The 110,851-nt window shown below is 45.3% G+C and overlaps 1 protein-coding gene and 1 non-coding gene across 2 annotated transcripts; one reads left to right on the top strand and one right to left on the bottom strand.

The window, feature by feature from the left end:
* Positions 1 to 4,840: 4,840 nt before the first annotated feature.
* Positions 4,841 to 4,933, bottom strand: trnai-uau (transfer RNA isoleucine (anticodon UAU)). The gene is given in 2 exon segments: positions 4,841 to 4,876; positions 4,896 to 4,933. It is a non-coding gene; the product is annotated as a tRNA-Ile (tRNA).
* Positions 4,934 to 29,763: 24,830 nt separating this feature from the next.
* LOC134346534 (carnitine O-acetyltransferase-like) lies at positions 29,764 to 100,091 on the top strand. Its single transcript, XM_063047945.1, has 14 exons — positions 29,764 to 30,347; positions 38,384 to 38,659; positions 41,211 to 41,329; positions 43,539 to 43,592; positions 48,017 to 48,182; positions 56,390 to 56,564; positions 60,902 to 61,080; positions 61,986 to 62,086; positions 67,416 to 67,535; positions 70,522 to 70,644; positions 73,467 to 73,602; positions 84,518 to 84,580; positions 98,711 to 98,848; positions 99,428 to 100,091. Exons 1-14 carry the CDS (start codon positions 30,318 to 30,320, stop codon positions 99,641 to 99,643), a joined length of 1,896 nt encoding a protein of 631 aa, XP_062904015.1. The 5' UTR covers positions 29,764 to 30,317; the 3' UTR covers positions 99,644 to 100,091.
* Positions 100,092 to 110,851: the final 10,760 nt, after the last annotated feature.

The following is a 110,851-nucleotide window of genomic DNA, read 5'->3' on the forward strand; positions in this document are numbered from 1 at the left end:
CTCACATGAAGTTTACTCACAGAGACTGTAATCTCCTGTCTATGCTAGCACCTTTCCTGTAATTCCATGGGCTCTTACCTTGTTTAGCAGCCTCATATGTGGCACCTTGTCACACGCACATGAAAACATGTGTCATGTTTTGTGTCAATAACTATTGCAGTCCGAGGGTATGATGGAGGCAACCCACATGCTTTCAGCACCAACAGAGCATGCCCAGAATTTACTAATCCTAACTTTTCTATCTTTGGAATGTGGGATAAAACCAGAGCATCTGGGGGAAAACCACACAGTCACAGGTTGAACGTAAAACTCCTCACAGACGTGGTGGGAATTGAACTTAGATCAACTGGCACTGTAGTAGCATTACGCTAACCAATCTGCTAGCCATGCCACTTGATTTGATTGAGTGTAGGGAACAACTCCCATAGCCACAGAAGAAATATTGTGGCTCATTTGAATTGGTCCAATATTGACAATGCTATCTGCCGTCTGGACCTAGCCTGGTGTTTCAGCCTGGTTTACAGTCTACCCCCTGCCCCACACCGCCTCGTTTCCAGCCATGGTGATAAACCTTCGCCCACTTGAAGGTGCCGTACCTGCTCGGTCCGCTGAGTCCTTTAGAAGATTGTGAAATCTATAGGTCATTAAATTGATTTAAAAGTACACTGCTTGAAGGGAACTTACATGCTGCAGACTGCTGTGATAGCAACCCAGAAGATGCATGCTTAGGTATTGTACGTAGCCCGCAGAACATCTCCGTGGTTCATCGGCGCAATCAGGCAAGTCACTTCGGATTGGCAACGACATCTCCACAGTCCCCGTCAGCACAGGAGCAGCAGCACGCTGTGCGCTCAGACCCCTGTTCCAGTCGCTTTACACTTATCACTGTGTGGCTAAGCACAGCTCCAATGCCTGTTCAGTGTCATGGGTCATTATCAAAGGTGGTGATGAATCAGCATATTAGATTAGATTAGATTATGAGGACACGCAGTCCTCTTTCATTGTCATTTAGTAATGCATGCATTAAGAAGTGATACAATTTGTTCCTCCAGAATGATATTACAGAAACACAAGACAAACCAAGACTAAAAAAAACTGACAAAAACCACATAATTATAACATATAGTTACAACAGTGCAAGCAATACCGTAATTTGATAGAAGAACAGACCATGGGCACAGTAAAAAAAAGTCTCAAAGTCTCTCGAAAGTCCCATCATCTCACGCAGATGGTTGAAGGAAGAAGACTCTCCCTGCCATGAGCTTCCAGCGCCGCAAACTTGCCGATGCAGCATCCTGGAAGCACCCGACCACAGCCGACTGTTGAGTCCGTCCGAAAACTTCGAGCCTCCGACCAGCTCTCCGACACCGAGCACAGAACACCATCTCCGCTGAGCGCTTCGACCCCAGCCCCGACAACAGGCGATACGCAAAGTCGAGGATTTGGGGCCTTCCCCTCTGGAGATTCTCGATCGCACAGTAGCAGCGGCAGCGAAGCGGGCATTTCAGAAGTTTCTCCAGATGTTCCTTCGTGCTTCTCACAGCTGTCTCCATCAAATCAGAATTGTGCACGTTATCCTACTTCACAAACACGATATCAATTTGGAGCGGCCGCGCGCGCTGCTTCGAGCCGCCATCTTCTCCTTTCCTCCAATATGGGAAGGAGATTGAAAATCTGGCTGAGTGGTGCCAATAACAACAACTTCTTAGTCAATGTCAGCAAGACCATGGAGCTGATTATCAACTTCAGGACAAGGAAACCTGAGGTCCACGAGTCAGTTCTCGTCAGAGGATCAAAGGTGGAGAGGTCAGCAACTTTAAATTCCTTGTAGTTATTATTTTAGAAGACCTTTCCTAGGCCCAGCATGTACCTACAATTACGAAGAAAGCATGGCAGTGCCTCTACATCCTTAGGAGATTGCGAAGATTCAGCATGACGTTTAAAACTTTGACAAACTTCTACAGAAGTGTGGTAGAAAGTATATTGACTGGCTGCATCACAGCCTGGTATAGAAACACCAATGCCCATGAACATAAAATCTGACAAAAAGTAGTGAATACGGCCCAGTCCATCATGGGTAAAGCCCTCCCCACCATTGAGCACATCTACATGAAATGCTATTGCAGGAAAGCAGCATCCAACGTTGGGGATTCTCACCACCCAGGATGTGTTCTCTTTTCGTTGCTGCCACCAGTAGGAAGGCACAGAAGCTTCAGGACTCAACCACCAGGTTCGAGGACAGTTATTACCTCTCAACCACCGGGCTCTTGAAGCAGAGTGAATAACTTCACTCAACTTCACTTGCCCCATCGCCAAACCGTTTCCAAAATCTGAAATGAAATGAAATATCTTTATTGTCATTGCATAGTACAATTTGTCATGCACCAATACAGCGAAAATGAGTTTGCAACTCCCATACTCAATACTATAAAACAACAAAGAAAATAAATAAACAATAAATAAAATCAAGTAACCAGTCAGTACAGCCAGCAACCATAAAATGAGTGGATTCCAGTGGAACCTATGGACTCACTTTCAAGGACTCTTCATCTCATGTTCTTGATGTTTATTTATTTATAGATTATTATTTCTTTCTTTTTGTATTGGCACTGCTTGTTGTGTTTTGCACGCTGTTTGATTGCCCAGTTGGTGCGGTATGTCATTGATTCCTCAATGGTTATTATTGTATTAAGGATTTATTGAGAAACATAGAAACATAGCAAACCCTACAGCACAATACAGGCCCTTTGGCCCACGATGCTGTGCCAAACATGTACTTACTTTTGAAATTACCGAGGGTTACCCATAGCCCTCTATTTTCCTAAGCTCCATGTACCTATCCAGGAGCCTCTTAAAAGACCCTATCGTATCCACCTCCACCACCGTCGCCGGCAGCCCATTCCATTTACTCACCACTCTGCGTAAAAAACTTACCCCTAATATCTCCTCTGCACTTACTCCCAAGCACCTTAAGACTATGCCCGCAAGAAAATGAATCTCAGGGTTGAATGTGGTGACATATCTGTACTTTGATAATAGATTTACTTTGTACTTCTTATTGTGATTTACAGTTTTAATATTATGTATTGCAATGTACTTCAGCAGCAAAACAACAAATTTTACGACATATGCCGGTGATATTAAACATGATTCTGATTCTCATCTTAAAGTCATTTTAGTGTAAAGTGATCAAAGTGGTAGGAGTGTTGATAAACAGCAGCAATTAGGAATTAGCCTGAAGTCAAGTCCTAAAAGTGCTGGAAATCTGAGACAAACCAGGTAAATTCTGGAATTTAGTCAGCAGGTCAGGGACTATCTGGAGACAGAAACTGAACAAACATTTCCGATTACACACACAAGATGCTGGTGGAACGCAGCAGGCCAGACAGCATCCATAGGAAGAAGCACAGTCGACGTTTCAGGCCGAGACCTTGTGTTTTTAAACATTTCAGATTGATGAGTTTTTATCAAATCTTTAGCCTTGTAGCATTTATAACCTGGTGCTCCCGACAGTGCAAGGTTCACACACTGTGAGGGAAAATGAACACCATAAATCTAGCTATTCCAAACTAACTTCATCTAACCCTGCTGACCTGAGAAAATACAGGTTCCTTTTGTGGTGTCGGAGTTTCACGGTACTGGTGGTGCATGTGTGCTTCAAAGTCCAAGTCAATTTATTATCAAATGATAAAAATATTATCAAGAAATAATAACAACAGCAATAATAATGAGACGATTTATTAACAGCTTCTTCCCCTTTGATATCAGATTTCTGAATGGACATTGAACCCATGAATACTACCTCCCTACCTTTTCATAGTCAACAAATTTTACGACATATGCCAGTGAGATTAAGCAACACTCACAACACGCTGGAGGAACTCAGCAGGTCAGGCAGCATCCGTGGAAACGATCAGTCGACGTTTCGGGCCGGAACACTGAGTCACACTGAGGCTGTCTACAAGAAGGATCAGAGCCGTCTCTATTTCCTGAGGAGACTGAGGTCCGTTAACATCCGCCGGATGATGCTGAGGATGTTCTACGAGTCTGTGGTGGCCAGTGCTATCATGTTTGCTGTTGTGTGCTGGGGCAGCAGGCTGAGGGTAGTAGACACCAACAGAATCAACAAAGTCACTCGTAAGGCCAGTGATGTTGTGGGGATGGAACTGGACTCTCTGACAGTGGTGTCTGAAAAGAGGATGCTGTCTAAGTTGCATGCCATCTTGGACAATGTCTCCCATCCACTACATAATGTACTGGGTGGGCACAGGAGTACATTCAGCCAGAGACTCATTCCACCGAGATGCAACACAGAGCATCATAGGAAGTCATTCCTGCCTGTGGCCATCAAACTTTACAACTCCTCCCTTGGAGGGTCAGACACCCTGAGCCAATAGGCTGGTCCTGGACTTATTTCCTGGCATAATTTACATATTACTATTTAATTATTTATGGTTTTATTACTATTTATTTATTTATGGTGCAACTGTAATGAAAACCAATTTCCCCCAGGATCAGTAAAGTATGACTATGACCATGACTAACCCTTCATCAGGACTGAAGAGGGAAGGGGCAGAGGCCTTACAAAGAAGGTGGGAGGAGGGTGGGAAGGAGAAGGCTGGTAGGTTCCAGGTGAAAAACCGGTAAGGGGAAAGATTAAGGGGAAAGATAAAGGGGTGGGGGAGGGGAGGCAGGAAGGTGATAGACCAGAGAGATTGAACCTGATTCTGAAGTGAGTCCATAGGTTGTGGGTTGTGCAAATGATATGTAAGGATATGTGGGTTTGCATTTCACATGAGGATTTATAAATGATGCCCCTCTGCAGTGTTCATAAAACATATGCTCCAGGTGAGGCTTGAACTCACAACCTCAGCATTGCCCACATTGTACTGCTGTATAAGTACCGCGTGCTAACCGATTGCGCCACTGGAGCCCTGACTAGCAGAGCCATCATTAAGGACCCAGTTGCCCAGAAAATGCCCTCTTCTCATTGCTGCCATCAGGGAGGGGATACAGGAGCCTGAAAACACGCACTCAGCTTTTCAGAAACAGCTTCTTCCCCTCCGCCATCAGATTTCTGAATGGACAGTGACCCTTGAAAACTATCTCAGTATTTTTTTCACTTTTTTTGCACTATTTATTTAACATATTTTAATATATTATATAATATCTATATGTTATAGTTAATATATACATTAAAATATTATATATATGAAACATGTGGACATATGGATGCTGCTTTCCTGTAACAGCGTATTATATATGAAACACATATATATAATACACTGTTTCAGGAAAGCAGCATCCATCGTCAGTAACCCCAACCACACAGGACACGTGCTCTCTTCTTGCTGCTGCCATCAGGAAGAAGGTACAGGAGCCTCAGGACCCACATCACCAGGTTCAAGAACAGTTATTACCCTCAACCATCAGGCTCTTGAACAAGAGGGGAGAACTTCACTCAAATTCACTTTCACAGTCACAGTCATAGTCATAGTCATACTTTACTGATCCCGGGGGAAATTACAGTTGCACCATAAATAATAAATAGTAATAGAAAATAGTAATAAATAGTTAAATAGTAATATGTAAATTATGCCAGTAAATTATGAAATAAGTCCAGGACCAGCCTATCGGCTCAGGGTGTCTGACCCTCCAAGGGAGGAGTTCTAAAGTTTGATGGCCACAGGCAGGAATGACTTCCTATGACGCTCTGTGTTGCATCTCGGTGGAATGAGTCTCTGGCTGAATGTACTCCTGTGCCCACCCAGTACATTATGTAGTGGATGGGAGACATTGTCCAAGATGGCATGCAACTTAGACAGCATCCTCTTTTCAGACACCACCGTCAGAGAGTCCAGATCCATCCCCACAACATCACTGGCCTTACAAATGAGTTTGTTGAGTCTGCTACCCTCAGCCTGCTGCCCCAGCACACAACAGCAAACATGATAGCACTGGTCACCACAGACTCGTAGAACTTCCTCAGCATCGTCCGGCAGATGTTAAAGGACCTCCGTCTCCTCAGGAAATAGAGACGGCTCTGACCCTTCTTATAGACAGCCTCAGTGTTCTTTGACCAGTCCAGTTTATTGTCAATTCGTATCCCCAGGTATTTGTAATTCTCCACCATGTCCACACTGACACCCTGGATGGAAACAGGGGTCACCGGTGCCTTAGCTCTCCTCAGGTCTACCACCAGCTCCTTAGTCTTTTTCACATTAAGCTGCAGATAATTCTGCTCACACCATGTGACAAAGTTTCCTACCGTAGCCCTGTACTCAGTCTCATCTCCCTTGCTGATGCATCCAACTATGGCAGAGTCATCTGAAAACTTTTGAAGATGACAAGACTCTGTGCAGTAGTTGAAGTCCGAGGTGTAAACGGTGAAGAGAAAGGGAGACAAGACAGTCACTGAACTGTTCCCATAACCAATGTGCTCACTTTCAAGGACCCTTCATCCCATGTTCTCAATATTTATTGTTTATTTATTATTTTTATTATTATTATTATTATTTCTTTTTGTATTTGCACACTGAACACACTGGTTGAGTGTTCAATTTGGTGTGGTCTTTCATTGATTCTATTATGGTTATTGGATTTACTGAGTATTCCCACAAGAAAATGAAACTCAGGCTTGTACATGGTGACATATATGGTCTTTGCTGACAAATTTACTTTAATCATAAACTTACTTTGAACTTTGCCTTTTTTGAGGTATCACGTTTTGAAGGTGCTCTGGATGCTGGGGAGGCTACTGCCCATGATGAAGTTAGCTGATTTTACAACTTTCTGCGGTTTATTCCGATCCTGTGCAGTGGCCCCTCCATACCAGACACTGATACAGCCAGTTAGAATGCTCTCCATCTGTCGAAATTTGTGAGAGTCTTTGGTGACATACCAATTCTCCTCAAACCTCCCAATGAAATATAGCCACTGCTGTGTCTTCTTTGTATTTCTTTGTGTCTTCTATGATAGATCCCAATGACGCTGACACCCGGGAACTTGAGACAGCTCACCTTTTCCACTCCTGACCCCTCAATGAGGACTGGTGTGTGTTCCCTCGACTTCCCCTTCTTGAAGTCCACAATCAATCTGACGTTGAGCGCAAGGTCGTTACTGCTCAACAAGCTGATCTATCTCGCTCCTGTATGCCTCCTCATCACCGGTATTCGAATTCAGATTTATTGATTTATCACGTATACATCAAAACCTACAGTGAAATGCATCGTTTGCAAGGACTCGCTGATGATAGGGCCTTCAACTCCAGACACACACATCCATGTCACTGGACCCATCTCCAGGAAAGCCGTGCTGGATGGGCAGAGAGTCCAGAAGTGGAATGAGAATGATTCTGGGGATGAAAGGGTTAATGTGTGGGCAGTATTTAATGGCTCTGGACCTGATTAGAAGAATGAGGGTGAATCTCATTGAAACCACACGTTCTGACATCAGCACAGCAGGCCCACGACGCTCAGCCGAGCCACACAAGCAACAGAAACAATAACAAGACCAGACAAGACAACGGCAAAACAAGCCACACACTCACACACACACACCCTCAATCCCCGGGACAGGCTGCCTGTGGGTCCCGATTCTCAGACGCTCAGATATCAAGTTTCCGGCTTCTCCCCTGAATGCCAGTCACAGGTTTGACCTTCGGGCCTTGACTTCTGAATCATCGTGGACTTTGTTCTTTGCACGTTCCCTGTAAATGTTTGCTCTCTGTTCGTAACACCACAATGTACTTTCGTATGGAATGGTTTGTCTGGATGACTGTACCTTGGTAAATGTGACAATAATCAATAACGTCCTGATGAAGGGTCTCAGTCCGAAACATTCATTTCCTTAGATGCTGCCTGACTCGCTGAGTTCCTCCAGCATTTTGTGTGGGTTGCTTTGGATTTCTAGCACCTGCAGATTTCCTGGTGTAATTAATAAATTGTTTATAATTAATACCTACAAAATCCTCGATAAACTCAAGCCAGGCAGCATCTACGGAGAGAAACAAGCAGCTGACATTCTGTCCCGAGGCCCTTCATTAGGACACAGTCTGAAAGGTGGACTGTTTATTCCCCTCCATAGATGCTGCTGAGTTCCTCCAACATTTTCTATGTGTGTTGCTCAGGGTATGTTTTTTTCAATTTCCAGCATCTGCAAAATCGCTTGTGTTTACAATCACTATCTGCTCTGATTGCAGCAGGAATCTGCGTCCCCTTCATTGGCTCCATCAGGCTCCTCAGATCACACAGAGCCAGAGTAGGAGCAAGGCCCTTAACCTCAGGCTTCTGCTGATAAATGCATTTCTCGTCTTGGTTTCCAGTGACATTGCTCAGGTGCTGGTTAAAAATGAGGCCACCATTAATTGTCACTCCAAGATAACACAGCAGTTACCACATGGATTTTTCTATCACAAGGGCACCTTGTAATGCAGGATATGGAGTCACAGACCGACCACAGCCCTTCAGTCCCACACTGAATCAAGATACCCTCGTCCCATTTGCCGGCATTCGACACATAACTTGGTAAACCTTTCCCATTCATAACTTCCCAAACCTTTCCCATACCTGTCCGAGTGGCTTTTGGAACTTGTTACTGTACCTGCCTCAACCAATTCTGCTGGCAGCTCAGTCCACAGGGGGCATCACAAGGGCCTAGCGGGTAGTTCAGAGTTCAATTCCGACACTGTCTGTGAGAGTCTGTACGTCCTCCCTGTCAACATATAGGTTTCTGCCAGCTGCTCCACATTCGAGAGATGTACCAGTTGGCAGCATAATTGGTCATTGTGAACTGTCCTGTGGTTGGTCATTGTGAACTACCCTGTGACTAGGTGAGGTTAAATAGGTGGGCTGCTGGGTGCAAGGGCCTCTCCCATGCTGTATTCCTAAAATAAATAAATAAACAAATAAACAAAATACTGACCAGTCTCTGTGTAAAAGGTAAAGATTAGCTTTGATGGTCACATGTACATTTATACACCAAAACATACAGTGAAGTGTGTCATTTGCATCATTGCTTCTCTGATTGGAGGCCACAAGTGTCGACACACATGTGGTGCCAATGTGGCATGCCCACAGCTCAGTAACCCTAACGCGTATGCCTTTGGAACCGTTGTTGTGGTGAAAACACATGTCACAACATATGCCACTGATATATAAGGCTGGTTCTGATTCTGAAACCGACAAGATCGCAGGGAGAATGTATAAACTCCATACAGACAGTGTCCTGAAACCTGCGGGCCTCTGTGGCTTGTCATGGAGTTTTGAACTTCTTGGTTTCTTGAGCACAGTAATTACTAATTGTTATCTTAATGAGAGCCGTTAAGCCCGGGTGCTTTCAGTTTAGTCTTATCAAGTTAATTGTGACTGGCAGGGGCTTCCCCGATTCTACCACAAACAAGGGAAAATCTGCAGTTGCTGGAATTCGAAGCAACGCACATAAAATGCTGGAGGAACTCAGCAGGCCAGGCAGCATCGATGGAAAAATTGGCCGAGGGGTTTCTGCTCAAAACGTCGACTGTAATTTCGAGTGTATTTCCTGGGTTCGACGATTATTGTCAGAGACTCTTGTTTTGTGCTGCAGCAGAGTCCATATGTTTATGAAGAATGATTCAGTCGTGCCTCTAATGCTCAATTGGTCCTCCTATCTCTAACCTCCAAATTCAATCTCTTCATGGGGAGTTTGCTGTTCCTCCGCTCCAGGGCCGAGTCGTCAGTGCTCACCGAGACATAATCTACCATTCCTCCACTCCTGGGCCGAGTCATTGTCAGCGCTCACCGTGACAGAATCTGCCGTTTCTCCACTCCTGGGTTGAGTTGTTGTCAGTGCTCACCATGACAGAATCTACCATTCCTCCACTCCTGGACTGAGTCATTGTCAGCGCTCATCGTGACAGAATCTGCCGTTTCTCCACTCCTGGGTTGAGTTGTTGCCAGTGCTCACAGTGACAGAATCTGCCGTTTCTGCACTCCTGGGCTGAGTCATTGCCAGTGCTCACAGTGACAGAATCTGCCGTTTCTCTGCTCCAGGGCTGAGTCATTGCCAGCGCTCATCGTGACAGAATCTGCCGTTCCTCCACTCCTGGGTCGAGTCATTGTCTACTTTCTAAGAAAGTAGCAGTGCTGTTGTGCCTTCTTTACGGGTTTGTGTCAGGACAGATCACCTGAGATGATAACACCAAGGAATTGAAAGCAACTGACACTCTTCACCTTCGTTACCCTAATGAGGACTGGCTCAGGGATCTCCAGTTTCCTCCTCCTGTGGCAGATAATTAACTCGTAAAACTGAGTGACACCACTCAACCATATTTTGCATTTTGCTCCAATATGCAAATTCATCACCACCTTTGATTTGGCCAGCAGCAGTCAGCAAACTTTAATTCAGCATCGGAATTGTGCTGAGCCACACAATCATAGGTATAAAGCGACCAGACCAGGTTCAGGAACAGTTATTACCTGAGCACCACCAGGTTCTGCAACCAAGGTGCAAGATTCAAGACTGTTCAATGTCATTTCCAGTACACAAGTGTAAAGGAGAAAAAATCTGTTACTCCGATCCAATGCAGCACAAAAATCACAACGACATAAAGAACATTTTCATAAAAAACAATATAAATATAAATACATAAGATAGTTTCTACAACATAAAGATTAATTGTATGTCCATAAAGTGACGCTAGGCACAGGAGTGTCTCTATATAAGGCGATTCTGACAGGAACTGACAAAGTACTGAAGGTTGGGGGTGCGGAGGGGCGGGTCAGTGGGTGGAGGTGCTGATCAGCCTTACTGCTTGGGGAAATGTCTGTTCTGAGTCAGGTGGTCCTGGTGTGGATTGTATGTAACCCCTTCTTTGATGGGAGTGGGACAAAAAGTCCATGGGCAGCGTAGGTCTGATGTTATTGGTGTTCATGGTGTTATTGGCCCTTTTCCAGCACTTTTCTGTAAATATGTCCTTGATGGCAGGTAGGCTGGTGCTGATCCTGCGTTTGGGCAGCTTTGAAACTCCTGCCCTGAATCTCCTGCCCTGAAACTCCTGCCCTGAATCTCCTGCCCTGAATCTCCTGCCCTGAATCTCCAGCCCTGAAACTCCAGCCCTGAAACTCCAGCCCTGAAACTCCAGCCCTGAAATTCCAGCCCTGAAACTCCTGCCCTGAATCTCCTGCCCTGAAACTCCTGCCCTTCCTTCCTTTCACCCCAGTGTTGTTTCCGTACCACGCAGCGATGAGGCTTGCTCGGATGCTCTCCACTGTGCATCTGTAGAATGATGTGAGTGCCAATGTCAGAGTATAGTCCGGCTCGCTGCAGCCTCCCCAGAAAGGGAACCTTTCCTGACTGTGTGTAGGATGTGTTCTGGGACCATGAGAGGTTGCGCAAGATGCGCACCCCAGGAGTTTGAAACTGCTCACTGTTTCTACCACTGTTCGTCCGTGTAAAGAAGGTTGTGAGTGGTGTAAGTTCTCCTGCAGTCGATAATCATCTCCTTTACCTTGGTGACGTTGAGGAAGAGGTTACTTGCCTGGCACCAGGACTCGAGCGCTCCCATCTCCTCTCTGTAGGCCATCTCATCATTGTCACCAGTGTAGATAAGCTGACACCTTTATACTGAACAGATTCCACAACCTATGGACTCACTTTCAAGGATTCTACAACTCTTGTTGTAAAAATTATCTATTTATTTATTAATTACCTGTTTTGTATTTAAACAATTTATCATCCTTTATGCACAGGATGCTTGTCCACCTTTGTGTGCGGTTTTTATTGATTTCTTTGCATCCACTGTGAATGCCCACAAGGAAATGTCTAGAGCCGGGGTCTAAGCACTTAGATTTGTCGTGCAGCTGTGCTGATGCAGATTGCAGAGGAGATGGTGTTGCCAACCCAGTCTGGCTGGGGTCTGACAGTGAGGAAATTGAGGACGCAGTTGCACAGGGAGGTATCCAGGTCTTTGAGCTCAGTAATGAATTTCGATGGGATGAAAGTGTTGAATGTTGAGCTGTCTTCCACAGCTCTATGATGAGCTCAGAAGGAGTTAATTTTTAAATTTTTGGATAATTGTTATGGTTTTATTTCCCACTTCTGCTTGCTACAGCTCACTTCCACCGAACAGTTCTAGCCCTGTGGTCATGTCTGAAAATGAAGCCTACTTTCGACACTTGAGGTGGAGGAGCTCTCTTGGTGCATCAGCTCGGCAGTAGGGAAGGCACAACAGCAACTGTACTACATAAGGTGCTTCAGGAGGGCTGATCTGCCTCAAAAGTTGCTGGCCAGTTTCTATCAATGTGCGATAGAGAACATATGGAATGACAGTGTGGAACTCTAGTCTGATCACAAAGCACTCCAATGGGTGTGTAGGACAGTTCCGCATATCATTGGGACTGGAAACAATCTATAGCTCTCGATGTCAACAGCATGCTTGTTGCATCATTAAAGACCCATCCCAATGTCTGCTCAAATTCCTGCCGTCTGGTAGGAGATACAGAAACATCTCAGCCAAGGAATAATGCTATACTCAGACCTGCCAATGGCCTTTGAGTGTTAAGCTCTTTCAAAGTCAATTGTTTAAAGTTCAAAGTACATTTATTATTAAAATATGTATACATTATACAACTTCGAGATTCATCTCCTTACTGGGGGCTACAAAAGAAGAAACCCACATGAACCCATTAAAAAAAAATCCAACAAACGCCCAATGTGCAGATAGAAAGAGAAAACAAATTGTGCAAACAATAAAAGCAAGCAAACAGCATTCAGAGAGTCCATAGATATGAAGCCCAGAGCAGCCTGAGCAGGCCACAGCTTCAGTCTCAGTTCAGTACATAGCAGGGTAGACTAGGAGTTGAGGATGCCATCGTCTACCTGCTGAACCGTGTCTACGCCCACCTGGACAAGCCAGCGAGCACTGTGAGGGTCATGTTTTTTGACTTCTCTAGTGCGTTCATCACCATCTGCCCTGCTCTGCTGGGGGAGAAGCTGACAGCGATGCAGGTGGATGCTTCCCTGGTATCATGGATACTTGATTACCTGACTGGCAGGCCACAGTACGTGTGCTTGCAACACTGTGTGTCTGACAGAGTGATCAGCAGCACTGGGGCTCCACAGGGGACTGTCTTGTCTCCCTTTCTCTTCACCATTTGCACCTCGGACTTCAACTATTGCACAGAGTCTTATCATCTTCAGAAGTTTTCTGATGACTCTGCCATAGTTGGATACATCAGCAAGAGAGATGAGGCTGAGTACAGGGCCACAGTAGGAAACTTTGTCACATGGTGTGAGCAGAATTATCTGCAGCTTAATGTGAAAAAGACTAAGGAGCTGGTGGTAGACCTGAGGAGAGCTAAGGTACCGGTGACCCCTGTTTCCATCCAGGGTGTCGGTGTGGACATGGTGGAGGATTACAAATACCTGGGGATACGAATTGACAATAAACTGGACTGGTCAAAGAACACTGAGGCTGTCTACAAGAAGGGTCAGTGCCGTCTCTATTTCCTGAGGAGACGGTGGTCCTTTAACATCTGCCGGACGATGCTGAGGATGGTCTACGAGTCTGAGGTGGCCAGTGCTATCATGTTTGCTGTTGTGTGCTGGGGCAGCAGGCTGAGGGTAGCAGACACCAACAGAATCAACAAACTCATTCGTAAGGCCAGTGATGTTGTGGGGATGGAACTGGACTCTCTGACAGTGGTGTCTGAAAAGAGGATGCTGTCCAAGTTGCATGCCATCTTGGACAATGTCTCCCATCCACTACATAATGTACTGGGTGGGCACAGGAGTACATTCAGCCAGAGACTCCTTCCACCAAGATGCAACACAGAGCGTCATAGGAAGTCATTCCTGCCTGTGGCCATCAAACTTTACAACTCCTCCCTTGGAGGGTCAGACACCCTGAGCTAATAGGCTGGTCCTGGACTTATTTCCTGGCATAATTTACATATTACTATTTAACTATTTATGGTTTTATTACTATTTATTATTTATGGTGCGACTGTAACGAAACCCAATTTCCCCCGGGATCAGTTAAGTATGACTATGACTATGACTATGACTAAACATCACAAAACTCACAGCCACAAGGCCCAGAGCAGCCCGAGCAGGCCACAGCTTCAGCCCCAGTGCCAGGGAGCAGCAAGCAGAACCGGCCCAACCTACGCCTCCAGTTCCGACACCCAGCCCTTTCAATCCATCTGGCCCTGAGTTTAAATTGTCCAAACATTGGGTCGTTCTGCTTTAGGACCTGGGCTCCATCGCATCGATACACTCTGGGCCTGAACCACGGTGCCACATTCCGGCCTGCGCTCGCCTTTTCCAAATCGGCCTGGCACTTAGACAGATCCAACCTCACTCCCGGATAAGCCCCGAATCTTGTCCGTTCTGACTTTTCTCCGCTCTGTATCCCCCGACTCCATCTCGAACGTCCCTTGACCTCGCTCCAACCGCTTCCCCTGAAACGTGCCTCGACCTCACTTGCACGCCCCAACCCTCGAGTCAGCCTTGACTTTGCTGGCCTTTTCATTGTTTATGGCGATTGTTTACCATTAATGTTTTACAGAAAAAGTGTTGTTGATAAAGTGTTTAGTTGTACTTCTAGTTTTGGGAACCATTAGTATACAATCGCTAATCCTCAGTAGCGCCATCTTAAACGGGAGTTTTATGTAAATATGGGAATTTTTAAAAAATTAAGCCATACGGCATGCATATAAGTATTTTGCATGGACTGGAGTAGCACCGCGATCTGGTTGTCTGAGCAATGACTATAAAGTTCTATCCTATTTCAACTCTCGGTTGTGGTAACCATTTCATGGTAGAGTCTTCCTCCCATACAGCCACCAGGTGGTGGGTTCAGTTGATGATAATTCAGTGAAATGGATTTAGAGTCCTACCACAAACCTCAGTAGGAAGTGCCATCTGTCACAAGGAGAATGAAGAAGTAAAACAGGGAAAGCAGGACATCCAAAAACATTCTGGTTGGATGGACCACCGCAGCAGACAGTTGACGACTGCATCGTCAATAATCAATTGAAAAAGTCATCAATCTGGAGCAATAGACATAGACAATAACTGCATTCCAGCTATGTCCCCAAAACCATACTGGTGCAACTCTACATTCCCACCCCCACCTCAGCCAGTACTGTCTGGTTTGTTGCAGTACCCTCTCACAATACAGCATACGAAAACTACAGAGAACTGTAAGGTTCCTGAAGGTCGTCATGGCCGGGGGACGGAGTGGGGACAAGCTCCCACTACCTATTAAATACTCCCAATGGCGTGCACCTCAGATAGCCTCCAGCTCCTGGCCTTCACATGAGGGTTAGCTCCTAAACCTGGCAGGACGATTTCTACTGACAGGAGAAGGGGCAATGGTGGGTTACTGGTGCCTTAAAACCAGTTGTTTTGGGCAGATGGGGCTCATCAGCTGTGGTTGGCAGCTCATCGAGAAGAAGGAAAACTCTGTTGTCAAACCTCCTCCGCCCTGGGAAAGGCTTCGGGAGTGAACTCTGAGGAAGAACCTGGAGGTGGAGCCCCTAATACACTGAGCTCAAAGCTGAGTGCCAAACAGTATCAGTCTCTGTCATTCCTTTGGCTTTGCAGTTCACAATTCCGAATACATGTAAATATACACGGCCAATAAAGATGATCCGAGATCCTTGAATGCCTGGCACGTAGGAGATTGATGTGGGCATGGGAGCTGGTGTGGATGGGGGTAATGGTGACCTGACAGAGGTGTGTGATGTGGGCATGGGAGGTGGGGTGGGTGGGGGTAATGGTGACCTGACAAAGGTGTGTGACGTGGGCATGGGAGGTGGGGTGGGTGGGGGTAATGGTGACCTGACAGAGGTGTGTGACGTGGGCATGGGAGGTGGGGTGGGTGGGGGTAATGGTGACCTGACAGGTGTGTGACGTGGGAAGGGGCACAGACAGGCTGAAAGCTCACTCTTTCTTTCCAAGGACCGGTGGGGTGATAAAAACAAGAGAGTATATGTTTAAGATCAGAGGCAAGAGAATTATTTTATTTATTTTTACTTTGGAAACTATGCTGAGTAGGGCCCTTCCAGTCCTCTCTGCCCAGCAAGCCCCAATGACTCCGATTTAACCCCAACCTAATCACGGGATAACGTACAACGACCAACTAACCTACTCGGTGCGTCTTTAGACTGCGGGAGGGAACCTGGGGAAACCGACGCATTCCACAGGGATGACATACACAGAGAATCCTAACAAGGGTGCCGGAGTCCGCGCCCCAAGCTATAATAGTGCCGCAATAACGCTGCGCTTCCGTGGCAAGAAACTACGGGGATGGCTTCTTCGCACAAATGGTGGTGCGTATTTGGAGCAGGCTGCCAGAAATAGTTGAGGTGGGCCCATTAGTTGTCCAGGTACACATGTGGGTAGGCTAGGTGCAGAAGGCAATGGCAGCAGATGGGTTTAACTCAGGGGTTCCCAACCTTTTTTGCACCGCAGACCGGTTTAATATTGACAATATTCTTGCGGACCGGCCGACCGGGGGCAGTGGGGGGGAGGGAGGGGAGGGTTGCCAATGGAGAAGAGTAGCAGTCAAATACGTTGTGTTTACCCCAAGAAAGACTACCATGACCATGAAGCCTTGCGCGGGCACCTATGTGCGCATGTGTGTACATGCCGATTTTTTCTACAAATCTCTGTTCAGTGAAACTACACTGTACATACATTATTTCTACTTTATATAGGCTGTGTATTTATCATATCATTCCTGATTTTACTATATGTTAGTGTTATTTTAGGTTTTATGTAACACAGCGCATGAATATAATGATAAGTCAATTAGAAGTCACTTACCAGTCAATAGCATCATAATATTTTAAGTAACGTTTGGATATTGAACACACAGCACATATTTTCCTCGTATGAACATATAAAATCATTGCAATAATGCTGAAACAGTGGGAGCCCTGGGCTTGTTTTCCTGCAACAAGACGATCCTATCGAGGGGTGATGGGAGACAGCGATACTCGAAGGAAGTTCCTTATGTCCGGTCTATTCCGCAATTTAGTTTTCGTTGCATTCATTGCAGAATATTCCGCTTCGCAGATATGTTGGAAATGGAAGCAATGTTTTCAGTGCTTTTGTGGCTATCTCAGGATATTTGGCCTTGACTTTGATCCAGAATGCCAGCGGAGATGTTATGTCGAACATACTTTTCAGCCTGCCGCCAGTTGCAAGCTCGAGGACTTGATCTTCTTCCCGTGCTGACATGGATGACGCGTGCGTTCAAGCTCAACAGTGCGTGACAGGGAATGAGGAAAGGTGTAGCTGACTCATATCTCCAAATTATATCGTTTCCTCACGGCCCGGTAGCACATGCTTTGCGGCCGGGTGGTTGGGGACTGCTGGTCTAACTTGCTGCAGAACATAGTAGGCATGGGTCAGATGGGCCTCAGGACCTGATTCTGTATGACTCTGCCACTATAAATAGGTCTGCTCTATTTGCCATGTTGTTTCGTAGGTCTTACAATTCATTGGGGGGGGGGTGGAGTAATGTAGTGGTTAGCACAACGCTTTACTGTACCAGTGACCCAGGTTTAATTCCCCCCAGTGTCTGTAAGGAGTTTGTACCTTCTCTGCGTGAGTGCAAGTGTTTCCTCCCATGGTCTAAAAACGTACTGGTTAGTGGGTTAACTAGTCATTGTCCCATGATTAGGTAAGGGTTAAATAGGTGGATTGCTGGGCAGCATGGCTTGAAGGACCTGAACCCGATAAATAAATAATTATTTCTTTTCTTCCCCAATCCAGTGTGTCTGAAACTGTTCATAGCCAAATGAAGATCTTAAAAAAAGGAACAAGAACATAAAACAGTACAGCTCAGGAACAGGCCCTTCGGCCCACAATGAGAGCTCTGGATACAATGGTGAATTAAACTAACTATCTCCTGCCTGATATCACATTCAAGAGAAGAGGAATTTGGTTCCTGGTTCTTGGTTCTTGATCCTCCAAAATATTCCACATGGAATTTAAACTGGAGGTGCTGGAACTTAAATTAAATTTCCTGAATTTACAAGGGGTTTACTTAACATTTAAGTATTTATAATGTGATTACGACAGCATCGGTTCTTTCAAAATTCTGGCAGTTTATCTTGCTATGAGTTACTTCCCCATTGCAGCAGATATGATCAGACTCTCTGTGTCTGTGTCGTTAGATGTGTCTCTGTGGATACTGTTCCTGTCTCAGAGATCTAAACATAAAGGTTAGCTTTGCTTGTCACAGGTACAGGGAAATGTGTCCTTTGCATCAAATTATATCAGTGTAGATTGTGTTCAGGAAGGTTTCTGGACACAATATGTAGATAAGCCTACAAGAGGAGAGGCTGTACTTGATCTGGTATTGGGAAATGAACCTGGTCAGGTGTCAGGTCTCTCAGTGGGAGAGTATTTTGGAGATAGTGATCACAATTCCATCTCCTTTACCAGAGCATTGGAGAGGGATAGGAACAGACAAGTTAGGAAGACATTTAATTGGAATAAAGAGAAATATGAGGCTATTAGGCAGGAACTTGGAAGCATACATTGGGAACAGATATTCTCAGGGAAATGTATGGAAGAAATGTGCCAAATGTTCGGGGGATATTAGCGCAGAGTTCTGAGTAGGAATGTTCCAATGAGACAGGGAAAGGATGGTAGGGTACAGGAACCATGGTATACAAAGGATGTTGTAAATCTAGTCAAGAAGAAAAGAAGAGCTTACAAAGTGTTCAAAAAACTAGGTAATGACAGAGATCCAGAAGACCACAAGGCTAGCTGGAAGGAGCTTAAGAATGAAATTAGGAGAGCCAGAATGGGCCATGAGAAGGCCTTGGCAGACAGGATTAAAGAAAACCCCAAGGCATTTGACAAGTATGTAAAGAGCAAGAGAATAAGATGTGAGAGAATAGGACCAATCAAGTGTGACAGTGGAAAAGTGTGTATGGAACCATCTGGAGGAGTTAGCAGAGGTACTTCATGAGTACTTTGCTTCAGTATTCACTACGGAAACGGATCTTGGTGATCATAGTGATGACTTACAGTGTATTGAAAAGTTTGAGCATATAGACATTAAGAAAGAGGATGTGCTGGAGCTTTTGCCAATCACCTGTCCAGCTCCTGGCTCCATCCCTCCCCCTCCTGTCTTCTCCTATCATTTTGGATCTCCCCCTCCCCCTCCCACTTTCAAATCTCTTACTAGCTCTTCCTTCAGTTAGTCCTGACGAAGGGTCTCGGCCTGAAACGTCGACTGTACCTCTTCCTAAAGATACTGCCTGGCCTGCTGCATTCACCAGCAACTTTTATGTGTGTTGCTTGAAATTCCAGCACCTGCAGATTTCCTCGTATTTACTCCTCAGAAAGTAGTCACATTTATCTAATAAAGTATGCTTGCAGCTGTTGCTCATCCGTTTCAGGGTTTGACATGTTCTGTGTTCAGAGATGCTCTTCTGCACACCGCTGTTGTAATGCATTAGTTATTCGAATTCTGGTCACCTTCTTGTCAGCTCAAATCAGTCTGGCCATTCACCTCCAACCTCTGTCATTAACAAGGTGTTTTACCCCACAGATATGCTGCTCACTGGATTTTTTTTTTGTTTTTTTTCACACCGTTCTCTCTAAACTCTAGATACTGTTGTGTGTGAAAATCCCTGAAGACCAGCAATTTCTGAGATACTCAAACCACCTCACCCGGTCATTCCACAGTCTAAGTCACTGAAATCACATTTCCTCCCCATTCTGATGTTTGGTCCAAACAACAACTGAACCTATATTCAGGGGGGTCCTACTTGGGGGTCTACAGACTGAAGGTGATCAGAGAGCTTAAAGTAAAAGAACCCTTAGGAGACAGCAATCACAATATGATTGAGTTCAACTTGTAATTTGATAGGGAGAAAGTAAAGTCTGACATAGCAGTATTTCAGTGGAGTAAAGGAAATTACAGTGGTATGAGAGAGGAGTTGGCCAAAGTGAATTGGAAGCAGACAGCAGAACAGTTTCCGGGGAGAATGCAAAAGGTGCAGGATAGATGCATTCCAAAAAGAACGGAATTCTCAAATTGCAAAATAGTACAACCGTGGCTGACAAGGGAAATCAAAGCTAATATAAAAGTAAACAAGAGGACATACAACAAAGCAAAAATTAGTGGGAAGATAGAGGATTGGGAAGCTTTTAAAAACCTACAGAGAGCAACTAAAAATAATTAGGAAGAGGGGAAGATGAAACATGAAAACAAGCCAGCAAACAAAACCAAGGTGGATAGAAAAAGCTTTTTCAAGTATGTAAAAAATAAAAGAGAGATGAGAGTGGATATAGGACTGCTAGAAAATGAGGCCGGAGAAATAATAACGGTGGTATGCCTGAATGACTATCGACCTGTGGCTCTGACATCAATTGCTATGAAGTGCTTCGAGAGATTGGTTTTGGCACACATCAACCACAGCCTACCAGTCAACCTCGACGCTTTGCAATTCGCCTACCGGAGCAACAGGTCAATGGCAGCTGCCATCTCTCTGGCCCTACGTTCCTCCTTAGAACACCGGGAGAATAAAGACACATACGTAAGACTCCTTTTCATTGACTACAGCTCTGCTTTTAATACCATCATTCCAAATAAACTGATTCCTAGCCTGGGCCTTAGCACTCAGATCTGCAGCTGGATCTTCATCTTCCTCACAGACAGGACCCAGGCTGTAAAAATAGGGGACAAGCTCTCCTCTACAATCACTCTGAGCACCGGTGCCCCACAAGGCTGTGTACTCAGCTCCCTGCTGTACTCACTGCACACCCATAATTGTGTAGCCAAGTTTCCATCAAACTTAGTATATAAGTTTGCTGATGACACAACAATTGTAGGCCGTGTATCGGGTAATGATGAGTTTGAGTACAGAGCGGAAATTAAGAACCTGGTGGCATGTTGCGAAGACAATAACCTATCCCTCAATGTCAGCAAGACGAAGGAATTAGTTGTTGACTTCAGAAGAAGTAGCGGACCGCACGACCCCATTTACATTGGTGGTGCGCAAGTGGAACAGGTCAAAAGCTTTAAGTTCCTCAGGGTCAATATCACAAATGACCGGACTTGGTCGAACTAAGCAGACTTCACTGCCAAGAAGGCCCACCAGCGTCTTTACTTCCTGAGAAAACTAAAGAAATTTGGCCTGTCCCCTAAAACCCTCACTAATTTTTATAGATGCACCGTAGAAAGCATTCTTCTAGGGTGCATCACAACCTGGTATGGAAGTTGTTCTGTCCAAGACCGAAAGAAGCTGCAGAAGATCGTGAACATGGCGCAGCACATCATACAAACCAATCTTCCGTCCGTGGACTCACATTACACTGCACGCTGTTGGAGCAGTGCTGGCAGGATAATCAAGGACACGACCCACCCAGCCAACAGACTTTTCGTCCCTCTTCCCTCCAGGAGAAGGTTCAGGAGCTTGAAGATTCGTACGGCCAGATTTGGGAACAGCTTTTTTCCATCTGTGATAAGACTGCTGAACGGATCCTGACACAGATCTGGGCCGTACCCTCCAAATATCCGGACCTACTTCTCGGTTTTTTGGCACTACATTACTTCCCATTTTTCTATTTTCTATTTATGATTTATAATTTAAAATTTTAATATTTACTAATTTTAACTATTTTTAATATCTTTAATATTTAATATTTGTAATCCAGGGAGTGTGAAGCACAGAATCAAATATTGCTGTGATGATTGTACGTTCTAGTACCAATTGTTTGGCGACAATAAAGTATAAAGTATAAATCTCCTCTGCACTCTCTCCATAGCATCCACATCCTTCCTGTAATAAGGTGGCCAGAACTGAACACAGTGCTCCAAGTGGGGTCTAACCAGGGTCTTGTGTACAGCTCCTTAGTTCTCTTAGATCCTCCACACTGCCAATAGTCTGATCATTTATATTATATTCTGTCTTCAAATTCAGCCTACCAAAATGAACCACTTCACACTTAACTGGGTTGAAGTCCATCTGCCACTTCTCAGCCCAATTTTGCATCCTATTGATGTCCTGCTGTAACGTCTGGCAGCCCTCCAGGCTATCCACAGCACCCCCAACCTTTGAATCATCAGCAAACTGACTAACCCACCCTTCTACTTCTTTATCCAGGTCATTTATAAAACCCACAAAGAGCAGGGGTCCCAGAACAGATCCCTGCGGAACGCCACAGATCACCGACCTCCATGCAGAGTACAAACCAACTACAACCACCCTTTGCTTTCTGTGGGCAAGCCAATTTTGGATTCACAAAGCAAGGTCTCCAAGGATCACATGCCTCCTTGCTTTCTGAAAGAGCCTTGCATGGGGAACCTTATAAAAAGCCTTAATGAAATCCATATACACTACATCCACTGCTCTACCTTCATAAATGTCTTTTGTTACATCCTCAAAGGATTCAATCAGGCTCAGAAGACATGACCTGCCCTTGACAAAGCCATGCTAACTATCCCTAATCAGATTATGTCTCTCCAAATGCTAATAAATCCTACCTTTCAGGATCTTCTTCAACAACTTTCCCAGCACTGAAGTCAGACTCACTGGTATTTAATTTCCTGGGTTATCTCTACTCTCTTTCTTGAACAAGGGAACAACATTTGCAACCCTCCAATCCTCCGGTACTTCTCCCATCCCTATTGATGACACAAAGATCACCACAGGAGGCTCAGCAATCTCCTCCCTCACTTTCCACAGTAGCCTGGAGTATATCTCATCTGGTCCCAGTGATTTACCTAACTTAATGCTTTTCAAAAGCTCCAGCACATCCTCTTTCTTAATGTCTATATGCTCAAGCATTTCAGTCCACTGTAAGTCATCCCCACAATTGCCAAGGTCTTTTCCCCTGGTGAATACTGAAGCAAAGTATTCATTAAGTACCTCCGCTACCTCCTCCAACAATCCTGCTCACCAAGACCTTCTCATGAACCCTTCTGGCTCTCCTAATTCCACCCTTAAGCTCCTTTTTTTTTGTGATTATGAGGACATGCAGTCCCCTTTTATTGTCATTTAGTAATGCATGCATTAAGAAATGATAAAAATGTTTTTCCAGAATGATATCACGAAAACACATGACAAACTGACTTAAAAACTAACAAAAACTACATAATTATAACATATAGTTACAACAGTGCAAAGCAATACCGTAATTTGATAAGAACAGACCATGGCACAGTAAAAGTCTCAAAGTCTCTCAAAAGTCCCAGCATCTCACGCAGACGGTAAACCTCCAGCGCCGCCAACTTGCCGATGCAGCATCCCGGAAGCATCCAACCACAGTCCGACTCCAAGTCCGCCCGAAAAACTCCGAGCCTCCGACCAGCTCTCCGACACTGATGCACCGAGCACCATCTCTGCTGAGCATTTCGACCCTGGCCCCGGCAACAGGCGATACGCAAAGCCGAGGATTTGGGGCCTTCCCCTCCGGAGATTCTCGATCGCACAGTAGCAGGGGCAGCGAAGCAGGCATTTCCGAACTTTCTCCGGATGTTCCTCTGCGCTTCATGGCTGTCCCCCATCAAATCCTTCCTAGCAACCTTGTAATCTCCCAGCGCTCTAACAGTACCTAGTTTCTTGAACCTTACGTACACTTTTCTTTTCTTCTCAACCAGATTTTCTACATACTTTGTACACCATGGTTCTTTAACTCTACCATCCTTTCCCTGCCTCAATGGAACATACCTATGCAGAACTCCATGCAAATATTCCCTGAACATTTGCCGCATTTCTGCCATATATCTCCCTGAGAACGTCTGCTCCCAATTTATGCTCCCAAGTTCCTACCTAATAGCATCATATTACCCCCCCCCCCCACCTTAATTAAATGTTTTCCCAAATATCTGCTCCTGTCCCTCTCCAGCACTATGGTGAAGGAGATAGAGTCACTACCTCCAAAATGCACTCCCATCGAGAGATCTGACACCTGACCAGGTTCATTTCTCAATACCAGATCATGTACAGCCTGTCTTCTAATTGGCTTATCTACATATTGCGTCAGTAAACCTTCCTGAGCACACCCAACAAACTCCACCCCTTCTAAATCCCTTGCGCTAAGGAGATGCCAATCAATATTAGGAAAGTTAAAATCTCCCATCACAACAACCCTATTATTATTGCACTGTTCTGGAATCCGCCTCCCGATCTGCTCCTTGATATCCCTGTTACTACTGGGGGCGGGGGCGGGGGAGGGGGGTCTATAAAAACACCCAGTCGACTTCCTGCTTTGCTGCAGCGGTGACACTATCCCTAATTGGCAATGCCACGTCCCGACATCTTTTGCCTCCCTCTCTGTTCTTTTTGATACATCTAAAGCCTGGCACACTCCGCAGCCATTCCTGCTCCTGAGAGATCCAAGTTTCTGTAATGGCTACAATGTCATATTTCCTCGTATTGATCCACGCTCTGCATTCATCCACCTTGTTTATGAAATTCATTGCATTAAAATAGACCCATCTCAAACCATCAGGCTGACTTCATCTTTGCTCTAACATCTACCTGTCCTTCCTCACAAACTCCCTACAAGCTGTCTCTACTTGTGCTCCAACCTCCCCATCCTCTGCCTCTTCACTTCGGTTCCCACCCCCCTGCAAATCTACTTCAAACCCTCCCCAGTAGTATTAGCCAGTATTGTGAGAGTTTGGGCTCCTCCTCTGAGAAACGATGTGCTGGCATTGGAGAGAGTTCAGTGGAGGTTCACTAGGATGACTCCAGATTGAAAGGGTTATCATACGAGGAACGTTTGATGGCTCTGGGTCTATACTTGCTGGAAATTAGAAGGATGAGGGGAGGTTTCATCCAAACCTTCTGAATGTTGAAAGGCCCAGACAGAGTAGATGTGGAAAGGGTATTTCCCATGGTGGGGGAATCTAGGACAAGAGGACACAGTGTCAGGACAGAGGGGCATCCATGTAAAACGGAGATGAGGAGATATTTCTTTTGCCAGAGGTTGGTGAATCTGTGGTGTTTGTTATCACAGGCAGCTGTGGAGGCCAGGTCACTGGGTATATTTAAGGCAGAGATTGATACGTTCTTGATTGGCCAGGTTACAGGGAGAAGGCTGGGGAGTGGGGCTGAGGAGGGGAGAGAATGCTCAGCCATGATTGATTGGCAGAGCAGACACAATGGGCCAAATGACCTAATTCTGCTCCTATGTCTAATGATCTTATGGACCCTTATGGGGTCCATGGTGTAAGAAAGGTTGAGAACCCCTGTCCTGGACCACTTCTGTATGCTTTTATGCATTGAGTTGCTGCCACATGATTGGCTGATTAGACATGAGTAGGTGTCCAGGAGTAGCTTAGTGGCCACTGAGTATTGAATAGACTCTGAGGTAGGCACATGGATGTTAAAAAAAAAACGGATGTTAAGATGGAGGGTTAGGTTGATCGTGGAGTAGGCTTACATAGGTCAGCACAACAACATGGGCTGAAGGGCTTGTAACTTCTGTACTGTTCTATGTTCTGTTCGCTAAGGGAGGACGTTGGATGAATATCTGGAGAACTCTATGTCGGAACAGACTCGATGGGCCAAGTAGCCTAATTCTGCTCTTATGTCTTTTGCTCATTTTTAAGTTTATGTCAGCGGACTGGGGAATCTGTGTTAAGGACTCACTCCCTGGTCCTCTGTCATATTCTACCTGGTTATGCTTGTACACCTTATTTTCTAGCCATTGCACATCACTTTCTCTGTAGCGAATACAATTTATTTTGAATTCTGTTGTTGTTTTACTGTGCACTACCTCAGTGCTCTGTGTAATGGTGAACAGTATGCAAGACAAATTTTTTTCTGTATCGTGGTACAAGTGACAATAATAAACAAAGACAGACACCAAGCTTCAGGGATGCAATCTTGGAGGAACTCCCCCCTGGGTGTTCCCATGCCGGGCTGTGAAAGGAGGAGGACTGGGCAACCCACCCAATAAAAATCCAGATCTACAGAAACGCCAACAGAAGCTCCAAAGCCATCAGCCATGAGAGAGGATGCATACACCAAGAAAAAGGGCTATACTTCGTTAATGAATGACCTGGGGCGGAGGGCTCTGGGAGATGCTGTTGGCAGCCAATGCGCCAGTAAGGTTAATGGGCTTAAGAAGAAGAAGAACTTTGGAGAAGATTTAAACTGAAACTGAGGCCGTACTTGGTCGGTCAGGTGAATGTTGAAGAATGCAGGGTACTGAATGAGAATCAGAATCAGGTTTATTATCACTGCTGTGTCTGAACATTGAAGGCAAGACAGTGGCCTTGTTTTACGGCAGTTGGTACCCAGCTTAATGGTGCATTACCGCCACCTTCTGCTCCATAGTGTGCAACAGACTTACATTCTAAATCCCTTCACCCAATCTCACACACACACACACACACACACACACACACACACACACACACCCACCCTAACCTACACTTTATCCTCCCATCTTCGGCCGTCCTAGTCCCCTATTCCTGCTTATCCATCGTATCCTATAAAAAACCCTGTACCCCTTAAGAAAGCTAAAAATACCCTGACCTGTGCTCTCTCACCCATGCCCAGCAACCCTTTTAATGTGAATTCCTGCATCCCCAACTCCCTTACTTTAATTCTCAACATCTCTCTCTGTATCCCATACTTCCTGCAACTCAGAACTACATGTTCTACTGACTCCTCTTCCTGACATTCCTCACACAATCCTGTCTGGTGTTTCCCTATCATTTTCAATGTTTTGTTTAATGCACAGTGCCCCAGCCTTAACCTAGTCCACACAGTTTCCTCTCTTCTGTATACGTCACCTACCCTAGTACCTGCAACACTTTTTTGTATTTGATATACGTTTGTAAATGCCTCCCTTTCCCCTCCCTGTCCCATTTTTTCTTGCCGCATTTGGTTGATTTTTTTCCCAGATTACACACTTAACATCTGCTTTACTGATACTACTGTGTATTTTTACATTTTCTTTCCTTAACACCCTCTTTGCCAACTCATCCACCCTCTCATTCCCCTTCACCCCTACATGTGCTGGAACCCATAGAAATTTTACCTGACCTCCCTGATTATCAATTCTTGCAACTAACTGAAGGACTTCATAAAGTACATCTTGCTGACTGTTTGAGTGAAAAGACCTTAAACTTGCTAGAACTGAGGATGAATCTGAGCATATCAACACTGACTTGTCTAGCTTTCTCCACCCATCGCAACGCAACCAACACTGCCAGCATCTCCACTGTAAACACCCCTAACTTATTAGATGTTCTTCTGCTGATTCCAGTTTCTTTTGCTGGTATAGCCACCCCAAACCCTGTCACTCCTGTTTCAGGTTCCTTAGCCCCATCCATATAAATCTGAGTATAATCACTATACTTTTCCATCACATGACAGTTAAATGCACTTACCAAATCAATTTTATAGTTTCCTTTCCTTTTTACCTCTACAAATGCCAGTCTACGTCAGGTCATACAATCTTCCATGGAGCTACAACCAGATAAACTACTGAAGGATTTATCCTTAGATCAAACAATCCACATTCTTTCGCGATATCATTCCCGACCCGACTAAAGTCATCCCTCTGAAAGCTCCCATTTTCCCAGCACTCCTGCAACACTTCTTTTGCAGGGTGAGAATCAGTGGCTTTGTTAGGATGGTCATAATAATGAGAACGTTCCTGTATCTCCTCCCAGATGGTAGTAATAATGAGAACACTCTCGCACATCCTCCCTGATGGTAGTAATAATCAGAACACTCCTGTACCTCCTCCCCGATGATAGTAATGGGAATGCTCCTGTGCCTCCTCCCTGATGGTAGTAATAGTGAGAACAGTCCTGTACCTCCTCCCTGATGGTAATGAGAACACTCCTGTATCTCCTCTCTGATGGTGGTAATAATGAACACAGCCAAACAAATGCTGTTTTGCTTGACTGTATTCATGTGTCTGTTTGAACAACTATTAAATTTGAACTTGAAGAGGGCATGTCCTGGGTGAAGAGGGTCCACCATGATGGATGCCACCTTCTTGAGGTATTGCCCTTTGAAGGTGTGCTCGATGCTGGGGAGCCCAGTGCCCATGATGGAGCTGACTGAGTTTACAACTTTCTGCACACAAAATAATCTGCAGATACTGGGGTCAAAGCAACACTCACAACACGCTGGAGGAACTCAGCAGGTTGGGCAGCATCAGTGGAAAAGATCGGTCGATGTTTCGGACTGGAACCCTTCGTCCATAACAGACGGTGATGCAATTAGTCAAAATGTTCTGCATGGTACATCTTAGAAACTTTTTAGCCTTTGGTGATCGACCAAGTCTCCTCAAACGCCCAATGAAATATAGCTAATGTTTTGGCTTCTTGTGTTTACATCAATATGTTGGGTCCAGGATTGATCTTCGGACACGGTGACCCCAGAAACTTGAAGCTGCTCATCATTTCCAGTGCCAATCCCTCGATGAGGACTGGTGTGTGTTCCCTCCACTTCCCCTTCCTGAAGCCCACAATCAATTCCTAGGTCTTACTGAGTGCAAAGTTGTTGTTTGGACGCCAAACAGCTGATCTGCCTCACCCCTGTTCTCACCTCGTCACCGTTTGAGACTCTGCCGACAGCAGTTAGTTGTGTCATTGGTAAATTGATGGAAACTGTGAACAGGTTCACAGAACGTAGAACATAGAATAGTACAGCACAGTACAGGCCCTTCAGCCCACAATGTTGTGCCGGCCCTTAAACTTTGCCTCCCATATAACCCCCCACCTTAAATTCCTCCATATACCTGCTCCTATTCCAGGAATAGGAACTTATAGATTCAGGCTCTGAAAAAGAGCAGGAAGAGCAATGCCAGAAACAGCAGAAATTCTGCCGATGCTGGAATTCCAGAGTAACTCCGGCAAAATGCCGACAGCCAAGCAGTACCTAAGGAGAGGGATAAACAGTCAGCATTTGGGACCGAGCCCCTTCCTCAGGACCTAATATGGATTTTCTATCTTTATTCAAGATTGTTTAATGTCATTTCCAGTACCCAAGTGTAAAGGAGAACAATATCATTGTTCCTTCGGATCTGATGTAGTGCAAAAAAACCCAAAAATCACAATAAATATAAATACATAAGATAGCCTATGTACATAGATTATCTGTGTGTCCATAAGGTGATGCTAGTCTGTACATAAGGAAATAATAAAGTGGTGGTGGAGTTAGTGGGTGGAGGTGTTGATCAGACTTACTGCTTGGGGAAAGTAACTGTTTTTGAGTCTGGTGTTCCTGGCCTGGATGCTACGCAGCCTTTAACTGAGGGGAGTGGGACAAACAGTTCATGGGCCTTGAATGCGGGATCTTTCATGATGTTACTGGCCCCTTTCCGTATATGTCCTTGGCACATGGATAGACTGTTTCTTCAATTCCGTAAACACTGCCTGACCTACTGAGCAAGGCGTGTGTCTGTGGCTCCATTCTCACCCTGCTATTTGTTTAAAACAACTTTGCGTGAATGTCCAACACAGCAAATAATATTTCATTGGCTGCAGAGGTGTTTACTATTTCCTGAGGTCGCGAAGGGTATCATTTAAACGTCAGTACTTTTATTCATTTATTTATATCCCCCCGACATAAAATCGCAATGTAAAATTCTCCTCTCGAATGAGTTCAGCTGGTGGAATCAACAATCTATACTGGGGTCACATGAAAAAAAACTCACCCCGCCCTCTGCCTATTCTGTGAACACTGTTCCGTTTTGCCTTCCGTCAACGAGTTATAGGCGTGTCTCTTTTCAATGTAAACATTTTTTTTGTAACCCGTGCCTCGGCGGGGATATCTCCCTTCTCCTGACCTTGCACATGTAGGTTTGCTGACATTTGATATTAAAGGGCCGGACATACCATTGCAACCGAGGGCAAATAGAAGCAGTTTGAAGGCGAGGTAAAAAAAAGTCGGGTGCTAACCAGTGATAAAAAAAATTGACCGAACCGCCCTGACGTTAACCTAATTCGAAGAAAACCACAAAGGGCTTGTATGTGCGATTATCCTGGATTTTTTTTTGTATTTGTAAGGAAAACATTCTCCCTCAGTGGAGGGTGAACACTGAAGTTCCATTTCACTTATCGGAGCTCTCTTTTGTTTAACGCCTCCATCGCCGGCAGAAACTCCTGCACGTTTCCATCATCCACTCTAATTTGAACACACACGCACGCAGGAACCAGACAGAGGCGCCGGTGAACTCTAAACTCTCCTGCCAGTTCCTTACATCCGACTCCAGCACCCCCTTGGCAGCTGGGAGGAGAGAAAACTGCAACTGAGAATATTTTCTTTTCGGATTGTTTGTTTATAAATGCTCCCTTTACTGCGATAAATGTTTCCCAGAAAAGGCTTATCATGATGCTGACGGCATCCACGCGCCTGCTGGTGAGTTTCTGATGGTCATTTAATTCCGGGTTGTTGCTCGTTACATTTGTAACAAGATTTGGTTTAACTTTAAGGGGAGGAAGTACGAAATGTTACACATTGTAGCCTGTACACCAGTCGGTTGCCTAAAAACTCTCCGCTGCCTTCGCATACCTGCGGCCGCTGGGAGACGGTTTCTGCAGCGGGCATTGAAAACGTGTTGAATGTCACTCGCTGAGGTCACAGTAAAGTTGCTGGCCACCCCCTCCATTTACTCTGACCTAGTGCGCTGGGCCGGGACAGTTTGAGTCTGTGAGGCATGAATTTCAACGCAGCCACGCCAACAATTGCACAAACGCAGAAAATATATAAACTGAATTTATAGCTTGTTTAATTGTTGTTTTAAAAATTGCACTGTAGTAGTTTAAGCGCAAGAATTCTGCAGATGCCGGAAATCCAGAGCAACACACACACAAAATGCTGCTGGAACTCAGCAAGTCAGACAACTGTGGAGGGGAACAGTCTACTTTTCGGCCAGGACCTTTCATCAGGACTCCTCTTGGCCTGAAACGTAGACTGTTTATCCCCCTCCATTGTTATAGTATCTTTGAGGGCTTGTGTACGTTGGAGTTGTGTACTATGGAATATTGAAAGGCCAAGATAGTGTGGATGTGGAGAGGATCTTTCCAATAGTGCGTGAGTCTAGGGTCAGAGGGCCCAGCCTCAGAATAGAGGGACCTACATTCACAACAGAGATGGGGAGGAATTTATTTAATCAGAGTGTGGTGAACCTGTTGAACTCATTGCTACAGATGCCTGTGGATGTCAAGTCATTGGATGTATTTAAAGCGGAGGTTGATAGGTTCTTGATTAGACCGGGCATCAAAGATTACGGAAAGAAGGCAGGAGAATGGGGTTGAGAAGGAAAATAAATCAGCTGGGATAGAATGGGAAAGCAGACTCGATAGGCTGAATGGCCTAATTCTGATCCTATGAATCCCAGCAGCTGTACAAAATGAAGTGGACACGGGCGGGATTCATTGAGGGTAATGAAAAACCCTCAGATACACCCACACAAAAAAAAAATTCATGGTGAAAATAAAACTGCGAATGCTGGCAATCTGAAATGGAAGCAAGCAAACAAAAAATAACACTGGGCACGGTTGTTTCTGCAGAACCTTCTGCACGGTAGTGTGGCGCTCAGCAAGATGCTATTACAGCTCGGGTGTCAGAGATCATTTCCCGTGTCCTCTGTAAGAATTTTTGTACGTTCTTCCCGTGAGCGCAGGGGTTTTCTCGGGGTGCTCCGGTTTCCTCCCACAGACATACTGGTTAGTCTGTGTAACTTGTTCTGAGTTAGTCTGTGTAAATTGTTCTGAGTTAGTCTGTGTAAATTGTCCTGTGTTAGTCTGTGTAACTTGTCCTGTGTTAGTCTGTGTAACTTGTCCTGTGTTAGTCTGTGTAACTTGTCCTGTATTAGGCTAGGGTGGGGTGCTGGGCAGTGTGACTCGTTGGGCCAGAAGGACCTGTTCTGTGCTGTATCTCTCAATAAATAATTAAGTCACTCTTTATCCATGTACCATGTTCCCAGGTCCATGATTTAGACCAATTTTAAAAGATGATTCTTTTTTTTAAGCTGCTTCACAAACGTTGCCTGGCATTGTTTTTATTCTGGGATTTTGGTAACTGTGTGTGGATTTTGTTTTGAAGTTCCCCACAGTCAGAAGCCTCAGGGTGGAGGGCATTATAACCACACACACAAAATGCTGAAGGAACTTATTAGGTCAGGCAGTGTCTATGGAGGGAGATGCATTTAGTCTTAGAATGGCTGCACCGTAGCTTCCGACTAATAGAATAGAACATTGTGAGCCAGGCCCTTCAGCACATCCAGTCTGTGCTGACCACAGTGCCCAGCCAGCTAATCCCAATTTCCTGCATTCGGCTGATATCCTTCCAAGCCCCCTCCGTCCACTTATCTGTCCAAGTGCCTTTTAGATGGTACTATTGAACCTGCCTCAACCACTTCCTGTGGCAGCTTGTTCCATACACTCCCTGCACCTTGCATAAAGATGTTGAACTTTAGGTTCCTCCTAAATCCTTCCCCTTTCACCCTAAACCTATGCCCCCTAGTTTGGACTCCACGGCCCTGGGGAAACACTGTTACTGTACGTTATCCTTCTGTTGATCAGGCTTGACCGTGGATGCTGCGTCCCAGCTGCCCAAGTCAGAGCAGAATGATTTGGAGAGCAAGGCGTTGCCCGAGCAGCAGACTCTTTCCCCCCTCCAGGCATCCAAAGTAACGGCAGAGGCGGACATTTTGGCAGAAGCAGTGCCACAGGAATTGCCAGTCAGCACTGAACTCTGTGTAGGCACTCCAGTTCTGGACTTTTCCCCAGGGGGCTCGCTTGGAGGCCTTCCCCATGAGTGGGTGAAGCCGCAACGCAGTGGAGGTTTGAGATCAGAATTCTTTTTCTGCTGGGCTTAGTAGCTAAGTCACACGAGAAGGCCAGGAGCTGGGTGGCTGTCTGAAGCTATTTGAGGCGCTCACTGCTGGGAGCTTTAATAGGTAATGGGAGCTTGACACCCTTACCTCTCCCCCAGTTATAGTAGCCTTAAAGAACCATACCTTAATTCTGGCTCAAATAATTTTCAACACTTTAAGGTCAACCCTCATTCCCTTCCAGTTCCAACAAAATGAGTCAGTCTGCAGCGTGTTGAGGGAGCTGGGTGCAGTGGATGTGGTGAGGATGTTTCCAGTCATGGGGGAGTCTGGGACCAGACGGTGCAGAGAAGAGCAGGGCGTTCTTTAGCCAGCGGGTGGTTAATGTGGAATTCCTCATCACAGACTGCCGTATTTACCAGGTTATTGGCTATATTTAAAGTGGAGGTTGATAGGTTCTTCATTCGTAATAGCAACAAAGGTTAGCAGGAAGAAGGCAGGAGAATGGGGTTGAAAGGATTAATAAATCAGCCATGATGGAAGGCTGGAGCAGACTCGATGGGCCAAATAGCCTAATGTCCTATGTCTTATGGTCTTACACCCCAAATGTTTTTTGGAAGTGAATGACCATATGAGCAACAATTGGTGTGATTTGTTTTTAACGTCAGTTTAGAGTTGCAATGTAGGAGCTTGCGTTTTGCCCAAAAAGGACTTTTGGCAAGGATGTGAGGCAGAATGTGCATATTGATGTGAAATTATGCAGCAAAATTCTGGAAACTGTGTTCAAATATTAGTGAGGAGTGAATTAGAATCAGGTTTATTGTCACTGGCATATATCGTGAATTTTGTTGTTTGCGGCAGCAGTGCAGTACATGAAAATTGCAGCACAGATTCTGCAGATGCTGGAAATGCACAGTTACACACCCAAAATGCTGGAGGAACTCAGCAGGTCAGACAGCATCTGCAAATGAATAAACATTTGATGGTTTTGGGCTGAGACCTCCATCAGGGCTGGAAAGTAAGGGGGAAGAAATTGGAATAAGAGGGGAAAAGACGGAAGGGGTTGCGAGCTCATAGCTGGTACAGCATGCCCATAACCGTACGCCTTTGGAATGTGGGAGAAAACTGCAGCACCCGGAAGAAACCCACGTGCTCATGGAGACTGTGTGCAGTTGAACCCCAAACTGTGATCACTGGTGTCTTAAAGGAAGGGGGAAGAAGCTGGTATGACAAGGGAAGGAGTACAGGCTGGCTGGTGATAGGTGAGACCAAGTAAAGGGAGGTGGGTGGCTATAGAGGGCAGATGATGTGAGAAGCTGGGAGGTGATGGGTGGGAAAGGTAAAGGATTGAGAAGAAAAGAGGTAGTGTTTATGGCAGGACAATGGGGGAGAGAGGGATAATAAATCAAACTGATGGAATAGCAGAGAAGACTCGATGGGCTGAATGAATTCTTTTCCTATGTCTGAACGTCTTCCTGAACCATTCTGAAATAAGACTGAGACCTTAACATACTGGAGCAGAATTAGGCCATTGTTGAGTCTGCACTGCCCTTTAATCATGGCTAGTCCATTTTCCCTCTCAGCCCCAATCTCCTGCCTTCTCCCCGTATCCCTTCATGCCCTGAGTAATCAAGAATTCATCAACCTCTACCTCGAATATACCCAACGACTTGGCCTCCACAGCCGCCTGTGGCGGTGAATTCCACAGATCACCACTCAGGTTAAAGAAACTCCTCCTCATCTCCATTCTAAAAGGATGCCCCCTACTTTGAGGCTGTGTCCTCTGGTCTTAGACTCTCCCACCGTAGGAAACATCCTCTCCACATCCGCTCTGTTAAGAGCTTTCACCTTTCAATAGGTTGCAATGAGGTCACCCCCCCCCCCCCCATTCTTCTAAAATCTAGTGAGTACAGGCCCAGAGCTATCAGGCGCTCTGCATGTGACAAGCCGTTTAATCCTGGTATCATTTTTGTAAACCCCCTTTCAACCCTCTTCCGTTTTACAGTTTCCTTTCTAAGATAGGGGGCCCAAAACTGCTGAATACAAGTGAGGCATCACCAGTGCTTTATAAAGTCTCAACTTTACATCCTTGCTTTTATGCTCTAGGCCTCTTGAAAGGAATGCTAACATTGCATTTGCCTTTCTCACCACCAACTCAATCTGCAAATTAACCTCCATGGAATCTTGTACAAGGACTCCCAAGTTCCTTTGTGCCTCAGAGTTTTGAATTTTCTCTTCATTTAGAAAGTAGTCTACCCTTTTATTTCTTCTATTAAAGTGCATGACCATACCATACATTTCCGGACACTGTATTCCATCTGCCACTTTGCCCATTCTCCTAATCTCCGAGCGTCTCTACTCCCTCATGATGGAGGATGGGAAGAAGCTGTTCCTGACGCATTGTGTGTGTGTGTTCAGGCTCTGATGGTAGTAATGAGAAGAAGGCATGTTTCAGGTGGTAAAGGTCTTTAATGATGGATGCAGCCTTCACTTTTTGAAGATGTTCTTGATGGAGGGGAGGGTTGTGTTTGGAATAGAGCTGGCTGACTTTAAAAACTTCCTGCAGCCTTTTACGTTCTTCACTCTGGGTATAATACGTATGACAATGTCAGCAGATAGCGCAATGCTATTACCACTCAGTATGCTGGAGTCTGGAGTCCATTCCAGCGCTGTCCGTAAGGAGTTTGTTCATTCTCCTTGTGAACCTTGGTGGTTTCCTCTGTGTGTCCGCCCTTGATGTACCAGTTAGTAGCTTGATTGATCATCATAAATCGTCCCGTGACTAGGCTAGTGTTAAACAGGTGAGATGCAGGGCACTGTGGCTCGTTGGGCCGCAAGGGCCTGTTCTACACTGTATTTCTAAATAAATAGGGTTTTTGTGTGTTGAGGTTAGTGTGTAAAGGCCTCTGGTTATAATCACAGTAATTGATTTATCCATCAGTAAATCTGATCATTCAGAATTATTTGGACACAGTTGGCCTTGCATTGCTCTGTTTGCTTACTGTAGATAACTTAGGGCCAGACTGATTTACACCTAATAAACATGTTGGCAGGGAGACGTCAGACTTACCTAAGCTTATCCAAGGTGGAATGGCTGCCATTCTGGAATCCACACTCCACACTTTTGTTGAAAGGATATGGTTACCTAAAACTTGTTATTGTCACATAACACCATGAGGCATTGGATCAGAATGAGGCCATTCAGCCCATTGAGCCTGCTCTACCACTCCATCATGGCTGATTTATTATCCCTCTCAACCCCGTTTTTCCTGCTTTCTCCCCATAACCTTTGACACCCTGACTAATCAAGAATCTGTTGACCTCTGCTTTAAACATACCCAATGACTTGGCTCCACAGCAATGAGTTCTATAGATTTACCATCCTCTGGTTAAAGAAATTCCTCCTCATCTCTGTCCTAGAGAGAGACCCTTACAGCTGAGGCTGGACCCTCTAGTCCTAGACTCCCACTATTGGAAACATACTCTCTACATCTACTCTATTTAGGCCTTTCAAAATTCTGTAGCTTTTATTGAGATCACCTCATTCTTCTGAACTCCAGCAGTTTCAAGAACCATGCATTAATGTTGCAACTCTCTAACGCTCTGGTTAGGCCACACTTGGAATATTGTGTTCAGTTCTGGTCACGTCATTATAGGAAGTATGTGAAGGTTTTGGAGAGGGTGCAGAGGAGATTCACCAGGATTAGAGAGCGCATCTTATATGGATAGTTTGAGCAAGTTGGGGATTTTCTCTTTGGAGTGAAGGAGGATGAGAGGTGACTTGATAGAGGTGTCCAAAATGATAAGAGGGATAGATCAAATAGATAACCACAAACTTTTTCGAGTGCTATCCAGACAGATCATGCCATGTATTGAGGTTGTAAAAAGAAAACAGAATGCAGAAGATAGTGTTACCGTTACAGAGAAAGTGCAGTCTAGGCAGACTGGTAAGTGCGAGGGCCACGATGAGGTAGACTGGAATACCAATAGTTCACTTTTTAGTGGATGTGAAGGCTTGGTGGCAGGACTAAAGACATAGAATGTTTTCTAAACAGGGAAAAATTCAAAAATTAGAACTGCAAAGGGACTTGGGAGTCCTAGTGCAGGACTCTCTAAAAGTTAACGCAGATTGAGATGGTGGTAAAGAAGGTGTTTACGTTCATTTTGAGAGTACTAGAATATAAAAGCAAGGATTTCTAAGGCATTGGAGAATTGTGAGTAGCACGCACAAAAATGCTGGAAGAGCTCAGCAGGTCAGGCAGCATCTATGGAGAGGAATAAAGAGCCAATGTTTCAGGGCCAGACCTTCCTTCAGTTTTCCAGCATCTGCAGATTCTCTTGTGCACAAAGAGTGTTGTGAGCAGTTTCGGGCCTCTCATGTAAGAAGGGATATGCTGGCATTGAAGAGCGTCCAGAGGAAGTTCACCAGAATAATCCTGGGAATAAAAGGGTTAACGTATGGGGGGTGTTTTGTTGGCTCCAGGCTTGTACTCATCACTGGAATCCAGAAGAATTGGGGGGGGGGGGGAGGAATTTAATTAAAACCTCCTGAATATTGAAAGGCCTTGACAGAGTGGATGCCAAGAGGATGTTTGCAATAATGGGAGAGTGTAGGACAGGGGTCCCCAACCTTTCTCATATCATGGACCAATGCCATTAAGCAAGGGCTCCATGGACCCGAGGTTGAGCTCTCCTGGTCTAGGACCAGAGGGCAGAGGGTTCCCGATGATCTTCCCTCCCTCCCTCCTCTCATGCTCTCCTTCGTTATTGAACACAGTACGGGCCCTTCAGCACGCGATGTTGTGCCGAGCAGACTAACCCTTCCCTCCAGTCTTATCATCCTCAGCAACACAGTGGTTAGCTGTACAGTACAGACAGCCTGGGTTTGATTCCCGCCACTGCCTGTGGGAAGTTTGTGCATCCTCCCCGTGCCCGTGCGAGTATTCTCCCGGTGCTCTGGTTTTCTCCCACAATCCAAAGACCTACTGGTTGGTAGGTTAATTGTTCATTATATATTGCCCTCTGATTAGGCTAGGATTAAACTGGGGGATTGCTGGGTGACGTGGCTCGAAGGGATGGAAGTGCCTATTCCGAGCTGTATCAAAATAAATTTAAAAAATAGGTAATGTATCTGCCTCTACCACCAACCCCGCCAGTGTGTTCCAGCCCCCATCATCTCTGGAAAAACTTATCTCTGACATCCCCCATTATACGTTCAGTTGGGGCCAGTTCATAGGCTATATTTAAGAGGGAGTTAGATATGGCCCTTGTGGCTAAAGGGATCAGGGGGTATGGAGGGAAGGCTGGTACAGGGTTCTGAGTTGGATGATCAGCCATGATCATACTGAATGGCGGTGCAGGCTCGAAGGGCCGAATGGCCGACTCCTGCACCTATTTTCTATGTTTCTATGTTTCCAACACCTTCGAGTTATGCCTTCTCATATTAACTATTATCACCCTGGGAGACAGTCGCTGACTGACCACCCGAATGATGCCTCTTATCTTGGTTATTGGTTGTACCCTCTTGTATTAGCTACTACCACCGTGGGAGCTGGTCCCTGGCTGACGACTCGATTTTTGCCTCTTTGCTGCTTTAACGCTTCTTCCTTTATTGCAGACGGTTGGACTATGGCGCCCAGCGCTCCTGGTCAAGCCTCCTGGCCTCTGCCACCTCATCTCAAGGCCGATCTCTGGCTATGGTCCTTTGCCCCAGCTACCTGTGCCCCCGCTGCGGCATACCCTGGAGCGCTACCTCCTGGCGCTGCAGCCGCTGGTGAGCCCCGAGGAGCTGGAGCAGACGAGGGAAATGGTGAGGGAGTTCAGTAAACCTCATGGTATTGGGCTGAAACTGCAAGACAGGCTGGAGAAACGCTCCAGGAGAACTGAGAACTGGGTAAGTGCTGGCATTCACCCATCATGTAAGGACTCCCCAGAGCTAAAGGGAACCTCGAGGGGGAAGAGAGGGAGGCACGTTCAAGATTTCAGATTTCCGATTCGGGTTTATCAAATGAACGTTGAAACGTATAGTAAAATGTGCCATTTTGAGTTGATGACCAACACAGCCGAAGATCTGCTGGGGGCAGCCTGCACGTGTCACTGCACAGTCTGCTGCCAGCACAGCATGGTCACAATGTTCGGCAGAGCAATGATGAACACAAGCAAACCGAACGTACCAAGCAACCAATCAACAATATCTTTTTGTGCTCGCGGATCCTCAATTTCCTCACTTGTCAGTCAGTTCAGACTGACCACTGACTGACATCTCTTTCTACGATCTCCATCAGCACAGGTGCACCACAAGGCTGTGTGCTTAGTCCCCTCCCTGCTCGACTCGCTTTATACTGTGACGAAGCACAGCTCCAATGCCATGTTTAAACTTGCTGACAACACCACTACCGTTGACCAAATGAAAGGTGGCACTGAATTAGCATAGAGCAGGGGTCCCCAACCTTTTCTGCACTGCGGACCAGTTTAATATTGACAATATTCTTGCGGACCGGCCGACCCGGGGCGGGGAGTGAGGTGCGGGGTAGGGTTGCCAACGGACAGGAGTAGCAGTCAAATGCATTGTGTTTACCCAGAGAAAGACTACAATGACCATGAAGCCTTGCGCGGGCACCAGTGCGCATGCGTGCACCTCCCGATTATTTTTCCTGCAAATCGTTTTGGCGATTCTGTTCAGGGACAGGGGGTGGGGGATGTTAATCACGACCGGAATATAGGTGATAAGTGGCTAATACACTCAGTTTAGTTTCTAAAAGGGTTTATCTAACCAATTTAATATTAAACACACAGCGCATATTTTCCTCGCATGAATATAGTGGTAAGTCAATTATCAGGGGAGCTTGAAGTAAGTGTTGAACGAACTTCCAGTAGAACTGGCAGAGGCAGGTTCGATATTATCATTTAAAGAAAAATTGGATAGGTATATGGACAGGAAAGAAATGGAGGGTTATGGGCTGAGTGCGGGTCGGTGGGACTAGGTGAGAGTAGTGTTCGGCACGGACTAGAAGGGCCGAGATCGCCTGTTTCTGTGCTGTAATTGTTATATGGTTATATAAGTAAGTCAATAGCATCATAACATTTTAAGTAACGTTTGGATATTAAACACACAGCACATATTTTCCCCGTATGAACATATAAATTCATTGCAACACACCAATATCGCTGAATCAGTGGGAGCCCTGGGCTTGCAACAAGACGGTCCCGCCGAGGGGTGATGGGAGACAGCGATACTTGAAGGGGTTCCTTATGTCCAGTCTAGTACACAATTTGGTTTTCATTGCAATCATTTCAGAAAACTCCGCTTCGCAGAAATATGTTGGAAGCAACGTTTTTAGTGCTTTCGTGGCTATCTCAGGATATTTAGGCTTGACTTTGATCCAGAATGCCGGCAGAGATGTTATGTCAAACATTCTTTTCAGCCCGCCGTCATTTGCAAGCTCGAGGAGTTCATCTCCTTCCCGCGCTGACATTGATGATGCGTGGGTAATGACCTCGCATGCGTTATGGCTCAACAGTGGCCGTGACAGGGAATGAGGAAAGGTGCAGCTGACTCATATCACCAAATCATACCGTTTCCTCATGGCCCGGTAGTGTATACTTTGCGGCACGGTGGTTGGGGACCGCTGGCATAGAGGAGGGAGATTGTAGCAAGAACAAGGAGCTGATTATGAACTTCAGGAGGAGGAAACTAGAGGTCCATGAATCAGGGAATGAGAGGTGGAGAGGGTCAGCTACTTGAAATTTCTGGACGTTATCATTTCAGAGAATCTGCCCTGGGTCCACGTAAGTGCCATTACGAAGGAAGCACGGCAAAGCCTCTACTTTCGCAGAAGTTTGCGAAGATTCGACGTCACCTAAAGCTTTGTCAAACTTCTGTAGAAGAGTGGTGGAGAGTATATTGACTGGTTGCATCTTGGCCTGGCATGGAAAACCCAAAGCCCTTGAACAGAAAAGCCTATGAAAAGAAGTGGGTACAGCCCAGTCTATCATAGGTGAAGCCTCCCCACCGCTGAGCATGTCTACATGGAGTGCTGTCGCAGGAAAGCAGCAGCCATATGATGACCCCCCTTCCCATCCAGTCATGCTCTCTGCTCACTGATGCTACTGGCGCCTCAGGATTCGCACAACAGGTTCAAGAACAGTTATTACACTTCAGCCATCAGGCTGTCGCCCATGATGGAGTTGGCCAAGTTTAGAACTTTCTACAGATTTTTTTCCAATCCTGTGCAATGGCCCCTCCATACGACATGGTGATGCAGCCAGTTAGAATGCTCTGCACGGTAGATCTGTAGAAATTTGCTGGAGTCTTTGGTGACGTACCAATTCTCCACTAACTCCTAGTGAAATATAACCGCAGGCGTACCCTTTTCATAATTACATCAATATTTACATCCTCAATCCAACACCACCCTCCCTCAAACTATTTACTTCTCTTTCAGCTGACTGACTGGTGGCTCCAGAGTGCTTACCTGACATGTCGCCTTCCCCTGGCCGTTCACTCGAACCCCGCCGTGGTTCTCCCCAAACAGGACTACAGCGACTGGACAGGACAGCTCAGGTAGGATGGTCACGGGCCAATCACTTCTCTCGCATATGGAAATAAACTTTGTGGATAAAGAGAAGTTGCGTGCAAGAATAAACCGTGCACTGCCATTCCCTTTGTGCATTCCCCGACAATGTGATGAGTAGCATGCTGTTGCATTCCTTAAATCAAGTCGAATCAAATCATTCAAGCCACACATGGATACGGCTGAATGGGACAGCGTTCCCCTGGGGCGAAGGTGCAAAAACAGACACGCACATTCAAAATAATGAGAGAGAGAGAGAGAGAAAAAAAACATAGTCATGCAAGGAAAAGCATTTTTAGTCTAAGACCCTAAGTGACAAGTCCTGCAAGTTGATGGTTCAGTTCCCAGTGGTCCAGCCAGTAATTCCTCCGATCCAACACTGACGGGGGAGGCCGCCCCCAACTGAGCACAGACGCCATGCTACACCGCCGCTAGCGACCGCTCACCTGGACTGCAGCAGCAGGCGAGCCTGCGGCTTGTGGCCTGGTCCTTGCCGCAACAGGGGTGACGCCGCTGCCTCGCCACCGAACAATGGTAACAGGCCTCTGGCAACGGGGGCTTGTAATTACAGAAGAAACGTCCGAGAGAGTCAGGCACGGCTTCACTGCTTGCAGCCTTCCGGAGCCTCTGAGTGGCAGGCAGGAGCACGGTCTGCACCCAGTTCAGCTCCTCTGAACCCAGTCTGGCTCCTCCCTCCCACGGTCCAGCGGCCCAGCTGCCCAGCTCTGCTCCCGCGGCCTGAATCTCCTTCCGCAGCCCGATAGCCGGCCTCCTCTTCTCTGCACCGCCGGCTGGCTCCTACGACACCCCGGCCAGCCACTCCGAACAATGAGCAGCTCACTGATACGGTAGACCTGCAGTTGTCACAGTTATTGGAGTCCAGTGTTGTCTTGTGATTTAAAAACACACACACACACGCACGCACGCACGCACGCACGCACGCACACACACACGCAGTTAACAAAGAAAAACTTTTGGCTGGCTTCTTTGTACGCACTGCCATCTTACTGGAAGTAAGAGGGAAAGCAACAGGCTTGTTGTCTCTCATGACCAAGAGACTTAGGAGCAAAATCGGGCCATTTGGCCCATCTAGTCTGTTCCCCCATTCAGTTATGGTTGACTTATTTTCCTGCTCAACCTCATTCTCCTGCCTCTTCTCCATAACCTTTGATGTCTTTCCTAATCGAGAATCTATCAACCTCTGCTTTAAATATATCCAATATACCCTCAGCCATCTGTAACAATGAATTCATATATTCACCACTGTCTGCCTCAAGAATTTCCTCCTCATCTCTGTTTTAAGAGGACATCCTATTCTGAGACTCCCCCACTATAGGAAACATTCCCTCCACATCCACTCTATCTAGGACTTTTCACTATTCGATAGGTTTCAGTGAGATCTTCTTGGGACGGTCCAGTCCTACAGTTCACTCCTCAACCAGGCCCCTCCGTCTCCGGTAGCTGAAGAACCTACACTCTGGTTCTTCCCCACAGAGCCCTTGCAGTATCTGCACTGAGATTCAGTGTGTTCCTCGGCATGCCCTCTTGCAGCCTGGGATGTGCCCGTTGGCAGCAACCCTCTGTCCAACCCACGTCTCGGCGTGCGGGCAGACCAACGAGCTTCGGTTGTCCTTCACCAAGTCGCTGATCTGCCAGCGCCGTTTTTCTGTGCACTCTTTGACACTCCCGTGGACCTGTATCATCCTTTTGCCCAGAAGTATTGTTTTTGCAGTCTTTCTTTTTCTTCTCTCTTTGTTGTCCTGAATAATTTATACATAAAATGTATATAATTTATATTTATTGAGATGCAGCACAGAAAAGGCCCTTCTGGCCCTTTGAGCCATGCTGGCCAGCAATCCCATGATTTAATCCTAGCCTAATCATGGGACAGTGACCAATTAATTGTGGACTGTGGGAGGAAACAGGAAACTCGGAGGAAATCCACATGCTCATGTGGATTTTTAGTATAAACTCCTTACAGGCAGTGGTGGGAATTGAACCTGGGTCGCCGGCTCTGTAAAGCGCTGTGCTGACCACTACGCTACCGTGCCGCCAGCATGTGCTGTCTGCACTGTAGTGCCTGTGATCCTGCTGCAAACGTGCTTCTCTTCCCTGTACCTGAACCTTGCTGCTTGTTCACGTGACGACAAACTCAACGCAACTTTACTCGATCCTTATTGCCTTTTCCTTGTCCATCAGGTTTGCGGCCATGCTCATCGCTGGAGTGTTGGACTTCAAGTCTAAATTTGACAGGCAAGTACTTTTCTGGTCGACGTATGGGTTTTGTCAGAGTTCAATATCAGTATGGTGTGCTCCACGGGAAACCTGGCATACAAATTGGTAGACCCCACCATTCTGAGTACAGAGCTACATCATACTCAGTGTCCACTTCTTCAGGTACACCTGTTTGTTAATGCAAGTATCTAATCAGCCAGTCACAAGGCTCCAGCTCAGTACTTGAGAAGCTTGCAGACATGATCAAGAGGTTCAGTTGCTGTTCAGGCCAAACATCAGAATGGGTAAGAAATGTGATGTAAGTGACTTTGGCCGTGCCAGACAGGGTCGCGGAGTATCTCCGAAACTGCTGATCTCCCGGGCTTTTCGTGCACAGCAAGCTCCAGGCTTCACAGAGAATGGTGCAAAAAAAATACAATGAGTGGCAGTTTTGTGGGTGAAAATGCCTTGTTAATGACAGAGATCAGAGGAAAATGGCCAGAGTGTTTCAAGCTGTTAAAAAGGGGTAAGGAAACTCAAATAACCACACATTATAACAGTGGTGTGCAGAAGAGCATCTCTGAATGCACAACATGTTGAACCTTTAAGTCGATGGGCTACGCCAGGGGACGGTCGGGAACATACACTCAATGGCCACTCTATTTGCTACAGGAGGAACCTAATAGAGTGTCTACTGAGTTTATTTCAATGTCACTTAAAGGGCTTTGCCTGGTGATGCACTTGACTGTACCTACCACTTTTTGTAGCCTTTTCTGTATCTGGGCATTGGTGTTTCCATGCCAGGCGATGATGCAGCCAGTCAGGAAACTCTCCACTGAGTATCTACAGAAGTTTCTCATCAAACCTGCGTGCAATACATCTAATTGATATAGTTTATTGGCAAATGCATTTCTCTCATCAAGGACCCCCACAGCCCAGGCCATGCCCTCTTGTCACTACTGCCATTGGGAAGAAGTGAGCCTTCTGTCTTACACCATCGGGTTCAGGAACTGTTACTACCCCTCAACCATCAGGCTTTTGAACCAGAGGGGATAACTTCACTCGCCCCGTCAACCTATGGATTTACTTTCAAGGATTCTTCGTCATGTTCTGCATATTTATTGCTTATTTATTATAATTATTTTTTTCTTTCTGTATTTATATTTTCCACATTAATTGCTTGTTTCATTGTGTGTGGTCCTTCATTGATTCAACTGGGTTTCTTGGATCTACTGTGATTGTCCACAAGAAAACTAATCTCGGGGGTTTTATATGATGGCATATATGTACTTAGATAATAAATTTACTTTGAACGTTGAACTCATTCAGCATGTCCAGAGAGGAGTCGAGCAAAGGGTTTGTTTGTATTCCCAGAGTGTTTGGAAATTGTTGCGTGGAAAAAAATAGCACAACCTCTCATCACATTTAGTATGAGAATCAGGTTTATTATCAGTGACAGACACTACGTCATGAAATTTGTTGTTTTGTGGCAGCAGTACAATGCAATCCATATATTATGGACTACAATAAAAAATATACAGATATTAAATCAGTGCAACAAAAAAGAGCAAAGATAATGAGGTAAAGTTCATGGACTGTTCAGAAGTCTGGTGGTGAAGAGGAGGAAGCTGTTCCTAAAATGTTGGATGTGGGTCTGTTTAACATTTGAACAGTGCCTGGATGAGTATTAGAAAGACTGGTTCTGCTGGACTGTGAATTGAGAGCTGAAGTTGCTCCAGATCACTGCTGCTCTTTATCAGCCAACAGGAGACAGCTCTCCCACCAGAAAGAGGGACAGGTGCTACACCTGCACTGACACCTCCTTGCTCTTCCAGGTGAGGCAACATTTCACCTGCGAGGCTGCCGGCTCAATGACTATATCTGGAGCCCTCGGTGTCCACATCGGTGAGACCCAGTGTAGATTGGGTGAACCGTTTCATTGAGCACCTTTGCTCTGTTTGCCGCAAAGGACGGAACTTCCTGGTGGCCGACCGTTGCAATTTGACGTCCCATTCCTATTCCACATGTCGGTCCATAGTCATAGTCATAGTCATACTTTATTAATCCTGGGGGAAATTGGTTTTCATTACAGTTGCACCATAAATAATAAATAGTCATAGAACCATAAATAGTTAAATAGTAATATGTAAATTATGCCAGTAAATTACGAAATAAGTCCAGGACCAGCCTATTGGCTCAGGGTGTCTGACCCTCCAAGGGAGGAGTTGTAAAGTTTGATGGCCACAGGCAGGAATGACTTCCTATGACGCTCTGTGTTGCATCTCGGTGGAATGAGTCTCTGGCTGAATGTACTCCTGTGCCCACCCAGTACATTATGTAGTGGATGGGAGACATTGTCCAAGATGGCATGCAACTTGGACAGCATCCTCTTTTCAGACACCGCTGTCAGAGAGTCCAGTTCCATCCCCACAACATCACTGGCCTTACGAATGAGTTTGTTGATTCTGTTGGTGTCTCCCACCCTCAGCCTGCTGCCCCAGCACACAACAGCAAACATGATAGCACCGGCCACCACAGACTCGTAGAACATCCTCAGCATCGTCCGGCAGATGTTAAAGGACCTCAGTCTCCTCAAGAAATAGGGACGGCTCTGACCCTTCTTGTAGACAGCTTCAGTGTTCTTTGATCAGTCCAGTTTATTGTCCATTTGTATCCCCAGTTATTAGTAATCCTCCACCATGTCCACACGCCCCCTGGATGGAAACAGGGGTCACCGGTACCTTAGCTCTCCTCAGGTCTACCACCAGCTCCTTAGTCTTTTTCACATTAAACTGCAGATAATTCTGCTCACACCATGGCTTCCTCTATGGCCACGATGAGGAGACACTCAGGTTGGAGGAACAGTACTTCTAGGTAAACTTCAACCTGACAGTATGAACACTGATTTCACTAACTTCCTGTAATTTCTCTCCCTCCCCGTTTTCTCATTTTCCATTCACCATTCTGGCTCCCCTGTTAGCCCTTCTCCTCTCACCCTCTTAATTCCCCTCCTCTTTCCCTTTCTCCCTGGTCCACTGTCCTCTCCTATCAGATTCCTTCTTCAGCCCTTTAGCTCTACTACCTATGAGCTCCCAGCTTCTTACCTTATCCCCTCTTCCCACACCCGTCCACCCTCCCCCTCACCCGGTCTCACCGATCACCTACCAGTTTATACTCCTGCCCCTCCCCACACCTTCTCTTTCTGGCTTCTTCTCCCTTCTTTTACAGTCCTGCTGAAGGGTCTTGGCCCGAAATGTGTTCTGCTTGTTCCCCTCCATGGATGCTGCTTGACCTGCTGAGTTTCTCCGACATCTTGTGTTTGTTGCTCAGTTAGAAAGTTACTTTTCAAAATTCTCCCACCACCCTTTTGGATGGTGTGTCCCAGATCTGAAGAAACTTGTGTGGAAGAAAAACCTCCTCAGCGTCTCTCCTCGCTGCTTCTGCCATGAGCATTTAAGTCCTTTTCCACTGGGGTGGTTGTAGCTCTACAGATATACAGGACCTTGGTCAGACCTCACTTGGAATACTGTCTTCAGTTCTGGTCACCTCAGTCCAGGAAGGATGTGGATACTATTGAGAGAGTACAGAAGAGATTTACTAGGATGTTGCCTGGATTGGAAAGCGAGCCTTCTGAGAATAGATTGAGTGAACTTGGCCTTTTCTCCTTGGAGCGACGGAGGATGAGAGGTGACCTGATAGAGGTGTATAAGATGATGAGAGGCATTGATCATGTGGATTGCCAGAGGCTTTTTCCCAGGGCTGAAATGGCGAATATGAGAGGGCACAGTTTTAAGGTGCTTGGAAATAGGTACCGGGGGTATGTCAGGGGTAAGTTTCTCACACACAGAGAGTGGTGGGTGCGTGGAATGGGCTGCCAGCAATGGTGGTGGAGGCGGATACAATAGGGTCTTTTAAGAGCCTCTTAGATGGGTACATGGAGCTTAGAAAAATAGAGGGCTATGCGGTAGGGAAATTCTAGACAGTTTCTAGAGTAGGTTACATGGTCGGCACAACGTTGTGGGCTGAAGGGCCTGTAACGTGCTGTGGATTTTATGTTCTATGTTCACAGATTACTCCAGACACTAACTTATACATGGGAAACCTCTCCTGCCTCTCATAGTCTCACGTTAACTCCTTCACGTCAGAATGACTTTGTTGCATCCCGAGGTTGGGTTTGTTTTTAAGCTTGGGCTGGTGTAGCGTAAACACTTTACAGCGCCAGTGACTGGGTTCACTCCCGTTGCTGTCCGTAAGGAGTTTGCACGTTTTCCCCTGCCCTCGCGGTTTCTCCTGAATGCACCGGTTTCCTCCCGCGCTCCAAAGCCGTACGGGTTAGTGGGGTGTACTTGGACGGTGCGGGTTTGTCGAGCCGGAAGGGCCGGTTACTGTGCTGTATCTCTAATAAAAAGTAAATTAAATATTGCAAGATGCTGACATTTCATTCTTCATTCTGTTTTCTTTAGCCAGTTACTTCCAATGGAGTATAGTCGAGGCAAACCCCTCTGCATGGATCTGTATGGCAAAATCCTGTCCTCCTGCCGCATCCCTGGGCCCAAACGTGACTCTTTGATAAACTACGGCTATAGCCGGTCTCCACCAACACACATCACCGTTGTCCGGAACTTCCAGGTAAAGTTGAAGTTATTGACTATGGTTGAAGCTATTGAAGTTATAGTTGAAGTCAGAAGTTTACATACACCTTATCCAAATACATTTAAACTCAGTTTTTCACAATTCCTGACATTTAATCCTAGAAAACATGCCCTGTTTTAGGTCAGTGAGGATCACTACTTTATTTTAAGAATGTGACATGTCAGAATAATAGTAGAGAGAATAATTTATTTCAGCTTTTATTTCTTTCATCACTTTCCCAGTGGGTCAGAAGTTTACATACACTTTGAGTATTTGGTAGCATTCCCTTTAAATTGCTTAACTTGGGTCAAACGTTTTGGGTAGTCTTCCACAAGCTTCTCACAGTAAGTTGCTGGAATTTTGTTCCATTCCTCCAGACAGAACTGGTGTAACTGAGTCAGGTTTGTTGGCCTCCTTGCTCGCACACACTTGTTCAGTTCTGCCCACAAACTTTCTATCGGATTGAGGTCAGAAAATGATGTCAAGTCTGGTTCATCCTTGGGAGCAATTTCCAAATGCCTGAAGATATGATGTTCATCTGTACAATCAATAGTAGGCAAGTATAAACACCATGGGATCACGCAGCCGTCATACCACTCAGGAAGGAGACGCATTCTGTCTCCTAGAGATGAACGTACTTTGGCGTGAAAAGTGCAAATCAATCCCAGAACAACAGCAAAGGACCTTGTGAAGATGCTGGAGGAAACAGGTAGACAAGTATCCATATCCACAGTCAAACGAGTCCTATATCGACATAACCTGAAAGGCTGCTCAGCAAGGAAGAAGGCTGCTTCAAAACCACCATAAAAAAGCCAGACTACAGTTTGCAAGTGCACATGGGGACAAAGATCTTACTTCTTGGAGAAATGTCCTCTGGTCTGATGAAACAAAAATTGAACTGTTTGGCCATAAAGACCATCGTTATGTTTGGAGGAAAAAGGGTGAGGCTTGCAAGCCGAAGAACACCATCCCAACCGTGGAGCATGGGGGTGGCAGCATCATGTTGTGGGGGTGCTTTGCTGCAGGAGGGACTGGTGCATTTTACAAAATAGATGGCATCATGAGGAAGGAAAATTGTGTGGATATATTGAAGCAACATCTCAAGACATCAGCCAGGAAGTTTTTTTTTATTTTTAAAATTTTTTTGGCATGTGCCTGCGTGCATGCGCGTCTGTGTGTCTGTGTCTGCATGTGCACGTGCGCGTTTGTGTGTGTGTATCTGCATGTGTGTGCGTGCGTCCATGATTATGTCTTTTTCATGGATTTTTACAAGGCACGGAGCGAGAGAGAGAGTGACTGTGTGGCACACCACTCCTTACACAACATTTTCGCAGTATTTTCCCTTTATTTTACGAGGTCGAGTTGCGATCTCGACACTCAACCCGGCACGGATGGAAGGCGTACTCGGGAGCGGACTGACTGGTTTCGAACCCGGGAACCTCCGCTCCCGGGTCCAGCACTGATGTCATTGTGCCTCCAGCCGGCCCAATCAGCCAGGAAGTTAAAGCTCGGTCACAAATGGGTCTTCAAAATGGTCAACGACCCCAAGCATACCTCCAAAGTTGTGGCAAAATTGCTAAAGGACAACAAAGTCGAGGTATTGGAGTGGCCATCACAAAGCCCTGGATTTGGATTAAACGTCAGGAATTGTGAAAAACTGAGTTTAAATGTATTTGGCTAAGGTGTTTGTAAACTTCTGACTTCAACTGTAATTATGTGCCATTATTTATTTCATATAGTTTTGTTTGGAGACAGAGTGTGGAACATACCCTTCTGGCCAATGAGCTGCGCCTCCCTGCAGACCCCGGGTTTAACCCTAGCCTAATCATGGGGCAACTTACAATGACCAACAAAGTTACTAACCAGAGTGCCTTTGGACTGTGGGAGGAAACCGGAGCACCCAGAGGAAACCCGCACAATTCACGGGGAGAACGTACAGACTCCTTTCCGACTCCGCTGGAGCTGAAATCTGAACTCCGACACCCCGAGCTGTGACAGTGTCACGCTAACCGCTACGCCACCGTGGTAACGGTTCTGTCCGCAGCCTTGCTGAAGTTTAGTTTGTGAACCTCGTGCTGGATACCTGACCGTCGATCAGCAGGGTACAGCAGCATGGTAGGGTATCGGTTAGTACAGCGGCATTGCAATGCCGGCTGTAACATGAGGGTTCGATTCCGGCCGCTGTCTGAAGGAGATTGTGCATTCTCCTCGTCAATGTCTGGGTTTCCCCTGGGTGCACCAGTTTCTTCCTGTTATTCCAAAAACGTACGGGTTAGGCTTCGTGAGTTGTGGGCATGTTATGTTGGCATATAAACATGGCGATACTTGCAGGCTTCCCCCTGTACAATCCTTGCTGATTTGATTTGACACAAATGACTCATTTCGACTGTATACATGTGACAAATAAATCTAATGTTATAAAAAAACAAGTTAGTTGGCATTTAACTGAGAGTGGGCAGTGCAATATATTTCCTATTGTGTGCAGTTTTGGTCCCCTAATCTGAGGAAAGACATTTTTGCCATAGAGGGAGTACAAAGAAGGTTCACCAGGTTGATTCCTGGGATGGCAGGACTTTCATATGATGAAAGACTGGATCGACTAGGCTTATACTCGTTGGAATTTAGAAGATTGAGGGGGGATCTTATTGAAACATATAAAATCCTAAAGGGATTGGACAGTCTAAATGCAGGAAGATTGTTCCCGATGTTGGGGAAGTCCAGAACGAGGGGTCACAGTTTGAGGATAAAGGAGAAACCTTTTAGGACCGAGATGAGGAAAAACTTCACACAGAGAGTGGTGAATCTGTGGAATTCTCTGCCACAGGAAACAGTTGAGGCCAGTTCATTGGCTATATTTAAGAGGGAGTTAGATTATGGCCCTTGTCGCTAAAGGGGTCAGGGAGTATGGAGGGAAGGCTGGTACAGGGTTCTGAGTTGGATGATCAGCCATGATCATACTGAATGGCGGTGCAGGCTCGAAGGGCCGAATGGCCTACTCCTGCACCTATTTTCTATGTTTCTATGTTTGTATTCATTTAGAGGGTCTTGAGGAGATAACGGGTTTCTGATGGAGAGAGCACTATAGCTCCAATATAGTCCATGCCAAGCTGTTACTCTGTTCTGCCTAGTCCCATTCACCCACACCTGGACAATACCCCTCCCATCCATGTATTCATCCAAAGAGCTGGAGAGGGTCATCAACTTTGAATTCCTTGGTGTTATAATTTCAGAGAATCGTCCTGGGTAAGTGCCATTACAAAGGAGGCACAGGAGCACCTCTACTTCCTTTGGGGTTCATGAAGATTCAGCATGACGTTTGAAACTCTGACAAACTTTTTTAGGTTTGCATTAGAGAGTATATTGGCTGGTGGCATCACAGCCTTATGGAATCACCAATGCCTTTGAATGGAAAATGCTACAAAAGTTCAAAGTAAATTTATTATCAAAGTACATATACTATATGTCACCATATACAACCCTGAGATTTGTTGTCTTGCGGGCATGCTCAATAAATCTATAGAATAATAACAATGACAGAATCATTGAAAGATGGCACTAACTTGAGAATTTCACCAGTGTGCAAAAGCCAACAAACTGCAAGTATAAAACAAAAGATATAATAATAACAAATAAATAAGTAATAAATATTGAAAATGTGAGACGAAGAGTCCTTGAAAGTGAGTCCATTGGTTGCGGTAACATTTCAATGTTGGGGTGAGTGAAGTTCTCCCCTTTGCTTCAAGAGCCTGATGGCTGAGGGGTAATAACTGTTCCTGAACCTGGTGGTGTGGATCCTGAGGCTCCTGTACCTTCTTCCTGATGGCAGCAGTGAGGTGGGGTCCCTGATGATGGATGCTGCTTTTCTGCAATGGTGTTTCATGTAGATGTGCTCAAAGGTGGACTGGCCTGTATCCACTGCTTTTGTAGGATTTTCCATTCAAGGGCATTGGTGTTTCCATACCAGGTCGTGATGCAGCCAGTCAATGCACTCTCCACCACACATCTATAGAAGTTTGTCAAAGTTGTAGGTATCATGGTGAATCTCTGCAAACTCCCAATGAAGTAAAGGAGCTGCCATGTTTTTTTTTGTAATTGTCTTTACGTTTTGGGCCCAGGACGTGTCTTACGATAGAATAACGCCGAGAAATTTGAAGTTGCTGACCCTGTCCACCTCTGACCCTCCAATAAGGACTGTCTCAAAGATTTCTGGTTACCTCCTCCTGAATTCAATACTCTTCTCCTTGGTCTTGCTGATATTGATATTGGTGAGAGGTTGTTGTCATGGCACCACTCAGCCAGATTTTCAATTTCCCTCCTATATTCTGATTTGTCGCCGCCTTTGATTCAGCATAGGACAGAGCAAACTTGAATATGGCATTGGAGCTGTGTTTGGGCACAGAGTCTGAAGTGTAAAGCGAGTAGAGCAGGCGGGTGGGGGGGAGGTGCCATGTGCACAGCCTTGTGGTGATGGAGACCATGGAACTAACTGAGGTCTGCAAGTGAGGAAACTGAGGATCTAATTGCGTAAGGGAGATATTGAGGTAAAGGTCAAGGGGCTTATTGATCAGTTCTGAGGGGATGAAGATATTGAACTGGTGGATACAGCCCGGTCCCTCACGAGTAAAGCTCTCCCTACCATTGAGCACTTCTGTGTGGAGCACTGTTGTAGGAAAGCAGCATCCACCACCCAGGCCATTCTCTCTTCCCGCTACTGCCATCAGGAAGAAGGTACAGGAGCCTCGGGGCTCACACTACCGGGTTCAAGAGCAGTCATTACCATCGAGCATCAGACTCTCGAAGAAGAGGGGATATTGTCACTTGTATATTGAAATATAGAATAAAGATGACATTTGCATCAAATCAAATCAGCGAGGATTGTACTGTGGGCAGTCTCAACTTCACCTTCACTAACCCCAACATTGAACAGTTTCCACAACCTATGGACTCACTTTCAAGAACTCATCTCATGTTCTCGATATTTATTGTTTGTTTATTTATATATTATTTTGCTTGTTTTGCAAAATTTTCTTCGTATATAATGTGAATGCCGGCAAAAAAATGAATCTCAGGGTAGTATACGGTGACATATAATACTATGATAATCAATTTACTTTGAACTCTGAGTAATTACCAGAAGGTGCAGAACCATTGTGGATAACATCATTCATGTCGACTCTAAGGTGATTCCACGCCCTACAGCCTCATTTTCAAGGACCATGAATAATTTTTTCAGAATTACTTGATTTGTATTTGCAGAGATTGTCTTCTCTTCCAAACCGGTTGTTTGTCAGTACTTGTGTGTTTTTCATTTTTTTTCTATTGTATTTCTTTGCTCAACTATAAATGCCTGCAAGGAAATGAAATTCCGGGTAGTATATGTTGACATGTAGTACTGTGCAGAGGTCTCAGGCGACATGTATATAGCTAGAATACCTAAGACTTTTGTACGGTACTATATTTGTTAAGGTGTGGAGAGCAAAGGATTGTAAATCTGGCAGGAACGAAGGATGTTGGGAATGGTGAGGGTAGAATGCCATGGGAGAATGTCAGGGACAGGTGTGGTGTGCGTGCAGAAACACCCAGCCCTGGGACAAAAGGCAAGGTCATTAGATTCCAAACAATTGGTTTATTGATCATTACAGAATGTCTCTCTGGTGCTTCCTGTTCTCTCCCCTCTCCCTTTCTCTTTCCCAACCATGTTTCCTTTCTCCCTGCCCATTCCCGCTGTCAGTCCACAATAGAGACCCATATCAGAATCAGGTTTATCTCTCATATCTCATGAAATTTGTTTTTTTTTACTGTGGTTGCAGTATAGTGCAATTACCCTAGCTATATATATGCCTAAAATTTTGCACAGACATGTATAAGTACTTTGATAATAAATTTACTTTGAAGTTTTGAATTCCATGTTCATGCAATCAATGTAATTGTGACAACACACATCAAAGTTGCTGGTGAACACAGCAGGCCAGGCAGCATCTCTAGGAAGAGGTACAGTCGACGTTTTGGGTCGAGACCCTTTGTCGGGACTAACTGAAGGAAGAGCTAGTAAGAGATTTAGCAACTTTGATGTGTGTTGCTTGAATTTCCAGCATCTGCAGAATTCCTTGTGTTTGCGAATGTAATTGTGAACTTGGTTGTTTTCGCCTGCTTGCTGTTTTGCTGAAGGTAGTTGGAGCATTTGCACCTTGTTGTTCATTGGTGGCCAGCAATTTTCAGCTGGAGACCAGTCATGGTTTGGTACGTGATCAGGTTTCCTCATCTTGGCAACAGCCGAGTGCTGTTTGCCTCATTCATAACTCTTGTCTGGAAGTTCCAAGGACCTTGTGCATCAGTACAATTGTGCGAGCGGAGAGCTTCACTCTGATGAGATTCAAATATCCGTCTGGAATTGTGTCAGCTTTATATTGATTTAACAAACTGCATATACCACTCCTTGATGCCCTCTGCACAAGATATTTAAAAGGAACATCAAGTGCTATTCATTTTCATTAGGGAGTCTGCTGTGCCTGAGTATACGGTGAGTATATGACAGTGGTTGCCCTCTTCAGCAACTATGATGAGACAGCATCGAGAGAGAAGGTATAGAGGCTTGTCAACTGGTATGAGTACAACAATCTGAGTCTCAACATGGACGAGACAGAAGAGATGATTGTTAACTTCAGGAAAGTGCACGCCCCATTGCACATCAATGGCTCTGGCACTAAGAGAGTGACGAGTACAAATTTCCTTGGCATGCCCACATAACAGATGATCCAACCTGGAATCGCAAAACCTCCTCACTAGTCAAGAAGGCACGGCAGAGACTGTACTTTCTGAAGAGACTGGGGCATGCAAGGCTCCCTGCCCCCTTAAACAACTTCACGCAGGAGCACCGTGTGAGGGTTCTGTCTGGCTGCATCATTGTGTGGTCCAGAAGCTGTCAGGAAGGAGGTACAGGAGTATCAGGACAAGGATTGTGAGACTGGTTAACAGCTTCTTCCCCCGGGCTGTGATACTGTCCTAGTGACGGGACTCACTGCTGACAGGGTACTCATTGGTCTACGCCAGCTGCTATTCTGGTGTGACCTGAGGGAACATATTTCTATTGTTATCTCAGAGATTTTAGTTTGAAAGCTTCTGTTCGGTGATAGTAGCTCTGGTTTCAAAATTCAAAGTAAATTGATTATCAAACTAAGTACAGACATCCCCCCCTGCAAAAACTCATTTCAGGAAGGTAGCACCATCAATTTGCGGGAGACTTCCGGGAGAGGTGGGATGTCAGTAGCTCCTTAGCAGCTAGCCAGCTAGTTTAAATAATATTAGCTATGCTAATGAATGAATGACACCTGTTAAACTCACCTCAACATGTCTTTTACAGTCTTAACCCACCATGGGCAATAGAAAAGTCACTGTTGCAAACAGTGCAGCGAGCAACACTGTCATTATTTTTGACAGTGGTACACTTTAGTGTAGTCTGGGGTGACCTACGTTTTATATTTTCTTTTTTTGGAACACTCTGCCATGGCGCGCTCTTGCGCTCTCTCTCTCTCTCTCGCTCTCTCTCATGGTTGCTCTCACTCTTTCTCTTTTGCTTTCTCTCGCTTGCTCTCGCGCGCACTCTCTCGCTCGCTCTCAAAAAAAATAGATTTCCATGATATTGTATATAATTTGCGGGCATCAGGGAGCTGCTAATCATATGCAGGAGACTCCCGGAACTTCCGGGAGAGGTGGGATGTCTGTAAGTATATGTCACCACATGCTATCCTAAGGTTCATTTTCTTGTGGACATTTACAGGAAAATAAAGAAATACAATAGAATTTATGAAAAGGTGCAAAAGAGGACAAACCTTGCCAATAATAAAAAGGTAATAAATAGTACTGAGAACCTGTCTGTGGTGTTTTAAAAAAAAATCTTGCCTCTGACATCAGCCTATACTCAAAGTTCAAAGTCAATTTATTATTAAAGTATGTATATGCTACGATACAAGTACGCTATGTTGAGATTCATTTTCTTGCAGGCATTTACAGGGCAAAATACAGTTGAATTTATGAGAAATAACAGCAAAGACTGACAAACAACAAATGTGCAAAAGAAGACAAATTGTGCAAAAAATGAAGAAATAACTATACTGAGGATATGAATTGTCAGGAAGTGACCCTGGTAATAATTTTACTAATCCTGTCAATGGCTGCACTAACACTGCACTAACTCGTGCTTTCAGTTCTTCCACCTGGACGTGTACAACAGTGACGGCTCCCCACTCACCGTGGACCAGATCCACATGCAGCTCCAGCGCATCCGGAATTTCTCCTGGAAGACGGACAAGGAGCCACTGGGAGTTCTGACCAGTGATCACCGGAACACCTGGGGCCAGGCCCACAACACGCTCATGAAAGGTAAAAACTCAGAATGATTGCAACACCAAATGAACGTTTTGTTGTGAAAAAGTGAGGTGATTGGAGGAAAGTGTAGATATTACCCTACAACCATCAAACTTGTGAACAAGTGTGGATACCTTAACTCAATTCAGAAATGATTCCACAACCTACAGTAACACACACAAAATGCTGGAGGAACTCAGCAGGCCAGGCAGCATCTATGGAAAAGAGTACAGTCGAAACTTCAGGCTGAAACCCTTCAGCAGGACCACAACCTACAGACTCACTTTCAAAGACTTTAAAATTCATGTTATCTGTATTATGTGTTTGTTAATTACTTCCCATTTTTTGTATTTGCACTGGTTGTTTTCTTTTGCACATTGATTCTTTGTCAGTCTTTGTGTGTAGTTTTTCATTCATTCTATTGTCTGTCTGTTCTGCTGTGAATTACTGTTTTACTCAGCCATCACTGAGTGTGTTGTGTGAATCGTCATCCCCTCTGACCTCACCTCTCTGAGACAGAATGTTCCGTCCTCAGTCAGGGCTTCACGTTTGTCCCCCTGTGCCCGCACCTCAGTGAATTCCGCCCTCGCCTCCTCTGTCTCCGTGCCTACTTCTTTGGCAAGGACACTCCACCCCGCAATGATTACACCTTCTCCTGTCTACAGCCACCCTCCTCTTTCTGGATACCCCACCCTGGTCTTCTGCCTATTCTGGATCTTTTCATTGCCAACTGCCGATGGGACATCAACTGTCTCGACTTCACTACTGCTCTCTCCAATTCCAACCTCACTCCTTCCACTCTCTCCACTCTCTCTGCACTAATCCTAACCTCACTATCAAACACCTAGATAAGAGGGGTGTGTACTAGTCTGGCAGACTGGCCTCTTCCTTGCTGAGGCCCAGCACTAACTCTCAGACACCTCCTCTTGCTTACCCCTCGAACCGGACCCCGCTGAGGAGCACCAGACCATTGTCCTTCACACCATCACTAATCTTAGTCATAGTCACACTTCATTGATCCCGGGGGAAATTGGTTTTCGTTACAGTTGCACCATAAATAATAAATAGTAATAAAACCATAAATAGTTAAATAGTAATATGTAAATTATGCCAGTAAATTGTGAAATATGTCCAGGACCAGCCTATTGGCTCAGGGTGTCTGACCCTCCAAGGGAGGAGTTGTAAAGTTTGATGGCCACAGGCAGGAATGACTTCCTATGACGCTCTGTGTTGCATCTTGGAGGAATGAGTCTCTGGCTGAATGTACTCCTGTGCCCAACCAGTACATTATGTAGTAGATGGGAGACATTGATCAAGATGGCATGCAACTTGGACAGCATCCTCTTTTCAGACACCACCGTCAGAGAGTCCAGTTCCATCCCCACAACATCACTGGCCTTACGGATGAGTTTGTTGATTCTGTTGGTGTCTGCTACCCTCAGCCTGCTGCCCCAACACACAACAGCAAACATGATCGCACTGGCCACCACAGACTTGTAGAACATCCTCAGCATCGTCCAGCAGATGTTAAAGGACCTCAGTCTCCTCAGGAAATAGAGACGGCTCTGACCCTTCTTGTAGACAGCCTCAGTGTTCTTTGACCAGTCAGAGTTAGTGATCTTATTAACTCTGGGGATCTCCCCATCCACTGCCAGCAACCTCATAGTTCATGCACCCCGCACCTCCTGTTTCTAGCTGCTACCCAAGATCCACAAACCCGCACGTTCAGGTAAACCCAATGTTTCATCTTGTTCCTGCCCCACTGAACTCACATTGGCTTACCTTGACTCTGTTTTATCCTCCACTGGTTCACTCTCTTCCTACCTACGTCTGTGACATTTCACATGCTCTTTATCTTTACAACAATTCAAGTTCCCTGGCCCCAATAATCTTATTTTCACTATGTCCCTATACATGTCAGGAAGGCCTCAAAGCTCTCTATTTCTTTCTGGACACCAGAACCAACCAGTTCCTCTCCACCACCACTCTCCTCCGTCTGGTGGAACTGGTCCTCACTCAATAATTTCACCTTTGGCTTCTCCTACTTCCTTCAAACAAAAGGTACAGCTGGAGTCCCAGCTAGGTTTGCCTTTTTGTTGGCTACTGGTATTACTCCCCGACTTCTCCTATGCTACGTCGACGACTTCATTGGTGCTACTTCCTGCACCTATGCAGAGCTCGTCGACTTCATCAACTTTGCCTTCAGCTTCCACCCTGCCCTCAAACTTATCTGGTCTATTTCCTTTCTCGATCTCGCTGCCTCTGTCTCTGGAGACAGCTTATCGGCTGATGTCTATTACAAACCTCTTCCCACCCTACTACTTGCAGTTTGGTGAAGAGGTGACTGATAGGGTGGGTGCCAGCCTCTGCATCCAGCACATAATTCTCTGTAACCTCTGCCATCTCCAGCGGGATCCCACCACCAAGCCCACCCCACCACTTCCCGCTTTCCACAGGGATTGCTCTGTATGCAACCCCCTTGTCCGTTCGTCGCTCCCCACTGGTCTCCCTCCTGGCACTTATCCTTGCAAGCAGAACAAGTGCTACACCTGCCCATACACCTTCTCTCTCACTACCATTCAGGGCCCCAAACAGTCCTTCCAGGTGAGACGATACTCCACCTGTGAGTCTGACCTAGCCGTCTACTCTATCCAGTGCTCACGGACACAGCCTCACTGAACACCTACACTCTGTCCGCCAGGAAAAGTGGGATCTCCCAGTGGCCACCCATTCCCATTCCGACATGTCAGTCCATGTCCTCCTCTATTGTCGCAACAAGGCCACACCCAGGGAGGAGCCAAATGTTATATTTTGTCTGGGTAGCCACCAACCTGATGGCATGAACATCAATTTCTCAAGCTTCTGGTAATCTCTTCCTCCCCGCGCGCCCTCTTCACCATTCCCCATTCCGATTTTCCCCTCTCACCTTATCTCCTTACCTTCCTCTGGAGCTCCTCCTGCTTTTCTTTCTTCTGTGGTCTTCTGCTGTCTCCTATTGGACTCCGCCTTCACCATCCCTGTATCTCTTTCACCAACCAACTTCCCAGCTCTTTACTTCACCCTCCCTCCCCCCCTACCCCCGGTTTCACCTTTCACCCTGTGTCTCTTCCTCCCCTCCCCCACCTAGCTCTGACTCCTCATCTTTTTTTCTCCAGACTGACGGACGGAATTTCGGACGGAAAACGTTGACTGTACTCTTTTCCATGGACGTTGCCTGGGTTGCTGAGTTCCTCCCGCGTTTAGTGTGTGTCAGCTGTGTCACCGTTTGGTTTCCCTTCATCCCCTCCCGCTCCAAGCCCAGGTCGCACCGGGTGATCCACTGGGCGGAGAAGATCACTGGCTGTCAGCTTTCGACATTAGAAGACCTGTTCATTGCCAGAGTGAAGAAAAGGGCTGAAAATATTTCTACTCTCTCACGCACCCATCAGTCACTATTCACCAAATTGCCTTTAGGGAGATGGTACAAGTCCATCACCACTGGGACTACACATCACCCCTGAAGCGTCTTTCCTGTAGCTCTCCAGCTTCTCAACAAAACTCACTCAGGCGTAACACCCTCACCGTCCCCGCACAACGTCCGTTAAATGGCTTGTCCTGCTCTCCTTGTTCTGTTGAAGTAGAATCCAAATCAACAGCACTTTATTGCCGGTATCTGAAACGTACCAGAGCTGATTGTGGTTCGCTGCTGAGCATAAAACACAGGAGAATACACAATAGCAACCAACAATTGACTAGACAGCAGTGCAAACAGCCATGAGCAATAACATTAGCACAAGCGTCAATAATCAACCCTCAATAAATGTGAACAGACTAAATAGTTATCAATATAAAAAAAGGCATGACATAAAAAGTTTGGGTACCCCTGATTTTGAGATAAAGCTTAGTAACAACCCCTTCTGGCCCAGCGAGCCTTTGCTGCCCAGTTACACCCATGTGACCAATTGCACCCGTGTGACCAATTAACCTTCTAACCTGTACATCTTGGACTATGGGAGGAATCCTGAGCACCCAGAGGAAACTCACACTGTCGCTGGTAGAACATACAACGTCCTTACAGAAAGTGGTGGGATTGGATCAGTGTTACCTAACCACTACACTACCGTGCCACCCAAGTGTGTCAGAAATCTGTGGCACTTCTGCCTGGAAGACAGTACATCAAGGGTTCCCAAACTTTTTGATGCCCGGGACCAATTCCATTAAGAAAGGGGTCCGCGGTCCCCAGGTCGGGAACCCCTTCTGTAGATGGTGGGAATGAGTTGTAAAGACCAATGTAGTCAGATTTCTGATCGTATTGAGCAATGGGTCGAAGTGAGTGAGGTACGAGCATGTGCAGCATTTGGTGTCTTCCTCAGACAAGCTGAACAGGGAGTCGGTCCGGACCATTCAACGGAGCCTCTTCACCGTGTGCCTGGACTCGCCGGTCCTGAAGATCTCGGAGGAGAAGTACACGAGCCGGATGGCCGCACAGATGCTGCACGGAGGAGGGAGCTACTCCAACAGTGGCAACCGTTGGTTCGACAAAACTCTGCAGGTACGAGAGACAAAGTGGTACGCTGATCACGTAGTGTCTCAGAGTCATAGAGTATTACAGCACAGAAATGCCTTTTGACCCATCTAGTCCCTGCCAGACTGTTACTCTGCCTCATCCCAATGGCGCCCACCGGGACCGTAGCTCTCCATGCCCCTCTCATCTGTGTACTTATCCAAACTGCTCTTAAATAAATTGAGTCTGCATCCACTACTTCCTCTGGCAGCTCGTTCCACACGCACCACCCTCTGAGGGAAGTTAGAGGATTTTATTTTCATGCCGTCAGGCAGAAACTACTGACGTGGAATACGATTTACTGAACCTCCGTTCTGCGACCAGCCTCGTCTGAGCTGTGGGGGTGGGGATGTAGACTGACAAGTTAGTGTAACCCACACAAAGTGCTGGAGAAACACTCAGCAGGCCAGGCAGCATGTTGCTGTGAGAGTGGGAAGTAGAAATGAAATGGCCGGCCACCAGGAGATCCCGATCCAGTTACAAACGTCTGTAAAACCGCTGGTGCTGAAGTTAAAATGGCTGGCCAACGGGAGATCTTGGCTGGTACCACAGTTAAAATAGCTGACCACCGAGAGATCCTGACTGGTGCCACGATTAAAGTGGCTGGCCAAAGGGAGATCCCGGCTGGTGCCATGATTAAAATGGCTGACAATGGGATATCGTGGCTGGTACCACTGTTAAAACGGCTGGCCACCAGGAGATCCCTGTTGATACCACAGATAAAATGGCTGGCCACTGGCAGATCCCAGCTGGTCCACAGTTAAAATGACTGACCGCCAGATGATCCCAGTTGGTCCACTGTTAAAATGGCCGGATTGCAGCTCACCACACGAAACATTAGTTAATTATTGCTCTTGTAAGTGATGGATCAAAGGTTGTGGTTTGTGTTACAGTTCATTGTTGGCGAGGATGGATCCTGTGGCGTTATCTACGAACAATCATCTGCAGAGGGTCCAGCCATTGCTACAATACTGGATCACGTTCTGGATTATTGGTAAGGGATGTAGAAGAGAGCAAGTTCCCCTGTTTAGTGACTATGGATATGGTGTGGTAGGGTAGCAGTTCGTGTAACTCTTCACAGTGTCAGCTGTGAGATTAAGATTGATTCCGCCTGTCTGTGAGGATTTTCTGCGTTCTCCCCGTGACTGTGTAGGTGTCCTCCGGGTGCTCCGCATTCCAAACTCGTGTGGTTAGCGTTAGTGGATTGTGGGTAGGCTATGTTATTGCTGGAAGCACGGCGCCACTTGTAGGCTGCCCCCAGCTCATTGGCTGTTGACGCAAAACAACGCCTTTCACTGTGTGTTTTGACGTATGTGTTTCTGGTGTCAAAATGGTTGTTTTGATGCGTCTGGTGTGGTAGTATAGTGGGTAGTTTTTGTTGCTCTTACTTTCAGCTTCCACTGCTGGTTTATAAAAAGGAGAGGTGAAGTCTCTCCCTGCTAGTACACACCCTCTACGACAGCAAGCCTCGTGAATCGCCTCCTCCCTGGCGACACACAGGAACTGAACTCCTCGCGGATTCAGGCTGAACTACAGAAGCCGGGGAGGAGGTCTGGCCCCTGCACACGTAGCACACAGACCCACCGGTGTGTGGACACGCCCTGGTGCTCGTGAACCAGATCCCCAGCGATGGGTAAATAACCCCACTGCCTTGTGGGCAGCCTCAGGAGAGACGAAGGCTACGGGAGTGAACCCAGACAGCAAATCCGGAGCGGAGCCCCTAAGGCGGCTGGACATTACTGAACGTCCTCCCAGCAGCTCCTGCAGCCAAGCTGGTGCCAAACGTTGGACTACACTGGTGAGGCTGAGAGGGGGATCTTGATGACAGGGCATCTCAGGATCTCCATACCTTCCACCCAGGCTTGTCAAGACAGACGGATGCCAACCACTGTCACATGTTTCTACATTCAGGCAGATTAGACCGTTCTGGTTAGACTCCCGCCCTCCTTGATCTATTACCCCGTCACTGCTTTGGAAACACTTCAACCACTTTTTATAATGCTGTTTAAATTCCAAATGCACGCTGGTGTTTCTATATGTACATATGCACACTTCATTCTATATCTGTACTTTAAACTCTAACTGTAATTCTTCACAATTGTCAAATGTTGTTTCTTTATTAGATTTCTTCCCCACTCTGATGTTTAGTCTGAACAGCAACTGAACCTCATGACCATGTCTGCATGCTTTTATGCATCGAGTTGCTGCCTTATAATTGGCTGATTAGATATTATCGTTAACGAGCAGGTCTACCTAATAAAGTGGCCACGGAGTATAATGCCGTTTAAATTCCAAATGCACGCTGGCGTTTCTATATGTACCTATGCACACTTCATTCTATATCTATACTTTAACCTCTAACCTTTCTTCACAATAAATGATTAGTTTTATTTGTCACATCAAGGATCGGTTTTTTCTTCTGTAATGCTGTTTAAATTTCAAATTGTGAAGAATTACAGTTAAAGGTTAGAGGTTAAAGTACGGATATAGAATGAAGTGTGCATATGTACATATAGAAACACCAGCATGCATTTGGAATTTAAACAGCATTACAGAAGAAAAAAAATTGATCCTTGATGTGACAAATAAAGCGAATCATTTATTGATTGTGACCCCAGTGGTGGAGCCCACCCCACCGTTGAGTGCATCTACATGGAGTGCTGTTGCAGGAGAGCAGCATCTATCATCAGGGACCCCCACCACCCAGGACATGCTCTCTTCTCACTGCTGCCATCAGTGACTGGGTACAGAAGCCACTTGTCCCACACCACCGGGTTCTGGAACAGTTATTAGCCCTCAACCATCAGGCTCTTGAATCAGTGGGGATAACTTCCCCATCATTGAAATGTTTCCACAACCAATGGACTCACTTTCAAGGACTCTTTATCTCGTGTTCTCATTATTTATTGTTTATTTATTTATTATCTTTCTTTTTGTATTTGCTCAGTTTGTTGTCTTTTGCACAGTTGTTGCGGTCTTTCATTGATTCTATCATGGTCTTCAGTCTGTGGATTTATTAAGTACGCCCACAAGAAAAGGAATCTCAGAGTTGTATATGGTGATACATATACACACACACACACACACACACACACACACACACACACACATACACACACACACACTCACACACTTTGATAATAAATTTGCTTTGAACTTTGAACTTTTTCTGTGTATTCTCTGAGCTTGCGAGATGGAAAATTTCAGAATGTGATCCCGATGCAGATGACTGGAGTTTGGGATTGTTTCTGTCAGAGAACGTGCACAACTTGCATTTATTTATTCCAGGGCTTTACTTGTATCAGCCTGTTCATTTAAAATGGCTTTAGACAGGGGTCGGCAACCTTTTTGCCTCTGTGGGCCGGATCGTATATTAATGAGTGGACGGTGGGCCAGATAAATGCCATAAGGAAGCTTGTAATATGGGAATTATCCATTTAAATACATCTAGTTATGTTTTACCTCAAATTAATGAATAACACATGCTAGAAAATCATTTGTGCTTAACCAGGGATGCCAATTAGAAACAAAGAACTCAGTTTAGTTGCAGTTTATTTCAGTCAAGGCATCTTTTGAATCTATTAAAAGGACACAATCTTTAAATGTAAAACATATGAATATGATGCATTGAATTGTGGTAAATTAAGTATAATAAAAAAGAAAATTTTAATGCAAACCGTCGATAAATCAATGTGAAACTTGATGCTGTTTGTTGCTTGAAAGCTTCTCAATATTGGGTGTCACACTTGTTGATGCCAAGAGCAAGACATTATCTAGACGGGCATCAGTCAATCTTGTTCTCAAATGGTTCGGTGTGCTTCAGTTTTGAAAATAATTGCTCGCAAATATAAGTGCTGCCAAACAATGATGCCATCTCTTTTGCATGGTCCACTAAGTTAGGATACTTCCCACTTGGATGAATATATTCTCTATAGGATTCAAGCACTGATACATCTTCAGAATGAAATTTTGATCTCAATATGTCGTCACACTGCATCTCAATCAATTCCATTTGAAAAATTTCTGATGCAGTGTCCACTTCCACATCAAATGGAGTAGCAAACAGCTTGAACTCATTTGCATGCAAGCGAAAATTAGCAAAACAAGTTGAAACTTCTTTTCTCAATTCTTGGACCTTTGTCTCATTTTCTAGGCAAATGAGACAAACTGGTTTCCCGGCTTGCTCGACGAAGTAATCTAGTGTCCAAGTGTCTTGGAAATTTCAGCACTCAGTGTTTACCTTCCTGCATTTTGCATTCATTGCCATTGGAATTTTTTTCTTCGATTTTATTTTGAATTGCGAGTTGTTCAACAAGTATCGTAGCACATGTAAATATCTGGATATTTAGCATGGATTTCTTGTTAAAACCCAGTGACCCTGTTTCTGTTTACAAATTTGAATGATCCCATCTGAAAACTTGCGCGTGCACGGAGAGTATCTAATACATATTAATAAGGTAGTCTGCCTTCACGTCATTCATATATACCAGTGTTTGGTTTGGAGCAAAACGGAACCTGGGTCCAGTGTAACAAGACGCCATGAATGTCAATCAGTGCGGTCGCGTGAAACACTCAGAATAAGGAAAAATCGCTCGCGGGCCGGATCAGCATAGTATCCCAATATTTTCTCGTGGGCCGGTCAAAATACCTTCGCGGGCCGGATGTGGCCTACCCCTGCTTTAGACCATGAGGATCACCTTGCCTACTCATATCGCATTCATCATGATTCAATGCTTCCTCTCTCTCAGGGTCTTTTCTTTCTTTGCGACTGGGCATTCTGCAGGAATTTCTGCCATTAATGATCAGAAAGTTTGCTTCTCCCGTGTGTTCCACGTGGTGAAATTGGAATCGAGTCTGCAGACCATGGAATTGATTGTATCGATTAAGGATTAACTTTTATTTGTCACGTGTACATCGAAGCATGGTGAAATGCACCTTTGGTGTCAATGACCAACACAGTCCAATGTCTTGCTGGGGGAAGCCTACGAGGGTAGGCCCACAGCTTACTAACCGTAATCTGTACGTCTTTGTAACGTGGGAGGAAAGCAGAACATCTGTGCAGTCACGGGGTGAATGTACAAACTCTTCACCGTCAATGACGGTTATTGATTGGTGATCGCTGGCATTATGACGCGAATGCGCTAACTCTCACTACCTTACTGATGTGAATGCTTAAATATAACATAGTCAGCAATAAGCATGAATCTAGATGGACGTACAAGCTGAAAATGTGCATGTTTGTATTTGATAAATAATTGAAATTCAGATTGATCGAGTATCAAAGGCGCGGGGGGGGGGAGCATTTTTTTTCTGATCAGTCTCAATACTGCTCACCCATTGGGAGGTTGTACTTTAAGTTCCTGGACTGTGTTCCAATGTAAATAATGCTCCGCCTGTGAGAATTGGTTGGGCCAGAGCCAGTTGCGTGGTGGTTTACTGAACCTGCTATAAGTGGCATTGGAGCAGAATTGGATCAATGGGCCCATCGAGTCTGCTCTGCCATTGGATCGTTGCCCATTTATTATCCCTCTCTCTCCATTCTCCTGCCTTCTCCCCATCACCCTTGATGACCTTACCAATCAAGAACCTATCAACGTCTGCTTTAAATGACTGGCCTCCATACCATCTATGCCAATGAGCCACCACACACTGGCTAAAGAAATTCCTCCTCATTATCTGTTCTGAAGGGGCATCCTGTTCTGAACTGTGCTCTCTGGTCTTTGAATATTGCAAACATCCTCTCCCCATCCACTTTAACCAAGACTTTCTGTTGGAGGGAGATGCATACTATAATGTTGTCAATCCCTCAGTCGGACTGATTTAACCTCAACAGGATGATAAATAACATTTTGTATTTTTCGTTCCCTTTGCATAATGGATACCCTTTTCGTCGTTATGTGCCATGTTGTTTGACGTAGGCCATCATGGTCTTTCCGAGAACATGATTGTTCCTGGCAAATTTTTCTTCAGAAGTGGTTTGTCGTTGTCTTCTTCTGGGCAGTGTCTTTACATGACACCTTGCACCGGTGGTCGCATAATCAGGACTTGTGATATGCACCAGTTGCTCGTACAACCATCCACCACTTGATCCCATGGCTTCACGTGCCCTGATCAGGGTGGGGGAGGGGGGACTCAGCATGTGCTAGATCTTGTCCAAAGGTGACCTGCAGGCTAGCGGAGGGAAGGAGCACCTCACACCTGGTAGAGGTTTCACTCCACCCTACCACCCAAATATACAACTCTTTAAAAAGTCACACTGTATGCATTTTTTAAAATTAGCATTGTTGATTCAAAATCTTAACCACATGCTTTTCCTTGTACAGTAAAAACCCAGATACAGTTCGAGCTCCAATGATTCCTCTGCCATTACCAAAGAAACTTTACTTCTACATCACTTCGGACATAAAGCGAGACATTGAGCATGCCAAACAGAACCTGGACATGTGAGTAGCACAGTCGTTACCTGTGTTTATCTTTTAGACTGAACGCAGAGGGACTGATGATTTTCCCCCCTCTCCCTTACCTCTTCCCTTCACCTGTCTATCACCTCCCCCTGGTGTCCCTCCTCCTTCTCTTTCTCCCATGGCCTCCTCTCCTATCATATTCCTCCTTCTCCAGCCCTTTGCCTTTTCCACCTATCACTTCTCAGCTTCTTATTTCACCTCCCTGGCTTCACCAATCACATTCTAGCTGGGCCTCCATCCCCTCCCCCCACCTTTTTTTTTGTCTGGCATCTTCCCCCTTCCTTTCCAGTCCTGATGAAGAGTCTCGGCCCGAACCATCAACTGTTTAATTCCCCTCTATAGATGCTGCCTGACCTGCTGAGTTTCTCCAGCATGTGCAGAATCTCTTGTGTTAAAGAAAGACCAGATGTTTAGCATCATCTTTGCATCATTCCTTCTCCTGGAGACTGATCTCCTGAAGAATGGATTCAATGAATCTTATAAGAGCATGAAATCTCTCAAATTTAAATAGATTTAATTTCTGTATGGTGAACCTGTGTCCCGAAAAGATTTTCTCTCCTCTTTCTGTCCAGGTTATCAATTCTAAATTGTTTGAAGTTGCTGCAGTGAAATTATTTTGAACCACTTGAACACTATTTCAATTCAGTACAGTGGATTGGGCCATTAATTGGGCCATCTGTTAATTGGAATGGCTGCTTATTTGGGACAACCCTTTAAAAATACAAAAGCTAATTGATAAAATAATCAGGATTCCATTAATTCATTTAGGGCACTATGCCACTTAATTGGGAGAGGGAACTGTTGTTGAACAGCTTCTATCTAGTGTCAGCCGTGTACCAGCAGAAGCTCCAAAGACCTCATCCCTGGGATGGGCGACATCTCAGGACAACTTGATAGACAGAGGACTCTGGTGAGCAGCTATTACTGGCCTTTGCCCCAGCAGGGGTGAAAGAAGAATAATCTGTTTTTCTATGTTACCTCAGATGTGCTGGGTAATGAATCTACTGTTCTGTCCAGTCATCGACAGAAAAAAATAATTTTCTGGATAATTTCATATTAATGAAGGTGACTGGATAAAGGAAATGCCGTGTGTGCTGTTCCAATGTCATTACTAGAGCAGATATGAAGGCCCTTCAGCCCATAATGTTGTGCTAACCTTTTAACCTATTCTGAGATTAATCTAACTCTTCCCTTCCACATAGCCCTCCATATTTATTTGATCCATGTACATTTAAGAGTCCCTTAAATACCCCTAATGTATCTGCCTCTACCACCACCCCGACTGTGTTCTACACACTTATCACTTTCTGTGTAAAACGACCTACTTCTGACTTACTTTCTTTCAGTCACCTTAAAATGGTGTCCACTTGCGTTAGCCTTTGCTACCCTGGGGAAGAAGTCTCTTATCATCTTGTATACCTCGATCAATTCACTTCTCATTCTCTTTTACTCCAAAGAGAAAAGCCCTAGGTCACTCTACCTACCCTTATAAGACATGCTGTCTACTCCAGGCAGCATCCTGGTAAATCTCCTCTACACTGTCTCTAAAGCTTCCACGTCGTTCCCATAATGAGGCGATATAGCTACCAGATCAGTCATGGAGATCGCTTAACTTTCTAAAATGCAAACTTTGATTTTTTTTTTACTGTGCTTGTTATGTTTTGTAAATCTGAGGCATTAAACTAATTAAAAGGAAAAGACGGGAGACAGAAACGTGATTCTGTCTTTGTGTTTACCTTAAGTGAGGCGTGCACGTATCACGCGGTAGAGTCATGGTGTATGCAATTAACTTATTTTTACATGTAACCTGTAAGGAATTATTTAAATAAACATGAATGTTTAATCAAACACATTTACAATATTACTCAAATACTACTGAGATATTAAATACACAGTTCTCCACTTTCCTTTAATCTCCTCTAACTCTTTGTTCCTTCCAGTTTCTTCGTGCCCTCCCATTCTTCTCACATTTTCCCTGATCTCCTGCCATCAGGTAGAAGGTACCACAGTATAAGAACCAGAACTGTCAGGCTGGGTAAGAGCTCCTTCCCCAAGACTGTTAGACTTCTCAGCAGCCTGCTGCCACCCAGCACAGGTGTACAGTCTGCCCCGCCCGAACTCTCCAACTCACAGACACACTCTCATTCTGTGCTGGCCACCTTTCATCGTGTCTTGCTGCTGTTTCACATATCTATACAATGGCTCATTTTGTGATAATAGTGCCACTAATATTATAATGCTTACTTAAGGCCATCACCCCTGCAGAGGCATAGGACACCGACAGCGGTCTGCCAGAGTTCTCTGTCCTGGGCCAGTTGTCTGCAGGTGCAGCCCATCTTTGAAGAACCTTCCTCTCCCAGGGATGGGGTTTTTGGAGGTTTTGTTGCTGTCTTCGGTAGCTTTAGGTTTTTACAGGATGAGCGTGTTAGCTCCATTCCCAACCCTCCTTTCACAGCCGGCTTGGGACTGTCTATAGCGGAGTCGCATAAACGTGCTCCTCGCACCTGTCAATCTTCAGGCTGTGCACTCAGGGACTTGTGCTAATATTATTTTGTGATTGATTGCGTTGAATTGTTACATTATGTGCTGTGTGTGTGTGACTGTGTTTCATATCTAGGCCCCAGATAACAATATTTCATATACAATAAACTTGAACTTCACTTGATTCCGTTATCCCAAATGTAATTGCTTCGTCACTTCTGGCTGACTTTTCATTCTGATGGTCTGGTCCTACACTTGGAGCTTCCCTTCCCTTTGCCTTTCCCCCCTCCTTAAATTCCACCATTTTACCCAGCTTTTGAAACAAAATTACATGGGTTTGTCTGATAATACTGTGAAATCCCTTGGACAAGACACTGGCTAGAGACGGCTCATTAATACCGATTCTTCCTCTTTAGGGTACCCTTTCCTTTAAAGTTCATTTATTTCTGGAATTCACAGAGTTGAAATAGTCCCTTTGTTCCAGTTTAGTCAACGACTTGGACATCAGCTGCTTCACCTACAGAAACTTTGGCAAAGACTTTCCCAAAAAACACGGCATGAGTCCTGACTCGTTTGTTCAGATGGCACTGCAGTTGGCGTACTTTAGGTATGTATTTTAGCCATAATTAACTCTTCAAATCCAGTGTGAGTTTATCAGTTAGCCTGGTTTCAAAGTTCAAAGTACATTTGTTATCAGCCTTGAGATTTGCCTCCTTACAGGCAGCCGCATAACTAAGAACCCAATAGAACCAATTTTTAAAAAAAACTTTTGCTGAATGTGCAGGATAAAAAGCAAACTGTGCAAACAATAAAAGTAAGCAAATAGCATTCAGAACTGAAGTTCGCCGAAGCGAGCCCACGGACACGAAGCCAGCAGCCGATTTGGGAGCCTGTCTGTTGCAGGCCACAGCATGGGCTCAGTGCAGAGACGAGTAAGCTTTGCGAAGCAGTGAGTTGAATCGGCCCGTCGCTTACCTCTGCATCCTGACCTCCTCAGTCTGCCCTGGTGCTTAACTCATCCGAACCTTATCTATGTTCTACGTTTATTTGCCACAGTGCTTAACGTGATGCTGTTCCAGCTCGGAGCCTTGCCAAGTTCAGAGTTCCGTTCTGGCGTCATCTGTAAGGAGCTAGCACATTCTCCCCGTGAGGTTTGTGGATTTCCTCCGGGTGCTCCGGTTTCCTCCCACATTCAAACCTACGGTTAGTAGGTTAATTGGTCATTGTAAATTGTCCTGTGATTAGGCTGGGGTGAAACAGGTGGGTTGCTGGGGGCTGCAGTTTTGGGCTGGAGGGCACTATGTCTCTAAGTAAATAAATAAGCAATAAACATGAGATGTTGTTGTAACCCTTCACACTTTAACTCTCCCTTGCTATGTTTATATTGTCAATATCTTCGTGCTAATATTTTACACTTCTTTGCATTTTTGTGTAGCATTTTTACAGAAATTCCTTTGGGGATGTTTCTGATGGAAGGACGCCAATCAGAAACGTTCAATCTGTTTTTCTCTCCACGGAGGCTGCCTGACCTACTGAGTGTTTCCAGCCTTTCCTGTTTTTATTTCAGATATCCAGTGTCTGCAGCTATTTGCTGTACGTTTCCTTCTCGACGGCTTTCTAGAATCTTTTATAGATTGATGAGAAATTTTAAAGCAGTGAAGAATGTTTAAATTGAAGAACATTTGCCTGTATAATTTCGAGCTGCTGTAGTTGGTCTGACTTTATTAGATTAGATTCAACTTTATTGTCATTGTGCCGAGTACAGATACAAAGCCAATGAAATGCAGTTAGCATCTAACCAGAAATGCAAAGAATAGTGTTATTTACAAGATAACTGCGAATAAAAAGTAAGTGCTACAGCACACAAATATAAAGGTACTGAGACAGTACAATTATAGAAAAATACAGCATAGAAATAGGCCCTTCAGCCCATCTAATTCATGGCCAAACATTAAATTGCCCACTCCCAACGACCTGTAGCCATACCATAGCCCTCCATTCCCCTACTATCCATGTACCATCCAAACGTCACTTAAACATCGAAATCAAGTTTGCATGCACCACTTGTGCTGGCAGCTCTTTCCACACTCTCACAGCCCTGTGAGTGAAGAAGTTGCCCTTCACGTTCCCTTCAACTTTTCAGCTTTCATCCTTAATCCATAACTTCTGGTTGTAGTCCCACCCAACCTCAGTGGAAAAGGTTAGAAATGGAACATATCTTCCTATAAGTCTCTAAGATACAGGAGCAAATAAGGCCATTTAGCCCTTTGAATCTGCTCTGCTATTCCATCATGGCTGATTTATTAACCCTTTCAATCCAATTCTCCTGCCTTCTCTCCAGAACCTTTGACCCCCTGACTAATCAAGAAGCTATCAGCCTCCACCTTAAATATACCCAATGACTCAGCCTCCAAAGCCCGTCAGTGGCAATGAATTCCACAGATTCAGCTTCCTCTGGTTAAATAAATTCCTTCTCATCTCTCTTTTAAGAGACTTTCCAGTGTGAGTCTGTGCCCTCTGGTCCTAGACTCTCCCACTCTTGGAAACATCCTCTCCACTCTACCTAAGCCTTTCAATATTTGGTAGTTTCCAGAGTGATTCACCCCCTCATCTAAACTCCAGCAAGTACAAACCCAGAGCCACCGAACGTTCCTCATACATTAACTCTTTCATTTCCGCTATCACCAACTTCAATCCTGACTCTTAACTCTCTGTTCATCTCCCAACCCCTCTCAAAACAAAACTCAGCATTACTCAGGAGATAGTTTTCGTACCATGAAACAATCTACAGTAATCCATACAGATTCACTGAGCTTTCTTTTACTCAATAAGGGTCTCGGCCCAAATGTCAACTGTTCAAAGGTTCAAAGATACAATTTAATGTCAGTGAAATATTTACAAGATACATCCTGAAATGATTTTTCTTCACAGCCATCCATGAAAACAGAGTGCCCCGAGAATGAACGAGTTAAATGTTAGAGCCCCAAAGCACCCCCCCCCCAGCTCCCCCTCCCACGTGTAAGCGGCAGCGAGCAACAATTCCCCCTCCGCCCACCGACAAAAAAAAGCATTGGCACCACCACCGAGCTGTAACGTCTTGCAGCCCCTGCCAGAGTTGCTGTGCATCTAATATCGCCTCCAACCTCATTTGAAATTGTCTCTTTGCCTTTGAAATAGCCCTCCGTAAATCAAACCTGGTTTTTTGGTACAGGCCTGGGTCGCCAGACTTGAATGCCACAGATCTGGCCTTCAGCAGATGACGTTCCTCCTGGTTCATCCATGGCTTTTGGTTTGGGGATGTACAACAAGTCCTTGCAGGCAGACACCAGAGGTACACCACCCTCTATGGAAAGGGATTTCTGCTGGCCGCTGTTTTAAATGGCCTCGTAACTCCTGACTTCCAGCCTGACTCTGTGCTGTCACTTTCAGAATGTACCACGAGCTGTGTTCTGTGTGTGAGACCGTTTCTCTAAGAAACTTCCATCTGGGGCGCACTGATGTAGTTCGATCCTCGTCTACGGATTGCTTGGAGTTTGTGGAAAGAATGGATGATCCCGGACAAGAGGTAATTAGGCTGTTTCACCACCCAGTGTCACTGAGTTTTTCAACAGGAACAATCCCTTGGACTGACAGTGGAACAGTGGAGCTCGGTACAGTCCCTGTGACCCACAGTGACTGAGTTATACTGTTTTTCCCCCTTTGGACCACAAGAGGACGTATCCTTATCACGGTTTACAAAATCATGAGGACTGTGGGTAGGGTGACTGAACATGGTGTTGTATTTCTTCCATTGCTGGGAAATCAAGAACTAGAGGCAAAGGTTTAAGGTGGGAGGGACTAGCTTGAATAGGAACTTAGGTAGATCATAGAACAATACTGCACAGGACTGGCCCTTCAGCCCACAATGTCGTGCCAACCTTTTAACCTAGTCCAAGGTCAATCTAACTCTTCTCTCCTACATAACCCTCCATTTTTTTTTCTTTCATCCATTGTCCTGTTTCTTAAATGCCCCTAATGTATCTGCCTCTACCAGCACCCCAAGCAGCTCCCACTACTCTCTGTGTATAAAAAAAACAACCTCTAACATCCCCCCTCCATATGTTCCACCAAACACATAAAGTTATACCCCTTGTGTTAGCCATTCCTTAACAATAATTGAAATTTAACAACTATCGTCTGTAAAATAAGATAATTGATATTAAAATGCCACTGAATGAGGCTGCAACTCTGCAGAGAGTAAATCAGAATCAGGTTTATTATCACTGGTGTGAAATTTGCTGCAGTACAGTGTAAGGCAAAAAATTACTGTAAGTTACGATGAATGTGTGAAAGAGTGAGGTTGTGTACATGGGTTCATAGAAATCTGATAGTGGAGGGGAAGAAGCTGCTCCTGAAATGTTGAGTGTGGGTCTTCAGGCTCCTGTACCTCCTCCCTGATGGTAGCAATGAGAAGAGGGCATGTCCTGGGTGGTGACCATTCGTAAAGAATGATGGATGCCACCTTCTTCAGTCACCTGAAATATGTAGATTTAATGTATTAATCACATGTACGTCGAAACATACAGTGAAATGTATCCCCCATCTGACACCTTACCCATTCCTTCTCAGTCCTGATGAAGGGCCTTGGCCCGAAACATCGACTGTTTACTCATTTCCACACAGATGCTGCCTGGTCCAAACAGAGGATGTGCTGGGGGGGGGGGGGGGGCAGGTTCACAAGAGTCACCACACATTCCAGTGTCTATGTACCATTCCCACAACGCTCAGCAGAACAACGCAAGCAACAACAACAGACAAATAGGCCCCTTTCCTTTCTATCTCTCTCTCTCTCTCTATCCCTCTCCCTGCCTCTCCACACCTCTCCCTCACAAATACACACAGTTCCAGAAGGATCCAACTCCGGGCCGTCAGTCTTCAGTGGACTTGCTGACATCAGGCTTCCATGTACTGGACGTGCCTCGTAAAAAGGGACTTGATGTCCGAACTTGCTGACTTTGTTCTTCAACCTTATGGCTTCACTCTTCAGTTTGACTCCAGGGCTCGCCAACAATGGAACCCTGAACTCCAGGCCTCGAGCTCTGGACTGACATAGACCTTCAACCCCTGGACTTGCCAACCTGGGGGCCACTGTATTGCTGTTGTCCAGGTTATAGCTCTTCTGCAGAGTTGCAATAACTGAGTTTCGAGCAGGTCTTCTACTTTTTCGTTTTTTTTGTGTGCAATATTGCATTCTACTGAACCAGTGGGATAACTTCACTCACCCCATCCCTGAACTCAGTTCCCAACCTATGGACTCCCTTTCAAGGACTCTTCATCTCATGTTCTCGATATTTATTGCTTATTTATTTTTTCTCTTTGTATTTGCCCAGCTTGTTGTTCTTTGCACATTGGTTGCTTGTCTGTTCTGTTGGGTGTGGTCTTTCTTTGATTCTATTATGGTTCTTGGATTTACTGAGTATGCCCACAAGAAAATGAACATCCGTTGACTTATCACAAACAAGAGAAAATCTGTAGACGTTGGAAATGCCGTGATGAAGGGTCTTGGCCCAAAGCGTCAACTGTTTACTTATTTCCATAGATGCTACCTGGCCTACTGAGCCCCTCCGGCATTTTGTGTGTGTTGATCAGGGCATCAGACTAGAAGAATGAGAGGAGATCTTATAGAAACATATAAAATTATGAAAGGGATAGGTAAGATAGAGACAGTAAAGTTGTTTCCACTGGTAGGTGAGACTAGAATTAGGGGACATAGCCTCAAGATTCAGGGGAGTAGATTTAGGACGATGAGGAGGAACTGCTTTTCCCAGAGAGTGGTTAATCTGTGGAATTCTCTGCCCAATGAAGCAGTGGAGGCTACTCCAGTAAATATATGTAAGACGAGGTTGGATAGATTTTTGCATAGTAGAGGAATTGAGGGTTAAGGGGAAAAGGGAGGTTGGTGGAGATGAGTTCATGGTCAGATCAGCCACAATCTTATTGAATGGCAGGGCCAGATATCCCACTCCTGCTCCTATTTCTTATGTTCTAAGTGCTAGACAAACTCAAAAATTTAAGCTGGATAAGTCACCAGGACCAGATGGACATCATCCCAGAGTCCTGAGAGAGTTTGTTGAAGAGATAACGGATGCATTGGTCATGATCTTACAAGAATCATTTGATTCTGGCATGGTTCCAGAGGACTGGAAGATTACAAGTGTCACTCCACTCTTTAAGAAGGGAGGTAGGCAAGAGAAAGGAATTTATAGGCCAATTAGCCTAACCTCAGTGGTTGGGAAAGTGTTGGAGTTTATTGTTAAGGATGAGGTTTTGGGATATTTGGAAACTAATGATAAAATAAGTCAAAGTCAGCATGGTTTCTGTAAAGGGAAATATTGCCTGAGTTCTTTGAGGAAGTAACAAGTAAGGTGGAAAAAGTAGAGGTAGTGGATGTCATTTACTTGGATTTTCAGAAGGCCTTTGATAAGGTGTCACAAATGAGGCTGCTCAACAAGTTAAAATACGATGGTGTTACAGGAAGGGTAGGGGAATGGCTGACAGGCAGGAGGCAGTGAGTGAGAATAAAGGGGGCCTTTTCTGGTTGGCTGCCAGTGACTAGTGGTGTTCCTCAGGGGTCAGTATTGGGACCATTACTTTTCCCAATGTTTGTTAATCATTTGGATAATGGAATTGTGGCAAGGTTTGTGAATGATATGAAGATAGGTGGAGGGGTAGGCAGTGTTGAGGAAGCAATGAGATTTCAGCAGGACTTTGACAAATTGAAAGAACGTGCAAAAAAGTGGCAGATGCAACTATGATGTTGTGGCCATTACAGAGACTTGGATGTCTTTGGGACAGCAATGGCTGCTGAGTGTGCTGGGCTTTAGATGTATTGAAAAGGACAGGGAGGGAGGCAAAAGAGGTGGGGGAGTGGCATTGCTAATGAGGGATAGTACCACAGCTGCAGAGAAGGAGGAAGTCCAGGGATTGTTTTCTGAGTCATTGTGGGTGGAAGTTAGTAACAGGAAGGGGGAAAATAACTCTATTGGGTGTTTTTTTTATAAATCCCCCAATAGTAATAGGGACATTGAGGAGCAGATAGGGAGGCAGATTCTGGAATGGTGCAATAATTGCAACGAGACCTGGGTGTCATTGTACACCAGTCATTGAAAGTGGGCATGCAGGTACAGCAGGCGGTGAAAAAGGCGAATGGTATGCTGGCATTCATAGCAAGAGGATTCGAGTACAGGAGCAGGGAGGTGCTACTGCAGTTGTACAAGGCCTTGGTGAGACCACACCTGGAGTATTGTGTGCAGTTTTGGTCCCCTAATCTGAGGAAAGACATTCTTGCCATAGAGGGGGTACAAAGAAGGTTCACCAGATTGATTCCTGGGATGGCAGGACTTTCATATGATGAAAGATTGGATCGACTGGGCTTATACTCTCTGGAATTTAGAAGATTGAGGGGGGATCTGATTGAAATGTATAAAATTCTAAACGGATTGGACAGGCTAGATGCAGGAAGATTGTTCCCAATGTTGGGGAAGTCCAGAACGAGGGGTCACAGTTTGAGGATAAAGGGGAAGCCTTTTAGGACCGAGATGAGGAAAAACTTCTTCACGCAGAGAGTGGTGAATCTGTGGAATTCTCTGCCACAGGAAACAGTTGAGGCCAGTTCATTGGCTATATTTAAGAGGGAGTTAGATAAGGTGCTTGTGGCTGAAGGGATCAGGGGGTATGGAGAGAAGGCAGGTATAGGGTTCTGAGTTGGATGATCAGCCATGATCGTAATGAATGGCAGTGCAGGCTCGAAGGGCCAAAAGGCCTACTCCTGCACCTATTTTCTATATTTCTATGTTTCTAATAATAATAGGGTTGTTGTGATGGGTGATTTAACTTCTCCAATATTGACTGACATCTCCCTAGAGCAGTGGGTTTAGATGGGGTGGAGTTTGTTAGGTGTGCAGATAAACCAACTAGAGCAGAGGCTGGACTTGATCTGACATTGGGAATTGAACTGGTCAGGAGTCCGATCTCTCAGTGGGAGAGCATTTTGGAGGTAGTGATCACAACTCTGTCTCCTTTTCTGGAAATACTGGAAAGGGATAGGAGCAGACAATTTGGGAAAACATTTATTTGGGGTAGGGGGAAATATGATGCTATTAGGCAGGAACTTGGGAACATAAATTAAGTGCAGATGTTCACAGGGAAATGTGGCAAATTCTCAGGGAGTATTTGCATGGCATTCTGCATAGGTATGTTCCATTGAGGCAGGGTAAGGATGGTTGGGTAAAATAACCATGGATGTAGAAAATCTAGTTAAGAAGAAAAGAAAAGCTTATGAAAAGTTTGAGGAACTAGGTTCTGCTAAGAACACTAGAAAATTACAAGGTGCCAGGAAGGAGCTCAAAAATTAAATTAGGAGAGCTGGAAGGGCCTATGAGAAAGCTTGGTGAGCAGGATTAAGGAAAACCCCAAGGCATTCTACAAGTACATGAAGAGCCATGTGAGAATTGGACCAATCAGGAACAATAGTGGAAATGTGTGCATGGAGTCCGAGGAGCTAGCAGAGGTACTTAATGATTACTTTGCTTCAGTATTCACCACTGCAGAGGACCTTGGCAGTTATGGGGGTGACGTACAGTGGACTGAATTGCTCGAGTGTATAGACATTAAGAAAGAGAATATGCTGGAGCTTTTGAAAGGTATTAAGTTAGATAAGTCGCCAGGACTGGATGAGATGTACCTCAGGCTATGGTGGGAAGAAAGAAAGGAAATTGCTGAGCCTTTGGTGATGATCTTTGCATCATCAATAGCGACGGAAGAAGTACCAGAGGGTTTGTCATTGGAGAGCATCCAGAGGAGGTTCTTGAGGATGATGCTGGGAATGAAGGGGTTAACAAATGAGCGTTTGGCAGCTTTGGGCCTGTACTCACTGGAATTTAGAAGAGTGCAGAGGGGATCTCAGTGCAATCTACCGAATGTTGGAAGGACCAGATAGGGTGGATGTGGAGAGGATGTTTCCCATGGAGAGGGTATCCAGAACTGGAGGGCACAGCCACAAAATTGAGGGGCTACCTTTTTGAACAGAGGTAAGGAGGATTTTTTTAGCCATAGAATAGTGAATCTGGAATGTGGTGACACAGGGACTGTGGTGGAGTCTATCAGAGAAGTTGTTAGTTTCCAGATCAGTCAGGGCTGATATGGCGATGGCGAGAAGGCAGGTGTGTGGGGTTGACTGGGATCCAGGATCAGAGATGATGAAATGGTGGAGCAGACTCAATGGGTTGAATGGCCTAATTCTGCTCCTATGTTTTATGGCCTTAGTCCAGCATTTTGTGTGCGTTAATCTGGATTTCCAGCATCTGCAGAATCTCTTCTGTCCGTGACTCTACCACAGGCATCTCTGCTGACCTCTGCCATCTGGTGGTCAGATGTGGGAAAGGAAGGGGGAAGAAGCCAGAATAAGAAGGTGGGGACAGAGGAGGGAGCATGCCCTTCTTCCAGGATAACATTTGGTCATCACATTAGTGTGATGCTGTTACAGATTGAGTTTTAACCTGCTAACTGCTACATCCTCAGACTTAGGAGGAAAATGGAGGACCCAGAGAAAGCCCACGCATTCCAGGTGAGCACTTGTGGAGATAACACACTTGACCACTACTACGTTCCCTTCCGCAAAACTTACAAGGCTCTCTTCGACCAGTTTTTGGAAAATCAGATCACTCTTTGATGCTGTTTTTGCCGACGTACAGGCAGTAGCTGAAACAAGAGGCGTCCATAGTTAAAACCGTCCACCATTGGTCCGACGAATTGGCCTCCATGCTGCAGGACTGCTTCGATGGCATCGACTGGAATGTCTTCCATGATGAGGATGTCTCCAAGTTCACTGATGGAGTCACGTGCTTCATCTGGAAGTGCATTGACGATGTTGTCCCCCGGGAGTTGGTCAGGGTCCTCCTGAACCAGAAACCCTGGGTTCTGTGCGAGCGGCATTTACAGCCCGACATCGAGCTTACATCACTGGCGATCAGCTCGAGCTCAAGAAAAGCAGCTATGATCTGCGCAAATCTATCAAGGCTGTGAAGCAATAATATGAGGAGAATATTGAGTCAAGATTCACAATGAATAGCACACGTGACTTGTGGCGAGGGCTGTATACCATCGCAGACTTCAAAGCCAAACACTGTGGTGCCGCCAACATCGCGGCCTCTCTCCCAGATGAGCTCAATCGCTTTCACGCTCGGTTCGATGTCACTAACTCTGAGCCTCCGAGGAAAGCCACCGCTACAACCTGCAACCTGGTCATCTCTGAGGCTGAGGTACGCAGATGTTTCCAACGAGTGGACAGTCACAAGGCTGCGGGACCGGACGGCGTCCCAGGGTGAGTACTCGGGATGTGCACAGCACAACTGGCAGGCGTGTTTACAGACATTTTTAATCTCTCCCTCTCCCAGTGCAGAGTGCCCTTCTACTTCAAATTATCCACCATTGTCCCTGTACCAAGAAAGACCAAGGTAACATGCCTGAACGATTGGTGTCCTGTTGCACTCACCTCAGTAATAAGCAAATGCTTTGAGAGGCTGGTCAAGGATTACATCTGCAGCTTGCTACCACCCACACTGGACCCCCTACAATTCGCCCACCGACACAACCGATCGACAGATGATGCAATAGCCACAGCTCTACACACCGTCCTTTCACATCTGGAGAAGAAGGATGCTTATGTGAGAATGCTGTTCTTGGACTACAGTTCAGCATTCCACACCATAGTTCCATCCAGGCTCGACAAGAAGTTTACAGACCTCAGCTTTGACCCTGCTTTGTGCAGCTGGATCCTGGACTTCCTGTCAGATCGCCAGCAGATTGTAAGAGTGGGCTCCCTGATCTCCAACAGGAAGGCTGTGTACTGAGTCCCCTCCTTTACTCCCTGTATACCCATGACTGTATCACCTCCCACAGCTCCAATCTGCTAATTAAATTGGCTGACAACACTACATTGATTGCCCTTATGTGAAACAATAACGAGGTGGCCTACAGGGAAGAAGTCATCTCTCTGACACAGTGGTGTCAAGAAAACAACCTCTCCCTCAATGTCGCAAAAACAAAGGAGCTAGTTGTGGACCACAGGAGGAATGAAGACAGGCTAACCCCTACTGACATCAATGGATCTGGGGTTGAGAGGGTAAACAGCTTCAAGTTCCTCAGCATCCACATCACCGAGGACCTCACGTGGTCTGTACACACCAGCTGTATGGTGAAAAAGGCACAACAGCACCTCTTTCACCTCAGATGGTTGAGGAAGTTTGATATGGGCCCCCAAATCCTCAGAACTTTCTACAGGGGCACAATTGAGAGCATCCTGACTGGCTGCATCACTGCCTGGTATGGGAACTGTACCTCCCTTAATCACAGGACTCTGCAGACAGCCCAGTGCATTTGTAGTTGTGAACTTCCCATGATTCAGGACATTTACAAGGACAGGTGTGTAAAAATGATCACTGGGTACCCAAGCCATCCCAACCACAGTCTATTCCAGCTGCTGCCATCTGGGAAACGGTACCGCAGCATAAAAGCCAGAACCAGCACGCTCCGGGACAGCTTCTTCCACCAGCCACCCCCAGACTGATGAACTCACACTGATCTGAGTGTACTCTATATTATATTAACTGCTCTATTTATTATAAATTACTATGATTGCACATTGCACATATAGATGGAGACGTAACGTAAAGATATTTTACTCCTCATGTATGTGAAGGATGTAAGAAATAAAGTCAATTCAATTCGATACAGAGACTCCTTACAGGAATCGATCCCCGAACTCTACCCCGAGCTGTCATAGTGTTGTGCTAACCGTTCCGCTACCGATGAGACCCAAGAGTGATTTTTGAAGAGAACTGAAGAGGTTGTGTACTCACCTGCAAGCAAAGCGCTGTGGTTGGCCAATTGTTGATTTCAAACCTGAGGCTGATAGATTTCCGTTAACAAAATATGTTCATTATTGCAGGAAACGATGAGGCCTTTGGGACCAGTCATGATCCCAGTCAATAATGGTGCAGCTAGAGGAACTGAGTACTCCTCCTGTTTCTACGTTTGAAAGCGCCTCGCTGTATTTACTCTCACAAATTAAATAGACACCACCTGGTCGATGAAAGCAACTTGATTATTCCTTTCTGGTTGCACTTTGTTTATTTTGTAGTTTATCGTAATGTTTAATTCTTTGCACATGTACACAAACTGCTGCAAGTCGGTAGGGTGGTTTCCGAAGTCCTCACGAGAAAATTGAATGAGGGAAAATCAATTAAATTATATCTAATGGGATAGAAATTCTATTGTATCATGTAATATGTTTAGTAACTGTGTTTTAAATCAGACGTATCAATGGGTGATAATACTCAGTGGTAATGTGAACAGAAACCACACTCAATTAGCATAAAAGAGCCAAACTGCACAACTCTAATCTCTCCCTCAGTGTAGCAACATGGTGACCTCTTTGCACCACAATGGACTTCCTTTTCTTTTCCTCTTGTTGTATTCTCCTACAATATGATATAACTTGTATTTAATTCATGTTATTTCCTGCGAATGTTTTGTCTCTGACATCTTGTGCCTATGATAACTGCTACAAGTAAGTTTTTCATTGGGGCTGTGGCTACATGTACTCGTGCACATGACGGTAAACTCGACCTTGACTTTAAGAAAGTGGTATGCAATTAGTATCAAATGAGGCAATGTCACAATTGGCATCCCTGTGAAACTCTGGTGGAAATATAAACTCAATCACTGTCTTATGTCACGTGAAATTTGCTTCAGAACACTGCAGGTCAGTACAGCCCCTTTGGCCATGATGCTGTGCTGACCTTTCAACCTACTTGAAGGTCAATCTAACCCTTCCCTCCTACATAGCCCTACGTTTTTTCATCACCCATGTACCTACCCAAGAGCGTCTTCAATGTCCCTAATGGTTCTGCCTCTACTGCCAGCCTAGCATTACGTTCCATGCACCTCCCACTCTCTGTGCCCCCGACATCCCCCTTCCACACTTTTCCCCCAATCACCTTAAAATTATGCCCCCTCATATTAGACCATAGGACATTGGAGTAGAATTAGGCTATTTGGCCTATTGAGTCTTCTCTGCAGGTATTAGCCATTTCTACTTTGGGGAGAAAGGTCTCTGACTTACCACTCTATCTATGCCTCATCATCTTGTACATCTCCCTCAAATCACCTCACATCCTCCTTCACTCCAAAAAAAAAAGATGAGCCCCAGCTTGCTCAACCTACCCTCTAATAATCCAAACAAGAGAAAATCTGCAGCTGCTGGAAATCCAAGCAACACACACACACAGAGTGCTGGAGGAACTCAGCAGGACAGGCAGCATCTACGGAAAAGAGTAGTGGACATTTCGGGCTGAGACCCTTCTCCAGTCCTGATGAAGGGTCCTGGCCCGAGTCGTCGACTGTACTCTTTTCCAGAGAAGCTGCCTGGCCTGCTGAGTTCCTCCAGTATTCTGTGTGTGTGTTGCTATTTAAACCAAGCAGCATTCTGGTAAATCTCCTCTTCCATATCCCTCCTATAATGAGGCAACCAGAACTGAACACAATCCTCCAAGTGTGGTCCAAACAGAGTTTTATAGAGTTGCAGCATTACCTCACTTAATACTTTACACGCACCGAGCCATCACCATCCTCGCAGGGAGAATTGACTTGGGAGAGAAAGGAACTTCAGACTCAAATATGTTTGGACTGGAGAGCAGGCGAGGACGGTTCTAATGCTCCATTCATGGTGAAGGTGAGAGATCAAGATTCGAGCTTGTTTAATGCCATTCTTCTGTACACAAATGTAAAGGAGAACAAAATGTTTGTTACTCCAGACCTGATGCAGTATAGAAAACACCATGAGCATAAAGAACATGAAAAAAACAATTCATAAGAATGCTTATGTACATAGATTGAGTCAATTTAGATGAAGTGATGCTAGGCACAGGAGTGTGTACATAATGTGACTCTATGATGGGCAATGATAACGTAGTGGTGATGGGGGGAGTTTGGAGGAGTGGGTTAGTGAGTGGAGGTATTGATCAGCCTTACTGCTTGGGGAAAGTAACTGTTTTTGATGGTCCTGGCATGGATGCTACGTAGTCTCCTCCCTGGGGCAAACAGCCCATGAACAGGGTGGGTGGGATCCTTGGAACCTCTCTGTATTTACGGCGGTGCCAGGGATGTGTTGGGCCATTTTGGCTACCCGTTGCAGAGCCCTCCTGACTGCCGCAGCGAAGTTTCCGCACGCCACAGTGATGCACCTTGTTGGGATGCTCTTCACTGGGCACCAGTGTAATGACGTGACTATAGAGGTGCATAGTCCAGCTCTCTTCAGAAAGGTGGACTGATTTCACAAGTTTTACAATCGGGCATTAACGGATTGGACAAGTAACAGAACACCATTTTGCCCGAACGTACTGTGCCATGGTGATTAATATGGCTAACCTTTCTTCCCTCAGGCACACCAGAAGTTAGCAGCCCTGAGGAAGGCTATTGACTGCCATACTGCGTATACTGACATGGTAAGACACCAGCAGGGTAAGCTGCTCCCAACCATTCAGTCTGGTTGTCCCTTTCTTGCTGCCGTTTGGTGACCAAGTTGCCTGTCTGCCCATCACTTCCCTCCAGTGCCTCTCCTCCTCTCTCCCATGGCCCACTGTCTCCTCCTATCAGATTCCTCCTTCTTCAGCCCTTTACCTCTTCCACCTATCCCCTCCCAGCTTCTTACTTCATTTCCACGCATCCACCCACCTGCTCTTAAGTGCTACCTGCCGCACCCCTCCCACACCCCCACCTCCTTATTCTGCTTTCTTCCCCCTTCCTCTCCCGTCCTGATGAAGGGTCCCAGCTCGAAACGTCGACTGTTCGTTCGCTTCCCTAGATGCAGCCTGACCTGCTGAGTTCCTCCAGCATTTTGTGCGTGTTGCTCTGTCTGTCCAGCAGGTGCAGACTGTATTTCAGATGCTTTTCCTATTGCTATTGGGTGTGTTGATTGAGCTTCAGAATCCGGTTTAAAATCACTGGCGTATGCTGTGAAATGTGTTGTTTTGCAGCATCAGTACAGTACAATACATTATAAATTACAATATGGTATATTTATATGCATAAAATTAATTAAGTAGTGCAGAAAAAGAGCGAAAAAATGAAGAGAAAAAATAGTGAGGTTGCGTACATGGTTTCATTGTCCATTCAGAAAACTGATGACAGAGGGGAAGAAGCTGTTCTTAAAACGTTTGAGTATTTGTCTTCAAGCTGGTGTACCAATTTCTTGCTGCTAGTAATGAGAAGGGAGCGTGTCCTGGCTGATGGGGGATGTTAATGATGGATGCCATCTTGTCGAGGCATCACCTTTTGATGATGCTGGGGGTGGCAGTGCCCATGATGGATCTGGATGAGTTTACAACTTTCTGCAGCCTTTTCCAATCCTGTGCAGTGGCCCTTCCACACCAGGCAGTGATGCAACCAGTTAGAATGCTCTCCACGGTACATCTGTAGAAATTTGCCAGAGGCTTTAGTGACAGACCAAATCTTCTCAAACCCCAGATGAAATATAGCTGCTGTCATGCCTTCTTTATAATTGCATCAGTACGCTGGGCCCAGGAACTTGAAACCGCTTACTCTTTCCATTGTTGATCCTTCGGTGAGGACTCGTGTGTGTTCCCTTGGCTTCCCTTTCCTGAAGTCCACAAAATATAGAAAGCTTAAATCTTTTTGTAACCACGATGTGTGGATAGTCAGAGGCTTTTTCCCGGGGCTGAAATGGTTGCCACAAGAGCACACAGGTTTAAGGTGCTGGGGAGTAGGTACAGAGGAGATGTCAGGGGTAAGCTTTCTTACACAGAGAGTGGTGAGTGTGTGGAATGGGCTGCCGGCAACGGTGGTGGAGGCGGATACGATAGCGTTTTTGAAGAGACTTTTGGATAGGTGCATGGAGCTTAGAAAAATAGAGGGTTATGGGTAAGCCTAGTAATAGTAGGGACATGTTCGGCACAACTTTGTGGGCCGAAGGGCCTGTATTGTGCTGTAGGTTTTCTATGTTTCAAATTGCTACCCTCTGTTGGTTGGGTTTGACTATAGATGTTGTAATCCAGCTTTCTATGTGATACACAAGCCAGGACAGTACGATTTGGAGAGCAAGCTGTTTCCCCTGCAGCAGGCACTGTAGGATGATCAGTGAACTTGATGCTGTGGTTTGAGCTGGTTCTGGCAGTGCAGTCATGAGCCAGCGGTGGGCTGAGTAGACACCCTGGGAGGCACCAGTGCTCAGCCTGATGGAGCTTGAGATGTTGCCAATTCAGACTGATTGGGGTCTTTCCATGAAGTCCAAGATCCATTTACAGAGAAAGGTGTTGAGTCCCATTGAGGACATCCTCTGAGAGATGGTCGTGTTAAACACCAAGGTGAAGTCAATGAACAAAATTGGCATATGAGGAATCGCCTTCTAGGTGGGATGGGACAGGGTGGAGTAGAAGGCCAAGGCTATGACAACGTCAGTGGACCAGTTTGAGCAGTAGGGGAGCTGTAAATGGTGCAATGTAGCTGAAGTGTGGGATTTAAAGCAAACCATTACCATTCACTCAAAGTACTCATGAAGTCTTTTGGGGTCATCTACTGTATCTGGTTGTCTTGATGATTGTTACGGGGTGACAATCCTTTAGGTCGATAGATAGGGCATGATTTTGATTCTGTTTGAGGTATGAGACCATAAAATGTAGGAGAAGAATTAGGTCATTTGGGCTCTCAAGTCTCTTCACCATTTCATCATGACTGATTCAATTTTCCCCTCAGCCCCAATCTCCTGGCTTCTCGCCGTAGCCCTTCGTGCTCTCACCAATCAAGAATCTATCAACCTCCTCCTTAAATATACATAAAGGCTTGGCCTCCACAGCCACCAAGTGGCAAAGAATTCCACAGATTCACCACTCGCTGGATAAAGAAATTCCTCCTCACCTCCGCTCTAAAAGGACACCCTTCTATTCTGAGGCCGTGTCCTCTGGTGTTAAACTCTTCCACCATAGGAAACATTCTCACCACATCCACTCAATCAAGGATTTTGCCATTCAATAGGTTTCAATAAGGTCACCCTTTATTTTCTGAATCCTAGTCAATGCAAGCCCAGAGCCATCAAACGCTCTTCATATGACACTACTTCTATCAAAGTGCATGACCATACACTTCCTGACGCTATATTCCAGCTGCCATTTCTTTGCCCATTTTCCTAATCTACATCCTTCCGTAGCCTTTCTATTTCCTCAAAACTGTCTGCCACTCCACCTATCTTCATATTGTCAGCAAATTTTGCAACAAAGCCATCAATTCCATCATCCAAATCATTGACTATTAATCTAAAAAGAATTGGTACCAACACAGACCCCTGTGGAACACCACTGGTCACTGGCAGCCAGCCAGAAAAGGCTCCCTTTATTCCCACTCTTTGCCTCCTGCCAATCAGCCACTGCTTTATCCATGGTAGAATCATTCCTGTAATACCGTGGGCTCATAAAGGAATAGCTTGTTAAGCAGCCTCATGTGTGGCACCTTGTCAAAGTCCTTCTGAAAATCCAAGTACACGACATCAACCACTTTTCCTTTATCTATTCTGCTTGATATTTCTTCAAAGAATTCCAACAGATTTGTCAGGCAAGATTTTCCCTTGAGGAAATCCATGCTGACTATGGCCTATTTTTCCAAGTGCCTCCAAGTACCCTGGGACCTCATCCTTAATAAACAACTCCAACATCTTCCCAACGACTGAGTTCAGACTAAGTGTCCTATAGTTTCCTCTCTTCTGCCCCTCTCCCTTCTTGAAGAGTGGAACAAAGGCTGCAATTTTCCAGTCTTCAGGAACCATTCTAGAATCTAGCGATTCTTGAAGGCCTCCATGATCCATTCTGCCACCTCTTTCCGAACCCTGGGGTGTACCATTTGGTTTAGGTGACTTGTCTACCTTAAGACCTTTCAGTTTCCCAAGAACCTTCTCTCTAACTATGGTGACGTCACACACTTCATGGCCCCTGACACCTGGAGCTTCCACCATACTGCTAGTGTCTTTCACAGTGCAGACTGATGCAAAATATATGTTCAGTTTATCTGCCATTTTGTTGTCCATCATTACTACCTCTCCAGCATTGTTTTCCAGCGGGCAGATATACACTCTCACCTCTCTTTTACACTTTATGTATCTGAAGAAACTTTTGGTATCTTTTTAATAATATTACATAAGAACATAAGAAATAGGAGCAGGACTAGGCCATCCGGCCCATTGAGCCTGCCTCTCCAATAAGAACATGGCTGATCTGTCCGTAACCTCAGCTCCATCTACCTGCCTTTTCCCCATAACCTTTAATTCCCCTACTATGTAAAAATCTATCTAACTGTATCTTAAATATATTTAGTGAAGAAGCCTCAACTGCTTCCCTGGGCAGAGAATTCCACAGATTCACCACTCTGGGAAAAACAGTTTCTCCTCATCTCCGTCCTAAATTCTCTTTCCTGAATCTTGAGGCAATGTCCCCTAGTTCTAGTCTCACCTACTAATGGAAACAACTTTCCTACTTCTATCTTATCTATCCCTTTCAAAGTTGTGTATGTTTCTATAAGATCCCCTGTCATTCTTCTGAATTCTAGAGAGTCCCAGGCGACTCAATCTCGCCTCATAGATTAACCCCTTCATCCCTGGAATCAACCTGGTGAACCTCCTCTGCACTGCCTCCAAAGCCAATATATCCTTCCTCAAACATGGAGACCAGAACTGCACACAGTACTCCAGGTGCATCCTCACCAGTACCCTGTATAGTTACAGCATGGCCATCCTGCTCTTGGATTCAATCCCTCGAGCAATGAAGGCCAATATTCTCTTTGCCTTCTTAATAACCTGTTGTACCTGCAAGCCAACTTTTTGTGATTCATGCACAAGCACTCCCAAGTCCCTCTGCACAACAGCATGCTTCAATCTTTCACCATTTAAATAATAATCTGCTCTTCTATTATTCCTTCCAAAGTGGATGATCTCGCATTTATCAACGTTGTATTCCATCTGCCACACCTTAGCCCACTCGCTTAACCTATCTATTTCCCTCTGCAGACTCTCCACATCCTCTGTACAATTTGCTTTTCCACTCAGTTTAGTGTCATCAGCAAATTTTGCTACGCTACACTCAGTCCCCTCTTCCAAATCATCAATGTAAATGGTAAACAGCTGCGGGCCCAGCACCGACCCCTGCGGCACCCCACTCACCACTGACTGCCAACCGGAGAAACACCCATTTATACCAACACTCTGCCTTCTATTGGTTAACCAATCCACTGTCCATGTCAAAACTCTTTCTCCGACTCCATGCACCCATATCTTATTTATAAGTCTCTTGTGCGGCACCTTACTGAATGCCTTCTGGAAATCCAAGTGTACGACATCCACCTGTTCCCCTCTATCCACTGCACTCATTATGTACTCAAAGAACTCCAGTAAGTTTGTCAAACAGGACCTGCCCTTTCTGAATCCATGCTGTGTTTGTCTAATGGAATCACTCCTTTCTAAATGTTTTGCTATTTTTTCCTTAATGACAGCTTCAAGCATTTTCCCGACTGCAGATGTTAAGCTAACTGGCCTATAGTTGCCCGTCTTTTGCCTACATCCTTTTTTAAAAAGTGGCATGACATTTGTTGTCTTCCAATCTGCCGGGACCTGCCCAGAGTCAAGAGAATTTTGATAAATGATTACCAACGCGTCTACTATAACCTTCGCCAATTCCTTAAGCACTCTGGGATGCATCCCATTAGGACCAGGGGACTTATCTACCTTAAGGCCCTCCAGTTTGCTCATCACTATCTCTTTAGTGACAGTGATTTTATCGAGGTCCTCACCTCCCATTTCATCCATAACATTATTCTTTGGCATATTAGACATGTCCTCCGCCATGAAGACCGACACAGAATAGTCGTTCAATGCCTCAGCCATTTCCTTATCACCCAATATCAATATCCCCTTCTTGTCTTCCAAGGGACCTACATTGACTTTAGCCACCCTCTTCCGCTTTATATATTTATAAAACGTTTGCTATCTGTTTTTATATTTTGTGCTAACTTACTTTCATACTCTATCTTCCCTTTACTTATTTCTTGCTTAGTTGTTCTTTGTTGCTTTTTAAAGTTTTCCCAATCCTCCAGTCTCCCACTACTCTTCACAACTTTGTACACATGAGCTTTTAATTTGATACTATCTTTTATTTCCTTAGTTATCCAAGGCTGGCTCTCCCCACACTTACTGTGCTTACTTTTGACTGGAATATACTTTTGCTGAGCACTGTGAAAAATCTCTTTGAAAGTATTCCACTCTTCCTCAACTGTCCTACCAAATAGCCTGTGCTCCCAATCCACATTCGCCAACTTCTCCCTCATTCCATTGTAGTCTCCCTTGTTCAAGGATAACACATGAGTTTTAGATCTAACTATTTCATCCTCCATCTGAATGCAAAATTCAATCATACTATGATCACTCTTTCCAAGAGGATCCCTGACTACAAGATCGTTAATCTTACCTGTCTCATTGCACAGGACTAGATATAAGATAGTATTTTCCCTTGTAGGTTCACTAACATGCTGCTCAAGAAAGCCATCACGGATGCATTCTATGAAGTCCTCCTCAAGACTTCCTGGACCAACCTGATTCACCCAATCTATGTGGAAGTTAAAATCCCCCATGACAACTGTCGTTCTGTTCTTACAAGCCTCAGTTATTTCTTGATTAATCGCCTGCAATAATCAAGAATTTTGCAGTATTTTTATTAGGTGGCTTATAGACAACACCCACCAGTGATTTTTTCCCTTTACTATTAATCTCTACCCAGATGGACTCAACATTCTGCTCCGTAGATCTTATGTTGTCTCTCACAGTCACCCTGATCTCATCCTTAATTAAGAGCACCACTCCACCTCCTTTGCCTTCCTGCCTATCTTTCCGTATTACCTGATACCCTTGGATATTTAATTCCCTGTCATCTCCACCTTGTGACCAGGTTTCTGTAATGGCCACTGAATCATATGCCTTGGTACTGATCTGTGCCACAAGTTCACTCACCTTGTTTCTAATACTATGGGTATTTAGATAAAGTGCCCTTATACTTATTGTCCTTTTAGAATCTAGTGACCTCTGCGATTTTTGCTTTTTACTTTTATGCACTCTACTCTTATTTTTTTCTTCACTAACTTTAGCTTTGGTCTCTGCATCACTTCCCTCTTCTGTGTGGGTTCCCATCCTCCTGCCATATTAGTTTAAAGCCTCCCCAACAGCACTAGCAAACAATCTCCCTAGGAATTCGATCCCAGCCCTGCCCAGATGTAAACCGTCCAGACGGTACTGGTCCCACCTCCCCCGGAAGCGGTTCCAAAGCCCCAAGAATCTGAAACCCTCCCTCCTGCCCCACTGCTCAAGCCACACATTCATTCTAGCTATCCTGCTATTCCAACTCTGGCTAGCACGTGGCATCGGTAATAATCCTGAGATTATTACCTTACAGGTCCTACTCTTTAATTTATCTCCTAACTTCCTAAATTCAGCTTGTAGGACCTCATCCTGCTTTCTTTCTATATCATTAGTACCTATACGCACCATGACAGCTGGCTGCTCATCCTCCCCTTTCAGAATGCCCTGCAGCCTCTCCGAGACATCTCTGACCCTTGCACCCAGGAGGCAACATACCATACAGGAGTCCTGTTTGCGGCTATAGAAGCTCCTCTCTATTCTCCTTACCATGGAATCCCCGACCACAACAGCTCCGTCACTCTTTTTCTTGCCCTCATGCACAGCAGAGCCACCCACGGTGCCATGATCCTGGCTACCGCTGCCTTCACCTGATGAGCCATCTCCCCCAACACACTGCAAAACGGCATATCTGCTTTGGAAGGAGATGACCGCAGGAGACTCCTGTACTACCTTCCTGCTACTTCTCTTCCTGTTGGTCACCCATTCCCTATCTTGCCTTAGATCCTTAAACTGCGGTGTAATCAACGCACTAAATGTGCTACCCACAATATTCCCAGCATCTCAGATGTTCCAAAGTGAGACCGTGCGCAGCTCCAGTGCACATGTAGTCTTCAGGGACACTGTCAGCCTCCCTGCGTTCCCACGTGTCACAGGAGGAGCACGGCATGGGTCTGAACTCACGTGCCATGTCAGAGCAACGGATGTTAGCAGAAGAGGACCACGGGAGAAAGGGAAGAGTCCGCTGGGGAAGCCGAAGGCTGTTATCTGTGAATGTCTGCGAATCACTTCTTCGCCTTAACTCTTCTTTGCTGAAGCCCCGTTTGAGCCGAAGCCCTCTCACTCCACTGCCCGCTGCATATGGCAGTCTTTTTCAACCTTTCCCGCTCTCTACTGGCTGACGTCACATGCCTGCGCAGTCTTGCCTCTCTTTACCCCGAGCAGTAGAATGCCTCCTCTCCGAAAATTCTTTCAGATGTTTCACTCGCAGCCTTCTTGCTTCGATATTGGCTAGCTTACTGTTGTATTCCATCTTTACCTTCTTAATGACTTTTTTTGTTGCCTTCTGTTGTTTTTAAATCTTCCCAGTCCTCTAACTTCCCACTAACTTTTTGCTCTATTATATCCCTCTCTTTGGCTTTTATGTTAGCTTTGACTTCTCTTGTTAGCCATGGTTGTGTTATCTTTCCTTCAGAATACTCCTTCCTCTTTAGGATGTATGTATCCAGTGCCTTCTGAATAGCTTCCAGAAATTCCAGCCATTGCTGCTCTCCCAACATACTTGTCAGTATTCTTTTCCAATTAATACTGGCCATCTTCTCTCTCATGCCTCTGTAATTCCCTTTACTACACTGTAATACTGATATATCTGACTTTAGCTTTAACTTCTGATATTTCAGGGTGAATTCAGTCATATTATGATCACTTGCCCATAAAGGTTCTTTTACTGTAAGCTCTCTAATCAATTCTGGCTCATTGCACAAAGTCCAATTCAGAATAGCTGATCCTCTTGTGGATTCAACCACGAACTGCTATATAATGCCATCTCATAGGCACTCTAGAAATTCGCCCTCCCGGAATCCAGCACCAACCTGATTTTCCTAATCTACCTGTATATTGAAGTCACCCATGACTATTGTAACATTTGTATGTGGATATTGAAGGCAAATACAGTACATCTACTGGGTGCTTGAACAAAATGGCTCATTAGCTCAATTCAGCAAGCAGATGAATCAACCATATTGTCAGGCCTATGAACAGATGTGTCCTCACATGAAGAATAATGATGAATCAGATAGGTTTTTATAGCAAATTGGTGCTTTCATGGTCAATGCAAGGGTTTTAATCAGAATCAGAACTGGGCTTGTTGTCGTCATCGTCGTGACTATCCCTCGAGGTCGAGGATGATGGTCTTCGTTCTGAAGAAGTGGCCCACAGAGCGAAGACGCCTGTGTGTGTATTTGTTTAACGTGTACTTGATGTTGCACTCCAAGAAGCACACGATACTTCACAAATCAACCAACTGATTCCAATGGCATGGAAACCACGACGATTGGAGCTGATGGATTTGTTGCAGCCTTCATCCACCTTCACAGCTGTTGAGTTCGAAGTAACTTCGTCCGCCTGTTCCACCGTTGAGGTCTTGGTTGGATTGTTCTTTGTCAGGGACCTCACCGCCATGGGTGACCCTACCAGGAGCATAGCTCCAGACGGCATCGCTCTCGGGATTACAGGACCACACAAGCTTCTCCACCGCGACAAGGTGACAATGCACAGAGAAGGCTTGTTATCACTGACATATTGTATGTTATGAAATTTGTTGTTTTGGGCCAGCAGTAAAAATACTCCGTTACAAAAACAAATATATAAAAATTATAGTGTAAAAAGGGCAAAATGGTGAGGTTCTGTTCATAGATTCATGGACCATTCAGAATTCTGATAGCAGAAAGGGGGGAAAAAACTGTTTCTAAAATGTTGAGTAACACACACAAAATGGTGGAGGAACTCAGCAGGCCTGGTAGCATTGATGGAAAGGAGTAAACAGTCGTCGTTTCAGGCTGAGATCCGTCATCAGGTCTGGAAAGGAAGGGGGAAGAAACCAGAGTAAGAAAGTGGTGGGGAGGGGAGGGAAAGGAGCTCAAGTTGGAAGGTGATAGTTGAAGTTGGGTAAGGGGGAAGGTAGGTGAGTGGGGCAGGGGATTGAAGTGAGAAGCTGGGAGGCGATAGGTCAAAAAGGGAAAGGGCTGAAGAAGGAGGAATCTGATAGGAGAAGAGTGTGGATCATTGGAGAAGGGGAAAGAGGGAGGGCAGCAATGGGAGGAGATAGGCAAGTAAAGAGAAGAGAAGAGGTAAGGGGGAGCAAGAATGGAAATGCAAGAAGAGGGAAGGGGGGGGAAATTACTGGAAGTTGGAGAATTTGGTGTTCGTGCCATCAGGTTGGAGGCTACCCAGACGGAATATACAGTGGCCTCATTGTGGCAATAGAGGAGCTCATGGGCTGCCGTGTTGGAATGGGATGGGGACTGGAATTAAAATGGTTGGCCAGCGGGACATCCTGCTTATTATGAATAAACCGAGGATGGTCGACAAGCAGTCCCCCAATCAACATCTGGTCTCACCAATTTTGAGGAGGCCGCATCGAGAGAACCAGATACAGGAGATGACCCCAAAAGACTTTGTGAAATAATTGGAATGGCTGGTAATGGATGATTTAAAGTCCAAACTTACGGCTACATTGCACCTTTTCATCTGCTGCTCTACTGATGATGCCATAGCCTTGGCCTTCAACTCTGACCTGCTCTGTCCCACCTGGAGAGCAATTCCTCATGCAGCAGAGTGTTCTTCATCAACTCCACCTCTGTGTTTAGCACTATCATCCCTCAGAGGCTGCTGGGTAAATTGTGCTTGTTGAGGCTCATCGTCCCTCTCTGTAAATGGGTCTTGGGCTTCCTCACGGAAAGACCCCAGTCAATCGGAGTTGGCAGCAACATCTCGAGCTCCATCGCACTAAGCACCGGTGGCTCCCAGTGCGGTCTGCTCAGCCCACTGTTGACTCTTGACTGCACTGCCAGATTCAACTCAACCCCATCAGCAAGTCTGCTGATCATACTACAGGTCCTGCTGCACGGACGGCAACTCAGTCCACATCATACTACAGTGGTTGGCCTCATCGGTAACAATGATGAGTCGGCATACGGAGAGGAGGTAGAGAGCCTTGTCAAACGGTGTGAGAACAACAATCTGAGTCTCGACATGGACAAGATAGAAGAGATGGTTGTGGTCTTCAGGGAGGTACGGGTCGACCACTCCCCATTGCTCATCAATGTCTCTGCCACACAGAGAGAGAAAAGCACAAAGTTCCTTGGTGTGCACATAACGGATGATCTAACCTGGACGCACAACTCCTCCTCACTAGTCATGAAGGCACAGCAGAGTCTACAACTTTAGAGGAGATTGAGGTGTGCAAGACTCTCTGCCCCCATTCTAACAGCTTTACACAGGAGTACCATTGAGATTCTCCTGTCTGGCTGCATCACTGTGTGGTATGGAAGCTGCAAGACATTGGATCACAAGACCCTATGGAGGACAGTAAAACCACCGAGAGGATCACTGGGGGTCTCCCCCCTATTTGTGATATTTATCAGGAGCGATGTAGACGAAGGGCCCGAGACTTTGTTGAGGACCCCTCCCACCCATCCCACAATCTCTTTGATCCACAAATGCCAGTCATTAAGGAGGATCAGGAGCATCAGGAATAGGACTTGTAAGACTGGGTAACAGGTCCTTCACTCAGGCTGTGAGACTAACGTACACCCTACCACCACTGAGGTCTCATCACTAGGACGCAAGCTGTTTACTGTTTACACGTGCTGAGCACTACATGCATTTTGAATTACATTTTATTATTTAAGGTAATATATTGGTGTATGTACAGTGTGTGATATATGTTTTGTGGGTGCACTGTGCTCCAGAGCAATGTTTCAGTTGGTTGTGTACGTATGCAGTCAGATGACAAGAAACTTGAACTTGAACTTGCAGGGGAAGTGTTGCCTCATCTGGAAGGACAGTTTTAGACCCTCAGTGGAGGTGGGAACCATCCTAAAATGTTGGGTGTGCATTTTCAGGCTCTCGTACCTCCTACCTGATGCTTGCAATGAGAGCAGGGCGTGTCCTGGGCGATGGGGGTCCTTAAAGATGGATGCCCTCATTTAGTGGCATCGTCTTTTGAAGATGTTCTCAGTGGTGGGGAGGCTGGTTCTCATGATGGAGCTGGCTGAGTCTAAACCCTCTGCAGCATCTTCTGATCCTGTGTATTAGAGCCACCATACCAGATGGTGATGCAACTAATCAGAATGCTCTCCACGGTACATCTGTAGAAATTTATGAGAGTCATTGGTGACATAGCAAAACTCCTCAAACTCCTAAATAAGTACGGTATAGTTGTTGGTGTGCCTTCCTTATGATTCTATCAATGTGTTGGGCCCGGGACGGATCCTCTGAGATCAGCCCCCTGTGGCAACAAATTCCACAGATTCACCACTCCCTGGCTAAAGCAATTTCTACTCATCTCCGTTCTAAAAGGACAGCTCCTAATTTTGAGGCTGTGTCCTCTGGTCTTAGACTCTCCCACCATAGGGAACATCCTCTCCACATCCACTCTGTCAAGAGAGAGGCCACCCCTTCATTCTTCTGAATTCCAAGGAGCAGAGGCCCAGAGCCATCAAACGCTCCTCAAATGACAAGCTTCTCAATCCGGGAATCATTTTCATGAACCTCCTTTGAATGCTGTCCAATGCCATCACGTCCTTTCTCAGATAAGGGACTCAAAACTGCCCACAATACTCTTAAGTGAGGCCTCGTCAGTACTTTATAAAGCCTCAACATTACACCTTTGCATTTATATTCTCCTCTTGAAATGAATGCTGACATCACACTTGCCTTCCTCACTACCAACCCAACCTGCATATCAACTTTTAGGGTTTCCTGCACGAAGTCCCTTTGTAGAAGGATTTCCCAGTGCTGTTTCCGTACCAGTTTTGTTTTACCAGTGAGGGTTGTTAGCCCTGAGCTGCCAAACCTGGGGGACTAGTGGACCACCCTGAGTCTGGCCTCTAACCTTTGCCTGTTTGAGGTAGGTGACCCTACCAAGAGCCAAAGTGTGAAGCCCTGACTCCAGCCAACATAGGTCAGGGTCATGGAAGCACACAAGCCTTCAAAGCATAACAAGGTTGTGGTCCGTAAGACCATACGACATAGGAGCAGAAATAGGCCATTCGGCCCATTGAGTCTGCTCTGCCATTCAATCATGTGCTGATCCAATTCTTCCAGTCATCCCCACTCCCCTGCCATCTCCCCATACCCTCTTGGAGGACAAGAGTTGAATTGAATTGAATTGACTTTATTTCTTACATCCTTCACATACATGAGAAGTAAAAATCTCTACGTTACGTCTCCATTTAAATGTGTAATGTGCAATCATAGTAATTTATAATAAATAGAACAGTCAATGTAATATAGAGTACACTCAATTCAGCATGTATTAATCAGTCTGATGGCCTGGTAGAAGAAGGTGTCCCGGAGCATGTTGATCCTGGCTTTTATGCTGCAGTACTGCTTCCCGGATGGTAGCAGCTGGAATAGATTGTGGTTGGGATGGCTTGGGTCCCCAAACATCCTACGGGCCCTTTTTACACACCTGTCCTTGAAAATGTCCTGAATCATGGGAATTTCACAATTACAGATGTGCTGAGCCGTCCACACCACTCTCTGCAGAGTCCTGTGATTAAGGGAAGTACAGTTCCTGTACCAGGCAGTGATGCAGCCAATAAAGCTGCTCTCAGTTATGCCTTGCAGAAAGTTTTTAGGATCTGGGGGCCCATACCAAACTTCTTCAACTACCTGAGGTGAAAGAGGCCTTTTTCACCACAGCTGGTATGTACAGACCATGTGAGATCGTCAGTGATGTGGATGCTGAGGAACTTGAAGCTGTTCACCCTCTCAACCCCAGATCCATTGATGTCAGTAGGGGTTAGCCTGTCTCCATTCCTCCTGTAATCCACAACCAGCTCCTTTGATTTTGCGACATTGAGGGAGAGGTTGTTTTCTTGACACCACTGTGTCAGGGCGATGACTTCTTCCCTGCAGGCCACCTTATTATTGTTTGAGATTAGGCCAATCAATGTAGTGTCATCAGCCAATATAATTAGCAGATTGGAACTGTGGGTGGCAATGCAGTTATGGGTATACAGGGAGTAAAGGAGGTGACTCAGTACACAGCCCTGAGGGGCAACTGTGTTGAGAGTCAGAGGGTTGGAGGTGAGGGAGTCCATTCTTACAACCTGTCAGCGATCTGACAGGAAGTCCAGGATCCAGCTGCACAAAGCAGGGTGAAGGCCAAGATCTCTAAACTTGTCGAGCCTGGATGAAACTATGGTGTTGATTGCTGAACTGTAGTCCGAGAACAGCATTCCCACAAAAGCATCCTTCTTCTGCAGATGTGTAAGGACGATATGTAGAGCAGTGGCTATCGCGTCATAAAATATTATTGATACGTATAAATAATAGTAGAACAGGATATTATTGATATACAGAGTAATATTGGAACATAGAATATCATTGAAGCTGTGAACGCCCATGATATGTGTCAATTGTACCTGTTTGATTTCACTCGCAGGCTTTGAAAGGGTTGGCGATTGATCGACACCTGTTGGGGCTGAAGCTGCAGGCTATTGAAGAAGGGCTGAGTGTGCCGGAGATCTTCATGGACACGTCTTTTGCTGTGGCGACGCACTGGAGACTCTCCACAGGGCAGGTGTGTCTGGGCTATGAGCAGGGAGTTCCACCGCTACCCGTTAGCATCTGCCCTTCATTCCTCTCCATAGATGCTGCCTGACCCGACTTCCTCAGCATTTTGTGTGTGTTGCTCGAGACCTCCAGCATCTGCAGAACCTCTTGTGGTTGGACATCCTTTGATTTTGAGAACCCTCTCTGGGAGGTCTGTGAACAGATGTGTTCTCATATGAGGAACACTGCTGGACCAGATGTGTTTATGAAATAATTGGCTGGTTTCATGGTAGCATGATGGTCAGTGTGAAAGATTTATTTATTTATTTTTTATTTGGAGACACAGCATGCTAACATGCTCCTCTGGCCTAAACCTGCACAACCCATTTGCGCCCATGTTGCGTCTTTGAAACACAGGAGGAGAGCGGAGCACCCAGAGGAAACCCACGTAGTCACGGGAAGAATGTACGAACTCTTCACAGAGAGGGGCAGGAGATGAATCAGGGTTGCTGGTGCTGTAACAGTAAAAACACTAACCACTTGCTATCATGGTGCTATTTGAGATCAGAGTGAGTTCTCTTAACGTTGGAACTTTTCTCTTTTATAGGTCTCTTCTAGGGCGGACTGTGTGATGTGTTTCGGCCCCATGGAACCAGATGGGTATGGAGTTTGGTACAATCCTTTGGAAGATCACATCAATTTCTCTGTCTCCGCATTCAATTGCTGTGAAGAGACTAACACAGAGTCATTTTCAAAATCACTGGAGACGGCCCTCTCAGATTTGCAGAATTTGGTCTTGGGAGCATCTGGTCAGAATTCATAGAGAGAGTTGGCCAGGAGCAGCCAGTCTCCTGTACAAAGTCAGAAATGCAGCTATTCACTGCGAGGTCACCTTGCAATCTGAACTAACAAGGTTTATTAAGGCTGATTGTTGCTGGATCAGATGTCCCAGCAACTGAACTAATAGTTGGTATTCATAACAGCGCGATGCAGGAAGCTGTTTACAAGTTTGCTTGCTGTCTCCGTATTCAAAGGTCAAAGTATATCAGTCCCTTAATTTGTTTGAAAAATCCTCAGCTGCATTTCATCTGCATTTTTCTGTTACAAATGAAGTGTGTTAGGATGGAAAAGGTGTGCCTCGTTTATTATGCATTGCGTTTGACTCCCTTGCATCGTGTTTCTGGGCACCTTCTCTGACAGCTCAAGATGTGGAAGTACTACCTTCACCGCATAGAACACTATATATGTGTAATAAAACTGTTACAACTCTACAGAAATTGCAGTTATTTGTTGGATATCGGACTTGCACACATTTTACATCCTCTTAATTGTCTTTTTAACTCAGTGTAGTTTCCCAATCAACAAGCCCCATATCTTTTATTATTTCTATTTCTACCATCAGCCACTGTTTACCCCTTTGCACAAAGTTCGACATACATTATTATCAAAGTATGTGTACTTTATACAACCTTGAGATTCATCTCCTTACGGGCAGCTACAAAACAAAGAAACACAATAGAATCCAGGAAAAAAACCCGCAACCCCACCATAAAGACGGTCAAACATCCAACATACGAGAAAAGAAATCGTGAAAACAATTTAAAAAAAAAAGAACCAATAATACACAGAACATCAGAATGGGGTTTACTGTCACTGGCATGCGTCATGAAATTTGTTAACTTGGCAGCAGCAGAACAATGCAATACATAGTAAGAAAGATAATTCAATAAATCAATTACAGAGAGTAAATATAAAAGAGGTGGGGGCGTGGCACTGCTGATCAGAGATAGTGTCACGGATGCAGAAAAGGAGGAACTCATAGAGGGGTTGTCTACAGAGTCTCTGTGGGTGGAAGTTAGGAATAGGAAGGGGTCAATAACCCAAATGGGTGTTTTTTAGACTACCCAATAGTAACAGGGACATCGAGGAGCAGACAAGGGAGACAGAATCTGGAAGAGAGTAATACTAACAGGGTTGTTGAGGTGAGAGATTTTAATTCCCAAATATTGATTGGCATCTCCCTAGAGCGAGGGGTTTAGATGGGTTGGTCTGTTCAGGAAGGTTTCTTAACACAATATGTAGATAAGCCTACAAGAGAAGAGGCTGTAATTGATCTGGTATTGGGAAATGAACCTGGTCAGGTGTCAGGTCTCTCAGTCGGAGAGCATTTTGGAGATAGTGATCACAATTCTATTTCCTTTACTATAGCACTGGAGAAGGATAGGAACAGACAAGTTAGGGAAAAGTTTAATTGGACTATGAGGAACTTGGAAGCATAAATTGGAAACAGACGTTCTCAGGGAAATGTACGGAAGAAATGTGGCAAATATTCAGGGGTATTTGCGTGGGGCTCTGCGTAGGTACGTTCCAATGAGACATGGAAAGGATGATAGGGTACAAGATCTGTGGTGCACAAAGGCTGTTGTAAATCAAGTCAAGAAGAAAAGAAGAGCTTACAAAAGGTTCAAAAAACTAGGTAACGATATGAATCTAGATGACTATAAGGCTAGCGGGAAGGAGCTTAAGAATGAAATTAGGAGAGTCAGAAAGGGCCAGGAGAGAATAGGACTAATCAAGTGTGATAGTGGAAAAGTGTGTATGGAACCGGAGGAAATAGCAGAGGTACTTAATGAATACTTTGCTTCAGTATTCACTATGGAAAAGGATCTTGGCGATCGTAGGGATGACTTGCAGTGGACTGGAAAGCTTGAGAATGTAGATATTAAGAAAGAGGATATGCTGGAGCTTTTGGAAAGCACCAAGTTGGATAAGTCACCGGTACCAGACAGGATGTACCCCAAGCTACTGTGGGAAGTGAGGGAGGAGATTGCTGAGCCTCTGGCAATGATCTTTGCATCATCAATGAGGATGGGAGAGGTCATATTCTGCACGGAGGCCGGTGACCGGTGGTGAACCTCAGGAATCTGTTCTGGGACCCTTACTCTTTGTGATTTTTATAATAAATGACCTGGATGAGGAAGTGGAGGGATGGGTTAGTAAATTTGCTGATGACACAAAGGTTAGGGATATTGTGGATGGTGTGGAGGGCTGTCAGAGGTTACAACGGGACATTGATAGGATGCAAAAATGGGCTTAGAAGTGGCTGATGGAGTTCAACCCAGATAAGTGTGAGGTAGTTCATTTTGGTAGGTCAAATATGATGGCAGAATATGGTATTCACGGTAAGACTCTTGGCAGTGTGGAGGATCAGCGGGATCTTGGAATCCGAGTCCATAGGATACTCAAAGCTGCTACACAGATTAAATGTGTGGTTAAGAAGGCATACAGTGCATTGGCCTTCATCAATCATGGGATTGATTTTAAGAGCCAAGAGGTAATGGTGCAGCTATATAGGACCCTGGTCAGACTCCACTTGGAGTACTGTGCCCAATTCTGGTTGCTTCACTACATAAAGAACGTGGAAACCATAGAAAGGGTGCAGAGGAGATTTACAATGATGTTGCCTGGATTGGGGAGCATACCTTATGAGAATAGTTTGAGTGAACTGGGCCTTTTCTCCTTGGAGCGACGGAGGATGAGAGGTGACCTGATAGAGGTGTACAAGATAATGAGAGGCATTGATCGTGTGGATAGTCAGAGACTTTCCCCCGGGGCTGAAATGGCTAGCATGAGAGGGCACAGTTTTAAGGTGCTTGGAAGTAGGTACAGAGGAGATGTCAGGGGTAAATTTTTTACGCAGAGAGTGGTGAGTGCGTGGAATGGGCTGCCGGCAGCGGTGGTGGAGGCAGAAACAATAGGGTCTTTTAAGAGACTCCTGGGTGGGTACATAGAGCTTGGAAAAATGGAGGGCTATGGGTAAAGCCTAGGTAGTTCTTTGGCACAGCTTTGTGGGCCAAAGGGCCTGTATTGTACTGTATGTTTTCTATGTTTCTATATAAATGTATATGGAATCGATTAAGAATAGTGCAAAAAAAAAAATAACATGTATTTTAAAGAAGTGAGTTAGTGTTCATAGGTTCAGTGCCCATTTAGGTATCAGATGGCAGAGGGGAAGAAGCTGTTCCTGAATCGCTGAGTGTGTGCTTTCGGGCTTCTGAAACTCCTTCGTGATGGTAACAATGAGAAGAGGGCACGTCCTGGGTGCTGGGCACCACTCCTTGAAGGTGTCTTGGATTCGATGGAGGCTGGTCCCAAGATGGAGCTAGTTTTACATCTTTCTATAGCTTCTTTTGACCTGTTCAGTAGCATCCCCCCTCCCCACTGGACAGTGTGCGGCCTGACAGAACACTCTCCTCAGTATGTTCTAGAAGTTTTCGAGTTTTTTAGTTGACAAACCCAAACTCTTCAATCTCCTAATGAAATGTGGCCATTGCCTTGCTGCCTTTACAGCTGAATTGATATGTTGGGACCAGGTTAAATCCTCAGAGATTTTGACACCCAGGAACTTGAAATTGCTCACTCTCTCCACTTCTGACCCCTCTATGAGGATTGGTTCGTGTTCCCTCATCTTGCCCTACCTGAAGTCCACAATCAGCACTTTCATCTTACTGACATTGAGTATAAGGTTGTTGCTGCAACACCACTCAACTAGCTGGTATATCTTGCTCCTGTACACCCTGTCATCTCCATCTGAGGTTACACCAACAATGGTTGTATCGTCAGCAAATTTTCAGTGGTATTTGAGCTATATTTAGCCACACAGTCATGGATATAGGTGGAGTAGAGCATTGGGCTAAGCACACACCCCCGATGTGTGCCAGTGTTGCCTGAAAGTATGGAGGAGATATTAGATAGATAAGTAGATACTTTATTGATCCCAAAGGAAATTACAGTGTCACAGTAGCATTACAAGTGCACAAATACAAATATGAGAAGAAAAGTAAAAAGAATACAAACCACAAACAGTCTAACAGGAAGGGGACATCACTGCTCTGGCTACAGGTTGACGCATTATGGAACTTAATGGCTGAGGGTAAGAATAAACTCATGCTCTTAGGAATGGTGCAGTTGTCTTAGACTGTTACCGAAATTGCTCCTCTGTTCAGCCAAGGTGGCATGCAAAGGGTGAGAAACATTGTCCAGAATTGCCAGGACTTTCCACAGGGCCCTTTGTTTTACCTCAGCCTCCAGTGTGTTCCGTTTGACTTCTATAACAGAGAAGTCAAAAAACATGACCCTCACAGTGCTCGCTGGCTTGTCCAGGTGGGCGTAGACAGGGTTCAGCAGGTAGACGATGGCATCCTCAACTTCTAGTCGGGGTTGGTAGGCGAACTGGAGGGGGATCTAAGTTTGGCCTGACCACAGGCCGGAGCAGCTCCAGAACAAGTCTCTCCAGGGTCTTCATGATGTGGGAGGTCATTGCCACCAGTCTGTAGTTATTGAGGCCGCTGGGGTGCGATGTCTTCGGCACAGGGACGAGGCAGGACGTCTTCCACAGCACAGGAACCCTCTGGAGACTCATGCTCAAGTCTTGTTTTGGTGTTCCACTCAAGTCTGTCCTCTCAGTGCACAGTGCACCTGAGTACTCTCAGGATTATCACCAATCCGCACAGGTTGTGGTCGTCGTCCGGTTAGGAAGTCGAGGATTCAGTTGCAGAGGCCCAGGTTCTGTAGCTTATTGATCAGGACTGGGGGAATCAATCTAGGTGTACAAATTATTTTACATCTTTATCTTTATTGTGTTTTTTAATGATTTTTGTATTCCTTATAGTACTTTTTCTGTGCTGCATGGGACCTGTAGTAATGATTATTTTGTTCTCCTTTACACTTGTGTACTGGAAATGACATTGAGCAATCTTGAATCTTGCCTTTTCAGGTTATAGCAACAACTCGTATTCTATCTCTGATGGCATTGACTTCTCCAACTTTCGGTAATTTCCAGCCCTTTTCATTCTTTCCTCATTCTGGTTTTCCTCTTATCCCTTTTCTTTTCCTCATCCGCCCGTCAACTCTTGTCTGGTGCCCCTCATCCTTCCCCTTCTCCTATCAGATTTCATTTTCTTTAGCTCTTTACCTCTTTCGTCGATCACAGACTCTAAACGGGACTCAACAATATTTTTATACTGTTGCAACATGACTTGCCAACTTTTAAACTCAGCACTCCAACCGATGATTGCAAATAAGCCGGTTGTCTTCTTTACCACTCTGGGGCAGGGATTCAAGTTTTTGGATCATTGGAACCTCTTTTGGCGCAGGCGTGACCTGTACAAAAAGGACGGGTTACACTTGAATCCTAGGGGGACCAATATCCTGGCAGGGAGATTAGCGGGGGCTACTGAGGTGACTTTAAACTAGAATAGTTGGGGGGTGGGAATCAAATTAAAGAGGCCAGGCGTGAGGAGGTTAGTTCACAACAGAGGGATGGGAACCAGTGCAGAGAGACAGAGGGGTGTAAAGTGAGGGTAGAAGCAAAAAGTACAAAGGAGAAAAGTAAAAGTGGCAGGCCGACAAATCCAGGGCAAGCATTAAAAAGGGCCACTTTTCAACATAATTGTATAAGGGCAAAGAGAGTTGTAAAAGAGCGCCTGAAGGCTTTATGTGTCAATGCAAGGAGCATTCGTAATAAGGTGGATGAATTGAAAGTGCAGATTGTTATTAATGATTATGATATAGTTGGGATCACAGAGACATGGCTCCAGGGTGATCAGGGATGGGAGCTCAACGTTCAGGGATATTCAATATTCAGGAGGGATAGACATGAAGGAAGGGGAGGTGGGGTGGCGTTGCTGGTTAAAGAGGAGATTAACGCAATAGAAAGGAAGGACATAAGCCGGGAAGATGTGGAATCGATATGGGTAGAGCTGCGTAACACCAAGGGGCAGAAGACGCTGGTGGGAGTTGTGTACAGGCCACCTAACAGTAGTAGTGAGGTCGGAGATGGTATTAAACAGGAAATTAGAAATGTGTGCAATAAAGGAACAGCAGTTATAATGGGTGACTTCAATCTACATGTAGACTGGGTGAACCAAATTGGTAAAGGTGCTGAGGAAGAGGATTTCTTGGAATGTATGCGGGATGGTTTTTTGAACCAACATGTTGAGGAACCAACTAGAGAGCAGGCTATTCTGGACGGGGTTTTGAGCAATGAGGAAGGGTTAATTAGCGATCTTGTCATGAGAGGCCCCTTGGGTAAGGGTGACCATAATATGGTGGAATTCTTCATTAAGATGGAGAGTGACATAGTTAATTCAGAAACAAAGGTTCTGAACTTAAAGAGGGGTGACTTTGAAGGTATGAGACGTGAATTAGCTAAGATAGACTGGCAAATGACACTTAAAGGATTGACGGTGGATATGCAATGGCAAGCATTTAAAGGTTGCATGGATGAACTACAACAATTGTTCATCCCAGTTTGGCAAAAGAATAAATCAAGGAAGGTAGTGCACCCGTGGCTGACAAGAGAAATTAGGGATAGTATCAATTCCAAAGAAGAAGCATACAAATTAGCCAGAGAAAGTGGCTCACCTGAGGACTGGGAGAAATTCAGAGTTCAGCAGAGGAGGACAAAGGGCTTAATTAGGAAGGGGAAAAAAGATGATGAGAGAAAACTGGCAGGGAACATAAAAACGGACTGTAAAAGCTTTTATAGATATGTAAAAAGGAAAAGACTGGTAAAGACAAATGTAGGTCCCCTGCAGACAGAAACAGGTGAATTGATTATGGGGAGCAAGGACATGGCAGACCAATTGAATAAATACTTTGGTTCTGTCTTCACTAAGGAGGACATAAATAATCTTCCAGAAATAGTAAGGGACAGAGGGTCCAGTGAGATGGAGGAACTGAGCGAAATACATGTTAGTAGGGAAGTGGTGTTAGGTAAATTGAAGGGATTGAAGGCAGATAAATCCCCAGGGCCAGATGGTCTGCATCCTAGAGTGCTTAAAGAAGTAGCCCAAGAAATAGTGGATGCATTAGTGATAATTTTTCAAAACTCGTTAGATTCTGGACTAGTTCCTGAGGATTGGAGGGTGGCTAATGTAACCCCACTTTTTAAAAAAGGAGGGAGAGAGAAACCGGGGAATTATAGACCGGTTAGCCTAACATCGGTGGTGGGGAAACTGCTGGAGTCAGTTATCAAGGATGTGATAACAGCACATTTGGAAAGCGGTGAAATGATTGGACAAAGTCAGCATGGATTTGTGAAAGGAAAATCATGTCTGACGAATCTCATAGAATTTTTTGAGGATGTAACTAGTAGAGTGGATAGGGGAGAACCAGTGGATGTGGTATATTTGGATTTTCAAAAGGCTTTTGACAAGGTCCCACACAGGAGATTAGTGTGCAAACTTAAAGCACACGGTATTGGGGGTAAGGTATTGGTGTGGGTGGAGAATTGGTTAGCAGACAGGAAGCAAAGAGTGGGAATAAACGGAACCTTTTCAGAATGGCAGGCGGTGACTAGTGGGGTACCGCAAGGCTCAGTGCTGGGACCCCAGTTGTTTACAATATATATTAATGACTTGGATGAGGGAATTAAATGCAGCATCTCCAAGTTTGCGGATGACACGAAGCTGGGTGGCAGTGTTAGCAGTGAGGAGGATGCTAAGAGGATGCAGGGTGACTTGGATAGGTTGGGTGAGTGGGCAAATTCATGGCAGATGCAATTTAATGTGGATAAATGTGAAGTTATCCACTTTGGTGGCAAAATTAGGAAAACAGATTATTATCTGAATGGTGGCCGATTAGGAAAACGGGAGGTGCAACAAAACCTGGGTGTCATTATACACCAGTCATTGAAAGTGGGCATGCAGGTACAGCAGGCGGTGAAAAAGGCGAATGGTATGCTGGCATTTATAGCGAGAGGATTCAAGTACAGGAGCAGGGAGGTACTACTGCAGTTGTACAAGGCCTTGGTGAGACCACACCTGGAGTATTGTGTGCAGTTTTGGTCCCCTAATCTGAGGAAAGACATCTTTGCCATAGAGGGAGTACAAAGAAGGTTCACCAGATTGATTCCTGGGATGGCAGGACTTTCATATGAAGAAAGACTGGATGAATTGGGCTTGTACTCGTTGGAATTTAGAAGATTGAGGGGGGATCTGATTGAAACGTATAAGATCCTAAAGGGATTGGACAGGCTAGATGCAGGAAGATTGTTCCCGATGTTGGGGAAGTCCAGAACGAGGGGTCACAGTTTGAGGATAGAGGGGAAGCCTTTTAGGACCGAGATTAGGAAAAACTTCTTCACACAGAGAGTGGTGAATCTGTGGAATTCTCTGCCACAGGAAACTGTTGAGGCCAGTTCATTGGCTATATTTAAGAGGGAGTTAGATATGGCCCTTGTGGCTACGGGGTTCTGGGGGTATGGAGGGAAGGCTGGGGCGGGGTTCTGAGTTGGATGATCAGCCATGATCATAATAAATGGTGGTGCAGGCTTGAAGGGCCAAATGGCCTACTCCTGCACCTATTTTCTATGTTTCTATGTTTCTATCCCCTTGTGTGGCCAAAGCACAAGGTGGAAATATCTAAACGTGAGAGTCTGCCAATTCAGCAGTGTCATGAGGAGAAGTTTGAATCTGTTTTCTTCATATGGGCAACGGTTGACTTTAATTCAGAGATTGGCAGTTTTTATAAAGGGATATATTGAATGCGTAGCCCTGGGTTACATAAGGGTTACACAGTACTTCTGAGAATACTTTAAACTGAATTCTTTGAAAATTGGAAAAGAACAACTTTTCTCCAAAATATTTTACGAGGATGGGTTGAACAAGCTGTTTCTTTTCTCTTTGGGACAAAGGAGGATAAGAGGTAACTTGGTAGAGGTGTACAAGGTGGTAAGAGGCAGATATCGAGTAGACAGCCAGAGACTTTTCCCCAGGGCCAAAATGGCTAATACAAGGGGCAAAATTTGAAGGTAATTGGAGGAAAGCCTAGAGTGGATATCAGAGATAAATTTTACACAGAGAGTGGTAAGTACATGGAAGGCTGACGGGGTGATGGTAGAGGCAGATACATTTGGGGCAGTTGAGTGATCCTTAGATAAGCACACGGGTGAGAGAGAAGTGGAAGATAATGTAAGAGGGAAGAGTCAGATTGATCTTGGAGTACAATGAAAGGTCAGCACAACATTGTGGGCAGAAGGGCCGTACTGTAGTGTTCCATGTTCTATGTTCTGTGGGCTAAAATAGCAATGTGGAATCTTTAGCAGGTTTTGGTGAAAGATTTGCAGAGAATAGCTGAAAGGTGGTGAGGATGGAATATAAGCAGTTGTTGTTATCAGCAAGGACAGCATAATAAGTGTTTGTTTGAATGCAGCCCCAGGAGGCATCTGGAAATGTTCTGAAAGAAGAAAGTTGCCGGTATTGCATTTATGTTGGCAATTTGACATTATCCTCACTAGAAATGTTTTTTCTATAGGGAATCAATTCTTTACAGTGATGGAAAGAAGCTGCCCCAGAATTTTGTTTGTATTCTGCATTCTTCAAACAGCCTTATCAGGTTAAGTTTTCTGACCTTGACATGAATTGTATTTTTTTGCTGTAACAATATTAAACATGTATTTTTGAAAAAGCTGAATTGTTTCAATTCAGATTGTTTTTGTGTGCTGTGCAGTAGAATCTCATCAGATAAACAGTTGCCAATCACAAATTACTGTATCTATAACTAAATTTGATATTTTTGCCTCGGATCCTCTGTGAACGAATTCCAGTCAGTCAGTGGGGCACAGACCCAAGCTGTTGCGTTCAACTTTGTTTCTTGATGCTTGTTTGGCAGTAATAGATGACATTTGGCTCCCACTCAGAAGCCTGTCTTCACTCTGAATGTGAGCCCTGCTTTGTGTGATCACAGAACATTACACCCACAATGTTGTGCTGACCTTTCAACCTAGATCCATCTAACTCTTACCTCCTAAATAACCCTGAATTTTCCTATCATCCATCTGCCTATTTAAGAGTCCCTTAACTGTCTCTAATGTATCTTACCTCTGTCACCACCCCAACACACCACTCTCTACGTAAAAACACTACCAATGACATAGGAACATAAGAAGTAGGAGCAGGAGTAGGCCACCCTTCCCATCGAGCTTGCCCCACCATTCAATAAGATCATGGCTGATCTGTCCGTAAACTCAGCTCCATCTACCTGCCTTTTCTCCATAACACTTAATTCCTTATTATGTAAAAACCTAGGTAACTGTTTCTTAAATATATTTAGTGAAGAAGCCTCAACTGCTTCCCTGGGGAGAGAATTCCACAGTTTCACCACTCTTTGTGAAAAACAGTTTCTCCTCGTCTCCATCCTAAATCTTCTCCCCTGAATCTTGAGGCAATGTCCCCTAGTTCTAGTCTCACCCACCAATGGAAACAACTTTCCTACTTCTATCTTATCTATCCCTTCCAAAATTTTGTATGTTTCTATAAGATCCCCTTTCATTCTTCTGAACTCCAGAGAGTGTAGTCCCAGGCGACTCAATCTCTCTTCATAAGTTAACCTCTTCATCTCTGAAATCAACCTGGTGAACCTCCTCTGCACTGCCCCCAAAGCCAGTATATCCTTCCTCAAGTGTGGACACCAGAACTGCACACAGCACTCCAGGTGCGACCTCACCAGTACCCTGTATAGTTGCAGCATGACCTCCCTGCTCTTGAATTCATCCCCTGTACGTTTTCTTCCATTCACCTTAAAATTGTGCCCCCTCCTATTAGCCATTTCCACCCTGGGAAAAAGTCTCTTGCCATCCAGTTCATCGATGCCCCTTATCATTTTGTACACCTCCACCAAGTCACATCTCATCTACGTTTGCTCCAAAGAGAAACGACCTATTCTGGAAGAAAATTAAGCTTGAGAATTAAGGGTTAACAAAATCATGAGAATAGGGTGAGATATAGATTCTGTCTAATTGTACTAATTAGCAAAGTCCTGTTAGAAAAGAAGAACTGACAAAGCAAGGAAGTTGTGTGTAAGGAGTAACCCTTAACCCTTCAAGTCTACGTGGCTAATGGCTTGGTTTCTTCTAATTAATGGGCAACTGATTGGTAGGTGGGAACCCTATGTGTAAGGTAAGAAAGCATCCAAAACCTTGTTGATATGGCCTAAGCAGGAACTCTTGACCCCTGAAATCTGCAGGTAC

The sequence above is a fragment of the Mobula hypostoma genome, chromosome 5 (assembly GCF_963921235.1).
Source record: "Mobula hypostoma chromosome 5, sMobHyp1.1, whole genome shotgun sequence".
NCBI classification, from domain to species: domain Eukaryota; kingdom Metazoa; phylum Chordata; class Chondrichthyes; order Myliobatiformes; family Myliobatidae; genus Mobula; species Mobula hypostoma.

Excerpts from the sequence above, each read along its gene's own strand:
- LOC134346534 (XM_063047945.1), top strand. The coding sequence starts at position 30,318 with ATGATGCTGACGGCATCCACGCGCCTGCTG. Across the intron at positions 41,330-43,538 it reads GACTGGACAGGACAGCTCAG|GTTTGCGGCCATGCTCATCG; the intron begins GTAGGATGGTCA and ends CTTGTCCATCAG. Across the intron at positions 56,565-60,901 it reads CCACAACACGCTCATGAAAG|ACAAGCTGAACAGGGAGTCG; the intron begins GTAAAAACTCAG and ends TGTCTTCCTCAG.